Source organism: Emydura macquarii, unplaced genomic scaffold (genome assembly GCF_026122565.2).
Source record: "Emydura macquarii macquarii isolate MOO-44397 ecotype Brisbane River unplaced genomic scaffold, CSIRO-AGI_Emac_v2 contig_3305, whole genome shotgun sequence".
Taxonomy (NCBI): domain Eukaryota; kingdom Metazoa; phylum Chordata; order Testudines; family Chelidae; genus Emydura; species Emydura macquarii.
In genome coordinates, this window is record NW_027133442.1 from 4,435,499 (window position 1) to 4,579,677 (window position 144,179).

A 144,179-nucleotide genomic window follows, 5' to 3' on the forward strand; every position below is an offset into this window, starting at 1 on the left:
CTTCAATTTATTTTCTTAAATTTGTAGAAAATATTGACAAAATAGCACCAGTGAAATGTCTTTAATATATTCTTGTGATGTAAAATGGAAATAATTTATTAGGATTTAAAAGAATATTTTTTGAAAAAAGTTTTCATGTAACAGTTGCTGTTTTTTCACATTGTCGTTAATTAGCTTTCTCTCAGAACATACCCAAATTATGCAAATCTATCCCATAAAACAACAGCAGTGCTGGATGGAGTTTCTGGAATGAGACTTAAAGTTTTGTGGTATTTGCCAATGCTGCCTTTTGTGATTGTTTAATCCAGCCTCTTGAGTTTCAAGAGCTAAGGCTTCTGTGTTGGGTGAGATCAAAGATAGTTCCAGCTATAAAGCTGTTCTGGCTTTGGGTGCAACAAAAGGTTTGATGCTCGACACTGCCAAATGCACAGCGTAATATTTTGCTCTTGAAGTTCATTCATCTCATGTGTGTTGTACTTTGCCATTTTATTCATGTAATTATCCAGATATTTAATAATGTCAGCGTTGCCCGCATTAACTCTCTTTAATTGGAAACACGGCCATAAATCTGGCATAAATTGGCCTAGCTCCTTTGACTACAATGGAGCTAATCTGAAGCTGGCCCATTGATTTGACAATTTGTCACAGCCGAAAGAGGGAATGTGTTTGCCCGAAAGGTCTGAGATGGGAGAGACTTTACTTCTGCCGAGGGGTGTCATGCTTAAAACCAGCCCTAAGATTATTACTGTAAGAAAGAGCATTGACACACAATCAAACCAGAAGTGTTATTTGGAAATTTTAAAAAGAAAACCTCTTCTATAAAACAACTCACACTACATTTCAATCCATTGAGATCCCATCCTCCCCTGGCTAGTTTGAATTGCAATAAACATTGATCAAAATACTTTGAATTTCCCAGCCCGATTAATGTCTTTTGTCTCAGTATTTGCAGTGCCGAGGGTGAGGTGTTTCACTCTGCACCCCTTGTAGTGACAGACTCTGTAATGGTTCCTCCCATGTGTAGACGCGAAGTCAGAGGCTTTGTGACTGTATTGGTTTCCCCCAGGAGTCCCATCTTCTCACAATGCCATGCCTCATTACCAAAGAGCCCCTCTTCCACCATAGTGGTGGGCTTTACGGGATAGGTGCTGTAGAAGACCCAGAACACACTGCAGCAACCACGAGTGTAATGCATGCTGGGGTGGATATGGCAACGTGGATTGGTCAGACGATGTTGCCGTGTGGATGTGCAGAACAATTGCCAGGACAAGGGAGACAGACTACCTTTTGCTTAACCTATGTCCCTGCAATTCCTTCCATGTTAAGCATGACATTCACTCTGTACAAAGGGCCAGCACAGAGCAAATGCACAGCTTTGTTTTCACTTAAGCCATATTTTGATTATTATTAATTTGCTCTCAGACCTCAAGAGGCTTTTGAGGGTGGCAAATTTCCTGCATCCACAAGCAATTCACCATTTCTCTATGGGAACTCTAGTTCTAGGTGCCTTTTTACAGCAGTCATTCAAACAGTTTCATTCCATGGATTGGAGTCTGAGCACCGCAGGGGGGCTGTCAGGGAGCCATTTTACGGTTGCCTGGTTCTCTGCCCCAGCTTTGGTGCAGCTTAGAGCAGCCCTCAACCTGCCCCAATGTGAGCACTCCAGTCCCTGCCCCAATGTGAGCACTCCAGTCCCTGCCCCTCTCCCTGGTCCAATGGCAATGGGGAGGGAGGTTGGACAGGCATCCGCTGACGCTGGGGATTTCCCAGCAAGGAACCTTCAGGTGGTTTCTGCTTCCTTTGTGCTACACAGAAACTTGAGGAGCTGCCATGTTTGACAACAGGTATCCCATTGACACCCTGCCTCTCCGCCCTCAACCCTGACCCTTTCTGTCCCAAGCAGTGTTAGTCATGGTGGTGTGTGCAGAACTGACTGTACTCAGCAACCCATGGAGCCAAATTACTCCACTCTTGACAACCAGTCCAGTGGCAGGGGGCACTGGGTTTCGTGTCTCTGTGTGATGGGCTGTACAAAGCCCACACTAGGCAGTATGGGGTTAAGGAATTACTTGAGTCCAGCCAGCCCTGCCTTGCCGCACCTGCAGCAAATACTCCGTGTGGTGAGGAATGAAAAGACAGGGAAACAGCTCCTTTTGGAGGCAGACCTACAACCCATGGCTCCTGCAGTGCACAGGGAAGGCCGAAATCTCTTGGAATCTGCCCCAAAGGGAAGGGAGGACCCAGCCCAGAAACAGTCAGAGAGGGAAGCATTCCCCTCTCCCTGCATATGGACCCTGGCCATCAGTGGTAAACCCTTTCTACTTTCTTGGTGTGGACTCCCCCAGCAGGGGAAACCTTGGATTCAGCTGGAATGGGGGTGGGAAGATAGCTTAGGAAGTAGCCCAGGGAGGGCAGCCTTTCAGTTGCCAGATTACTGGTACTCCCAAAGGGCCCTGGGTTGGCCTGCTGGAGTGGGAGGGCCCTGGCTCCCCTACCAACACCCCCCTGCTAGTCTTGGGATGTAGCTCTGACCACTAGGCTATGCTTCCCGACAAACCCCCGAGTGAGGACGGTTACACTCTCTCACACACTGCTTCCTCCCAGCCATTACCGTCAAGAGGAGAGAGGAACGGTGTCTCAGCATTCACATGCTGTACTGTCGCTATGGCAGCATTCACACAGTTATCCCGTAGTAATGAAAGGCGGCGTTTCCAAACCTGAGGCAGTGGTTGATTCCCAAAGGTGCGGAGCCTCCACAGATTCCATTGACTTACACAGATGCTCAGAAACTCAAAGTCAAGCCACTTAGATGCCTCACCACAGATTTAGGTGCCTAGCTTTAGACACCGAAGCCAAGATTTTCCAAAGGCCACTAGTAATTTTGGGTGCTTCTGGCACCTGAAGACACCTGAAAGCGGCCTGATTTTTAGGGTGTCTCAAATGGGACACCCCAAAATGGAGGGCCCCCCAAATCACCATTTACATTTGGAAATCTTGGCCCAAAGTGTGAAAATATTGACTTACCTGCCTCAGCCTGGCTCCTCCAAACATTCAAATGTCATAAGTCAGGCCCATCAATAACTCGAGAGGTTGTTTTTTTTTTTGTTTTTTTTTAAACAAACAGACATTTTGGGATTTCTTTCTTTGCTTTCTGGTTCAGGAGCCGTTGGCTTTCATGTGTTCAAGCTTTTTTCCTCCATCACAAGAGTGAAAAATCATGAGAGTTGGCAACTGAGTCTTTTGCTCATACCGATAGAAAATTAAGATGGAAAAATAAGCCCCTGTGAGAGGTCATACAAACCTTCCACAAGACAGGAAAGAGTCAGTGGGCTAGCAGAGGCCCAATCAGCCAGCCTGGTAACAGCTGGGGCAGGAGTCAGGCTTCCAGGGAGAATTCGGCTCAGCTGGGGAGAGGCAGGAAAGGTGGATATGGCAAAGGCAGCTGGCTGGGGTAGGCTGTTGCTGATCAGGTCTCACCATGGAAATGGGAGAGTTTGTTTCTTCATAGTTGTTTTGAGCTGCAGGTAGGTTGGATGGGGGTAGAACTGTGGTGACTTAATGCTCTCGCTAGGTCACTTACAACCCGGCAGGTGTGTGAGATGGCGGGAGCAGCAAAACACCAAAAGGAACCTGAGACTGAGCGGCTGTCACCGCATGCTGTCACAAGGGGGTGCTCTGGTCATGGTGCGCTTTTACGTGCCCCCTTCCCCTCGTGCCCTCCAGTATAGACCCAACAGGATAACACTAGTAAAAGAACAGCCCTACATTCCTTACTTTGCAACAGCAAAAATGAACTGCTGCTTCAAAGATGCGGCTCACTGATTTTGTCATTCCCCCCCTGGTAGTGTCCTGTGTGATACATAAAGGCAGATGATTTATTGAGAACTATTAGCTGGATTTTCTTGCATGTGTTCTGCCAAAATATTCCAATTTATGTCCATGAAAGCGACATTAAAATAACATGTTTCATTAGCAAACACCAACTAGCCTACATTTGATAAAGCTATTCCTATTGTTTAAAATCCTCTGTTTAATTCAGGTTTGGGATTTGCTTGTAATGAAGTAAAATATGCCATATGAGGCTGAGCCATTTATGCTTCAGGCCTTTTGAGCATTTTGGAAGGAGCTTGAATCTACCCTCGGCTCCAGAATTTCTTGGCATAGCTTTGTTAATGCACCTGCAAAAGATATATTTATCCATCTGGCTCTGTTACATGTAAACATGCACATTATGTCAAGGCTATAGAAAATTCTCAAGAGCAATAGATATAGGAACGAAAAGAAAACTACTGTCAGCTAAAGTGACTAGCTGAGCAATAGATGGTTTGCACTGGGGGAACTGGAAATCTGAGGGTGACTTGCAAAGGAATCCTTTTGTGCCTGTTCTGCTTCGTTATGATGTTGGGGATTTTCCCCATCTGAAAAGAGAAAAAAATGTTGGTCTTTCACATGAGAAGGTCAGGCCATATCTACAGTGGAAAACTCAATGGACGACAGGAGAACTAAAGGGATTTTGACATTACAGCTACCAAGAAGTGCAGCTGCAGTAATTGTGAGTGGATGTAACTTTTGTCCACACTGGACAAAACATTTTTTTTTAATTTGTCTTTGTAAACCCCACTTAAAGCCTTGGGAGAAAAGCCTTTATTAAGGAGTCAATCCCTGAGCTCCTTCAAAAGCTGTGCTTGCTCCCAGTCCCTATCCAGAGTCATGCAAGAAAGATCTCCAGAAAAACAGGGAAAATCAGACTGGTCATTCCTGAGATTTGTCAGGTAAAGATCAAGCAGAATTTTGTAAAAGACCGTATCATAATAAGCTAACAAGGGAATGACCCCCACCACCCTTTTCTGAGGTCACCTTTAAAAGTCAAATCCTGTAGTCCTTGCTTGAGCAGACTATCCAGGAACAACAACTACTATTGATGCAATTTATCTATTCATTTAGACTTTGATGCTAAAGATCTCGTGCAGAAGCGTGTCCATCCAAGCTGCTGGATGCGCATTTAAAGAGACGGTCAGACTCTATGCAGCACTTCCAGCAGGCTCAGCGCAGAATGAGAAAAGGGAAGTGTGAAATGTGGCTTTAAGCCACTGTGGCCCCCTAGCCTAATTCACAGTAGCCAGAAGACTGCCTATGGGCTGCCGTGCAACCCAGAGCAGTACAGAATCGATTTATTATGCAGCTATATTTTCAGAAATCTTTCTAGCTTCAGCTGGCCCCACAGATAGATCTAACTTAAGCAACCGGAGTTTAAAATGTAGACCACTCTGGTTGACGCTGACCATGGCAGGATTACAGGGGTAATATTTCCCCAAGAGAATCCATTCTCAAGCCTTTTCTTTGCTGCATTTGGTATTAACGTGTTTCTGTCAACAAAAGGCACATATGTCTTGTTTCCAGCATTTAAAAACTGTCCAAATAGAACTGTTGGGGCCAATTCAAACAAAATCCCATTCCTCTTTTGTGTTCCCTGGGGCCCTCTTCTAAATGTACCAGTGCAGAGCTGCAGCCCAAGATTGTCTGCCAAATCTCTGTTTTGTTACTGATCCCTCTTCAATGCTCTGGTGCCACTGAGAAATTGGCACTCATCGGTGGCTTTTTGCAGGGGTACATTAATCCCAGGTGAATTCAATATTCTGGAGTAATCCAGGCGCATTTTGTAATTAAAATGTAAATAAATAATCTATAACACTCACCAGTTTCTGTTAGACTTGGAGGGAAGCTTGTTTCTTAGGGTATGTCTACCCAGCAATCGGAGGAGTGATAGCTGCAGGGGCTGGCATAGCTGCACTAGTTTTAACCTAGCTAGCTCAGATAAAAATAGCAATGAAGACATGGCCACATGGGCTCTGAATATGTACCCAGGGCTCAGGGTGGGCTTGTACAGCCTGCATTGCTGCATCTTCACTGCTATTTTTATCTTCCCTCATCTCTTCAGTTGCAAACAAAGTCAATACGCATCAGGAAATGCAGCTGTGATCTGACATAAGCTATTTTTATCTTCCCTCATCTCTTCAGCTACAATCAATGCCAATGTGCATCTGGAAATGCAGTTGAGACCTGCCACTTGCTCCCTCTGGACCCTTCCCTAGATAGGACAGACCCCTTTGGCCCATCTGAGGGGGCCGAGGAAGAAAAATCTTTCCGGTGATTGGACCTCCCACTCCTGGTCTTTAGGTATTATTGTGGCAAAACTGGCTCACTTGTGCCTGGTGAGGTGAGAGGTACCTACTCTGGAGAAGTACTGTAGAAGTGAAGATGAGCAAATGTTGGGGTGGGACTTGCTTTGAGCAGGGGGTGGGACTAGCTGACCTCCTGAGGTCTCTGCCAACCCTCATCTTCTATGATTCTATGGAATAATAAATGGTGAGAAAAAATAAGGAAGTTCCCCACCATTTCAAATGATTCCTTTGTTGAACACTGTGGATCTGATTCTGCCACCTTTTGTCACTAAGCAGGCCCCACCTCTCCAACAAGTCCCATTAACATCAAAGGGTCTGGTCTGTTAAGGGTGGCAGAACTGGACCTCAGTGGAGTATCTGTCATAGCAGCATTCACATGAGGGTAACACTTTGCAACGAGGGGGTATTACAGACCCACGATGGACCTGGTGCTGCATCCTTAAGTCAATGAGAGCTTGGTCGCTGACTTCACTTAGCACGGAATTTGGCCCGAACATTCCTTATCTCCCAGAGTGCTCCCATTTTCAAAAGTCTCCGCGTCTTTAGGTGCAACATTGTGGCAAATCCACAAAAAGGGTATTCATTACTGGCTTTCCAAGCGAAACCAGACAAAGGAGTACAAGGTACAAAAGTATGAAAGCAACTCTACAGCTGTTGGACAGAAAAAAAATTAATTATTAGACTTCTTTGCCTGCATAGGCCCTTTTTTTTGCAGACTAATATACAGGAGAGAGATTTTGCAGGATATGCTCAAAACTGCTTTAAAAAGTGAACATGTGACTTGCGAGCTAGTACACCCAACACACTTGAACGTAGTCACTGTCGTGAGTTTTCCTGTTCATTTACAACTTTTTTTTAGGGAGAATTACAAAGGACTGTTTAGAATTTGTCTACAGCCTTTAAAGCACATGCTTACAGCTAAAGTCTTATCTAAGTGTCCTGAATCATCTTGACCCTGGTTGTGCCTTCTCTCAATGGAGGCATATCCAAATACCGAATAAGAGAAAATACAGTTTAAAAAAAAAAAAAAAAAAGAGAGAGAGAGAAAAAAAGAAAACACTACTTTTTAGTGGCCTCAGTCCTAGCAAAACTGAAATGGTTGTCATTGTTTTTATTTGTGAAGAACTGATTTGTCAGATAACTGATGGCTTGAATTAGGTTTTTTTGGCTAATAACTCCCCTCTTTAATGTGAGTTGTGGCTAACACAGAGGTTTTTTTTTTTTCCACAGAATCATTTGTCCTTGAAAATCATGAAGTCAGCAACTTTTATTCCCTTTTGTGCCTGACATTTAATAGGTTTTGTTTTCAATGGCAAAAGATACAACTTTAGTATTTAAGCAGGACTGTAAGAGAGGTAAAGATGTAGCCAAAAGCAATAAAATCAGCATAACCACAATTAAATGTCAGCTGATCAGCTTGTAGGAAACAGTCTTCTTTTATGTCCCTCCCTTTGCTCTCCTTTTTAAAAGAGTGTTGTGATTTAGCAGAGAAACCAAGCAGCAAACGAGACAGCTGCCCAGCTCCCAGCAATGTGTTATTGGTTATTCAGGAGAAAAGGGGATATGAAACATGAGCTTGTCTTTTTCCATAGCTTCCTACAATTATAGAGACACGATCTTAATGTGTAGCTTGCAACTTATGGCAAGTCTTATGCTATATTAGCTCTATAACCATTATAATGAAGCAACCGATTAGCAGGGAGGCAACCATTCTGAGCTCTCAGACTTTACGTTTTTCAGTTTTTTGTTCCCCTTCCCCCTGGTTTGTGGTCAAAAAGTCTTAGTTTGGAGGATCACTGAGTCATTCGGAAAGCCGCAATATTTTCCTGTAATTAGCTCTCCCGACTTCAGGAACATATCAGATTTTACAAAGTCACCTGGTGAACTTTTGGCCTGGATAATAATAATTAAATGGCTAAAACTTCCACGGAGCAGAAAGCAAATCCACTTGTAGTGGTCCTAACCCGATGGCCACCATAACTCCATAGCCGCAGCGCCATGCGTCCGATACTTCTCAGTGGTGAGAAACGCTCACTCGCATCCTTTTCAGGGCCACCCGACAATATGAGAGAGTCAGGTGCCTACTCTCTGCACCCAGAAAAAGCAGGGGAGCCGCAGGGGCATCTGGCGACATTGCTGGAGCGTGTTGACAATAGCAGCACGGCAGCATGGGTAGTGGCTTGGGCTGGCAGCTCAGTACAATCCTGCTGGACTTCTTGAGGATGTACTTGGCAGCTAGCACGAGTCGCTGACCACGCTGCTATTTTAAGTGCTAGCTTAAGCAGAGAGAGCATTGTACGTCTACCTGAACTGGGAATCACACCTCCCAGCTGCTGTGTCGGCATGCCCTTAGTGACTAAGGTCCGCTGTCTTTCCTGAGAGCAGCCTGGCTTCAGTCCCCTTGGAAATAATGGAAGCTGGCAGACATCTTTACCCAGGGCATCTCTACCCATCTGCACAGGCTGCAGAGAAATGGTGGTCATCTTGGCCTGTTGACAGTGCTGGAAGGCGGTGGCCATTTCTGGATAAGGTTCAAACCTCACAGGTTTGAAGATAAACATCTAGAAATTATGATAAACGTATCCCTCCACTATCGCAAGACTCATGATAAAGTCATGAGGGTTGGCAATTTGGGACAGCTGAGATGCATGGGGGCAGTTTTCATTCCACCTGACCTCTACCAGGGAAGGTCTAGCTCCTTCTACTACCAAAGGCTCAATAAACCTGGAATAAGTCCAGCCCTGTTTTCCCCAACCCCCCAAAACGTGCTAGTGATTTATGATGTTGTCTGGACTGTAGCGTTAGAAATGGACAACAAATCTCCATAATTCACAAGGATTTTTTTATTTGATACTGGTGTAGGATGACCAGATAGCAAGTGTGAAAAACCAGGACAGGGGATGGGCGGTGATAGGTGCCTATACAAGGCAAGACCCAGAATATCAGGACTGTTCCTGTAGAATTGGGACATCTGGTCACCTTATACTGGTGCTACCATGTCCTCTGATGTTTCCTGAGTGCCTGCCTGGACATTTGATTGTGAGCACATTGCATTAGATTAAATGTGCAGGAAGCTTTTTAAATGAACTGCACCTACAAATTGCAGGGAAAAAAGAGTGAAATAAAATATTAGATTTTTTTTTTTAAAAAACCCACACATGGAAAATCAGAATCAAAGGCCAGAGAGAATCCCAGATATAAACACTAGAATGACTAAGATGACAATGTTTAAGGAGCTTTGTGAAAACACTGGAATCAGGAAAATCTTTCCATTGACTTCAGTGGGATTTGGATCAAGCCCTAATTATTCCTCCTCTTGGTCTGAACTGGGCAGCAGCTGGCAGCAGGTGTATAAGAGAAACTGGGCAGTTGTTTGCCTCAGACACAAGCTTTCTTTAGGAAGCAAAGACCTTGCTTTTGGACTAGCCTAGTGAAAATTTGACGCTCCCAGGATAAATATTGCTTGTTATGTGATACAATTGGGCATAAGAAGTGGCATCCCTATCGGGCTCTGGCATCCAGAGACAAGAACCAGAACCAAAACCAATTCAGATTTAGGATGGAAACAGTCCTCCTGGAAGGATGATTTACAGAATTGCAACTTTCAGAAATCAAGTTAACGAATGTTTGAAAATGCCATGGAATTTGTAAGGCCATAAGAGTTAAAAATCTAAGCTACTTAGTGTGGTATCTGAGCAACGTGCTGTCTTCAATGTATTTATCCTCTGAACTCTCCCGTGATGTAGGGAAGTTTTACAGCCCCCATTTTTCAAATGGCAACCTGAGAAACTAAATGATTTAGCCAAGGTCACACAGGAGGTCAATGGCAGAACACAGAGTTAAATTTGAGCCTCAGGAATCATCCCAACCACCACAGCAGCCTTCTTCTGTAAGGGCCTTATTCAGTTTTTACTTAGTCCTTGCACTGGTGCGCTAGTGCTCAGCTGTGGAAGTGCGCAGTGTCTATGCATGCAGAGGTGTGGAAGTAACTCTGCTCCTGCTGGTTGTTGAGAGGCATGAGTGGACAAAGCTGATAGGCAGCACTCAGCCGTGCTTTCCATAGTGATTGCTAGATAACAAACGAGATCCTTTGTTTGTTTGGACCTCCAAAAAAAGCCCCCAAATCCTGGAAATTAAATACAAAAGAAAGCAAATTCATCGTTACGGGTTTATAACTGAAACAAAAACCTCAGGCAGCACTATTAACTCCATCACGTTGCACGCATGTAGTATTTTCTCTTTCTATTCTCACGGTTAAATATGTGGTTAAATATACACCAAAAATGTGCAACATGTTAATGTTCATGTCAAGTTAATGTTGCTGTAGGATGCTTAATTTGTTCATCTTCCTGATCGCTTTTGGTGTTAACTTTCAAGTGTTTTTTTTAAATTTAACGTTACAGCAATGGTGAGTTGTTATATGACAGCACCAATCGGTGGCTTCAAAAATCAATCTAGCGCGCGCCTGTCTGTGATCATTATATTAGCATTGCATAATTGTACACCTTATTTTCTTTCCTTAATCTTTCAGACACTGTTTAATCCAGTTTTGATTCTTCAATACTGGCCAGTTCCTAAGTTTCTGGGGTCTCCAAGGGTGGAGTTGATCCCTCTGGCCCCACCTCCTCCTCGCTGGGAGGATGATATGTCCAACTACTTGAACCTTGCATGCATCTGTAATTCAGAGGTGGTTCAGTCTAAATCCAAATGGCCATCATCTTAGGTGCCATGCCATAGCACTTCCCCTTAGCAACTATTTTTTGTTCTCATGTTAAAAAAATATTTGACATATCAGTTGATTACGGATAACAGACCAGATTTGCTGCTGTGTCCAGTTTATGTTGGACACAGCAAAGAGGGGGGATGTAAGAGGGGGGCTGTTAGATATCTATTTATTGCATCTTGATTCTCTGTTCTGGCCTGGGTGCAGTTTAGAGCAGCCTAGTGGCTGCTCTAATCTGCGCCAGATCACAATAGTGCTAGGATCCATATGCAATCTTGGAATTGCCAGAGCTTTTTACACTCGGGCCTCTCCCTGCTCTCTGACCCGCCCCCAGTGCAGGAAGTTGCAGCCTGGGTGCGATGTAGGAGCCATCCACTGGCTCCTACTGGGCATCCCCAGCTGGAGAGTTATGGCAGGTTTCTTCTCTCTCTTTTTGTGTTGCCTGAGCCATGCAAAGGGAGTGAGGTGGGTTAAGAATCTAGCCCCACACGCTGGAATGCTTGCCACGTGTGGTTTGCTTCCGTGGCACAGGTTTTGCAGATTCTTCACATTAGCAGTACGGTATAGGTGCCGTCCCATGTATCTGTTTCCCCATTTAAGGGAGAAAGCCTGCTGTTTGATATAAATGGGATAAACCCTTGTAAAAGGAATATTTCTCAGGGCAAATTTCTGTGCAGGCCCAAGAGTTCATTTGGAACTTGAGCCATGCATTGTATTTGGTGTTGAACCCATTTTCCCGTCTTTCTTTTAGTCCCCAAAGTTTAATCCAAGTTTATGGTTTTCAATAGCAGAGGCACTTTCCGATGGGAATAAATTCATGCCTTTGGAAGGGTGCCGTTGGCTGCTGCTGTGGATGTAATAGTGACTATCAACCGTGGGAAAATATCCTTTTCCCTTTTTTTTTTTTTTTTTTTGGCACGGGAATGACATGGCCATATAAATTGGTCAGTATTCCCAAGGCAAGGGCAGTCTTCCCAGCTGTATTTTACTTGGTAGTAATGGTAGTGATGAGAACTACAAAAATGAAAATAAAGGTAAGCAACCGATCACTTTTATTGTTACTCAGCATTAGTGGGGTTAGGGGTTGGTTTTGTGTTTGTATTTACTGTTCAATAAAGGTCTTTATTACAAGGATAATTAGCCACATGCAACACTTTAAGTAATAAATAACAATGGTAAAACCAGGAGTGTGGGTGTGTTGTACTTGTTGGTATCTAAAGTAAAAATATACACTTTGCCTGCCCATAGCACTGACTGGAATAAAGTTCTCTTTGTGACATCACACAGACATTTCACCGTAATGAATGCTGGAATCCTAAAGAACTTTGTGGTAGGGGGTTAGGAGCAGCTGCCAGAATAAATACAAACATCCATAAACAGAGTATCAGATTTTCTACATAGGCACAAAATTATGACTCTTCTTTCAGTGCATTTGATGAAAGCAAATCACACAAAAAGGATTTCTCAGTTGGTGGGGCTGTTTATTTTTTTAAATTGAAACTGGATAAAAAGGAATGTCATGGAACAAACTCATGAGAAATTGTGCATTACTGGACAGAAACTCTGAAGAGTTTTTTTCCCCCCTGAAACTTACATATACCCTTCATGCACAAAACAGAAGGGAACCACCTATCAGAAGAAAACCCTTCTGGCTTTTTTGTTTTTGTTTTTTGCAAATGTTATTCATGCTTCAAAATACTGTGCAAGAATTTTGTAAAACATTTGCATCTTCTGTGGATAAAAATAGTAACTAGGTTAATCAAACTCCATTTTATGTACTGTAGCAGTAAAACATTTCAGATGAACCAGCTGGATGTTCAGACAAATTACTAGTTAGCATTTACCATGTTTTAGATATCCTAGTAGCTGGATAAACTGAATGTCCTCCTTTCAACATATACACCACTTCTCAGTTTATTCAAGCTATTAGGGTATAATGGGACATATATGATATTTGCCAAACACCAAAAATCAATACTCTTGCATTTCTCATAGGTTTGAAAAATAAACTTAAAAAATAACTAAAGCTTTAAGACATTTTAACTATTTTTATTTAAAACAAACCTCTGTGTAGTGTGCAAGATATGCTCAGTTCTACCAAAATACAAAATGAGTTCAGGGCAGGAAGGGGGCATGGCAATTGTATGTTTCTTCTTTATAGGACAATAAGAGGACCTAGAGCCCTTCCTTTAAAGTTAGCTGTCCTATAGTGTCTTTCATTGGTTTTAATAGTCTGCTTTCTCTCAGCTATTGTAGGAATCTGGAAATTTACCTTTGCTTCTAAGAAATGAGTACTGTGCTAAGTTAGAATGGAAATTGCAAGTGGAAATCCATTCTGAAGCCAATTGCAGATGTCTTGTATAAGAAACTGTATTTTCTTGATGCTATTCCTCTGCTAGATATTCCCTTGGTGCAAATGCAACTGTGATGAAAAGCAACTTTGGTGTAGCTACAGTGGCTGCTGTTGCTACTGCATCAACTTCTGTTTTTTGTTGCTGCTTAGCCACCCTCAAAGTTTACATGATGTTAGTTTTCATCTGAGCAAGCCTGGGCATGCTGGCTTATTACCTCTTGAAGCCTGTTTATTATATGATGAAAAATAAGTCGAGGATGTCCTTTCTAAAATAGAATTCATAAACATTACTGTTGAATTACCAGTAGGCCTAATGGTAGCATATGTATTCAGATTATAAATGGAATGGTAGTCTGCCTATCAAGTTTATCTAGCACTTTGCATTTATTGTCCTCTGCTTTCAGTTAACTTTGATTTTGTCAAACTTAGCTTCTTGCCTTAGTAAATTTTCCAGGATTGAGGTAAAATATTCAAAACACTTACCTGACTAAGTTTCAAAAAAAAAAAAAAAAAAAACCTAGAAGCCAAAATCCTTGGTTTCAGCCTCAGGCTTTTTTTTTTTTTTTTTTTTTTTTTTTTTTTTTAATTTCATCAAAATTGTTTGGTTGTTTTTGAGAATGAAGTTAGTGAAACAAACAGGTAGTTTTGCCACTATACATTTTTTTTCAACCTCTTTTTGAACAGCTCTGTTAATTCAGGAGTTGGAAATAGGAATTTGAAATTCGGCAGGGGCCCGAGAGATGCCTTTTGCTTTCTGAGTAGATCTGGCAGAGATATAAACCGTGGAGAATCACTATAGAAGTTGAATTTGAGCAGTTAGCACTGTACAATCTCAAAGCTTGAAATGTTGCCCTTGCACTGTGAATATTCTCAGGAGCCACAGAACCTCCTATGTTGTACTGAAGTGATGGCAAAGATCTAAATCCACAGAGAACTCTGGCAAAGTAGATTCTCCTCCTGCTTTCTCCCATTATGGTATCCTGTAACCTATAGACAGCGCACTCAGCTGTGAGTTAGGAGGCTATGAGGTCTAGTCTTGCCTCTTAGACTAACTAGTGTTAATAATTCTGTGCACTTCCTAGAACTCATCAGTGAGTAATATTCCTCATATCCCTGCCTTAAGAGGCAGGAAATATAATTTCCTCCTCCACAAGAGCTGAACCAGAGAGGCTGCATAAATGACTTCTGGCAGACCTGTGAAAAGATGCCAACTCATACGTGGGAGACCCAAACCTCATCCATGGAGCTACACTTCCTCTCAAAAGGATGTGCCCTGTTTATGTTTTTGCCCATGCTGTCTGTACAATGGGCCTGCTCCTGGCACACACCTGTACAAAGCATTATAGGATTCATAGATGGATAATGCAAAGCATCATTAAAAAATAAAGCAAGTTGCTTCAGTAAGAGGCAACTCTCTTTTTTTTTAAAAAAAAAGGTCCTTGCCTTGTAGAAGCAGTTAGATATTTCCATTTGCAAGTTGGTCCCTACTGCATTCATTTCCCCTTCCACCAAGTCACAAAACTAAATCCCAATATGAAAACTTTTTTTTTTCCAATTGACTGAGTTTTGAATTGTGTTCATCCCTCTTTTTGACTGGGCACCCTACATTAATTAAAGAATACATACAAAACTCAGAATCCTGAGGTGTAAAAAGATGATATGGTTACCTTTTCATCTTGCCTCGCAACATACTCCAGGTGCCTAGAGGGAGGCAGCAGTGCCCATGCTCACAGGCAGAAACGTAGTCTTTGAGGGGACTTTTACAGTGGAAAATGTAAGCACCAAGTGATCTTAGGCACCTACCAGGTTGGACGGCAGCCAAAAGGAGGCTTCAGGCACCTAAATTCCTGTGTAGATCTGGGCTTTGGAGCTTTTCTAATGTAGTCCAAGCTAAATGCATTGCATCTATCAGTTGCAAAAGCCTTCTTTTCTCAGGCCTGCTGGTAGGAGGAATTTTATCCAGAAGATGTTGCTTGTTCTCTGACAGGGTTATCTCCACCCATGTCTTTTTTGTGGATTTATTGTTTAGTGGGAGGAGCGGTCTACCAGGGTGTGTTATTGTGAAAATTCAATTATATCAAGGTACCTGGAGCATGGAGTGTTCATAGTTTATAAAGTAAAATAAATCAGTACAACCATCTAGCACTGAGGTTGCAAAGTCATGCTTGCAAGAGTTCAGACCAGCCGGGTCATTAATGATTCATGCAAACAGGTTTAACTAAAGTTCAAATAATTTAGAATTAGAGACTGAGTGGCCAAAATAGCCATGTAAGAAGGGAATTCAGCACAATATGTGCTTACAGAGTGGCCACATCCAGAACAACTTCAAATGGTCAATTCCAGCTCTCTGTGGTTATTCTTTATTTTAATTCTGTATCCTAGAATCATAGAATATTAGGGTTGGAAGGGACCTCAAGAGGTCATCTAGTCCCACCCCCTGCTCAAAGCAGGACTAACCTCAGCTAAATCATCCCAACCAGGGCTTTGTCAAGCCGGGTCTTAAAAACCTCTAAGAATGGAGATTTCACCACCTCCCTAGGTAACCCATTCCAGTGCTTCACCACCCTCCTAAGGAAAACGTTTGTCCTAATATCCAGCCTAGACCTCCCCCACTGCAACTTGAGACCATTGCTCCTTGTTCTGTCATCTACTACCATTGAGAACAGCCCAGCTCCATCCTCCCTGGAACCCCCCTTCAGGTAGTTAAAGGCTGCTATCAAATCCCCCCTTGTTCTTCTCTTCTGCAGCCTAAACAAGCCTTCTGTACTGTCTAGAAGCCCCTGCTCTGTTGTGGTAGGTGCCATACAGTCACACAACAGACCCCCAAGAGTTCACAATCTAAGTCCGAGATGACAATGGGGGAGATAGGGCAAACAAGTGGGGGGAGCACAATGTAACTGAGATGATTCTGCACAGTGAGTAGCAGTCATAACACGCCAGCTACCTAAACATGGCTGAGTTTTTCATAGGCATCCTGGCCAAGGTGAATTTTAAGAAGGGATTTGAAGGACGACAATGTGGTGATGGCAGTTTGTGTTTTTTTAAGGTATATCTGAACGGGCAGCATGGGAGATGCCTTAATACAGGGGTTTTCAACCTGTGTTCCACGGACCCATGGGGGACCATAGACGATGTCTCAGATTTCCAGAGGCATCCACACCTCCATCTGAAGCTTTTTAGGGGTCCCCAAAGGAAAAAAGGTTGAAAACCACTGCCTTAGTATACACATTGTTGGTGATAACACTCACCACAGAACCCTGATTTACACTGGAGCTAGCCTAAAAGGATCAGGAAAGTCTCTTTCATTTTATTTTTACAATATTGCCTGGATTTCATAAGGTTTTTAATATTGTTAACACTTAGTATTCATGTGGCACGTCCCATCTTCAATGCACACTGTAGAAACACACGATCATCATCCCTTTGTTATAGAAGGGGAAACAGAGGCAGTGAGGAGTCGATGTAAGAGGTGGGTTTAGAATTCAGGAAATGAGGAAACCGAAATCACTAGTCACTTGTGAAAATTTAAGGAAAAAAATAATTGTGTGCGTTATGGCCCTGATTCTGCAGTAAGCTCTGTGTAGGTGAGCCATCCGTGAGGCAGAGGCAGCTGATGCCAGGTTCCCTGCAGGATCAGGGCCTAGGTTCTTAATATGGGGCATGCCCCTCTTTCCCTGGGTAATGGAGATATTCCTCTCATAGTGCTAAAGATGTTGTCTTTTTTATTAAACTTGTTTACAGGTATCACTTAAAAGAAAATGGCCAGGAAAAGCACCTCTCAATTAGAAATGTCCTGCGCTGCCTGGAGCACACAAGAATAACAGTGAAACAAGGCGGAAAGACTTTTTCCCTGCAGCCCAAGATGAGCTCTGCCTTCCATTCTTAAGGTATTTTCTCTGTCGTGATGCTTTGCATGCTTACTGAAGCAGACATGAATAGTTCTGTCGTATTAATGTTGGTAGAATACGTGCGTCCAAAGAGTTAGGGGAATGAACATAACCCAGTCACAGTCCAACATTCAACAGTTTTAAAGCAAGTTTTTCATGCAGAGTCCTCCACCTGCCTAGTACCATGGCAAGCATCCCATTCAACAGCCTTTAACCTTCTAGGAAAGATACAGAAAAAGAAGAAAACCAATTGCAGCCTTTGAAATGTGAAGTATTAATTAAGGCTTTCATTTTAACAACATCCCTTGTTCCCTTTCCCTTTGGCTAGAGAGAGCTTATAGAAGGAACTCTCCCATTGAATAGTCTCTTAGATGGTATTAAAGATGGTAATAACTGTCCTTTTGTGGGGGAGAAGAAGTTAGCTGAGGTGGGCTGGAGCTGTTTTGTTGTTAAAGTCCCATTTCCTAATCCACAAGACAAACACACACAAGAGGGGAGAGAGAAGAACAGCAAAGCTAGAAATGGCAGCTTCTGTCCCTCGTGTTGATTTTCACTGGCAAACTCATTGCTGGAAAACCACTGGCCCAGTGCATGGTCTGATCAGCCATTCTGAGACCTGGCAAACTCATGTCAGCATTGGGCTATCTACAGCATTGCATTTAGCAGCCTCTTGCAGGTCGCTGGCTTGCAGCAGGGTTGCAAAATACACTGTCCTGGCTGGCTAAGACAGACTCTCCTTAGACAGAAGGAAAAAGAAGAGGGATGGGAAAGAGAAGAAATAAGAGAGGGAAGCAAAAGGACACACAGTGGTGGGGGAGAACAGACAAATTCTCACATCCCAGGTGGTGTGAAGGTGGCGGTGACAATATCATCTGGTCCCTCTCTGCCTTGGTCTGGTCCAGCTCACTCAGGATTAGGATGCAGAACATCTAGGGTCCCAGGAGATGGTGAGAGATGGTCTTTCAATCAGCCAATGTCATGGTTGCCCTTCCCCTCTCCCCAAAGTCTCTTTATGAGATCTGAAAGGGGGAGTGATGGGTGGAAAAGCCCGTCCCCTCGTTATTTTGCCCACAGATTAGGCTTAATTTCCAAAACACTAGTTTTGGTGCATTGCTTTCCAGTCTCTCTGCTGTTTACCAGGCGTGATGTTAGCACAGCCCTTGAAAGACACTGGAGGCCTTTTTGTTTGGACTAATTCAATCATTTGGTCTCTTTTTTTCTGCACCTTTCCCCATCCCCAGTTGTTATGGGTTATTGTGACACTTCATGACCTTTCATGCACTTTTCACAAGTTGAGTTCACTATTAGGGAACATTATCACAATAGTCCTGGTGATTTCAATAGAGCTACTCACATACATAAAGCGAAGCATGTGCCTATATCTTCCCCCAGCTGCCCCCAGGATTCCTTAGCCACTCAGCCTATATTAAGAGCCCAGATCGAATGTTGGTTTTCTTTTGTATTAACAGGCTCAAAACTTACAGGCTACTCCCCCAGAAGCCCTCAGAAATTGCTGGCACATGTAAATGTCTATTAACTGTACCAAAAAGGTTTCTGTGAGACTATGAGTTCTTTTAAATTATCCAGTATGGAAAAAGGACTTGTAATATTAAAAACAAACAGACACATCTTGGAAGACACTATGCCTTCACAAGTGAAGACTATATCTGAATTGGAGCTGACAACATTTTTCAGCTGAAACTTTTTTGGTGAAAAATGCAGATTTGGCGATGCCAAAACATTTTGGGTCAATTTTGTCAAATTGTTTTGGTTAAAAAAAAACCCTAAATAAAATTTCAGAAAAAATCAGTGTTTCATTTTCTAAACAAAACATTTCAGTTTTTTTGTTCTTTTGAGTTTTCACTTCAAAATATTCTTTAATTTTATTAAACAATCAAAATTGTTTAAAAATGGTTGAAATCAAAACAAAATATTTCAGTTTTGTTGAAACAAAACATTTTGTTTGATCTTAAATGAATTTTTTTTTTTTGACCTTTTGATTTGCTGAAAGTTTTGTTTCCGGTTTGACCTGAAATGAATTTTCTTTGGAATTGCCAGCGAACTAAAAAAAATCTGTTCTCTACCCAGCTCCATCCAGAATCAGCTAAATGTGACTCCAGGTTTCCATTAGCACAGTGTCCTACTATCTCATGCCAGACACTTTTGGCTGGGTTAAGTTTAAGGAACCAAAGTGCACGTTTTAGTCAATGAAATTGGTCATCGACTCACATCCTAAAGATGAGAAACTCTGAATCAACCTAAACTCACCATAGAAATAGCTTGTGTTTTCTTGACTCTTTTGTTTAAATGAATCCCATATTCTGCCTATTTTCTAGGTCCTCTTCTAATTTGATGCTAGCCAGTGTGAGCTTGTCTACATAATGCTGCAATATTGGCTATAGGGGTGTGAACTGTAGAACCCTCTAACGGGGTTTGCACTAACTGCCCCTTGTAGATCCTGCTGGGATGAACTAAAAGGTACCTAGTTTGTCCACTTCTTGGGACATCATCAACAAGAACTAGGAACCCTTAGTTTGCTCCAGCATGGGGCAGTTAGCGCTCTAACAGGGTGCATGCTCTACAATTCACACACCTCAGTCCAGAGTGCGGCACCATATAGACACACCCTAGGTCTACACAACTGCAGTGAAAATTGCTTCTTATTAAACCAGTTTGAATCATAGCTTATATAGCAGATGCAATAATCTGTGATTATTGAAGTTTTCTCTACGTCAGCTTTAAAATACTGTATTTTATCCATTATTTAAGGTAAGAATCCTGATGGTTGTCTTCAGATTTGCCTTGTTGCTTTCATGCTGTGGCAAAATGTTCAATTTGCTAATCACTCTTTTCAGTTTGATATTCCTTTGTTTTCTTTTCCCCAATAATTTGCTGAATGCATACAGATCATGCTCTAGTCAAAACAATTCTACTGAACTAAAATATCAGCTAGGATAGACACTACCTCAAGTCTAATATGACTCATGAAACATTATATACTTTTGCTTTATTTCCATCTAATGTCTAATTATTTCAAAAGTCAGTGCTTTCAGTGCAACTTTTTCACTATTATTTTATAATTAATATATTTTAAACAGAAACTGTAAACTTTTTCATTGAGCCAGCCTCTAGGAGAAATGGATCTTAAAACACCTTACAGTTGGCTAGCTTTTAGAACTTCAAAAATGCATGTAAAGCAGGATCCACATTAACTACAAATCGAGGGCCCAATCTGGCTTTCTTGGAAACACAGGAATTGCCAGATGAGAGCAGAGCAGGGGTCCATCTAGTCTGTATCTTGTCTCTGACATTGGCCAGCATCTGCTGCATCTGAGGAAAGTGCAAAACAACCAGTATTGGATGGATGGAATAATCTGTTGAAAGAGAAGTTCCTAGCCCTGTTAATTGGAGGTTGGTTACGTCCTGAAGCATGAAGGCTTGCACCAGTGTAAAACTAGAATGATGCGGTGGGGAATCAGGCCACATTATGCACTTGAGGAGCAGCCAGCACCACTCCTTGTCAAGTTTTAGTTGTCCTGGCCACGCAGAAAGGAAGGCCAGACACAATGGGTGAGATTTAATTAGGCCAGAACTTTATTCCCTTCGCTTTTGTGAGAATACCCAACAATAAATCACACTATGCAGGTCTCATTTCCTTAATCCTTTACAGTTGTTTGTGGGGGCTGCAGCCAGCCTTCTCACTTCCCAGCCTGGTCCCAGTATCCCATTGCTGGGACCCTGCCTTCCCCCCGCCTCAGATGAGGGGTAATGGGGGAGGTTGTCTCTAGCCTCTACTCAATGTTGGGAGCCCCAACCACTCCTCTTTCCCCACCTTCTTTAAAGGATGCCTCCCCAAAACCTTCTTCCAACTACTGTTTGTCTACGAACGGTATCCCTTCTGGAACGAGGACCTGCATGGGACACCTGCCACGACTGCGACATTTGGACCTAACCTCCGTACCTGGCCCCATCGGGTCCCAGACCAGCTGTGGGGAAGGTGAAAAAACCCACCCTGCCTGGCCAGTGTGGACGATGCAGGACACATTCCTCTCCAGCTCCAAAGGAACAAGGTGATGAGTGCAAAGCCTAGAGCCAATCACAGAAACCCGGTCCTACTCTCATCCCATAGTGGTGGGTGCTGCTGGCCTGAGCGGGGAGAGTGAGTTCCTATCAAGGTGCAGGGGATATAAATACATGCTGGGTCAGTGTTTCCCCATACCTGGTCCTGCCACTTCCTTTTCCTCTCCTGGCTCTGTTCAAGTGAGTTCCCCTTTCCCTCCTGCCCAATCCCTTTAAGTGTAGCTCCTTAAAGAGACTTGGCCCCTTTCTTTCTGTAGCCGGACAAGGACTCACTGAATCCAATTCTAGTGAGTATATTTTATCAAGCCAACATTCACTAAACCAGTTCAATAAGCTAACATATAACGCAGCAATTCTCGGACTGAGGCTTGTGAGCCGCAAGTGGCTCTTTAATGTGTCTCCTGCAACTCTTTGCAGCACATGATATTAAAATGCTGTGTGATGTAACTATTAACCCATCTAAGTTATTAACCAGTCAGGAGGCTTTTGCTATGTTATTAACCAATTGTAGTTGATAAAATAATACTTGGTTAGTTATTTTGCTGTGAGAATAATATATCGCAAGCTAGATAGATAGATAGATATAAAAATAGTAAATGAAACAATGAATTCACACTACTGTGGCTCTTTGGGTAATGTCGATCGCTAATTTGGCTCCTGAAACACTGAGGTCTGAGTATCACTGGATTATACAGTACATGAATAGGTGGTAAAGAAATTAACTTCACACACACTCATATTCTCTGTTTCTGATGTTTACATTATCATCATTACTGTTTTCCTCTGGAGGTGATTCCCTGGTCTTTTGTTGAAACAGAAGAGGCAGCAGGGTCTGTTCAAAGAATATACAAAACATTTCCCACCCATGGTGTCATAAAGGCTATTCTTCCTGGAAAAGCCGAAGTTGCAATAGAGGCCCTGAGAAATTGACCAGTCATACTCAGAAGTATGAAGAGAACGAAGCTAGAGGAAGTAGTGGTTGGTGAGTCAGCATGAGTAATTTTGTTCCAATGAGAATGAAGATTGAGGGTTTTTTTTTCCCTCTTAAACATTTTGGACATCATTGCTTAATGGAGGGAAATAAGCGATATTATGTCTGTGTAGCTAGTACTTCTTGATTTTTAAATCAAATGAAAAAATATCTAGAATTTAGATACATATCTTCATAGGCACCCTCCTCCTAGGAAAGTGGGGTGTGGAAAACAGCTCCTGGTGAGTATATATTTGTCCTTTTTGTATTGGTGATAATTTTGCAGTATGTATTAGAATCTGATGTGGGTTGAACTTTCCCACTAGGGCACAGAACGGATGTATTCTGTATCCAAAGCACTAAAATGGTCAGGATGGAATTGTTTGTTTTGTGGTTGGTTGTTTTTTGTCCTTCTCATCCATATGCAATTGGCAGATGCACTTTTGATCTGTGAGTTTTCCTAATAATGAATGCACTGGATTCATTACAGCTTGTAGCTGCTTGTTGTAGGCAGAGTGCTTGGCAACGTTAAATGGTGAAGAAAACTGATCAAGGAGCCATTCAGTTCAAAAGTTGAACTCAGTATGATGTAGGTTATTGCACAAGCCAAGGCGGGGAGGGGGCTGAAGTTTGCTGTTTCATTCTTTACACAGGAAGGGTAACTTCTGTTGTGGGGCTGCCTGCTATGAGTGTAAGTTTCATTCAAGAATGGTCAGAAACCCAGTATATGTTCATTTAATATATAACTGTGTTTCATTGGGGACCTGATCCAAAGCCCACTGAAATCAACTGAAGGACTTCCATTGGCTTCCATGAGTTTTTGATCATGCTCTGTGTTACTTTATATTTATTGTCATTTTATCCAAATGCAGAGCCACAAGCCATGAATCTAAATGTCTTGTACCATCAGATATGAAGGTGTATAGCTGCTATAAGATAGCGAGCGAGCGAGCAGTGTGTTTATACATGTATGCATTTTACTGAAGGTTGCATTTATATTGCCCATGTTGTTAATTGACAGAGTTTGGAGTTAAATGAAATGCTGGTGCTCATCTTCTGTTGGAAACGTTGTTTTTCAAGCCTATCAAGTTACTGTAGACCCAGTTTCATTTACTGTATCACAGGTCACATGACAAGCATTTTTGGTAACTTGGTTTTGTTTTTTTGTTTAAAAAAAAAAAGAGAGAGAGAAAGAACTCCCCCTCCTCCCCCCCATGATTTATGGCATAACAGGAGGAAGGGTGCTGCGCTATCTCTTGGGTACAGTCATTGAGTGCGTGGGCTACATGGATTAAAATGAATCAGCACTCTCCTTAAACATGTCTTGTTAAGAAGAGAGGTTAAACCTGCCTTCAGCAAACAGTATCACCCTCTCATTTGCTTTGAGAAGTTGTTATCTATTTAAGCTGCAGTTAGTAAAATGACTGGTTTGTTTTTTGTGTGTGTGTGTGTGTTTTTTGGGTTTTTTTTTTTTTTTCGAGCTACACTGCTACAATCTTTGCAGACAGCTCTCTAGTTGCAGGCGATTCATTTGATACAATAGCATGAAAATAGCTCTCATCATGTGCATGTCTCTACTTAGTGACTGAGAATATCTTGCAACTACAATTTCTTTCTGTGCTTAGGATCATAGATTTCAAGGTCAGATGGGACCATTTTGTTCTAGTCTGAAGTCCGGCTTAGCATAGGTCAGAAAATTTCACTCAGTGACTCCTGCATTCAGCACAGCGCTTAGTAGATCATCCAGTCTGAAGGGGCTAAGACAAGGTCCCTGTGGGTGCCCCCTTCGTCAGACCAAGACCAGCATTCACGCTTACTTTTTGTGACGTGTCGGTTATGTAGTTTTTAATCCATTTAGTGTAACTTCAAGGCACGAAGCGACTATTGTGATTATCTAGTCTGACCCCTGGCCCTGTGACTTGTGTTTGACCTCAACCACTGATTCTTTGTAGATTTTCTTTGAAGAGATTCCATTGAAAAAAGTATCTCCTAGATGGTTCTGAAAGGTTTGTCCTTCTGGTGCTTTCCCAGATCTTGTTGTGTGAGAGGCAGTGCAGGAAAAGCTTCGTAAGAGGGGGAAAATTTCCCTCGCATTCCCTTTGTTTGCCATAGAGACACAATTCTTCCTAAAGCTCCCTAGTTTTGCTGGGTTGGGGAAGAATAATTGCTACTCCCCTGTACCAGGCCAGGGCTAGCCAGCCCTATTCAATTAGCCCCCACCCTGCCACACCTGCACCAGGTGTAGGACTTAAAAAGGGAGGAAGCCCAGCAGAGGGCCCTCAGGGAAAGCACTACCAGACTGGAACTCACTCCTGTGGTGGGGGCAGGGCTCCAGGGAGGCAGTGCTGGGGCCATTGCTCCACGAGCAGCCTGGGTAGGGAGGGATGTGGTGGCTGACTTTTCCCAGTGCAGTCTGGCCCCAGAAGAAGGGAGTCTTCCTTTGTGGGAGAGCCTGGCAAGTCCGTGCTGAGCAAGGAGTGAGCAGAACTGTGCGTTGAGTTCAGAAAGGGCAGGAGACCCTTGGTTTGTGTTAATTCGGTACTCTTGTCAAAGGTGGTGTTTGTTTTGAACATGAAGAGTGACCCCACTGGAGGTTGAGCCACAGGAATCCATGGGAGAAAAACATAGCGAGGGGAAAACTGAGGCAGGGACGTGGTAGGGTCACCCTACGCCACCAGAAGGGGCTCTGGAAGTGTCAGGCTTGTTACAACCCCTTTAAAAGGGGCAGCCTAATACCCCCGTGTGTGCCATGTAGGGGTCAGAGACATGGTGCTGTCAGTGCCTCACCTCCTTTTCAGCAAGTTACTCCTGGCCTATCCCGGTACTCCCCCAGCAGGAGACCCACAATTCTGGTCATTCCATAGGTGGGTCACACACAGGGTGGGTAGCCGTTCCTACGGCTACGTCCAAGCTGGGAATGACCTCCCTGCCCAGCTTTAGCACTGAGAAGAGCCCCAATGAGCTGGAGTAGATATTTGTGGAGGTGTCTGATCATATTTAGAAAAAGGTTTATTGCAGCGGTATGTGAAGTGGGGATCATTTTGATGAACAGATGGGGAGCGCAAGTAATTTATGTGTGTGTGTGTATGTGGTGGGGGGGGGGGGGGACGTCACATTTTCCATCACCTTGTCACTTTATCCTGGCGTTCATCTCATCTGAAATTCATGGGCACTTCTAGGTCTGAAACATGAGAATTTGGGGTATGACGGCAGGTGTGAATTGGTGGGATGCCCTGACTTTAGTAGAGCTATGTTGAATGACATGAGCTAAAAATCTGGCCCAAGACATCTATCACAGAGCTGATAAGCAGTATCTCCACCACTCCGTGTGGTTTATTTCTCTCTTTAGTAAGCCTTTCACTATAAAAATGCCACTGGACTCTCTCTGAAGAGAGATTCCCTATTGTGATCAGTGTAATGAAGCCAGTAACAGGCATAGGGGTTAGATGGAATAGAAAAGTTGCATAAGCTAGGTCTCAGTGGGGCCTTCCCCACAGCCTAGTGCGAGTGCTGCATTTCCCCAGAGAGAGCCTCAGATTCCCACCCTAACTCCTGGGCAGCAAGCATACGGAGCACCTTATCTTCCGTGCTAGTGACTGCTGAGTCAGCCGCCAACTCCATAGCAGCACTGACAGGCTCTGACGGAAGACGCATCAAAGCCTCCTTATCCGAAGAGTCGGCTGGGTCAGTGGGGGTTTGAGCCTGGCTGGGCGTGCAGGGTGGGGCTGGCTGGACCTTTGTGAACAGTTCAAAACCACGGTGATGAAGTCTGTCCTGTAATGGCGGACGGGCAAGTTCATCCCCGGCACCTCTCCCGGTTACTGCTTGCCACCACAGAGCTGTTGGTGACTCTAACGCACCGCTCTGCTTTTTAAGAACATGGGGTTTTTTTTGTTTTTTTTTCCCCTAGTCATGCTTTCGACACGGAGATTTGGAAACTCAGCAGCAAGACTAGAAGGTTCACTCACTCAGCAAAGCTGGGAGTGCAAGCCCATTAATGCACAGACAGGGCAGTTTTCAGTTTTGCTTTTCATAAACAGGAAAATTGAAATTGATTTTCCCTGCATAAAGGGTAATTATGTAATTAACTAGGTGCATGGTCTGTGTCCGGTGCACGTGTTTGTGCCGCAGGCTGTTCTGCGTCTGATGAGCACGTAAGAGCAATGGAAAAAACGACAAAGCTTTGCCCAGAGTACGCACTGGAGTTGAAAACGTTTATGTGGTGTTGACGCCATACTTTGCAATTGCTTCAACGCTCTTGTAGCCCAACTCTACTGTTACAAATAGGGATTCAAATACAAGCCCTGATTCTGCCAAGCATTTGTTGCCAATGGGACGCCTTATGTAAGTACTACTCAGTGTGACTTAGGTGGTTGAATCAAGCCCATTATGACTAGAGCAAATCTACACGGGTGGATATGCCAAAGGAAGATCTTTATGCCCATAAACTTCAGTGTCCTTCTCTTCTTACACACTGAATCGCAGCACAGCATAGCTGATACTCCTCTATATGGTATAGTTAATAAGCAACCTCATACTAGCAATTACCAAAAAGACTATGTGAAAAGAACATTATTAAGGTTACAAAAAGTCAAGTACGCAGAAGTTAGGAAATGCCAGAATTAAGTCTGTCTGTGTAACCTTATTTTGGCCCCTTTGTGTGTCTGCCTTATGCTACAATCTTTAATGATATGGTCACATCTTATATTTTACCACATAGACTTGCCTCATTTAGTAAACAGGTAGATAGTTAGTCAATATTTCTTTTTTCCTCATTCAGTGTGTGGCCTTATTTACCACACACCATCCACACCCTGTACTACATACAGAATTCTTAATTTCCTCTGGGTGTTTTTCTGGCGTTCTCACCATAGTGTCTTTATGTTTCACAAACATTAATGAACTTTTCTTAGGTGATATTATTATCATCCCCCTTTCAAAAGCTGGGGAACTGACGCACAGGGACATTAAGGCCAAAATATTAAGTATCCAATAACTTTGGTTGTCCAAGCTGAGACACATTGGCCTTGATTTACTAGAGCACTTAGCCTTTTTTTATAGCATATTATATGTTCAGTGCCCAACTCCCAATAACTTTGATTGCAGCTGAATGCTCAGCACTTTGGCAAATCAGAGCCCAAGTGTCTCTTATGGGGCACCCAGAAAATAAGGAACTTCACCCAAACTTTGCACAGTTAGTCTCTCACTGAAGTGATTTGCTCAGCACCATGCAGGGCAGTGGTAGGCATAAAATCCAGGTCTGCATTCATCTTCCTTAACTCAAGACCATCCTTTCTTTTCAAGCAATCTCCTGCTTTGTTCGTGGCACATTGTCCAACTTCTGCAACAACTGAGGAAGGGAGTCCTACAGACAACAGTTTCCTTCACTACACAGCCCTGATTTATCCCCAGAGCAGGTCTGGCCTGTGCACTGAATATGACAGGGGTCTTGTGCAAAGAAATATGATGTGATCGTGTAATTAAAGACTGTATCATAATGTGCAAACCCAAAGGCACTGAATTAAAATTGCACATGCAACCTTAATTCTGGAATATTCTAATTTGTAAGTTGACTTTGCAACCTTAACATTCTGTTAATATATTTTTGGGATGTAATTTCCCAATTAGAAAAAAGCAGAAATTCTGTCATGTGGAAACATATTGACTCTCAACTTGGAACCACTGCACAGACCGTTGCCACTTGAGCTAATAACATAATGGGTAGCAGTAGTAGGTTGTTATCCTCTGTGTGGACCAGTCACTAGAGTAGGATGAGACACACACTTTGCCAATGGGTTTCACAGCCATTTGCTGACAGCAGAGGAATGGTCAGACACAGGACTCTGGGGTTCCATTCCCAATTCTGGAGGTGAGTGTGGTCTAGTGCTTATAGACCCCAGTGCCCCCAGCCTGTCACTGCTATGCAAACTCTCCTCTTCCCATGCTTCTGCTTCTGTCCATCCCTCTCATCTTGGTCCCTGCCCCCTTCCGTTCTGCTCTTAGCCAAACCCACCCATTCCCTGGCTTCTGTTTCTCCCCTCCACTCTCTGGCTCTTTCAACCTTGTCTTCCCTCTGCCCTCCCATTCCTCATCCCTACACATTCAAACCAGGTAGCTTCTTCCTTCTCCGTGCTGCCTGCAGGGGGGCACTGGGAGCCCAGGAGCCAGTCGCTGGTCTCAGCTCTGGTGCCACAGCTGTTCCAGATTGCCACGAGGAGCCATTTTAGGGAACGTTCTGCTGGGCCCCTGCATCTCTGGGCTGCCACGTGCTCAGTCATCCCATGGGGAGGGGCTCAGGTGCAGTCCGGGTGTCCTAGAGGAGCTGTGAGCACGCTCAGTGCGGATGGAATCCTCAGAGAAGTTAGCTGCCAGACTCTAACAAGTCTCCACTGAGCAGGTACAAATTGAACTCCTCCCCCGCCCCCACAAGAGGCATATCTGGGCAGATTTTCACAAGAAGGACCATAGGCATGCCCCTGACCGCAGGACGACCCTCTACCAGAAATGAAGACCCTGCTACGAAGCCTGGGGGGGTCCCACAGCTTCTCAGTGAAGCAGTGGTCAGAATTTTTTTTTTAACGGTGGCAAAAACCGATGCATTTTCCCCTCATTTAATTCTCAAAAATGGCTGACTCGTGTTACCTGAAACGTTGCAGAAAAAAATCAGTCTGAGTCCAACACCCAGCCTGGAAAACTTCCGCCTACATTGTTGGAAGTTGGACAAAGTTATAAGTAACTGCAAATAGGGTTTTAAAGGGGAAGTGTCGGGCAACCTTAATTGCAGCACTTTACAGCTCTGCCTATAATTTGTACAACAAAATGAGGGTTCTGGGTCCTCCCCCTTTTTTTTAACAATAAGAAGTGTACTTTCTGGCTGTGTTGGCCTAGGGCGTAATGCATCTATTTGAGGAGTTTGTGGTAAGGAAAGCATTTTCTGCTGTTGTCTCTGTTGTACAGTAGCCACCCTCTTTGGAGGCCTTGCACAGCTGTTTGGGGTGGAAGTGCTTGGGGCAAAGGCCTTATTTCTGTTTCTCTCCTCCCCCGCCCCATATTTTCACGACAGTGCTGTACAAACACGACTCTACAGTTACTGCATCAGAGGCCTGAGAGATGACCTCTTCTGATCCCTGCCACACTTTTGTTCCCGCTCCTGAACAAGCCCCACAGCACCCCCGTCACGGGGACCTTTGGTGCTTTGAGGGCTGACAGGGCCACCCTTCAAAGCTGCCTAAGGCATTAGAATCACTGCACAACCAGGCGTGGCCCACCAGCCCCCGTGGCTGAAGGGGCCGGTTACACAGGGTTCCTGGCTCCTGCAGTGGAAAGGGACCGAGCACTGGCATCAAAGCTGGATGCCGTATATGGTATGGCAGCACAGTCAATATTCACCCTGGCAGTTACTCTCTAGGTGTGACTCCTGCCCCCCTTTCAGAAGATGCTGCTGTTGTCGACATATGTTGTCACTAACTCCCAGCGGGTTTGAGTTGTGGCAGTGAAATATTGTATATTTGCTGTGCCGGTTAGAACAGGGGAGTGGTGGGCTCACCAGGGGCCCATAGCACCTTGCTTCTCCCAAGCAGGAGGGCCTTGCATCACTCAAACATATCATCCTGTCTAGCTGGGCAAAGAATTGACACTCATGGACTCTGAAGGAAGCCATGTCTGGGCCTCCCCAAAGAGAAGAATGAAGACAATGATGAGGGTATGAAGGGGAGGATACTCAGGTTTATCCATAGATGGACATGGGTGAATGAATGCATAAACATAAGCGTGTGTGATCTAATGGAATGCAGAATAAATCTTTCCATCGGAAGGATGTGCCATTCACACACACCTAAATATTTGGCTGGTTTAATCCCTTTTTGTAAAAATTTTTTTGTTTAAAATTTGTGGTCCTGAGTCTACCCTTCTGCCATGTGTTTGCCACATTGAACATTAAAGTCTTATGGAGGGTCTCTTCACATTTCAGAGTTTTCTCAGATGAGGAACAATAAAATATGTAATGTGCTCTAGAATACTATTAAAGTATTGGTTGTCCTGTATTTACATGGCAGAGGAAAAAGAAAAAATGTTTTTGGTTGGTTAATCACAGTGGGTTTAAGGGAACCACAAAACCCACTTTAACCCTGTGCAAGTGGTTGCATTGTACTGACATAATATATTAATCATGTATCTAGAACAAAAGCAGTCTTCTAGTTCTGAGAAAAACAAATTTGTTTAAAAATCAGATTTGCTCTTGGGTTCAGTATGGATTGTAACGGTTACCAGTTAGGGTAAAACAGCCTTTTGTGATTCTAGTTAAGGACTATGGCTAAAATTTTAAAATGTGTAAGTTGCATTTTCAGGAATGATTTAGGCACTTCAGAACCTAAGTCATTTTTTAAAAGAGAACTTAGGCTCCTCAGTCACTTAAGCGATTTTGAAAATTTTACCCCATGTCTTGCGCTGGACTATCTGCCTGCACTTGTGCATACATGTCTATTTATATCAGTATATAAATTATTATTATGAGGAGTTTTATCACTGACTTCAGTGGAAGCAGAGTTAGGCTAATACTGAGCACTTTTGAAAACGCCACCCACAAAACATGTGCATAATATATATAACATAATGTTTTACGGGTAAGAAGGATAAATGTCTGTTGTTGCACTGAAACATTAAGGATCAAATTTTAAATTATGTGGTAATGGATAGATTGGCAAAAACAGGAGTATATACTCTGTATCATGAAAAGCCATGATTGGGTGCATAAATTGAGCAACTGTTCACCTAGCTACTTGTCTGTGTGTACAACTTCCTGATTTCATTATGCAAGTGCTCACTTGCACATGCAAATGTGTTTTTCTTGGTACACGTGCATTACTCTGGACACACCATATTGAACCATTGTTTTGAAATGTTGACCTTTAGGTTATATTCTTCGGAGTCCTCCCTGTCCCCTTCCCTCTCCACCACCTGCTATGGACAAACAAGAATTCCAGCACAGCTGGGAGTCACACACAGCTGCACTGAAAGAATTAAAACATTGGCATATCAAGTGATTTCCACATAGGCTTTGTACCTCATTGATTGATATAACAAAGTGTTTTTAGCAAATAGTGTTGATATCAGTGATTCAGAAAACAGGAACTGCTCGATCATGAGAATTTCAAGTGAAAATTAATTTAAAGAACTGAGAGAAGTTGAAACATTAAAGTGAGTCAGGGTGTCAGGTTTTGAAACTGAAAAATTGGTAGTCTTCACCAGATAGCCCCGTGGGCATGGCTGGTGACAACCACAAAATATGATTAGGATTTCTCATCACAGCACATCATTTACAGTCAAGGGCTTTATTTCAGTACCTTAAAGTAAGGCTTCCGTTTAGCAATATCTGAACAAAACTCAGGCAAAAGTTCAAGCTTTAATCATTGAGTTGAATTTTTGTCGTACATAACTACTAAAACCAGGTAAGCTTTTGTAATAAATAAGGGTTAGGAGAGATTACATGCCCCAGCCATGTTCATTAGCAGTTACCAAGGTTAGGATTACAGCAGCCCGGACAAAGTGTAACTATACAAGCACAACTCAATGACAGAACAGGATAGCAAGATAAAGTGGGACACCACAGACAAAGACAACCAAACATAGGACATAGGCTCTGATACATTGTGGGTCATACTGGTGCAGACTGGTATTAGCTCTCTGGAAGTCATGGGGCCTGTTTCTCCTCTTATTCACACTGGATTTAGATCATGAGTTACTCCAGAGAAGTTAATGAATATACACTGGTGTAACTGGGGAATCAGGGCTCCTGCAACTATGTCAATGTGAAATTGACTTGAAATGAGATCTAGTCAGGCCCTATAATACTGCATTATGGCCACACTGACACACATACCTTGCAGATCATTCACTATCCTGAAGGGCACCAGGGGTGAAATCCTGGACCCATGGAAGTCAATGGCAAAAGTTACTCTGTATTACGTAGGCGTCTCAGCAATGTGATAGTTCTCCTTTGAGAAGTCATGAAGGAGAGTCCAGGGTCTATTCAGTCCAGAGTCAAATCCACCCCTAGCTTGTGGGTAAGCAACTCCACTGCTGTCAAAGCTCTGCCGTTGCTGGTACCCATGTTGCTCCTGATATTTATCATGCAAATAAGAGGGTCTGGGCCTGATTCTACAGAATGCTTAATGACAGCAAGGGAGAGTGGTAATGTACAGTGCACTAGCCTCTCACAGTAAGCCTCCAGTAGACAAGCCCCTTTGGGAGCAGGCCTTTAATTTGCTTATGGTCAAAATGCTTGAGCGCTCTTCAGCTGTCCTCAGAGCATCAGCCCCAGCAATACCAGCTGCTGCCAGCCCAGCACACTGCGGCTGATTCCTACGCACTGGTAATCACACATTCAAACAGGCGACCTGAAGGACGCCTCCTCCTCCTCCTTTCTCTCCCTCCTCTGATTCACTGTTCGATGATTGAAACCAAGGCCTGTTTTGTAGCCAGATGGCAACACATGTGCCTATTGTAATTCAAGCAACCCGGTGTGCAGATGGGGCCCAGAGTGCCTACTGATGTTGGCTGAGGGAGTGCGAGTGGCAGTTCTGTCAGAGCGCTGGGCGTGTTACGGAGAAGGTGAGCGATTACTATCGCCAAGCAGATCACCCACTCTTCTACAAAGCAAGTGCTGGGGATTCCTCCCAAGCACAGACTCCGACACCTGTGTGCCACATATGTACAACTACATGTATGCAACTGCTGACCCATCTGCAGCTCGAGCCAGATGGCAATCTCATCAATCAGAGAACCATTTCAAACAGGGCATGTCACGATATTTTCTAACAGTTGACTCTCGGACTGTGTTGCAAGCCTCCAATGAATGTGGTCCACTGAAGGATAGCAGACACTAGCTCATTATTGGATACATGCTCATTCCTTGGTTTGAACCTGGCTTAGACTTCTCATTTACTTCCTGCATGATAACTGGAGTAGTTTTATTAAACGGGACCTTGGAAATCTCCTATTCCCTAAGTCACGCTCACCCTTTCAATAGAGGCATTTGAATTCGCGCATTGACGGGTAGTGTTTCACACTGCCCTTCACCTAGATATTGATGACTATGCAAGATGCAGGGCAGAATTAGCCCCTGTGTTTGTTTTACTAATGAAAGCAGTTTGTAGGAGTGATTTTGCCTCTTCTATCAAGACAATTTCTGCAGCTATAGCTCTGGATTTCATTCCTGGCCGTGTGTGTATGTGTGTGTGCGCGCGTATATATACACATGCATGCACACACACATATATATTAATTTAGAATTCCACTGGGAGGATACTGTTAGGTTTCAACTTTGATATTTATGCTGAGATCATGCAATATGAGTCTCTTTTGAGCAGTCTCAGACTGGGGCTGTCTCAGTGTTGTCAGATTGCCCAGGAGATATGAAAACTGGATGACTTGCAACTGTTTGCAACTCAGTGTAAAAATCCACATTGATTTGGTTTGTTTGTGGCATGGCATTTAGAGAACTTGCCCCAAGCGTTCCGTGGGGCAGGCTGTAAGCCTTATCTAAAGTGATGTAGTAGACAATCTGAGGAGATGTCTTGGCAACAGAGTTGAGCTTGACTTGATTGTGGACAAATGTCACCTTTGCGATATTTACTGCATAACAATAAAATTCAGTGTATGCTAACAGATGTTATAGTCCGTACTTTATTATCCCTTACAGCGACTGCGCCAGCTCCTTGCCGCCAGGTTTGAGAAAGCTGGCTTTAAGTGTTAAACCATCTAGAAACATAAAGGGCTAGATTGTCCCCTATGTCCAACCTCCATTCAGTGCAGCTGAGGAACAATAGCCTGTGGGGGCTAGTTATAGCTCACCTGACCTTGGGGAACCTTGCGCCTGGCCCAGCACGAGCGCTGCTTTCATTTATGCTTCTTGCTTAGAGTTATTAAGGGACCCTAAACTAGTGGAGGATCAATAGAGTCGAATGAAGCTCTGCTACACTGACAAACAACCCTCCCCCAACAAGCCAGCTGGCATAGGAGCGAGGAGTATTAAAAACGTATTGTTGACCTAAAGAGTAAGCAGCTACGACTCAGAATACACACACAGAGAGGAAATCTGTTGAGTAAGAAAGGCATGTTTTCACACAGGCACTGTCCTGATCATGACTGAGTTTCATCTCCACCAACGGTAGCTATCTGCTTGTTGGAAGTTCATGTTGTATTACTTCCAGGATTTTGCAAGCATGTCCTTTCCATCTTTCACATTAGATTAAAACATCCAAGTGTCATTGTGCCTCTTCTCTGAACTGCTTGATTTAAACTGCACAGCTGTGTTAGATTGACAGGTTTGCTCATTGGGGTAGGGATTTCTTTGTGTTCTACAAGTAGCTTGTCTTGGAGTGTTAATGACTCCATTGTTAAAGAGAAACCTTCTTGCAACCTTAAAGTCCAATTTTTAAATGGCTTTAAAATTCACATGGATAGCTAGAACAGCTTGAATGCTGGCATGCTCGTCTAGGGCTCAGGTGAAAATTTGGGGTAATTTTTTCCAGGGTGTCCTGAGATTTAGGCCCCCCGAAATGAACTGTTTTAAAATCCTAAATGTTCTTAAAACACTCTTTTTGGACTGAGACTGATTAAAAATGGGGAGGAAGCACCACATAAAAGTGACATCCCTAGAATGCCCATGTTGAGATCTAGTGTCTGGCCCCAAGATCGGACTCCAAATCAAAACTATGCTGTGGATCATGGACAGAGCCCAAGACTTTCCCCCATAAAATAACCTGTAGCCTAAGGAAATACGCATAGGACTGAGCAGAAAGAGACTGTGAGTTTGTTTCCTTTTCCATTGAGGGTTGTTAATATGTCTTTGTATCTTATAACTCTTAGTACTGACCAAGGCTGCTTGAGGGCAGTCAGCCATCCATCCATCACTCTATTTTACAGATAAAATAACTCAGAGGTTGCTTCAAGTCAAGCTGGGACCAGACCCCAACTCCGTAGTATGGCAGACCCATATCTCATCCACTCACCCATGCTACCTTTTGAAATAAGTATGCCAAATCCACGCATGGGCCTATCCTGTGGCTAGCCACTGCTGTCACCTGAAAAGCATGCTCCCTTCCCAGAGCCTGCAACAGAAGCCTGATTCCTGGCCTTCGACTGCTGTCTAAGAAAGGACGGCGCAGCCACTCACAAAACGGGTGAGCTTGAGGGTCCACATGACACCGTTTCCATTTGGACTGCTTAGTGACGGGGACAGCTACGTTTCCATTTAAAACTGGGGGAATGTTTTAAACTAAGCAGGACTGCCACAGATGTTCTTGGTGGTCACTACATGCAGAGCCAGGAGTAAAACCTGCACGTTCCGGAAGACACTCTCATCCACTTGGCTGAGCTACTACCCAAAAGGGACAGGCCACATTTCTGCTTGGCTGTACTGTGTGAACAATGATCCTCCTCGTACCCCCACCCTAGGGAGCTCTCAGAGACAGGCCGCTGAATAGGCCCAGCAAATACTTGCATGGGATGGAATTTCTGTGCAGTGGAGGAGGAAGGGAAATTTGAGCAGAGAAAAGATGGGCCTATGGACTAAGCAATGGTCTGGGGCCCCAGAGAGCTGGTTCTGGCCTTGGTTCTGACCCAGCTTTCCCCTGCGGTGATGGGCCAATAACTCAGACCAGAATCTTTGGCCCTGGCTGCGAGTTTTGACCCTCACCTCTCTGTGGCTTCGCACCCTTCACTGAAATGAGGCTGACATCCACAGGGGGTGGTGAGGAGACATTCACTGGCATTTGTGAGGTGCTCAGATGCTCTGGTAGCATGGTTGTGGTGGGCTCCCCAGCCCTTCTGACCTTTAGGAGACTCATTTGGGTCACCTAAGCCCCTTAGGCTACTTCTGGTTCTTTAAGTCCTTTCTGGGTTTATCTTGTCTTGTTGAGGGTAGAACCCATTTTGGCTGGCTTTTGTCTGCGGCGCCATCTTGGGCTCTGGGACGTTCCCACATTCCCACTCCCCCCTACTCTCGGGGAGGCTCTATAGAGTCCTGGGGTTACAAATCAGGGGCTGCGGTGCTTTGCCTGACTGTTTAGTTCTTAACTGACCGTAGCGACTTCCGTGCACCTGTGCTGGAGCCGCCATCTGCCCAGGTCACAGTGTTGCCCTCCCTGAGCTGGCTTCCCTTTCGTAGCTCCCCAGTTGCTTATCACTGCACCCCAAGGGAGTGGGGCTGGCTGGGGATAGGGTGGGTCTGGGTCCAGGGTAGTGCCTGGGGTAACACCTCCTAATTGCCAGCAGTGACCAGGTGCTTTCCTCTGCTGAGATGGTGGCTCCGATAGGCCCTGTGTGTGCTCAGGCTTCCGCGGCAGGGTCGTTTCTGGCCGTGGGCAGGGACGATCCCTGTGCTGAGCTCTCTGAGACTCAGGGCAACGTCCAACATCGTCAGCAAAGACTCGCTGTCCCAGCCAAAGATTGTAAACCTGGCCAGTGGCAGGGAGAAGCTGGGGCCCCGGCCAGCCAGGCTCACTCACATGCTGTATAGCAGAAACCTTTTTAAAAATTAAAATATCAATCAGCTTTTTTACAATATTCTTACATAATCTTGCTGGTTTTAGTTTTAATGCTGGGTTTCTTTGTTTTCCTTGTCTTTGGACAAGGGCTTGAGAAGTTTAGTTTTAGTATGTGAAAGAAATGGATGTTAGTAGCTGTGCCTTGGATTTTTGATGCCCAGCTTCCTGTTTCAGTATCAATATCCTGTCCCAAATGCAGATAACCTTCTCCCTCCCTAGTATGTTGCCCTGGTATCCGAGACAGGGCTTGTAGCACAATGCAGACAACTCTAGTGTCAAGCTGGGAAATTCAGACAACTCCTGAGTCTGACAGTTCTCCACCCACACAAACCTCGGTTCCCTTCCACTCATGAAATGAGCTAAATTTGTGACTCCAAACATAAAAATTTTGTCACTAAAGTATCACCAGAAAAAAGAAATTACGTGTATGGTATAGGCGAGAGAAAGCCGGAAAGCTCAGAACCAGTGATAGATGGTATGATTACCATAATACTGTCTCCAGTCTGGACTGGAATTTTTTTCTTTGCTGTGTTTGAAATTAAACTGATAATCCACCCGCCCTTCGTCCCCCGGTTATTAAAAGATACATGCAATGTAGTTTTGCTGGCTGCACAATACCTTTCATTTTTATATAAGGCCTGATCCAAAGCCCATTAAAGTCAAGGGGAATCTTTCTATCAGACCCCTAAAGCATTGTGAGAACAATGTTTGTTATTAAAAACCAGGCATGCCAGTAGGCAGAGCTGATTTGGAATTCTCAGGCACCAATGTAGTGGAGGCTAAGATGGTGAAATGATACTTGGCATCTACACAAAAAGAGGGCAGGCAAGTTGTTTTCCCTTGGAAGTCAATGGGAAAACACTACCATTGGTCTCAGAGGCAACCAACCGCTCAGCAGCGAGAATGTTGTTTGATGAATGGAGGGTGACAAGGGCAACACTTGAGAAACAGACACTTCCTGCTCTATTTTCTCATTTTGTTTTGAGTACCCACAAGCTGCGGTGATGGGCACATTAGACGTGCATGCAGTAGTAATCATGAGTTATTTTACATGCAGATTTGTGCTTTGGGAATCTAGAGTATAACTAGTTCAGGAAATTGGAGTCTTAGAATGAATCGGTAGCTATTAGCAAAGTGTAGCCTATTGCTTTTCAGCTGGCTATTTAACTTGGAAAGAAAGTTTGTATTAGTTAATGGTTTATAATGGAAAGTGACACCACAACAAGAGTGATGCTACAGTTAATGTTGTGACTCATTCTCCATAACCTGAAGTTTGACTAAAACCTGCTTTCCATCTGAAATGTGGTGTCCGTGGTCTCTCGCTAGGGGGAGTTCTTCTGAGGTGTCTGACGAGGCATGTTGACTATCAGAGAGTTTGAAACTGTAGAGGTTCTCCAGCGTTGAAGACTTACACTAATTTTTTTTGTAATGTCATATCTCAGAAATGGCTGTATTTAGAAACTGCACCTTTGTTTAATTCATTTTCCTTAAATGATAACTGGTGCCTTGGAGAGTTATTTTGGAAGGTCCCCTTGCAGAGTTCTGAGACCTGCCAGAGCCTGAATTTCTGTGGAGCTAACAAACTCTGCAGGGACCAAAGAGTCACCAGGGACCGGGACTGCTGCAGAGTTTATAAATGCCACAGGAATGGGGCCACAGTGGCCATTTCTGTCAATGGAACTTCTAAACGGCAGAAACAGAGATTCTGACAAAATGTCCTTATACTCCCTTGTCCTGGTAGTGCAAACCCCAACCAGGCAAAAGAAACTATGTGCCACTTCCTAACGCTGAGCTACCTTTACTACATGGCTTGATGATTTGTTTTTAGTTTAGTCATTTTTGCCCGAATTTCAGAGAGATTCAAGTTTATCCTGTACATGAGACTGTGGGTTCAAAAAAACCAAACACTGCTTCATTCTTTTCTATAGTAACTTTTTTCAAAAGAATTAACTTAGTAAGAAAAAGAACACTTTAAGAAGTTTACATTTCCTTTTCTAAAATAAAAAGGAAATTCCCTGACAAAAATTTCATAGATACCTTCTGGCCTGGTTACAGTTTTGCCATTGACTTCAGTGGGGCCAGGATTTCACCCAGGGGTTGTTAAAACAGGTAATTTAACCCTGTAAAGTTTAAGGCAGGTGGTTGCCTTATAAAGGTTTGTATGGGAGCCTTTGGGGTAGGGGATATATGATAAGCCTGCAGGTGTTTTAAGGGTTTAAACACTGAGGAGAATATTTAACTGGACATGTATTTGATTAGACTGAACAAAGTATTAGAACATGTACTTCAGGGTGCTATCTTCCATTGCCACAGAATATGACTGGATGAGCTAAAAGGTATTTTACATCTTTAACTTGTGTGACTTAGAATACCGCGTTACATTTTTCTTCTCTCTCAGAGAGCTCTCTTTCTCAACTTCCATTGTTTGGCTTCCCCCATCCCACGGCTATGGAGTCTCTGGCACTAGTATTGAGTGTCCTTTATATAAAATAAGTGTAGACCTCTGGCCATCAAACATTACCCTCCAGGGATTGGTACTGTGAATAGAGAGTGACACTGATGCTGGCCGTTAGCACTTCAGATGTTGTGAACAAAACATCAGCTTCTGATCACTGATCTAAGCAAAGAAAAATGTTACAAAATTCTGGAGATGTTAATGGGAGATTAAATACAGTGCAATTGCACTGCAGATTAATTTGTGCATTAACTGTACTTTTGAGTTTAAGAGAAAATGGGAGAGAAGGGGGCGAATTTGCACAATTATGTCCTCTGCATGTAGAAACTGAAACTGATGCTATGTGGGTGGGGACTTAACTCCTAACGTCAAAGCTGAGTTCCAAACAGCACCCCACCAACGCATTGTCTTAACCAGCTGCCCACAGACCAGGCAGCCAGCTGGAAGGCCAGTCAGAAGAGGTAGAAGTGCACAGAGCATGAAACCAGGGCATCTAGAGGCTCTGATGGTTGAATCCTATTTGGTTTCTTGCTATGAAAGATGCATATCATCCTCTCTTTATGAATAGCCAGACCTGTTTCACAAGTGATCTTACTCTTTGTGGCATGACATAGTTGTACACATTTAAAATTAGGTAAAATCCTTTCTGAAGTGTTTCATTACTACAGATGAAATGTCACCAGGATGTCACCTGCTTCTTGCTATTTAACTAGTTGAAATATTTGGATAGCCCTGCATGTGAAAATTAGTGTTATCCTTTTGTATTTCATATGTTCACTCTAGTGATTAGGGGCATTGCCTGTGAATTGTAAAAGCCACAGCTCCAGCGGGCAGAGCCAGCACAAGAAACAAAGAGAGGCCAATTTTTAGTCACAGAAGTTTTGCTTCTGAATTTGCATGTGTGGCATAAATCTGCAGTGCTAGGGAAGATTGGAACATCTTCTGTACTTTGCAGCTTTAGTTTAGCAGAATTCACTGGAAGTATATTAAGATTTCTGTAAAACTTCAGAAAGTGTGTGCAGTTAGGTCTTATTATAGATTACCCACCTGTGAGCCTTCTATCACTTGGGATGATGCTGAAAAAATAAGAATCGTATGGTCTAATAAGACTGACCCTACTTTATATGAGCAGTTGATGCTCTTTTTCTTTTCTGAAAGGTATTTTAGGAGAACTGATGCTGAACAAAGTGAAAGGAAAACCAAAGCAATTCTTCAATACATCGTATTTTTCTATTTGTTTCCTTTATGATACATATATATTTTTATAGATGCCACTGAGCAGTATTATCAAGGTATAGCTTAGGATTTCCTAGTCAGGTCAACTTTACTATACAAGTAGATCATCTTTTATTAGTCCTGCTTGGGTCTTTAACTGAATTTAAAAACTGGAAAGTTCATGAAGAGCACAAAATAAAATAGTTGCTTTTGCAATGTTTAATGTTAAAACAAGGCATGTATTTTCATTGATGTCATTGCACTTCTTTGAATTATTTGTTTGCAAAATGGAGGTATTAGAATTGACTATATTTATAAGACATGATGTAGAAATAAATTAGTCATATATATTAAAGAGATAACAAATAGATTTTATTATTTGAGGTTTAGGAATTTTAATAGACCTCATCCCTGCTTTGAATTGATCTATTTTCAAGTTTTAAAAAGGGGTGTTTGTGATCATTACCAAATTTTTTGCTAATGTAAACTGGAATTTATCACACTCTGCTGTTCTGGGTTTCAGAAACATGACGACTGTTGTTAGAAAGGTAGGATGTTGTTTTTAAAAGAAAAAAATGGTCACAAGTGGAAAAACAATGCAAGTGCCATTTATTCACTGGTAATTATCACAGGCTAAGGAGCTGATCTGACTTTTTAAAATAAAGTACGTCAAACCAAACAGAAATAAATAACTTCAATAAAATTATTAACATCCAGTGACAGGCAAAAATATCCAGGCTTCCCAAAGTGGCACAAATTTTTTTTTTTTTTTTTTTTTTTAGCCAGCTTTTGAGAGGTTTCTTCAGAGGCTCCTTGAAACTCCTGCCTATACTGGCCCTCTGCTTTTAAGCTGCTGCTACAAGGCATGTTATAGCCCTAACTCAATAAGATCTCTATTTATTGGACACATTTATCTTCCCTTCTCTTCCCACTTCAGCTGAGTTGCAGCCACATTGCATTGCTCCATCAACAACTTGTATAGAAGTAAAAAAAAAATGTAGTTCTCTCTTTTTACATCTACTTTATGTAGTACATTTAGACAGGAAAAAAAATGTAACTAACTTTCACATACCATTTGTAGCAGATTCACTCACCTCACATAAAAAAGAAATTCCCAGTGCATGACAGTAAAGTTAGCTGTACAACTTTGCAAACCTGAAGATCACTTTTGTTACTTTCATTATCACTGGTAATAAAGTAACACTTACAATACACATGATTCAGCAAAGGCGTGGCAGTGCTAACCCTCGCATGGAGAAAGCCTAACAGCCAACACGCAGTTCTGTACCGTGTCTTTGATAATGAATAATTCTGAAATGTTAAACTATAAACTATTTTAGAACCATAACATTTGGAAAGCTTCAGTTTCACTACATCAACAGAGGGATTATCGTCTTTCCATTTCAGTATGCCTGCTGTGAAACCATCATAGCTTCAAAATATTACAATCCAATAGATTGTCCCCTTAATTGTTTCTTAATATTAAGAAACAAGCTTGGGACAGAATGCTCTAAGTATATTTATTTGTGGTATTACATTTGCACCAGATTGTGTCAGTGTTTATTTTCTACCTTAGACCCCCTGTTTTCATTAGTTTATCTCATACAGAGCTCTCTTGACTGAAATTTTTTCCCATCTGAGATTTGAAACAAGGGATTTCAGGCAAACAGCAAGTTTTAGCTTGTTTTGAAAAAAATGCAGAAGGTTAGTTTAGACATTATAAAGCTTAATATTTCCTAATTGTATTTGTACTTATGTAACTTCTTTTTAAAAAAACAAACACCTCCAATTTAATTAAATAAATTCACTAATTAATTAAATTAGGACTTTTCCCCAGCCTTGTCTCTGCTGAACAAGCACTTAAGGCAACTAGTTCTTACAGAGGACAAATAAATGTGCAATTTCAGAACAATTTTGGGGAGAAATGAAAATAAAAATGTTCTAGAAAATGAAAAAAAAAAAATTATTTTCAATTCAGATATCCCTGAAATACCTTTATCCTACTAAACTCAACCCACACACCCTTATTCCCACTCTCCCCTCAAAAAATGTGCTCTGACAGAAGTCCACACCTGAGAAATTTCAAAAAGAGGGGATGGTTTTAGGATATTCTGGAATGCTGAGTTAAATATTAGCTATCAAATGTGAAGATAGATACAATCTTAACTGTGAAGTTGCAGCTGCCACCCCTGAGTGCTTAAAATTGAAAAAGCACTGTAGGTAAATGATTTATATTATTTCTGACCTATTCAAAAATCTCACCTATCATCAGAAATTGATATATAAAATATATCATTCAGACACAGCATATAGATCCAGCTCTTACAGCTCATCTGCAGATCTACTGCTCCTCAAATTTCTAACAGCAAATACAGTCTAGTGTCTGATCCAACTCCCATTGAAGCCAGTGGGTCAGTTTCTACATTCCTTCAGTGAACAAATGCTTTTGGAACTGCTGCTGGTTTTGTGATGCTCTTGCCCCTTTATGCTTATTGCAGCCCTGTCCAGTACTCTCTTCTATGTGAAGGAGCACTGTAAAGTATATTTGCAGCAGCAGCAGCCTTTCCCCTGCTGAATGGTGCGGGGAGCTACTGCACTCGTGGTCTCTTGCCTGGGAAGCCGTGCTTATAGCTGTGATTCTAGCAGAGTAGGTGCTTTGAAGGCAGTGTTGATTTTAGCAGAGAGATGAGCCCAAAAGGTTTCTTCATCACAAGTTCAGGTGTAAAGAGGCCTAAAGCCAGGCCGATCATGGTATTAACCCATGCCTTATCTGGTAGCTCCATCATTGGAAGGTTGACTTTGTATCCAACATTGGGTAGTCCGTTATCCCAGCATGAGGCTAGATGCACCATGGTTGTTATGGGCCTCCCATGCATGCTCCAGTGGGTTTGATAAGACACATCTAAGCTCAGACAATGTGGTTTGGAGGGAGCACAAAACCAAACTGTGCATAGAACATAGGCTGAGGTGTGGCTGTCCTTACATTGTTATGTGAACACATCCCCCTTAACAGCCCCCTCTCGGTAGAAAAGCTGAGGAGAACATGGCAGCTTGTTTGTGGAAGACTTCCAGACAGATAGAATGTTTTTTCTAGAGGTCTGATAAAGAAAAGGTACTTCTGTGGGATATAGAGCCAATCGAAGTTCGTTCTGTGTGGGTAGAAGAGATGTGTGCTGCTTCATTAACACTTTCACTATGTCAAGTTTCCTACTAGGAGTGGAATGGATTTTGTTTTGTCACAATGCACGGAGGTAAAATAGGCAGCCAGATATTTCTAAAATAAGACTGTCTATTTTGTGCCTTTGTTTTGCAACAGAAACTCTTTTTCTTCCATTTCCTCTCTTCCCTCTGTGAACAGAGGAATAATATCAAGTGCAGCTGTGAATATTTTAATCAATGGAATTATATAAATAGAAAACAGGTGTAAATCTGTATTCCTTAGGACCTGGGGGGGAGTGAACATATAGGACCATGCACAACTTGATAAAATACTAATAAACAGGAAGCTAGAATATGCAGTGTACAGTTGTTTTTGACCATTATTTTTCTTCAGATACAATCTGTGCTAATACCAGACTTGCCTTTGAGTTATTGGGAACAGTTCTGCCAGCTGTCTGTAGGGGGTGTTATTAATAAGGAAATCAAACAGCAGGCTGTTTAGAAGTGCGACAGCTTTTTCATTAACTGTTTGTTAACTCTCAGAATATTAACGGAGGGCGTTTCTCCTATCCTCGGCAGGTCAGCTTGTACTGAGCGAGCCTCAGCTCTGAGGAGGCCCTTTGTATCTAGAATTCAGTTACTTTATTTGACTCCTAAATCATATTGTTCAGAAGATATGCCAGGCTCAGTCTAGTTCCTTCATCATGTTTTTGTTACATGAAAAATGAATAGCTGATCCAGTGGGAGATAACCACCATTCCTCTCCCCTTCGCCCCTCCCCCCCAATATTTTTCCTAGCAATGATATAGGGGAAGGAACTGCTGCTACTAGGAGAGGATGTTGTTTAAAACAAAGAAAAGTTAAAGCCCAAGCTCCTTGCTTTGTGATCCTGCAGGCAAATTCTCACTGCCTCTATGGGCATTTGCCCAAGTCACAGCCAGGCTGCTGGTTCCCCCTCTTGCACGGGAGGGCGGCGTGGGAGTAATCTCTGCTTTCCAGATTCCGGCATTGATCACATCCACCGGTGCATGGGATGGCGTGGAGAGGGCAGGGTCTGGGCTCCTTTCACTCCCCTACATGGATGAGGCAGCAGAGGCCTTCATGAAAGTTGCTCTCTCTCTGGAGCTGCTGCTCCTGAAACGGGGGTGTACGGCAATGCATGAGCTGGGCCCCATCCTGGCCCTGAGGAAGGGACCATAGGTGTGGGCCTGTTGTGATTTAATATTTTTAAAAAATCAACTGCCCACAGTGCTTGGCACTCCATGTCCTATAGGTCTCTGGTGCTCGAGTCCCGGGGTCTCACGCCCTTCAATAGCTCAGTGCCCTGCGGGAAGAGAAAGCAGCAGGACATTGTGATAGGGTTCTGAGGGACGAGCAGTCAGCCAGCCTGAATCTGGAGAGTTGGTTATCCTCCCAGGTGGCAGCAGCATCGAAGCCAGGTGCTTCACCTCTTCTCCAGCATCAACACAGCTGTACACGGCAGAGAAACAGAAGTGTTTTTAGATCCAAACCCCTCTGATGCTGATCCAGCGACCTAGTGGCAGGACCCTACGCTGGCACAGAGGGCATCCCAGGCTGGACCTGAGCTTGTCTGGGTTCCCTCATCTGCGGGCTTAAGGGGGCTGTGAAATCAGTGCACACAGCCCATGAAGGAGGGAATCCTTCCCAAGCGGCACCTGCAGCCAGCCGGTAGGGTGGGCTTGTCAGGAGCTAGAATGAACTTGGTCCAGCCGTCTGGCTAAGGCGGAGAGATGCCCTGAAGGAGAAGAGAGGACTCGTCATTCCCCCACCCTGAAGAGCAAAGCCCAGTCCTCTGTTCTACAGCACTGTGTCAGTCCCTCGAAGCTGAGCATGCAAGGCCAGAGTCTGTGAAATGATGCTCTTCTCAACCTGGCTCTTATCAGCCCCAGGCCTGTCGAACCAAGTGGCACAATATTTAAAGATTCATTCTCAGGCACAGCGTCTTTTTGAGTTGTTTTCATTTAATTTGTGAGGGTTACGTAATGTTAATTAAAGTCAGTAAGTCCTGCAAACCTCATATGGATAAGTGCCTCGTTCTCTTTTCAAATGAGATCTGGAGCTTTGCTTTCCTGGGTGGGCAAGATTGAACTGCAGACTAGGAACACACTGAAATGAATGCCAGTGTAAATGTAACTTCGCTTTCATGGACCACCGCTGTTAGAAAAGCTGAGTGAAAGTTTCATCTTTATCAGCCCCTGGTACATAAAGAGCAAAAAGAGCTGGCGAGCGGTGCAGCTCCCCTGGAAATCTGGCTTTGCTACCCAGCCACTCCCCGTGTGACTTTGGCCAAGTCACTTCCTTTCTCCCTGTCGCCGATCTTCTTCTGTTTTGTCTATTCAGATTGCAACCTCTTTGGGGCAGGGCCTGTCTCTTCCTATGTTATATTCAGCACCGAGCACAAGGGGGCCCTGATATCCGTCGAGACCTCTGGGCATCACCATAATATAAAGACTGAGACAATAGTATTATGGTTGATTTTATTGATTGTTTAAAAGCAGAGAAATAGCCCTTCCCCCACTACTTCCTACAGAACTTTATCCATGTTCATATTTCAGAATCATCTGAATCCTCTATTTCAGGCCTTTTATGCTATCATTTTATGACTGAAATAGAGCTGTGGGCTTTCCACGTGGGGCTAAGGAAAGGCTGTCCCATGGGGTACTTGGCAGCAGGATTTGTGAGTATGACCGCCTTCCTCCTCATGCCCATCACTTAGCAAATGGACTTGAGTGGGATCAGCCTAACACTTTGGCAGGAAAAATAGCAGCCCTCTCTATCGCTAGATTCCCTCAGGAAGGAGCTTTGGAAATGTGTAGGGAAATATTCTGTGAGAAGCAGGCTTCGTCCATTTGTCTTCCATTAATGACTCATCAGGACAGAATGGCTCCCTCCGCGGTTAGAAAGCACATTGATTTCTCTCTCCATTTTCTTTGGGAGCATTTTCACTTATTTCGTTCTTACTCATTAGACAATACTCCGTTCACCCACAGAGTGCCAAGGTTTTGAGACCAGATATTCTTTAGAGGTTCACTTTTTAATTTTTTGTTACAGACTTGCTTTTCCTCTGCGTTAGCTGTCACAACTAAATCCCATTTGATTAGTAGATTATTTTTTTTGTTCAGTGGATCACCAGTGCATGAAATACAAAATACGAGTGAAATGTTGAGCGGCTGTTCAGGGTATGGTAATTATCACTTGCTCTGAGTTTTCACAGTAAGATGGTTGTGGGTTTCAGCATTAGTGTTTTGTTGAGTAAATATGTAATAAGAATTATGGCTAAGCCATTCATAGTGCTGTGACGTTGTTACAGAATCTCCATTATGAATAATGCTTATAACTCAGCTGTTTAAAATTTGCCACTGTGTGAAACTTGGTATTTAAGAATTCAGTCAAGGGCAATTTGTATTTTATGCTTAGTCAATTCTTATATAAGAAAAGCATGAAAAAATGTGGCCCCAGTTTGTGTATTGAATTGGAAAAAATATAGAAATCTGCTGTTTTTAGGGCACTTTTTCCACTTTGATGCATTGACTCAAAATATACTTTGATTTATAAGAAGTATTGCATATTATCAGTTCACAGGAACAGTTAATGAGTTATACACACATTTGGATCAACCTGTCTTTAAAATATACTAGTGTGCCTGCATGGTAAGATGAATCCTCTTTCTTCACGACGTGCGATATATCCACAGTAATGTGGTGATAAAGGCACAGTAGGTAGGAACAGTACTAAATAAAATTATTGTTGGGGTGGGGGTGGAAGTCGGGTTGAAGACAGGAAACTATTACAGGATATTGAGTCAATATCCTGTTAAAAATGCATTTATCCCAAAGATCATCGGTTCTACTAGACAATAACATGTTTTTTTAAATCCTGGCTGTTTATCTGCCACTTCTGACTTTGAAAATCCCCCCACTTAGTCGATAGATCACAATACTCTTTCCATCTTTCAGGTGCATTGGCTAATATGTGGACAGCAAACTGTCTAAATTCATATTTTCCTGGCTCGCTATCAGAATTTCGTTAGGAGTCCTGTCACCCAGGAATTTTTTAACTTTCTGCTTTTAAGAAGACCTAAATACTGTGCTTACTCATTCAACAGGCTGGAACAACTCTGTGCAAATACAATTATCCCATAGATGCATAGTCTTTATAATCACCACCATTACAAAAATCATCTGTTGTTTCTTTCTTTTTAAATTAAAAGAAAATCCCTCCTGTTTTAAGTTTGTGATAAAAAATAAGAGCAATGAAAAGTAAAGATGTCTATTCAAGCTTTAAATTCACATTTCTTAGTTTCAGTTCACTTGTATATCACTGAGTGTAATACAGTCGTATAGGTGAAGATAAAACATCACCAGAAAGAATAAAATAGTGTCCCTCAGCTGTATCTGTCTTTGCTGCTGCTGAAGCTCTGAACCAGAGAGGCAAAGCTTAGAAGATTTGTACATGTCACAAGGACCCCAGAACAAAACCATAGTACAATGCAGCAGTATTTGTATTAGTTATGTACCATAAAAACATGTAAAAACTACCATTTAACAATTTCCATGGATTGTTCTCTGTCTTGCTTGGTTTTGTTTAATGCCCACCAATCTGTCTCTCTTCTTCTGACCCTGTGGGCCAAATCCTGGAATTGCTGCATTTAGGAAACCATGTCCACTTCAGCCATGTGCCAGACAATCTTGCATAGGAGATCTTCTCTTGGCCCCTCTGTTACAATGTTAAAGGGGGGCTTTGGGTAGGGATCCATGTGTTAACTTGGAGGGAAAGGTTGGGACAGGACTGGAGAACGAATCAGACTGTAATAGGGAGAGAATAGAACCGCACCAGACCTCTTCTGCCACCTCGCTTCAGAAGGGGGAGAAACGCTTGCAGATCTCAGAACCTTTAGTAAATAAATGGTTATCACTTGTTGGGAAGCGTTAGGCTTGCGTGTGACTTTGCACAGGGAAAGCAGGGAGTCCCCAGCATTCCGGGTCAGCATTGCCTGCACTAGCTAGGAAGCAGGGGGCCTATTTTTCACTGGTTTGCTCTCTATGTTGTGAGGGACTAAGGAGATTAAGGGCACTTCTGAGTAGTGACAGACTAAACGTCGATGCTGCTACGTCTTAGTGTAATCTGACTTGCCGGAGAGGGGTGAAATATGTCTGTCTGCCTAGTTTGAGGCCCTGGGAAAAACAATTAGCTGTAGATCCAGTCAAGCTGGCTTTGATTGTTCTCTGGTTAGCCTTTGGGTGTGGAACCAGAGAGTGCTAAGGGGTCTCGGAACTAGGGCTGCGTGGAAAACAACAGTTCTGTTGTGTACAAACGTTAAGGCTTCAAAATGTGTTTTCGTTCCGTTGTGGCATGTTCATGAGACCTGCTGAAATTATTTTGTGGGCAAACAAGGGCAAGCATCCCACCACAGACTATCCTAGTGGTTAGGGCCTGCCCCTGGGATGTGGGAGGTCCAGGTTCAAGTCCCCGATGTAGGACAGGGACCTGAGCGCAGGGCTCCCATCTCCCAGGCAGGTGGCTGGCAGCAGGCTGCAGGCTACTCTCTGATCTCTTTGTCTGGGTCTGACCAGAAATTCCATCTAGAGAAATCTTGGACAGAAAAAAGTGTCACTGACAGTTTTTCCCCCAGCTATCATTAGCCCCCCTTCTGTTTAAAAAGCCATGTTCTAGCTTCTGACTCATAGCAACCAGAGCCACGGGTGGCCAGCTGAGTCAGGGAGTACGAGCCAGCCTGTGCTCAAACCCTCCTTAGAAACTTGACAAGAGACTTTTCCAGGGCGCAGGGGCAGGGACTGTCATTAACCTGCCTTGACTAGTAACTCTTTTTAAACAGAGCTCAGCCAGGGTTTGGCCCAGTCCATCCAGTCAGGGTTCTGAACTGGTTTAGCTGGAACCTTGTGCTGAGACATGGCTCCCAAATTCTGTTAAGGGCACCTTGCTTCTCAACCAGTTCCACTGCCCTGATTTGAGTGACTTATGGAGTAAAGTGCTATTCAGCATGAACAAAAGGATGAAAGATGGCTTGTTTAAAGTGTTTAGCTTTTACACTATTACACCACACTGTCTATTAACTGAAATACCACACTTGGGTAAAAATTTCAGTCAGTTGTTGATGATGATACTTTGCGTTTTCTAAATATTGCAGAAAAAAGTCTTGATTTCCATATCTGAATATTGTTTTGTTTTTAATGAACGGTTTTGGGAGATATAAATACAAAATGTATAAATATTGTCTAAACCTCACAATTCTCTGGTGAGATGCAAAGTTCATCATTAATCAATCAGCATTTGCTGTCTGCTGACCAAATTTAGCAGTGGGCTCCAAGAGCTATTGCTTGACTTGGCAAATACGCAAACGCTAAATAAATTTGTTGTTGGTATTTGAAAGGTAACAGATTGGGACACTTTTACCTATACTTCAAATCTGTTGGCAAACAGTCCTAGATTCTAAGGCCAGAAGGGCCCATTGTGATCATCTACTCTGACCTCCTGCATAACATGGGCCAGAGAACATGACTTTTTAATGGTGACCACAGCATTCTCAATATCAGCCTCAGTTTACAAGAGCTGAGACATAAGGGTCTGATTTTCCAGTGCCTCACAACTTGTTTTAGTCATTAGCACTCATGTCAAATGCTACCAGATCAGAACATTAGGGGTTTCCATCTACTTTCCACAGACATAAGTGACTACACAATGTGCAAGGGCAGTAGAGAAGCAGGCCCAGAGAGTTAAGTGACTTGCCCAAGTCCACAGAGAACGTCAATGGCAAAGTTTAGGATTAATCTTTAGGAAACCTCATGCTTTGGCCATGCTGTCTCATGGTAGCCTGTGTTGTGATGCTTGTTTTCTATTTTAACAACCTGGGGAAAAGCATAACGTACTGTATCATTGCATGCAGTGAATTAACTGCATTACATTTTGGATTATATGGTGCCCTCAGTCCATACCCCAATGGGAGCTATCATTAATAGTGGTTGCTTATGCCACTCAAGAAATTGCATGCAGTTAGCTACTCAACAAACATGACGTGGTATTGATGCAGAAAATGAAGAACCTGTGTTTGCAAGGTATTCATTCAGCTTGGTCTTTCGGTTCATGAACGTAGCATTGTGACACAGTGGGAATTTTCTCTAATATATTTGATGAATCCTAGACATGGCTCAGTTTCCCACTGTACTTTGCATTGCTACCTTGTGTGTGTGTGTGTGTGTAATGAATAGAATCACTAAAGAACCTGACTGAAAATGACCCAAATCAACAGAGAGTCAAACAAGAGAGAGATCCCCAAGAACTGTACAATGCACACCTAGCAGCAGGAAACCTCAGCAGGCAGGACTTGGGAAGGGAGCTAGAGAACAAGGTGGCAGGGGACTGGAAGAAGAGTGTCCCTTTTGGAGGGACTCAGGAGCCTAGACCTGGGGGCACAAAGGGAGAAGAGAGGGAGCCAGAAATGGAGTCCATCCCAGCTTGGCTGGCCTATCATGGCACTGGTTTCACCAGGATGGACCATGGTGCAAGCTCTGCCTCTCTGTGTTTTCAGATTCTGTAGCCCGATGAAGGCTGCCTGTGTTGCTGTGCACACTCCCTGAGAGCATTGCGCCCTGAAGGGGTAAGACAAGTCTCCTACAGGCCTCCAGCTTGTCTGGATTTGCTGCAGGGAGCCATGGAGTGAGACAGTGATAGCTGGGTGGTCCTCAGGGCCCAGCTCACTCAGGGGTCACTCCCAGAAGACTGGTGACAGGCTGGGGCATAGACCAGATCCTGGGACTCTGTGACAATCACATATGGTAATTTTCATTTACCTAAAATAAACATCCTCCATCCCTTAAAGCAGCCAGTGGGATGAGAATGTCCCTGGTGTCTGAGCCAGGAATTATGCCACCCCGGTTAGGCCCTGCCTTTCTCAAAGCAGCCGCTTATGCAGCAGTCCCACCAGGAATGAAGGTATCATCAGAACAGACAAGAGTTAGGGTTTTAGGGCTAGAACTGCAGAGGGATTTAGGTGCCTCACAGCCAACGTGCTTACATCCAAAATGTAGGTCCTCGGAAACCCCACTCAGCTGCTCCTTCGCCACCTCGGTGCCTATGTTTCTGCCAGCAAAGTCTCCCCCCGCCTCATTTCTGCCGGTGGGTGCATGCAAGGCCAACCAGCCATGAGCCCAGTGTACGCCCAAACCCAGAAGGGTTCACAAATTAGGCATTCCCCTGCCTAGCCTGCTGTGAGGCCTGAGCTAAAGAGGCAACAAGAATGGCTGTGTGGCCTGGTGGTTAGGGTGCTCACGGGGGAGGAGGCAGGTTCAAGTCCCTTCTCCAATGAATATCTAATGATCGATACAAAGTGGAACAGCATTAGCAAGAGATTAAAGAGCCCTGTCCCAGAACACCCCATCGGCCAGCGGTGAAGGCACCTTCACCCGGGAGGTGGAGATCTCGTGTCTGTGCCAAATCGTCTGGGGGAGGGGATTTCAACCTGGTTTCTATCCCCTCAGTGAATGGCCTAGCCATGGGGCCACCCCCCTCTGTGAAAAAGGGATCCCCAGGCTGAGGTCCTAACTCCAGGAGAGGGTTCATAGCTGTGACTCCCCGGCTGAGGGAGACACCCACCACTGCCAGCCCAGGGCTGGGCACTGAATTCTCCCTGAGGGGTGGGGCATAAAGCCTGTGTCTCCTGTTGAGGCAGCTCCCTGCTCAGCGAGCTGGCTTTTGTGAATCCCACTCTTAGGAGCCCGTCTGGCCCCGTGCATCGTCCAGGGAGCCTGGGTGCCTGACTTGGGGATGTCACTTCCAGTAGGAGCTGCAACGCTGCAGCCTTTATGGATCTGGCCCGAGCGCTCCTCTTCGATGCACTTAGGTAGCAGCAGACAGTGGAAAGCCTGTTGTGTCTGAGAAGCTAGCAGCAGCCTCCACACCACCCGGCTGCTCTGCTATCTTCCCAAAGAGGCTTTACACCAGATACACACCCCTACCACCCCTCTGCTCAAAGAGCTCTATAATGGGATGTGGTTTGACCCCAAGTGGGAGGGTTTAGCCCGACACACCAGTTATTTGCATACGTTTGTCTGAAATGAGTGTATCAGCGACATGTTTTACGAGGGCTCAGTCTCCAAAACACATACTGTAAAAATGCACATGGGCCGCCTCAGTCATGTCATCAGTAAAGAGCTGTCTGGCCACACATTTATCACTGCACCAATCTCCCCAGTGATTCGGAGGCACAGACTCAGCCTTTCCCTCCGAGACAGGGAGGTGCTGCCACTGGTTTTCACAAGAGCCTCCCCCCCCCACCCCACCCCACCCCGGATGTTTATTTAACCTGGGATAAACACAGAAGGGGTGAGGGGCTAGGACCTCAACTCGTTGGCTTTCACACTGAAGGAGCAGCCCTTCTTGGCAAATTAATTTAGGTTCATCCCCTTTGCTCAGAAAGCAGAGACTGTGTTTGTAAAATCTAGGCAGATTATATACCGATGGTATAACAGAGCATTTGGCATGGATCTTTGGAGGTGGGGCACCTTGGGCTTTGCTTGGCATTTGGTTCATTTCCAGAGCAAAACATTTTCTCTTCAGAAGCATCTTATATTCTTATTTTCTAGTGTTTTCCCATTGTACTTGCAAGATTTGTCAATAGAGCAGGTGTTTGCAAGGACACTAAGAAAATGACACCTGCTTAGAGCTAATTCACATCACTAGATGGTAAAACAAGTCAGACTTCATGTGACATAGATATTGTCATGTTACTTGTGCTGAAGCAAATTCAGCTTGCCTAAATTTGTGCCGTACAGGCATTTTTTTCTTCATATTCTAGAGATTTTAAATTATTTCAAGAGACTCAGAAGCAAAGGCTGGCTAAGAGAAATCACCAGGCTGAAAATACTATTGCTGTTTAAGATTATAAAGGAAAACACCAGGAGAGGGCAAATGCAATCACACAAACTGTTTTTACTAGCAATAACATAAACATTAATTAGGAGGAAGTGCCTCCCAAAGTATAGAAATGAAGCACTTGTTGTCATTATCTGTACTAACTCCCAGTCCAGACCATCTATTGCAAACACAAGTCACGTGCTACTTAGTAAACCCAGCCCATGATGACTAGTGATGGAGATCCCAGATTACACTGTTTATAAGTGCATACGATAGGATAATGAGTTACTGGAAACTCAGGTGAAAAGAGGTGAGTAAAATTACCCAGTAGGCTGGAAAGCTCATTCCAAATTTGAAATTTAACAAAGGACTACACTATGCAGTGTAACTGCAAACAAAAGGAGGGGTGTCAGGTGACTGTCTTCTGGCGTGTGGTATTATGGAGAGTGGCTGGGCCACGCCTTCCATTAGAGAACTAGTTCTGAATCTCTCACCCTCCCCACACCCAATGAACCGGGGCCAACCCAGCCTTTCACAGGCACTCTCTTCCACCACGGTAGCATTTTCCAGTGTTGTTTCTGGAGGGACCTCAGTGGAGGAGGAGGAGATCAGAAAGGTCACAGACAGAAAACAGCGAGTGTGGGGAAAGGCACGTGAGTCTGGGTCTGCTCCTCCCTGAGGCAGATGTGCTCAAGCAGTGGGAGGTGAGCGTGGGTGGCTTCTTGAAACGACCCGTGACAGCATTCCCTACTGCAGCCAGCCTACACATCCAGGACTGCAGCCGGCAGGCCCAGAGACCTCTTTTCTGCTGCCCTGGCTCTCGTCTGTGCCAACCAAGCATATGTGAGCAAGGTCTCCAGAGGCACCAGCGGTTGCACTGCACTGAGCCCTACACACAGCAAACAAAGTCTTCTGCTGAATGGGAAACCAGGAAGGCAGAGCAAACAGGAACAGGGATTAGAAAGCAGTGTCTTTGTAGTTCACCGGTACAGGTGGTCTGGATGATCAGCACTAGAAGGGTAGGATGTTAAGTGTTTAGTTAGACCATGCTGAAGGGGGCTAGCTTCAGGAAAGTAATTTAGCCTCCTGTAGTGACTGCTTCCCTGGAAGCATTGGTTGCAGTGGAAATACTGGAGAGGTGAGGGACTGCTCAGAGTAAGGAAACCAACGTCTGGCCCAGGGGAACTTCCAGGGCTCTGGAAACCTCACTTGCTCAGAAAATACATTTTGTCGCCACAGCATACAAGCCCCAAGTCACAGTCCTTGAGCCTTAAACCCAACGCATTGAGGTGCCTGCGGCTTTCTCTCTCCAGTGATATGCCCAAGGGAGCCAGAGTTAGAGAGAGGCTGCAGGAGGTTCAGATGGAAGCAGCACCCCCCTGGAGCTCTGGGTACATTTCCGGGGGTGGATTTACACAAAAGTAATGCCCTCTGGGCGGTTGCACTGCGCTGAGCCCTACACACAGCAAACAAGCAAGATCACACACAGAGTCATTCTGCTCTTTCCTCAGCACTCCCTGGCCTGGATTCTGCTCCACACCAATCCCGGTTGCCCCTTCCCTGGGGCCTGGCCCAACCCCACTGTAAGGTGCCAAGCCTAACCAGGCTCAGCTGCACTGTTTTAGCTCCCATCAGGGAAGGCAGTGCTGAGCTGTCTGGGAGTTGACACCCAAATTAAGCCAGGCTGCTGGCTGGGCAAACAAGGTCTCATCCAGGGGATGCCCAAGGACCTGCCCAGCTTGTCATGGATGCTTTCAGCAGCTTCTCTTGCTAGTGCTTTCTTCCCCTTGATTTTCAAACTTGCCCTCACCTCAGGGCATTGTGAGGAGACTTTACCTCTGCAGGGAGGCTGCAAAGGGACACATGACTCTCCCGCCCTGGTATGCAGGGGGGTAGGCTGGGCAGGATGGAGGTGTAGCCTATGTGGTCTTATGCCCCTGTGTTTTCCTGCTGTGGCAAGCCCCAACAGCAGTGGGGTGCATATGTCTGAGCAGGCACACGCTGCTTCCCCCAGATCCCGGCTCTGGGCCAAGGACCCGATTCTCCCCTCGTGGAGCCATTTGCACATCCAGCCCACCAGGCCATGCCCATTAGCGCGTCCATCTGCTGCACCAGCTGGCTGAACACCTGCATTATTTCCCTTACAACAGCAGAGCAGAAGACTCTCGCTACAGCCCAAAGAAAACCCCTTCAAAGGTGCCTGACTGACCACCAGGAAGGTTAGTTTTATTTTATTTTTCATCATCCTCTTTTGCTGGATGGAGCCGATTCCTGCACTTAGAAGCATGTTGCGGTGCTAATCCAAGCAGAGATCTGTCACCTTGCTGTGTCACACGCCGCTGCTATGCTACCGCCGTTATTACTCACGCCATGCTTTATTGCAAAGCTGCTGGCAGAGGCCAAGGACCTGACCGCTGCGTTTTGATGGCTTTTCGTTTGTATCAAAACCACAGTCAACAATAATTAATTGTTGCGCTGAGGGGGAAGGGCGGGACTGGGGGACGAGAACAGATTTCTATGTCAAGTTTCCAAAGGGTGCTTGCAACCAGCTCTGAGGGAAAAAAAAGGTGACTGACAAATCCATCACTAGCATCCTACTGACGTATATTCACACAAGCCCTTATGTGACATCCCTTGTCACAACCCCTCAGTTTTTATGTGTGTAAGGAACCTGGCTTGCCAAGTGTGGTTTTGGTTCTTGAAAGTAAACACAGCTAATTCCTAAAAACAGGTTCTGAAACTAACCCTGGCAATACACCAAGTTACTCCAAAAATTACCTGCCGTGTATCCACTATAACAAAGGTTAGAAAGAATTAGCAGAGCATTGTCAGGAGTATCAAAGTGTGACATAGGAACAGTGGTCAACAACACCTCAGCCCTTTTTCTGCCTGTACTTGTGTCACAGACTAAACAGCTACTACTTACCCTCTCTGCATGGTGGTGAAATTAATCCAGGTGAATGACGTTTGTAGCCAAAATTTTCAAACGTAAGTGTCTAAAGATAGCCGCCTGAATGCATGGTCTGATTAGCAGAGGTGCTGAGGGCCAGATTCTTAAAGGTAATTAGTCACCTAAAGATCCATTAAAGATTGGTACCTTTGGGGGCTTTAAAAACCCTACTAGGTGCCCACTTGCCGCTTTAAGCACCTAAATACTTTTACAAATGGGGCCCTGATGGCTTCTAATTCTCAGTGGGAGCAGGAGCTCAGCACCTTTGACCTCAAGGCCTTAATTTAAAAACAAGTGATGGGGGTCGGGGGAGAGTCCAACCAGTGGGAGTCTAGCATATCTGTTAGCATACTAAATTCTGGCCTCTGTGCAGGAGGTGCTGGATGAAATCCTGTGGCCTGTGCTATATAGCTCAGATTTGATGGTCACAATGATCCCCTGTGCCTTACAATCTATGACTCGTATCATTTGTTGCTCCAGAAAACATAAGACGGTTTGGGAGAAGGCAGGCTGCCCTGACACACTTCTGCTAACAAGGAGAGAATGCACTAATTTGTCTTCCTTCCCACCTCAGAAGTGTGCTGTTGATAAGCCTGGGATTCTTCCAGGGTTAGCTCTCACCAGAGCCTGAATGTTCAGGGAAGATGACAGAATGAGGTTTCTCATCTCACTGCCTGGCTGAGCTCCCTTGTGAATTGAGAAGAGAATAAACCCCACACAATCCTGTAACTGCACTGCTGTGCACAGTCTGCTAGATCACCATGAAGTACCCAAAACACCGATAGTGAGGATCAAACATCTTAAAAAACAATTGAAATACCGTGAACAAAGGCACCGAGAAGATGTTAATTATTTCCTATCTTTATGTTTGAGGTTGCCATTCAGTACTAAAGGAAAATTGCATCCATGGACTAGAATCACAGTCACTTTTGGGTTCCGCTGATGCTTTAGTTTTTGTTTACTCAGGCCCAACGATTGTCCCTGCTGTTAGATTTGTTTTCCACAAGTGCTTTTTTGTTACTGGGGCCTTGCTCTTGATTTCAAGGGATTAGCCCTGGTACAATTCCACAGAGTGCCAAAACAATATGGTGGTTTGGGGTATATTTGTATAGTCTTTGTTTTGATTCTGTTCCAATGCAAATCATTTTATAAGCAATACAATTTTACCTAGCAGTACCAATATGCTATTTGATTTGACCTTTATTTTTAATTCTTCATGGTAACTGAACATAAATACATGGGCAGTAAATTCAGGCAGCAATTATCGTTTTAGGCCCCAGTCTTGCAATGTAATGCATGGGGAAATGCTTGCACCTGTACAAAGCCCCCTGGATCTCTGTGCTGGCAAAGGACTCTGTCTGCAGATATCAGGTTGCAGGATTGGTTGGTCTTAGAGCTGACTGACAGGCACTGAGGTGGATGGACTGTGTGCATATCAGCTGGTATTACTGACAGCAAAGAATTTCCCCAACATAATGAGGGTATAGAAAGAGTGTCATTGTTCAGTGGCATTTAATACATTTGTCAAGCTTACATCATATGATTCACTGGGGGGCGGCGGGCGGAAACGCAGTAGTGGGGTTCTGATTCACCACATTTTCTACGGCAATTTTATTTTCCTGTATTTAAAACTGAATATACACAGCTCTTTGAAACAGCGTTCAGGGTGATAATTGATTTAATGCTTCCGTCCAAATATTTGGTTGTCCTCCTCTCTGTCATTGCTTTAGACAATTTTAGGTAAAACAATGTCCTATTATTTCACAAACATGTCTGTCCCAAAGGCAGCTTAGTAATCAGCTGTCCAGCTAGATGTTCTATTGTCCTATTCCATTATTACTGACTCTTTCTAGCTGCCCATAATTTGTTCCTTGTGGTCAATTCTGTGCTATCCATCTTGTTGCAGAATTCCATTTGTCATCCATGTCTGTTTGCTTAAACATTGTTTAGGCAGACAGATGCAAAGTGAATGCAGAAAACCTTTCTAAATTAAGACAAGTAAAGCTGGTCTGATACAGTCTTTTTCAGTGGGGTTTCATCTGAAGATAAGTGTGCTTCTCAGCTTCACACATTACCTACAATAAGCCCTTTTAAATGTCAGCTGCATCACACACACCATAAATGACTTCTCTCATAATAACCCAAACTCTTTTTTTAAAATATATATTTTATGTAAATACATTTTGTAAAACCACAAGATGTTTCTCTCAGTTTTGTTTTCAGCTATCTTTGATGAAGAGATTGTTGGCTTAGGTGTAGGATGCCAGTTACAAATTGAGTTCAACGAAACATTTCTGCGTTTAAGGAGAGTTATAGTGTGACACACACAGAGGAGGCATGGTTGACATTCGGAACCATTGTTGACATCCTGAGATCAGACGAGAAATTATTTGATTCGTGCTGCCAAATACTTTATATTATTATCCAGCAGTTACGAGCAGTTTTATGAGTGTGTGTGGGTGCATAAAAACACACACATACTGCAGCATGATTTCAAGCTCTTGTGAATTTTATCAAACACTCATTTCATGACTAAGTCACCAAAATGTGTACAAATATGTCATATTGTGAATGTATTATACAAAATTAATCTAAAACAATAAGAAGAAATTTCTAAAACTTTATGAAACTCCTATTATGATTTTCCAGGTGGGTTTCATTTTCAGGACAGCTGTTCTATTTGATGGGTTGCAGAAATTAATCTGTCACGAGGTTACTTGTGTACGGGCTTTCAGGGCACTTGCATGTTTGCAGACAGGAATATGTCTCAACGCATCTCTAGAAACTTTTTATACTTGAAAGATGTATTCTCTTAAAATGTGAAAGATCAAAGTTAGATAATCACACACAAGGCAGTTTTCCCTTAAAAGGTTTTGTCTAATGTTAACACCCAAATATAGTGTATACAGCAGCAAAATTCTGTACATTTGCAAATTTTAGATATCCACTCTAGTGTGGTACTAAGTAATTTGTTGTTTAGTAACGATCTAAACTGGTTTATGTCTAAAAATGTCCAATATTCCTGGCCTTTACAAATGTGGTGAACGATGTGTTAAAAGTGAAGTGCTCTTTTATGTGTACCTTGCTTTCAAGGGAGTGTCATGTTTCACTGTTTCCACATGACTCAAATTAAAATGATTTCCTAAATCTTGCGAGTGGGCTTTTTCGAGTGAGTGGCAAATATTAGTGCCATATATAGTATGTGTAATCATGCACCACATAAATGGATGAGTCAAAATTTGAGTTTAGAATAAATAATCCTGTACATTTCACTAGCAGCTTAAAACTCTGTTCTTACAATAGTCACCTAGAGAGAATTTTAATTAGACACAGAAATATACAATGCAATATTAGAGGAATTAAAATCAAATAAAATAAGAATTAACTTTGATTTTAATATTTTTCAACTCACTGTTTTCAGTGTTTAAACAGCAATCTCGACTGGTCAGTTTATTCTTTTATTTGACTGTATTTTGAGATATTTTAGATGAACAAGCTGAAATATTGGTTCACTGCTGCTCTAGATGAAGTTACTTATGAAGTAGCAAAGAAAATATATCATGGTGGGTTTTATTGAACAGTACATTTTGGTGATTTTTGTGTGTGTTCTCCTTGGTTCATGGTTTATCAATGATTGGTAGATGAAAAATAAGTTTCAAATTAAACTGTGTTTTGTTGTGCCACAGGAAGTGGAGAGGGCATTGGACAAACTGATCTATGAAAATTTTAGACAACAAAACAAAACAATTGATAACTATTATACTGCTAGTTTTCAGGGAATAGGCAAAAAGACAGTACCAAGCATCCTACTAAATTTTGTATGGAAAAAGTACTGAAGAACAGTGTTAATTTTTAACTGTAGTGGTTAGGGATATAAGCTCGCCTTTTCCAAATCTAACAGTGAGAAACAGCGCTGAGTTCGGAATGAAAGGAAATTATCTTGAATGCTGTAAAATGTCTTGGTTGTTTTTGGGTAACTGTCTGTCCATATTTAGAAACCGTTTGAACTTTTCAGAAACACTTTAATTTGATTCAGACTGCAACAGTATTGTCAGGAAAGGGAGCTTTACCGAATGGTTTCATAATGTGTCATTTCTCCTTGATTCAATCTGAGACAAAGTGTGTGTGTGGGAGATATTAATATTTAAAAAGACTAAGAAGACTTGTTACTATTTCAGATATTGCCTAGTCTGGAATTAAGCTTCTCTCTTTATTGTAGTGCTAAACGGACTCGTTATTTCCAGCTGTGATGCTTCTGAGTTCTCGAATGAGTATTTGGTTTTATTTCATTTTGGGTGCATACATTAAGCTAGCAAAATGAAAATTGCATCACATCAGTTTCTGTGGGTTAACAACAATTTAATTTGATTTCTACAGTTAAATTATATTGCAAACATATTGTAAAAGTTAATGTTTGACTTGAATTAGTTTCCTTTTGTTCCAAAATACCATGATTCTGTGGTATTAGTTTGCTATTTGGTTTCAATATTAATGTTCAATATGCACTATGTTGGTGTCATTTATTTTCAGTGGTGAATAACTGCTTAACTGATTTCATTCATGTGGCATCTATCAAAAGTAGACTTGATAGTATTGGTATTACAGTTTGAATAACAGTTAATGAAAATTGTGTGCAAACATCTAAAAAATCCTATTTAGATAACAATAGGTTTGACTTCTATCAAAATGAAAATGGGAGATGCAGATAGTTCTGGAATAAAGTCAATATGCTGAAGAAGAACATTGAATACTGTGATCTGAATTAAGATTGACACTAGCCAATCTTCACTCTTTACAGTGTCCTTTTTTAAAGTTCAGTAAAGTGCTGGATTAAACATTCACTTTTTCTCACTGTAGTGGCTTTCTCGAAAACTGTAGCTGATACTGTATTGTAACTGAAATGTTGCAAACAGTTTGGGAACAAGATGTCTGCCTAAAGCATTGGCCACAAATTGCAGATGATACTGATAACAAAAGCCAACAATGTGAAATATGAAGAAAAACAACACGTTTAAAGACTGCAAGACCACTAAAGGTCTTTTTTGTGTGCTTTCTCCTAGTTCTGTAATGATGGAAATAAAAACACATGAAAAGAAAATGTCTCTTTATCAGATGTTTTGTGATCAACCATTTCATTTAGAAATGTTTTCGATTACCTCCCTGAAAGCAAATGCTACTGATGCTTACATGTTACAAAAATAATTTAAAAGTTCCATGCTTAATATACTGGAATACTGTATTAAGACTAACAAGCTGTCCTTAAAATGAAATACACCTTCCTGCTCCTTATATTTTATGATTTCTAAAGTAGTTTTTTTTACTCAGCAGCAAACATTTGACTTATATTTTTTATTACATTTACAAGCAATAATATAGTTGCAAAGTGTAGCACCTGTTATGTATTAATGTGCCTATGACTATATTCTGTGTGCATGTAAGTCTTTGTTGACTCTGACTATAAACAGTATTTGAGAAGCAAACCCTGTAAGAATATTCATGTCATATTAAAATAAATACTTCTATAGTACAGAAGCTATAGGGAAAAGCCTATCATGATTCATTATTAATATTTAGGACAATTTCTCTTATAAGACATGTTAAGCAATGTGAGTACATTGTCCCCAGCTAGGTATTCAGTTAGCTTATCTTCTAAGAGCCAGGAGGAGAAAAACATTTACACCTGTTGGAATGTAGTGCTCTTTGTTCTAATCCATCAGGTTAAGAACAGAAATTCGGATGAGGTTTTGTTCTACTTATTTAATCTTTGTTTTTTATAAATAAATACAAATAACTCAAACTGAAACTTGATGGCTTTGGTGATAATAAAAGAGCAGCCTGGGGAAATTTTCTTCATTAACATGTTCTTTCACAACCCACACGCAGTTTCGGTAGGAAATTTTGTTTAACCTTTGCAGCAGCAGCATATGCCTTTTGAAGTCCAAACCTATTAAAAACTTGGTTTACGATTTGAACATGATTGTGAATTGCAGGATTTGGTTCTATTTTGAGATCTGTGTGCAGACAAATGAGCCCTATCGCTTCTTTGTACAGAATAGATCCACTTAAAATTCCAAATGGCTCTTACCCTGTCTCTCTCTCACACCTCTCTAATATGTCTGCTGCTCTCTTCTTAAATGTAGTTGTTCAGCATTTTATGAGGGAGACCTAGCTCGCTGGGAGTGCTCTGTGAGAAACCAAGGCTGCAAGGACAGGGTGATGTCCAAAATTCATCCCATGGAGCAGGTTTGACATGGTTTTTGATCTGCACAGCCCTATTTTGTTTAGCTTTTGGTTTATTAGGTTTTTTTGTTATTCCTTGTGTCTGGCTGTAGCTAAACCTTCCTGCAGGGACTGAAGTCAAGCAACCAAATGCAGTCAGCTAAAGCTGCGAAACTTGGGGAAGTCCAAGAGCAGAGTGGGGTAGGAAGAGCAGTATGAGACTCTAAAGTATTGTGTTTGGTTCTTAGATATTCTGGTGATGGGCGACCAAGTCATAGCTCAGCTGGACAGACAGATGTTAGCACACTCCCTTGCATATCTTTGGGGACTGTGCTTGTATTCTCCTTCTCCACAACTGTGGTTTCTGTGGCAGTGGAGGGGGCAAATACCCTGCTGGCTCTTGTCTGGGCAGGTTCCGTGTTTGTTGACCGTTGTATGTCTGCTTAGTACACCTGACCATTCTGGAAAAAACCCTTTTTCATATGACAGCCAGAGTTATCCTTCTACTCAAAGGCTGACGCTTTTTTTTTTTTTTTTTTTTAAATTCTCAAGTGATTTCATAGCTGAATCATACACTTCCTTTTTAAATTGCTGTCTATGGGCTCTAGGAAAGCAGAAAAATAAAATAAGAGGAAAAAAATACTCCTTTTGTGCACAAAGAATTTGTACTTTACCACGGATCAAACAATTTACTGGCTTTTAGTATTTGTAGCTCACTTCCTGTATGAGGTTAGTTTGTTTATAAAAAAAAACCCTATTTTTAAACCTATTTCTGCCAATAAGTAATTTGAATGTCAGTGTAAATTGCCTAATGATGTTTCACTTTAGGCGAAGGTTCTGCAGATATTTCTGCATGAGCTATTACGTTCTGAATCATAATCTTGGGAGGGGCGAGGGGTTGGAACTGCAGCAGTCACATTTGCTGATATCTGGTGGCTTGTTCTGCTAATATCAGCTGCTCTCGGGGATCACCTCTGCGGGGGTTCAAGCGAACGGGACTCCCTTGCCTTGCGCCTGATGACCCTCAGCCGCAGCTCCCTGCAAATTGTCCTCCAAAGGATGCAGGGCCCTTAGTGACAGGAACCATCCGTACGTGTGGGTTTGGCTCAGTCTGGTGTGTTGGCATGCAGCGCTGTGGGGTTAGCAACTTCTCTTCCGCTCCTCGGCTTGCCCCAGCTCAGCCTCCAGCTCCCTGTGATCCCCCCCTCACATCATGGGGTTCATCTGTGGGGTCCTGAGGTTGGGGCGGGGGGTAGGCAGTGGAGACAGCATGCCCCTGTCTTACCCAGGTAGAGCTCTGTGGCTGCGTCTCTGCCTCTGGCAGGGCGGAGGTTGGGCCATCGTTTCCAAAAGCAAAGCGCCGCCCACTCGGTGGTCTAGGAAGATCCTGGCACCTCTCCTGCGTGTAACTCAGCCCTTTCTTGTGGCCGTGACTCAGGGAAACGGCCATCAGGTCAGGAGGGAATTATGGAGCCAAGCCAAGCCCTGATGGGCGAGGTGCACTGTAAGGACAGGCAGCAGGGTTGGGGTTACCTTGGCCGGCTACCTCCCCACAATAGTGATTGCAGAATGGGGCGGGGTCTGATTGCCCTCTCAACAGCTAGGAATGGCCCATGGCTGAGGGAAAGATTTCTACACCCACCCGGGACCCTTCTCTCACTTCCTCTGCACAAGCCAGGACTCCAGGCAAATCAGTCTGGCTTCCCAGTGGCCAATGAAAGTTTCTCCCTGAGAAAGCATTTCTCTCCCTTTTGATTCTCTCCACGTGCACCCTGTGGGATGGTGACCACGTGGACTAGTCTATTGCTCAAGCCTGGGGGCAGCGGCCCTTGTGCACAGATGCTCAGTGGCAAGGAGAGGGTTGCCCCACAGCTTGTTTTCTAGGCAGCGTGGCCCACTGGCCTCTGCCTGTGGCCTGTTGGGTGATTTGGGGCAAGTCACTTCACCACTCGGTGCCTCAGTTTCCCCATGTGTAAAATGGGGAAAATGACACCTCTTTTGTAACATGCTTTGAGATCTGCTGATGCCCTGTGCTAGATGCACAGTGATGCACGAGTAAATGCCAGCGATTATTGCATTACATATGCCATTGGAAGAGGAGAGTCAAAGGCTGAGCCCAGGGAGCCCCACGGTAGGTCAGCTCATCCTCGAGCTCTGGTGTTACCACACTGTAAGAAGGGGCAAGATGCAGAGATCCTTGGCAAGGTTACAATGGAAGGCAGCGATAAGCATTAATGTGACCCTGCTGTTTCAAGGTGTTAAAGAGGAAACTGTAGCTTTCCATTTCTGTTGGAAATGCCTCTGCTGCAAGAGCAGCCCCAGGCCCCTGTTGAGTGTGTTTGTCCGTCAGTCTGTGTAGTGGCTGCACCTCTGAGGAGATTGCTGCCAGGAGGTGTACAAGTGCCTGAGATGATCTCTAGTTCAGATAGGGTCCCGCACCGTGGATCTGAATATGTGGTACAATAGGTTAAATGCTGCTTTTTGCCCAGTCTCCTGCTGGAGATCTGTTTGTCTTGGTACGTGTATGGTCATGAGCCAAAGTGAAACAGTGCTTGGAGTAGGAAGCAGCCAGCAGAGTGACATTTTCATGTTGCGGCCAAAATAATCCTTCATTTGTGCCTTTTAACTAGGCCATCCCTGTGTGTCTTACAGGATGATTCCAACAGGAAATTATGTAATCATGTGTGGTCATGACTGATCCTCAAAAGTAACAATGTTCAGTTTCATATAACGGTTGTTTTTGTAATTGTCAGTCCTGCATGGGAATTTTTTCTCAGCCATTTTTCCTTCTTCCCTTAGCAAGGACTTGTTTAACATTGCAAACTGTGTGGTGTTAACTAAGCTGGATTCATTACAATACTTGGATAGAAATCAGGCTTATAAAACTAGACTGCTTCTCTCTGTATGGTTAGATATGGGGCTCAGATTTTTTAAAATGTGTGTCTAAAGTTAAGGCTCCAAAATTCTTTTTTACACTCCTAACTCTGGTATTCTTTGTGTCCATGCAGACTGGTTCATTGCTGTCTTTCTAATACAGACATGGTGGTCAGTATTTTTTATCTGTGTTTTTTGTTTCAGAGCTACGGGAAGGTGAAACAGGAAGCTGAATGATACAGATGATCAAAAATAACATCAGGGCTTCAACCCCACCTTGAGCTCTTGGCAATTATTAAATCAGGAACATCTATACACTCAGATTGGAGAAAGTGTATTCCAGGGACTCACGCTAACTATGCACAGTGGATATTTGCAGCACTGGGACACGAATGTGATACTTTGGACATTTCTTATCTTTATTGGCTCAAGTGCTCTGGTCAGAAATGTCCTATGTCTCATTTTAAATCACATGATTTAAATATGTACTGAACAAAAACACTGACAATCTCACTGGTACAGAGGTGACCTAAATTATTTAATCACTTCCTGGTAAATACTAGGGATGATTTAACAGAAATAGCAACAGCATTGCAATGTGAATGGGGATATGTGGTTACTGTTAATAATGAGGCTTAGGTGCTGTAAGATATGTAAATAACTTGGGTCGTCTCTGTGGATACAATACTGCATCTTGCAAGGGACTGTAAAGACACATGACAAGGTAGAGTGGGCAAAATGTGCATTTCCTATAGGCAACCAAATAAACAAAAAAGCACTTACATGTAGCAATGAGCCTCAGATGCAGGCATAGTAGAAATACTGTCTTGTGAAGGAGAAGCAGAACAAACATAATACATCCCAAATATATTCTACTGCACATTTTCCTCATTGGAAACGTGAAGCATTGTCAGGTTGTTGTGATAAAAATGGGGGCTAATATGGAATGGAGACCGGGCTTTACCGGAGACAACTGTACCAAAGATCTGTCAGAGAAAATGCCCTGAAAATATCAGCACACATTGGCTTGCCAGTCTCCTTATCTTGGCACAGGGAAGATACAGAAATGAAAAGTACAATGTTTTGCTGAAGCAACAGCTCCTGTTGTGGTGTATGTTACTGCCCTGTATGTGACACCAGTTGGAATCTGAGCTGTATAATTTAGATGGTGTCTAATTTTAAAGTCTAATTTAGATGTCTTATTTAGATGGTAAGCTGCTTGGAGTACATCTTCCGCTGGATGTATAAAATCAGTACTCTGTAAAGAGCAATCCGTAAGGTTGAGGGGACATAAAATGACTTTGAGAGCAATTATTGAAGCCCACAAGAAAAAGCCTTGTTACCAAATGCTGTGTTTAAACTAGGGAAACACCAGAGATTGTCTTTGGCATTGTGAAAAGTGCACATCGCTGCCCAGAGAAGGGAGTGACTGCCAGCAATGTCCTCTCCCTGCGATCTCAGCATCCCAGCGGGTGTCTGAGTTTATACTCACTGCAAACACAGTCTTGTCTGCTTTCTCTGATTTTTCCTGTCTTCTTGTCGGGGTCTAAGGGTCTTATTAATGGTGGTGGGAGTCACGTGCCGCTCTCCTCCTGGTGTTTGACTGCATCATGAAACCATTGTGCGTGGCTGGCCCAGGAGACCCTGTTGTCCGAGAGTGGCTCTGTTGATACAAATTTTAAGGAAAATCGTGTGTAATGAGGGTATGAACTGTGAATATTTAACCTGGGCAGCTTGCCTGCCTTTTCCTTCTCTTCATGTAGTAAAATAATTATTGGATCTTCCCAAAGAGATCTGTGCTCCCCTCTCCTCCCCCAGTTCTCTCTCAGTACAGTCCTGTGATTCACTGTGCTAAAACATTTCGTCCTAGGCCTAGATTCTCCCCAGACTAGGGCTGCTGTTGTAACAGTCCTTTGGGGCCATTGGCCAGTAGCATAATTTAGAGCAGCCTTCTTCAGGCCAGCCTACTTTACATAGCTGCCCTGGGGTCACCCCCTCCTAAGTTGTGCTGTGTCTTCCTCAGGTGAGGAGGGGCTGGGCCATGGTGTCAGCAAGTGGCAAAGGGCTGTGTGTGTTGGTAGGCTTCTCAGTAGTGGATCGTTCTGTGAATATCTAATGAGGCTTCCCTAACGAGACATCCTGTTTCCTGTCATCATATTTCCACAGTTTACAGGGAATATTCCCATTGCAGACACTTTCATTGCTTGATCGCTAGAGGCCTGAATCACTCCATTTTAACAGTTCTCAGTGGGATTTAAATGCCTAACTAATTAAAATAAAGCATGTGCTGTGAGGAGCTGTCCCAGGAATAATGCTAGGTCCAGTTTTATTTAACACCGTTATCGATGGAAGGCCGGGCAGACAATATTGAATATGATTATTATACACAGGGCTGGTAGCACGACATATTATTTGTTGCTGGGCACTCCCCATTATAAGATCCAATTTTCTGTTGTTCATAACTTTAGCCAAACTTTAACCATTTGGGTTGAAGTTTTCCATGCCGGGTGTCTGCCTCAGGCTGAATTTTTAGATACATTTCATCCAAAAGAGCCCAGCCCTTTTTGAGGAAGGGGACATCTACACTGCAAAAAAGCCAAAAACAAACCCCAGCGACAGTGGCACTCTGCTAGAGTCAGCTGGCTTGGGTCTCAGGTTCTGGGGCTAAAAATAGCAGTATAGATGTTTGGGCTTGGACTGGAGCTCAGGGTCTTGGAGCCCAGATGTTTACACTGCTATTTTTAGCTCGATTGATCCTGGCTCTGAGACTTCCTGCTGCGTTTTTGAAGGCGTGTGTTTTTTTGCTGTGTTGACATGCCCAAAGAGACTAAGGAAGAATACATTGTTTTGCCCACGTTAAAACTTTCCTGGCCTCCAGCTTTGGAGCAGGGACCTGAAGTTCACAGGGGTATGGCTTCTGCCATCTCCAGGAAAAAACGCCCAATGGTGGCCAAGTTACAAGCATCCGGAAAGTGACGGTTTGCACGTGCTCAGTTGAGGCTTGATAGAGCTTCGGAACAAAAAGCCAGAAGATTCTGTCTGCACTGAGCATGCCCGGGGTTGAGCAGGATTTTCTCTGTGGTTGCAATGACATAAGAATGGCCACACTGGGTCAGACCAATGGTCCATCAAGCCCAGTAGCCTGTCTTCTGACAGTGGTCAATGCCAGATACTTCAGAGGGAATGAACAGAACAGGGCAATCATCAGGTGATTCATTCCCTGTCATCCACTCCCAGCTTCTGGATGGACACCCAGAGCCTGGGGTTGCATCCCTGATCATCTTGGCTAATAGCTATTGATGGACCTATCCTCCATAGGACTGGAAGGGATGTTGAGAGGTCTTCTAATCCAGTTTCCTGCACCTGTGACAGGACTAAGTATTATCTAGACCAGTGTTTCTCAATTGGTGTTCCGCGGAACCCCAGGGTTCCGCGGGAACACTGTTATGGTTCCGCGATCAGCTGTTCTCCGTGCCGCCGAGAGCAGCTGCTCTCCGCGCCGCTGAAAAAGGGAAGATGTCCCGGATTTTTTGGAGGAGGGTATTAAGTGTAAATGTAATTTAATTGAGAAACGCTGACCTACTTGTTTGTATATAATTTGCTTATTTCGACATTTTTTTTGGCCCCATATGTAAGAGTTTGGGGGGTTCCGCAATTATTTATCAAGTTCAAAAGGGTTCCATGGCCAAATTTAATTGAGAAACACTGATCTAGACCATCCTTAACTAGTGTTTTGTCTAATCTGCTCTTAAAAATTTCCAGTGATGGAGATTCCACAACCTCCCTAGGCGATTCATTCCAGTGCTTAACCACCCTGACAGTTAGGAAGCTTTTCCTAATGTCCAACCTAAATCACTCTTGCTGCAATTTAAGCCCATTGCTTCTTGTCTTATCCTCAGAGGCTAAGGGGAACAATTTTTCTCCCTCCTCCTTGTAACAACATTTTATGTACTTGAAAACTGTTATCATGTCTTCTCTTCTCCAGACTAAACAAACCCAATTTTTTCAATCTTCCCTCATGGATCATGTTTTCTAGACCTTTAATCATTTTTGTTGCTTTTCTCTGGACTTTCTCCAGTTTGTCCACATCTTTCCTGAAATGTGGCACCCAGAACTCGACAGAATACTCCAGTTGAGGCCTAATCAGCGCACATTACAGCGGAAGAATTACTTCTTGTGTCTTGCTTACAACACTCCTGCTAACACATTCCAGAATGGTGTTTGCTTTTTTTTGCAACAGTTGCACTGTTAACTCATATTTAGTTTGTGATCCACTATGACCCCCAGATCCCTTTCCACAGTACCCCTTCCTAGGCAGTCATTTCCCATTTTGTGTGTGTGCAACTGATTGTTCCTTCCTAAGTGGCGTACTTTGTGTTTATCCATGAACTTATCTAATACTTTTTTGAACCCAGTTATAGTTTTGGTCATCAAAACATCCCCTGGCAACGAGTTCCACAAGCTGACTGCGTGTTGTGTGAATAAATACTTCCCTTTGTTTGTTTTAAACCTGCTGCCTATCAATTTCATTGTGTGACTCCTGGTTCTCATGTTATGTGATGGGGTTAATTACACTTCCTTATTCACTTTCTCCACACCATTCATGATTGTGTGGACTTCTATCATATCCCCCCTTAGTCATGTCTCTGACAACTTGAAAAGTCCCAATCTTTTCAATCTCTCCTCATATGGAAGCTGTTCTGTACCCCTCATCATTTTTGTTGTCCTTCTCTGTACCTTTTCTAATTCTAATATATCTTTTTTTTTTTTTTTAAGATGGGGCAACCAGAATTGCATGCAGTATTCAGAGTGTGGGCATATCATGGATTTATATAGTGGCATTAATATATTTTCTGTTTTATTATCTATCCCTTTCCTAATGGTTCTTAAAATTGTTAGCTTTTTTTGACTGCTGCTGCACATTGAGCAGATATTTTCATATCCATGATGACTTCAAGATCTCTGTCTTGAGTGGTAATAGCTAATTTAGACCCCATCATTTTGTATGTACAGTTGGGATTATGTTTTCCAATGTGCATTATTTTGCCTTTATCAACACTGAAAATCATCTGCCTTTTTGATGCCCAGTCACCCAGTTTAGCGAGATCCCTTTGTAACTCTTCACAGTCAGCTTTGGACCTAACTATCTTGAGTAATTTTGTGTCACCTACAAATTTTGTCACCTCACTGCCTCTTTTTCCAAATCATGTATGAATATATTGAACAGCACTGGTCCCAGTACAGATCCCTGGGGGACACCACTATTTACATCTCTCCACTGTGAAAACTGACCATTTATTCCTACCCTTTGTTTCCTGTCTTTTGACTGGTTACTGATGAAGGAGAAGACTTTCCCTCTTATCCCATGACATCTTAGCCCATAACCAGCAGCTCCAGGCTATTCCAGGTCTGAGCACCTGAATGAAGAGCAGGGACATGGTCTCTCCTGTGTACTCCATGTCCCACCTGCTCATGCCCAGACAGTGGGAGGCAGAAGCCATCTCAACTGCATGTAAAGGGAACAAGAGCCAGGCTTGGGAAGGGTGGGGAGAGCAGACTGGGACAAAGACTGGGATTAGAGATGGATGGGAGTGGAGTGGGACTGGAACTTGGAGTTATGGGGGATTCTGGGACTGGCTGGGCAAGGAGACTGGGACTGGAGCCAGACAGGGAAGAACTGAGACTGGCTGAGTGATGAGTGGCATAGAGAGGCCCATGAGGAAATAATTCTGTTTTCAGAGCAGGGTTTGACTAGTAGGCAGTAAATAAGGCCTGGTGCTGCATATTGAACATGAAGAAGAAAACTAAACATTGAATAGCTGCTCATTAAGGCAGCACTTTCAGTCCTGTGCACTGCATGAGGCAGGGTCCTGTGGGGAAAACCAGTCATGGGGCTATGTAATTACAGACTGTGCCATCATGCAGATGTACCAGGGGGCAGAACTAAGGTTGCACAGCTCCCCATTTGAAATGATCATGCAGCTATATGCATCCAAGTCAACCCTTTCCAAGCCATTTCCCATTGGAGCCTGTGTCTGTTGCCGAGTGCCTTGTTCAGTTTGCATTTGGTTGGGGGGATGAGGCTGAGAGTATATTTTAATGGCCTTTGTTTCTGAACCATAAGAGAGAATGTCAACTCTTTCTTAGTGCAATTTGGCAGTAGCTTTTTGGAATACAAATTAGGAACAATTATAATTGAACTGCTCTCACGTTAAAATGGCCAAGTGAGATCCCTCTGTCTTTGAAGCTTGAGAATTTGCTTCTCAATGTATTTCTGCTTTAGGAAATTCATATTTTTTTAAATAAAAAACAAACCCTATTTTTGTGATGAAAGGTAAAGATCACGGACAATCATATCTTTATCGCAATAGTTGCATTAAATGTGTGAAGTCTATAAAATCTCACATCAAGAAAAAAACTAGCTAATTACAAGAAAAAAATGCCCAATATAATCAACCCGGGTGTTATTGGAATAGAAGGCTCCAACATGAATGTGTCATCAAAAAAAAGAAGCAACACGAATAGAAAAAATGAGGAGGAAGAGGGAACAATCCATCAAATTGCGGTACCAGCATCTATACTTAGAGGTTTATGTCCTTCCATCTCCTATTCCTGAGCATCAAACTTCTCAGTACATCCATTTTTTTCTTTTGTCAAAGTCCCAATAAATATCGAGTATAAACTGCAAGAAGTCAAATGTGATTTTTGTGGGATAAAAACAGATGCCTGCATATTAATTTGTTGTAATTCCTTTGTAAGGCACATGCTCCCTTTGAAGTCAATGGGACTGAAGCATTTGGCTAAAGATGAGCATGAGTTTAAGGGCTGTCTTCTAGGGATGTACTCAAACATGTGCTTAACTGCTTTCCTGACTCCAGACCTAACCCTTACCCTGCCAACACTTAGTCTTGGGCATAGCGCTTACTTGTGGGAGTTGTTCTACTGACAATCCACTGTAGAGTTTGCGGGGTAGGGTCCGGAGGGGTTCCATTCTATATCTCTTAATGTGGGTAGATGGGCAGGCAACACCAAAAAGGCGACATTTCTGGTCTATGGGTTCCAGAATCCAGAAAAGTGGGGAAATGGAAGATGATGATAGAAGAAGGATAATGAATGTCTGGCTCCAATGGAGAGTGATAAACGGTGTGGTATGTGTAGGGAAATACCCGTGAGATTAAGAGGGAAAGTCTGTCAATGGTTTGCCCAGTTTTAATGTATGGCGCTAAGTTAAGAGCAATGAAGAAGAAACATGAGCAAGTGATCTGCTCCCCAGACTATGCAAGTGTGGTAGGAGGGCTGAGTGTTGTGAGCAAGAAAGACCATGTGAGGAATGTGTATGCTAGAGACGTGCTCACAGGAACATCCAGACATGGAAAAATGAGGGAGTGCAGCTCAGATGGTTTAGCCACTTAAAGTGCAGTCCTGACATCTTTGTGGGTCAGAGAGTCCAACAGATAAAGCCAGAAGGAAGCAGACAGAGAGGCTGACCCAAGAAGAAGTGGTGGGATGTCACAAAGGAAGACATGTTTGCATGTGATGTGCTAGAGATATGGCACTGAGGAGCACTTTGGAGGGAGAGTTAACAGAAGGAGGAGGAAGAAGATGGTCTACTGATTTGTATACAGGAGTTAACTTTGGCAATGGATCCCTTGTGCTAGGTATAAAACATTCATTATTCCCTTAACTGTTTTAAGGACCCATAGCTACAAAACTAAAGAAAATAGTGAATGTCTGAGCTTGCTGTGCTCGCAGACAAGCAGCCAGCAACTCAGCGATTGGTATCTAAAATATTTTTCAGCTTGTAATGACAGACTAGATTAAACAAATGTTTCTTTCCTAGTGTTGGTAATTGGCAAATCCCTTTGTGATGGATCGGAATACGGTGATAATTCCGATACGACAATCAGATGGATCCTTTTAGCAGAATTTCATTAGAACGTGGGGCCTGAAGACAAGAGAGCAAGAGTTAGGCATTGGCTCAGGGGCCATGCGTGGTAGGAGAAGAAGGTTGGTTTGTTGTTTTCTTGTTTATCACTTAGAGTGGTGGTTCTCAAACTTCTTGTATTGGTGACCCCTTCACACAGCAAGCCTCTGAGCGTGACTCCCGTGGGCACCCGCCCATTGCCCTTGGCTCCTGTGGTTCCCCACGCCCCCTTCACTCCTAGCTCCTGCATGCTCCCTTCTGCGCCCGCCTGGGGAAACAGACCTACACGCACACAGCAGCTGGTTTTGCTGCTCACTCACCTCTCAAACGCGGCTCTGCCGCGTGCCCCTAGGTGGCTGTGGGAGGGGGAGCGAGGAACAATGTCAGGGCTCTCTGCATCCAGTTGGAGATTTAGTACAGTTTGAGTTATTTGACTGCTGTTTTACAGGCTTAGCATAACTTTAGTTGTTTGTTTGGCTATTTTGAAATTTGTAGCATGATAATTTTTAGTTGGGTAAGATAAATAAAATGTCTGAGTAATTTTGTAGATGTTTTCGTTTTTGTGTATTATGGCACATAACAAGACAAAATACACAACATGTATGCCTACAGCTGCACATAGATAACAATAATAGAAACAATAAGTTATTTTTGAATGTTTGAGGGTATATTGTTTTATTGCTAAGGGGCATACTTTTACCCCGCCCCTTTTATTACTAGATGTTGTTTTAACAAGTCTAATTAAAATCAATCAATCAAAAAAAAAAAAATCATTCAAACCAAAAAATCCACTAACTCCCTAACAAAGCCCCTAAAAAAACCCATTCCTATATACAACCTTCTAAATAACTACTTAACTCTCCAAACTTAATAAATGCAATATATTATAATTAATTTTAAACTTTATATTTAACTAATATATTTATAAAAAACTTTACATATTAAACCTTATTAATCTACAAATCAAACATACCATATCTCACTAATATCCACACTAATCACAAAATAGCCAATATCGACACATCCAGGACACTTTCCCCTCCTTAGGGGTGTGGAGGATGAGCAGTATCCATGTGTCACCGCTCACAGCCCCCCAATAACTGACAGGTCGCAACTCCCAGTTTGAGAACAATGACCTAGAGAACCTGATCAAGATTAGGCCTCATTGTATTAGACACTCTGAAAACAAATGGTAAGACCTGATCTCTGTCCTGAAGAGCTGGCATGAAAAGGATGGTTTGAGGGTGTGCTGTCCAATAGAGTTGGGCTGGTTGCACCACCCTTTCTTAAATGAGCCCAACGCTTCCCATTTTAAGAGCTTGTTTTCAGTTTGCTTATAACATTGTCACACTTTAAGCAGTTGGGCTGACGTTTTTTTCATGCCGGGTGTCCGAATGTGAACTGCACTTTAGTTCAAAGTCCTGCAAACTGGTGAGGGATGGAAAACTCTGCACGAATAAACCATTGGTAGCTTATCGAGCCCGGAATCATTTCCTCAGTGGCAGCCCCTTTCCAATTAATACTCAGATAATGTGTCTTGGAAATACAACTGAAGATAAATATGGGCCTGGTTTTGCTTGTCCTCAAGCACAGGAAGGGTGGGGAGAGACTGGAGGACCCCCTTGATTCCCTCTTGTAAGGGCCAGACAGAACTGTAATTCCTGCGCTAAGAAGAGCAGAGGGATGGCTTCTGACTATTCCCCCAAAGTGCATCGGGCCGCAAGGGGTGTGCAGAGAGGAGGCAGAGCTGGCTGGCTGGGTGGGGAAAGTACATTGTACTCCTTTAAAGAAAGCAGCAGGGTGCACTGCCCCGTATGCCTGAATGTTACAATGAACCTCCATTGACACAGGGCTCTGCCTAAATGTCACAGTCTAGCCTTGTATTAGTAAAGCATTCTAATCACTGTGTGTGTGTGTGTGTGTGCGTGCGCGTGTCTGTGTGTGTGTGTGTGTGTGTGTGCGCGTGCACGTGCGCGCATATAGACACACAAATAGGCAGTGCTGGTAGGGTGGCTTATCATCAAGGTTTCCCAACACCTCCCATTATAAGACATTTTCAGTTGCTTATAACTTTGCCAGATTTTAACTGCTTGGAATGAAACTTTCCATGCTGGGTGTCTGCTTGTGGGATTAATGTTTTGGGAAAATTTCAGCCAAAACAGTTCTGCCATTGCGGGGAATGTTTTGCTCATGTTAAAAAAAATCTGGCACCCTTTTCTTGAAACAGCTCTGTCACCCCATGCTTTGTAGCAGGGACTTGAAATTTGGCAGGGATGTGACCTTTGCCATTTCTGAAAATCTGCTCAAATTTGGCTATGTTGAAAGCTTTGGAAAAAAATCACAGTTTGCACACACTCACTTAGTGACCAGATGTCCCGATTTTATAGAGACAGTCCTGATATTCGGGGTTTTGTCTTATGTAGGTACCTATTATCTCCCTCCCCCCACTCCCTGTCCCAATTTTTCCACACTAGCTATCTGGTCAGCTTACACTCACTAGAGACTTGCTAGAGCGTACCAGCTCAAATCTGCGAAGAGCCCACCCTTACTGAGCATGCTCCATCCACTCACAGCTCTTAATACTGACCAGAATGTGAATAAACCATCCCCACAGAGCAAATGGTGTCTCACTGAAAACACCCTCCTTCACCCTGATTGGTCTCTAGAGCATCTGTGCTGTCCACTGAATGAAGCAGAGTCCTGTGGAGAAAATACTCTGTGATCATATAATTAAAGGCTCTAACATAAGGCAGCAAATTAAGGCAACATTAATTCTGGCATTTCCTAACTTGAGAGCTTGAATTTGCAGCCTTACTAATGTTGTTCTTTTAATGTAGCTTTTCGTGTGCAATAGGCACATATACTCATGCAGACTTTGAAAATAATTATTAAGAGAAGGTGGGATTTTCAAAAGCCCCAAAGTGATTTAGGAGTAGAAATCTCCATGAGTTTTAATGGGACGTATGGTCCTCGGTTACTTAGGCCGAGATTCTCAAACATATTTGGGTGTCTTTTAAATGCTTCTGCAAATCTTACGTGGATACAGTAAGTGCCAGCTAATTCCACCTGCCCCCTGTGGCAGATTTCTTATCTGCATCATGCCAAGTTGGGTCTTGTCTAGCTTTCCCTCTCTCGTTGCACCCAGTGGGAAGGGTATTAGAGTACTGGACCCCTAGTGGACCTGCCCCAGCACAGGGCACAAGCCATTCTTTCTGGGAAACGGTCTCAGTTTTGGAAGCGTGCGTTGAAAGTGCAAGGACTGCGTAGTAAGGGATGGGTAATGCACGTGTGTGATAGCATCGTACTCTATGGGCCACATCCTTGTGCCTGGTCTTGGGGCTTTGGAGGGAAGGGGGAAAGGTGGCTTTGAATTCCCATTGCTCGCCCCAGATCTTGGGCCCACTGAGTGCTGGATGCCCTCAGCCCCTGAAGAAGGAATGCAGTGACCCTGAGGTTTATTCCGTGCCAGGGGAATCCTCTCCTAGTCATGTGTGCTGAGTTTCTGGCTGCTTGGGAGTGCTCCCACTGCACATACTGCCCTGCGGCACCCAAGCCGCGGACTGAACAAGTGAGTGCGTTTGCCCTGAGAACCACATCACCAATAGAGTGATCCCTCAGCTCCCAGAAACCAGGCTGAGTCAAACTGAGCCACTGTGTGGATGGGAGACCACCCAGGAAATCTGGGGTCCTGCAAGAACTGATGTGGGAGGCAATCTGGCCGCTGATGGGATAGGCCCTGGATGCATGGCCCTGCCATGTGCTACTGAGCACCATGGAAGTGCCGAGTTGTGCGCGAGACTATGCAGAGCTGTGTGAGCAGTGTCTGGTGACTACTGACTTTTTGCAAGAGAGGATTCTGGCCATATTTTCAACTCAACTGATGGCAATCTGCATGCTTCACTTCCTCCCTACAACTCCAGCTGGATGCAGCATTTACTTGCTGTTTGATTTTGCGGTGTGCTGTTAAACAGCTGCTGTGTTTCGCCCCAGAGTTAGGTGCATTTCTGAGCTGAGTTGAACTGATCCAGTTTGCAAAGCTCTTTGTTATCCTGAGAGATGAGTCTTGGTATCAAAGCATGGTTTTATACTGTTTGTTCATTCAAGCAGAGTAAGGGCCGCGCTCCCGTTGGCTTCAACTGAAATGCATCAGGAGTGACCCATTTGACATCACATATAGAGAATGAGGCTATCCCATGGGTTGCTGCTTGAAAGACAGGAACAATGGGCCTGGCTCTGATGTCTGTCGCTATTAGGAGGGATTTCAAAGAGCTACAAAGCTGAAATTTGTCAGAAGAGTGCCGGCTCCATTTATTAGCCTGTGGTGGCTTAAGCCAGCCCCTATCAAAAAGCCACAGACAGAACGATTTTTCATTTTGAATCACAAGAGCCTGCAAAGTGTCTGAAGCCCAGGCTTCTGCCGCTGGCTTGCATTTGTTGTTGTGTATGTGGTTGTGGCTTTCCCATGGGGGTGTTTGACATGGGGTTAAAAAAAAATCGTCCTCAGATAACCATTCTTTTCTGGACTGAAAGCTGCTGTCGGCTACAAGTTCCAAACCCCGGCATGGAATTAGTGACAGATTTACCACTCCAGTACAGGGGCACGGGAGGGGATATAAACGAGAGGAGCTTGAGGTCTGCAGTGAGCTGCATTCTGTGTCGAGTTATTTTCCTTATCCCTGAAATATTCTATGGAATATTAGTTTAACCCAAACATTCTGTTAATAATCCTACACTGAAATATTACAGAAGTGTTCTACTTGCTACTGATACTACCCAAAAAGACCCACATGTGCGCACACACAATAAATGCAAATAGATAATAAAAAGGTTTTTTTTTCTATTTCCTCAAAACTCACTTCTCAGAAGAGAGTTTCATTTACTATAAATTGTTTACCAGTGAAATTAAAACCTCAGGAAAAGAATAACATCAAATATTTACAAAGGTTGATTTGATTGAATTGAATTTGCTGTTGAAGGGTAACAGGCATTGAATTTGGAGAGTATTAGTAAATTGGTTAAACATTCTGTTTCATTTTTTATATTTATACAGTTAAAATTTTAAAATGTTTATTTTCACCCCTGGCTAAATTGTTAAAAAATGACATTTTTTTCCTATTTGCTGTTCCCCATTTTTCCATCCCACCCCCACTTCCCTTTAAAGAAAATGTTTGACTCATTAAACCCATTTAGAGCTGAGCTAGTTTCTAGGATACATTGACTGGCCATTGTGGTTAAAACATATTTTTTAAATCTGGTTCCCACATGGGCTCTCCATGTCTAGGAACACTACGGGCCATACTGCGTTAGAAACTGGTTTCCCTGGACCTTGAAACTCAGTTCTTTTACACTGTGGGAGCTGTGGTATAGATGAGGTCTTAAGCTACTCTACAGCAATGATCTGTAACGGTGCCTCAGGACTCATTCAGATGCCCTTTTAACATCCCCCTGTCACGGCACAGTTCTCACTGCAGATCAGTGGCAAGTTTAAAAGGCAGTGTGTGCCACAAATGTCGTCCTGCCGTGAGAGCAGCTCATTTCCCCCAAGTTTGTGTTTATGCAAAGGTTATGTGGGTGATGCTGCCTTGGGCGCGTTTGAAAATTCCACCCCAAATAACTAAGTGGACTGAGCTCAGTGGTTTCAGAAGTTAATTTTTCACCTCCGAAGATTTGGTTTACGTTGGATCAAGGTGGAGAGAGTTTACTGGAACCCTCTACAGTTTTGACTCCCTCTAACACTCTCTGCTTACGAAAGGCCCAGAACTAAACTTCAGTCCCAGGAATGTTTCTGAATGCAGGTGTATTCTCAGAGCTGCGTGCTCAGGTCCGGACTGCACTGTTGCCGACTGTAGTCAAAGCCCTTCATGCCCCGTGAATTGTGACTGCTGAGTGCAGGCACTGGGATACCTCTCTGAGCAGAAAGGAAGGCATGACAGGCTGCATGCTGCTGATGGAGCCGATGTAAAGGACAGCTGTGACACAATTAATAGCACGTCCCTTGTCCCTATCCCTTAGACGTAATGCTGCATTTCTGCAGACACCAGTGTGAATCAGGAGCAGCTCCACTGCCCCCAGGAGAGGTATATCTTCTCCACACTGGTGCAAGTGAGAGACAGAAGAGGCCAAGTGTGTGATGGCCTTTGGCACACCCCTCGAAGCAGGCCTCCAAGGGCAGCTCACTCTGGCCCTGCACCGCGGTTAGTCATTTACGCCAGGGCAATGGGGGTGTGAGCCACTGGCAAATCCCAGCACAAACCATTTACAAGGGAAAGGGGTGCTTTCAGCCTGCTTGTTCTGTGAACTCAGCAAGCTGTGTTCATCCTTCTCATGCATCATCGCTAGTAATGGAAGGTCTGCAGCCCTCAGGCTGGGTCTGCACTGGGGACCTGCGCCATTGCCCAGTTGAACTGGATTAAATACACACAGTTCAGTGCATCCATGCTGGATGTCTTAGGTTCTTATCTGGCCCCCGTCCCTACAGTATCTGAGCACCTGACAGTCATTACTGTATTTACCCTCCTGTGCTCTTGGGATAGGGCACTGCCCTGCCTCCCCATTGTACAGTGGGGAACTGAGGCAGAGAGACTGTGACTTCTCGATGGTAACACACGAGAAGTCTGTGGCAGAACAGGGGGAACTGAATGCAGGTCTTCTGAATCCCAGGCCAGTTCTCTAATCGCCGGGCTATCCTTCCTTTCCAGCCGGCCTCAGTTTGAGAACCTGCATCCACATGAAAAGTGTTCTCAACCGTTTCTGGAGCTTGTAGAAGCAGTGCACTGGGGAGATTTTGCAATGTCATCAGTGCCCCTTGGGATGGCAGGGGGAGAAGTTAGCTCAACTCTCACCCAAGGCACTAAACCAGTCGCCGCTGAAACCGCTTAGGCTGAGCCACTTCTTAAACCTCCCAAAAGCCTTGTCTACTCCAGCCACTTCTTGAAGTGCTTGTCCACTGGTTGTAGCATGCTGATGTGCAGAGAAATGGCTTGCAAGCATTCTCGGGCATTAAATCAATCTGCAGAACGGTACGTGTGTCTAGTGCGCCGATACAACCCCATTGCAGTCAATGGGTTGCACCTGTGCGACTGATTGGAACCGAATTAACAATAATAGTGATGCACAAAGAGGAGCACGCTATAGCTGCCTCTCTCTGAGCTGTGTTGCCTCTGCTGTACAAAAGAGAGGAAAAAGCAATACAAACGTCTCTTCCCTCACTGAAGTCAATTATTAAGGCTGGAGCAGAGTTGTTAATCAGAAGGTGCCATCTCTTTTCCAAATGGAACTGTAGTCTAAATCATGTTGGTCCAAGGTTTTAAGTCTGATCGAGCAATGGGTTTCAGACTTTTTATACTGAATACCCTTTTCTAAATAATGCAGTCTACTGTGTACCCCCATCTGAGATAGGGTCATAATTTACTATGAAAATGGAGGGGGAAAAGGTCTGTAAGGGATAACATTGTCCACCATTACAGGATTTTTCCCAGGTAACCCCTGATGAGATCTCACGTACCTCTAGGGGGATGTGTACCCCAGTTTGAAAACCACTGAAAACACCCCTGGTGGTCTGCATTCCCTTTAATCCAATGACATGTTAGTTGGAGGGGAGAGCAGATAAGTATGAACTTTCCAGCCAAGAAACAGATTTTTGCCACTTTTTTCACTCTTTGCCAATGGGAACGCTCTTTCGAGAAGGTGGAGAAGAGGGCCTTCTCCTTCCGGAGCTCAGAAGCTGAGTGCACGATGGCTTTACGTGGCACTAGCAACCGGGACCACGTAAGGGAGGTGGGTGTTGCAAGAACATTTGGGATTTCCACAAAGAAGGTGATAAATGACTGGGTCTGTCAGGAGCCGTCCTGGGCTGTTTTCCTCACTTGGGACCAAACTGTGAACCTGCCACTGGGGAGCAATTACTCCCAAGAGCAGATCCTTTGAAATCACTGGAACTTAAGTACATGCTTAAGACTGAGCATGCATTTAAGGGCTTTGCTGAATCAGGACCTTGCTAACCCTTCTTTTATGGCTCTCGGTACATGCTGCTCAGTGATGGTGCCAATTATTGTGCTACAGACAGCACAAACGGACCGGGGCACGTTTTGCATTTTTTAACTGACTTTGATAAAAGTTTATAGTAGCAGCTAGCCATTAAAAATGGTTCACAAGAGAAAAATTAGCAGCTCTATCACTTTGGGTTGACATAGTGTTTTGAAATGGGAAAATCTTTTCCCTCCTAAAAACTCTCATCCACTGTTGAGTAAACAGCCATAAATCTACGACAGCCAGCCGGGCTACACCTACTCAAATTGCCTACTGCTGCAATTTCAGCTTCAAGCTTTAATGCCCTAAACACAAATAACTTGGTAAGCAAGGCGCAGGTCTGATTAATCATGTGGACTTGCCAACCTCAGTATTCAGCGACTTTTACTTTTCCGGCTCTGTAACCACTTAAGCAAATTTCACCATTAAATATATAAGGCAACAGAATAAAATCGAAAGGATGTTGCAGATACACCATAGCCTCACTGGCCTAAGCTAGTCTGCTGCAAGTAAAGCAAACTATTGCTCTTTCAGTTGTGCGTGCCTCCAAAACATTCTACAGCTAATTCAGGCATAGGAGGGGCATGTGGTTATCTGGTTAACCGTCTACTGTATTGTACCTTTCTCAGATGGAACATTGCACTTAAGGGTATGTCTGTATTATTGGAAACTGTGAACTTTGTTCTGACTGTATTTCATCACTCTCATACAAGCTGATATCTTCCCTTGTCATCACAAATCTCTCTCACCACACTTCACCAGTCTCTCTCTCTGTCCAAGTTCACATTTCAGCCTATCTGTCTGACATTGCTTCCTGCATGTGCTGTGGTCAAATCAAACCTAACAAGACCAAAACAGGTCCTCTGGAGTCTTCTCCATGCCCCCATTGTGTTACTGTTCACAACATCTCCATCTTCACAGTCCGTCAGCCCCATTGCCTGGGATCAGCTGTGATTTCTCCCTCTCCTTTGTCACTCATATTCAGGCTGCATCACGATCTTGCTGCATGTTCCTCAATAATATTTCCAAGAGTTACCTTTCTCTTTCTGCTCAGACAGCTGACACACTCAGGAAAGCCCTATTTAGATCTCAACACAGTCGTGTCTGAGCACCTCACAACACAACACCTATGCGAGGCTGTTATTTCCCTTTTACAGATGGAGAAACTGAGGCCAAGGGGAGATGATGTGATTTGCTTAAGGCCATACAGGAAGTCTCCGTGGCTGAGCTGCGAATTCAATGCAGGTTTCTGGCATCCTAGTCCAATGTTCTAGCCACTAGACTATCCTTCCCATCAGGTTTTTTCTGAGTCCTAAGTAAATATGACGCAGTAAGAATCATTCCAGGGGAAAGTGAAATTGCACCTTTTGGAAAGGGGCTTTTTTCTGCCAGGAGACGTCCTCAATATTAGAGAAACATGCATTTTTCATGCATATATTAGTGACATAAAGGATTGCAGGTTTACAGCTCTTGCAAGAGGCATATGCATAACAGGATTCAGCTTGTTTGTTTGTTAGATATACAGCAGCTGTAAATTACCAACAACAGTGTAATTATCTGTACCATAAGCACATTGTGTGTGAGTTATCTGGAAACTGATATGGATCAGAGAGTGAATTTGGTATGTGCTCTATATTTTTATCTTTCTGCCATGCCAAACTAGTTTTGTTAATCTCCAACATATGTTACAGTTATAAGAGGCTCATCCACTGTGCACAAAGCTGTAATACAAGATATTAAAAGTGCACTAAATTTCGATCAGTCATCAATGGCAGAGCCAGAACTTAAACATGATTTGCAAAAGACAGTTGCTGTACATATCTGGTGATGTACGGTGTGTTTGTTGGTCTGCAACCCTCCTGAACAAAGATTTCCAGTCAGGATGAATGGTGATTTTTATAAAATGAAGCAATGTTCACCAGGGACTTCAGTGAGGCCGGCAAAATCATGAGCATGTGGAATTTAAGCAAGATTTGAACCCAATTGGTCAGTAGTGAAAAAAACTAATCCAATGTGCCACGTAGTCCCGGCTTTTACATTTACTCCCAAGATTTGCCTTCCATTCAAGTCATTGAAGCAGCTCATCTAAAATATGTGAACAATTGAGTGCCAACCTCAAAAAATGATACTGTCTGTAATGCAGCACATTCAAGCATTGCACATGAATTGTTAAGATAAGCTCCAGTTTCCAGTGAAGACCCCATTTCCCCATTATTCTCATTTGATCTACCTCATCTTTTGGGCTAAGATTTTTCCATGTCTTGTCCCAATCGAAAGGTGAATTTTTGCTCTAGAAGAGTTCACCAAAGTCACTGCTGGAGTTGTTGAGTGAGCCAAGTCTGGTTTTCCTCATAGGGTCACAGCAGAAAGTTAGTGCTCAAATTAACTCAAAACAAAGGAAGACAAAGGGCCAGAAAATGCTGGGGCCAAGCTCTGTTCTGCAGAGCAGGGCAGTTATTGCTCTCCTCACTCTCTGCCCAGCTATTCCTGGCCATGTGTATGTTAGAGCCGTCTAGGGGCTGCTCTAAGCCACGCCAGCTGGCAGGCAGTGCCTCAGATCTTATCCCTTCCTGTGGTAGATCCCCTCAAAATGTATGTTTTTCCATTATATTATTCTGTGTACAGATCTCCACTTCTTCTATTCTTTTTATTGTCTACGGGTGCTTAGCCCACCCTCTCCACTGTAGTATCTGAGCACCTGCCAGCACATATTAAGTGTTGTGACGAACACCTGTCACATATGGTTTCACCTCTTTCTCATTTTCTCCCCAGGGGAGGACCGCGAGCATAAGGCCATGTTTTGCTTTGGTAGGGCTTTGATTTGTGTGTTGTTTTGAATGTCCATGCGCTGCTGAGCCGGCGTTAGCGAAGGTCACCTTGCACTGAGAGTGGAAGGTGGTTAGGTTTGGGATTGCCCCTCGTTCCTGTGGGAGATTGTTCCACCCTCAGGACCTACTCTGGCCCCCCCGGCAGCTCTGCTTCCTTTACCCAGGGGTAAAAAGTTCCATGTGCCTGAGGAGCGGAGCTGTCAACCCCACTCCTCCCCCCCGGGCTGTAGGCAGGGAGGTAAGCATACATGTGCTCCCTGCCAGACCCACAGGCTCTAATTCGGAGTTAGGAGCCCAGGCCCCAACCCTTTCCCCATCCCATTGAGGCTGTTGCCTGTATTCAACATGGAACGCTCTGTGTGGACAGTGGCTGTTATTAGAAGTGGTCACGTTTTGCCTTGGATAGCTCAATAAGCATCTTCCCAGCTGCTACCCCTGTATGTCCTCCCCCCCTCCCCCTCCCGCCCTCCGAGGCAGCATTAGCGAGTTAGCTAAGGCAGCAGAAAAGATTTTATGGGCGACTTCTGGACAAGCACTGCCAGAACGTCGGCTTGGCCAGAGCCCAGGTTGCAACCTTGCTCCCACGGAGCCGGGAGCTGGAAGACGATTCTGCATAGCCGCTGCACGCCTTCCGCTTTGCTTCAGAGTCCCCCCACACTCCCCCCGGCCAGCATGACCAACGTGCAGCCGGTAGCTGTTTGAACTGGCGAGGTTTGTGTGAACATGGCTCATGGGATGAAGTGACTTTCTGTAGGAAAGAATGAGTCAACGTTATGAAAATAAAAACCAGCAAGCCTTGCAGAAGCGAGTTCAGTGGTGTGCATAACACTTTCACCTGCTGCCTCGCGCGGTTCCAGAGACTCACTCTCATCTGGGCTTTCTCCTGTGGTGCACTCACTGCGATATCAGCGGCTCGTGTGCTTCTCAAGGTCAGCGACTTAACATGGGACAGCTGGGGCTGGTCAGTGCCATGAAGATTAACGCTACGTGCTGCCATTGTTACCCTCTCTGATTTGTATTGCCATAGTGCCTAGGAGGCTGGGCGCCGCAGAGACACAGAACAGAGATGGCCCCTGCCCCAAAGAGCATCCATTCGAGGTAAATGCAGCCGACTCCAATTCCAATCCTGATTTACCCCCTGTATCCTGGGCCAGCAGGATTTGCTGGCATTGTAGAGTCACGGTGTTGAGCTTGGCTTTGAGAAGGGAGAATGTCTGAGGAGTTCAACAATAATGTAGCCATCCGTGGCTAAAGGCCTATGCAAATGTACAGGAATGCCACAACCAACAAACCTTTGTCCACAAAGAAGGCTGCAGACTTCACCAAAAACACACATTCAAGCCCTTTGCAGCTAAAAGCTGAGTACAGTTGCAGCATCTGAGACTGTGGCATTTACTTAATGAACCATAGTGACAGTTTCATATCACAGTTTGGGCAGGTCAAAAAGGGCCTCCCGGAAGCTCCCCTCGCCCAGCTGACGTGACCGACAGAATGTTCTGGGAGGAAAGGCCAGGAAGGATATTTTGAGGGATAGCTACCCAAATGCAGGAAGCTCACGACTTTCTGTGCACAGAGCAACCTGCCTCTCTTCAGTGTTGATCTGGTTTCATCTAATGGGAATGTCAATCGGCTCGCATCTCACTTTTGGAAGCTGGGTGGCTTCAAATCCACAGATGTGGTTGCTTCCCTGCTGCTCTCACCATAAAGTGGATGGATGTGGCCATTGGGCACAGCACCCATAAAACCAAAGGTAACTACCCCCCTGCTTTCTGGGCCAAGGGTCTCAGAAGAGCCTTGAGAGGATTTCCTGTGTAGCCGCCATGGCCCTGGATCCTGGCATAGCAGGCGTGCTCTCAGACACCACAGGTTCAAGAGGGATGTGGTGCAAATGGATTTTCAACTTGGCAGCATGGAGTGTGGGATCTTTTCCCACGGTTTGGTGTGATGTTGACTGTAAGGTTTGGCCACTGCTTCAGAGGTTAGAGTCATTGCTCTCACCTTCACTGGGTTCAGACCACCAGAGAAGTTCTTGAAAACACAGCTGGGAAGCACCCAAAGCCATGCTTGCTCCAGTTCCATACCCACCAGGCCTTTGGGCCAGGCTCCTCATAGCTGAGAGCTACTGAATTCTGAGCATGCCCCAGGTCATCAGCGAGAGCTCTCAGCAAAGATCACGCAGCTTAGATGTTGTCATGCTAGCTGGATTGGGGGGGGCAGGGGCATTTCTTATATTTTTTAACATCAATACGTCAGAATCATAATTATTCATGTGAGATATGCCATGTCAGGTACTGTTAGAAAGGCTATAATGTGCTAAGTAAGATGATGATGTTTATGTTCACGTGTTATATGTGTAATGGAAGTTATGGATATGTTTGATATCTCTGTATTTCAAATTGTGCTGTCTGGGCGACACCCCAGACAGGATGGCTGCAGCACTAACCTGCTTAATGGCCCATTAAGAAATTCACAGGTACAATGGGCCAGGGGGAGAAGCCAGGGATAAACCTGATGAGTCACCAGTCACTCTTGTGACCCTGAACTCCATCTTATTCCTGTAAATTTCCACAAGCAGCATGGCAAAGGCCATAAAAGGCAGCTGCCCCACATCCATTTTGTCTTCAGTCTTCAGCCTACCTCTGGATCAACTCATCTACAACTGAACTGAAGCTGTGAAAGAAAGGATTGAGACCCATCCAAGTACTTGATGTATACCAAAGGAACTATACAAGCCTGCAAACTCCACAATTCTATTAGAAACCTGATATCTATGGACTTTCTAATCAATTGTATTTGTCCGATTGCTTTAATCCTTTAACATTTCTCTTATAGTTTTTTTCTTTCTTTTTATAATAAACCTTTAGCTTTAGTTACTAAAGGATTGGCTGGCAGCGTGTATTTAAGATCCAAGCTTATATTGATCTGGTACTGTGGCTGACCCTTTGGGGTCAGGAGAAACCTTTTTGGTAAAGAGCATAGAGTTTTAAATAGCTGATCTCTTTACAGGACCTAGTGGCTGATTGGGAGCCAGAGATTGAAAGGCAGTAAAGGGGGCTGTGTATATTTTTATTTTGGCTTCTTGGTAACCAGTGTGGGGAATCAGAAGCACCATTTGTGGCTGTCTGGGAAGTCTGACTTCAGTGCCACCCACCAGTGCTGGGAGAATCTGGTCTCCTTTTGCAGCCTACCCTGACCTTGGGGTCACAGATGTCATGGGGACTGGCACTGTACACATTGGCACCTGAGGCTAATGGTGCAGTGGAAACTTCTTTCAAGCGGCAGCCTTCCCCGGGGTTGTGCCAGCTCTGGCTACACAAAAGAAAGTAATTTTCCTTTCTCCACTCTATCATCCCTCTCTCTTTTCAGACTGGAATTCTGGAGCTGCAGAGAGGTTGGGAATTTGCTCTCCATGCTGTAGTCACAGAGTTCTCTGCAAGACAATCACCCCGTGACATTGGCAGGCAGGAAGTAGGGTGCAGCAGAGGGGAAGCTGGGAGCAGGACAGCAGCAGAATTTACATCCATCTTGATGCTCATGCAAACTTTAAGACATGATGGCCAAAATGTTCATGGTTCCCCTCATTTTGGGTGCCCAGCTTGCGACACCAAGGCCTGAATTTCCAAGGCACCAAGCACCTACAAACGGGGCTGCCAGAAATTGAGGCAATGCGTTTTGATCAGAACCGTCCAGAAACCTCTCCAGTATAATTCTGGCTCTCTTAAGTGGATCATTGGAAAACCAAACATTCTGTAAGAGATATGAAGTTAGTAAGAACAGCTTTCTTTTGGACCTCTATGTACACCAGTCAGAATGGTTTTACTTATGTCTTTTCGCTTCCCCATTCCTGTTACTTGTCTTTTTTTTAGATTGCACAGATTTTAGATTTTTTTAGATTGCACAGTCTTTCGGTCAGGGCCCGTATCTTCCTGTCCATGGCAGACAGCACCTAGGAGGCTGCAGGTGCTAACCGCAATACAAATAAATGAATAAAGGCATGATTTGGGTGATTGAGTTTTTGGGAGACCTGACAAACCAGCATATGTGTTTTTGTTTTGCTGCAATACATATCCAGTCTATTAACAAAGATAAAGAAGAACTGCAGTTTTTTAGGAGCAGCGTGTGGTTTCTGGATCATGGGCTTCTATTCTGCACTTATTGTAAACTATTTTTTTTCATGCAAACACAAATTATTTTTAAAAGTCTCCTGAAGTGTAGACCATTAAGCAAATTGTGAACTCCACCCTATCAGCAGAGTGTAGATTTCCTTTCAATCTCAAAACTAAGTTTCTCTGCCTCAAGTTAACTTTTGAAAAGATAATCTTTTCTTGACTACATGTTGTTTTATGCCTTGGCAGGAAATCCTAATGCTCACAAAAGAAGGACTTCATGGATTTAAAGCCCTGGCGTTTCTCCACAGTGATGTGGGCTAGAATCCAAATTGGGTCAAAATGCCAAAAAACGTTCCCTGTATTTGTCTGAGGTTCGCAGTCTTCTGGCCTGACTTTTTAAAATGGAGAAACTCTGGAAAGAGCACTGTTTGAATCAGTCATTCCTGACCCATTTGGCAGGTCCAGGAATCAAACTACAGTCCCTAGAGTTCAATGAGATTAACATGCCAACACACTAATTTTCCTCCAAAGAGCCCTGGAATGAATATAGTACAGCACGACAGTGCATCAGTGCCGATGTTATGGCTGAAGGGGATTAGCAGGGTTTTCAGAAACTACCTCGCTCAGTTCTGTCTGGGATCAGCAAAAATGATTAAAACACTCAAATGAATCATTTTTATGAACTGGAGTGGGGGTGCAGGGAGAGAGTGGGGAGAAGCAGGGAAGAAGTGTTTAAAACTTCATCGTGCATTAAGCCAAATTGGAGTTCTGCTAGAGGAATTGTCCTTGGGGCAACGTGATGTCATTCAGGTCACGAAATAAAATGCTAAATTAATGGCAGCAAGCTGCGTGCACTTTATCATCGCATCAAATGCAATAGGCCTCTTTGTTCTGAGCCTTTTGGTGATGTGGCGGTGACTGATATGGCAGATGATTATTTGGAGGTTGAGGGGGCTGCATTTTGCGGGCGGGGGGAAGTGATCACTCTTTTTTCCTGGCCTCCCGGCTGGAAAAGGATTTTGGATGATCTCGGTGCTATTGGGGTCACTGAGTCAGAAGCACTGACCAGGCGTGCGCGTGCTCTGGATTCTGTTCTGCCACCACCGGCCTCTTTCTAGTTATTCTGCGCTTATTTCCTCTCTTTGGAATCAGCGGAGTCTGATCCATGGCCAGATCTTGCAGATTTCAGACTTCACCTCTCCTCCTCTTCCTCCCCTTGCGCAACAGCTTGGGAGCAGCACAAACCCTGCTGCATGCTACAGGATCGAGCTCTCCCGGGGGTGGGGAGAGAAGGGAAGTCCTTTGCTGACCCTCCTGGGACAGTCTTTGATAGCTCAAATTGTCAAGGAAGATAAACATGCCAACTGTGATAGGGAAACATGTGGGGCCTGATCTCTGTATGGCATAGCTCTGGCAGGGCAGCAAGGGTTTATTAGTGCAGATGAAAGGTGCCAGAGGAACAGAATTGGAGACTATGTCCTGCAAAGGATTGTGGGATAGGGTGGTGGTGAGAACTTGTGTTGTGCAGGGGGTGGCTGCTGAACTAGAGAGGGTGCTGATGGAGGGGTTGGTCTTGTGGACTCGGGCTCAGGAAATCTGGATTCAGTTCTTGGCTGTGCCATAGATTTCGTGGGTGATCCTGGGCAGATCACTTGGTCTGTCTGCATCGCAGATCTCTGTGCCCTATATTCACCGCTTTTACAAAACCATGATACATTTTGTACAAAGTATGCCTTGTGAGGTATCATTTGAAAACTCATAATGTGCTGATCATTATTGTCCTGGTAAAATATATGTGACTACCCTGTATGTAAAGTTATAGGATTCCTCTGCATGGTTTACTAGACATGTTCCAAATCTGGGGGGAGTTGCCACAAACCAGTTCCCCTGAGACAAAAGGCTAGCTGGCACCTCGGCCAGGCGTCAGCAAAATCAAATGGCCATTTAATCAGGCGGCTGTCCATTCAGTGTTAGGAAATAGGATGTGGATGGAAAAGAAACATCTTGACAAAGAAAGGGCTGAGGGTTCCCATCTACACAGACTTTCCTTCTCCTGATCCTCAGCGGGAGATGATTTTCAAAGACGTAAAAGAGCTATAAGAAAGGAGAGCAGATGTCCCCAGATTATTCCTCCTTTCTCTCATCTCATGGCATTGACAACACTTTGAAGAACAAAGGAAACAACTCTGGACTGGGTGGAGGTATCCTGACTGAAAGATTCAGCCAGTAAGATTGCTAAAATATATGGTGAGAGACACTTTGCTTTGAATTCACTTAGCCTGTTAAGTTAGGCATTAGTTGTGATTTACTTTTATTTTTTTGTAACCAATTTTGACTTTTGTGCCTCATTACTTGTAATCAATTAAAATCTATCCTTCTGTAATTAATCAACTTGTTTGATTGTTTTCTCTAGATCAGTGTGTTTGAATTAAAGTGTTTGGGAATCTCCGTTTGGGATAACAGGATTTGTGCATGTCACTTTCTATTAATAAAATGATGACTTTATAGGAGCTTGTGTTGTCCAGGAGAGAGCTGGACAGTGCAAGACACACATTTCTGAGGGAAAGTCTGGGACTGGGAATTTGCTGGTGTTGCTCTGAAGTGTAATTCCAGGGTGGCTGGCTCTCGAACCCTTGCGGTATAACGGGGAGTAATTTACATGATGGAGGCTGGGTGTGAGCAGACCAGGCATGGTAGCTCTCACAGAAAAGCAGTGTAAAAGGCAGCCCACGTTGGAGAACTGAGGGGTCACAGATGTTCATTGGTAAGCTTGTACCTGGGGTACTAATCCCTCCCTGCTTCAAAGGGGCATTTGAGAGACAGCTGGATGTGATGGGGATGGGGCAGCAATGGCAGCACCTGCAGTCTGGATCGCAGGTGGTGACGTGGCCACAACCTTCAGTCACCCTGACCCTGACCCATGGCCTGTGTGGGGCAGACTCTGCAGGAACAAACGGCAGCCTTCTTCATCAGAGGGGCCAGAGATGGGCAGGAGGCATAAACAATGGCACACTGGATCAGAGACAGGGGCTGGAGGCTGCTCCAGAGAGGGACTTCTCTGTTCCTACCCCACGCAGCAGTAGCAGTGTGTGCCGCTGAGACGGTGGAGGGGGAAACTCTTCCTTCACTCCCCAGCCCTGGCCCCTGCTGGATCCTGGACAATGTGTTATTTGCAGGGTTTCTTTAGTGCCCCAGGTAGCAAGGTGACGCCCCTGGCAACCCACTTCCAGGTGAACCCCCTGCACGAATGTCCCTGCCAGTCGGAACAGCATGTGCAGCATGAGGGTAAGTTCCCTACACGCCTCCGGTTGCCCCAGGAGTGATGAGCCACCTCAAGGGGTGACAGGGCCTTCCCTCAGCCTTTCCCTCTCTGCTTAGCCTGCTGCCCAGGGACTCGCGGCCGCAGGGTAGGGTGACATTGGGAGCGGTTAAAAGATGGGGTGAGGTCTTTCAAAGACCAGACGAATGTCCCAGGAGCTTGAGGGAGTGAGGTGAAATCAGTGGTGCACCATGGGTCTCTGGCCTGCCCAGGCCTCACGCACTCTCCCACCCCCTGTGCAGGGCAGGAGAGGTCCCCGGCTCCCACAAGACGGCGCTGCCCCCCAGTTGCCCGGGGGGGGGGCTGTACCTGCAGGGGGGAGAGGGGAACACACCACCATCTCCACACTTACCCACTGCACAGTGCTTTCCTCTCCTGCTCCAGCCCTGCAGCCCGACGCCGACTCGGACCGGGTGGCCTCACCCCCTGGCCTGGGAAGACGGGTGCATTGGGCCGGCCCTTCACAATGCGCAGCAGGGGCAGGGGGTGCAGGAGGCTCCCATCAGAGGCTGTATGATCACATACATTCTTCTACCATTCTGTTCTTTGCATGGGGATAGACGCCGGCAGGGAGGCAGAAACGAACAGCCAAACAGCATTTTCAAAGGACAGGACTTCCTTGTCGTTACTACATTAATCTGTGAAATTAGAAATAAAATGGGAAACAAAACAAAGTTACTGGGGGTGACATCCTGGCTCTGTTGATGTCAATGGCAAAACTCTCCGGGACTTCAGCAGGGCCAGGATTTTAGCCTGCCAGATACTAGCACTTAGCTAGGTCTTTGTGACCAGCAAAGCCATAACAGGTTACACTGATTAGAACTAGATTAGATGTGAAGTGAGACAAGGGCTCTGCAGCCATAGCGGGTTACACTGTGGGTGGAAGAGAGGGTCTCCTTTTCATTCCACTTCCTTCGCTGTACCTGGTCTGGTCAAAGGAGTCATCTTCCCTGGGCCGCGACCTCGCCACCTTTCGGGTGAACTGATGGACCTAATGTGGAACCAAAATCTGAAGCATGGAGCAATATTTTCCACGCTCAGGGCCAATAGTTTGAGGGCGTTGGTTCTGATCAGAAAGTCACAACTGAATCATCTTTTGTGGATTATTTCATTTTCTCGGTCGGCAAATTCTGTGTGTTTGAGCTAAAGATGTTGAACTGCCAGACGTTATGTGAACAGGGAAATAATCTTTAAAAGGCTCCAATCTTCTCTAGCATGTTGAGCTCCCTGTAGAATGGTCTGTGACAATGAGAAGGTGTTGCTGTTGCGAAAAGGAGTAAAGCGAGGCTTTTCGAGGTGAGAGAACACTGCATCTGCTACGTTTTAATCACAGCGCCTTGATAGCATGGGGTTGGAGCTGAGTGGCAGGAGGCCAGCTGCAGACAAGAACTGCCTCTTGGCTTCCCTTTTTGGTCAGCCTTTTAGAGCCAATTTAAACTCCACTCACTCTCTCCTTTGTCTAACACGTGTTTGTCTTGATCTCTTTCATCGTCTCTTAGGGTCTAATTGTGCCACTCTTTACTCACATGGAGTGGCCCTTTATGAGTTGTCTTGCAGCCATCAAGGGAGCTACTCTCAGCCTGAAATACAACTCAAACGGGCTCTTAATATGAGGTGTGACTTCATTTTTATGGGTTGGTGTAAATATTGCAATTCTTACTGCACTTCTGTTAAAGCATGCTGTAGCCTGAGATATTTTTGATTGTTGCTCACACGCACACACCATGCTTAGGACCAGTTTATCCAAAGAGCAAAGCAAATACTTTTCCGAAAAGGTGATTTTCAATGGGCTGCAGGTTTCAGTGTTGGCATAGAAGCTGACTGGGCAGAGCTGGTGGTTTCTAGCAGCTGGGCAGGCTAGGAGACGGGTTTTGGATTTGTGGTGTATAGACATTAGCTAAAAGCTTCTGCTGAAATCATCAGTGGTGAAATAATTAACAGTAGCGATGTTTAAAGGTGGTCTGGTAAGTTACATGGTAAGCACATGGAGTGCTCTACACCTTACAGACTGTTTTAGGCTATTTACAGACTCAGATAATCGGTTGCACTTGGTTCAGATTTCCAAGTTTTTCTTCACAGTCCTTGGGCCAGAGAGAGATTTTTCCCTTGGATTCAGGGGAGCGCAGTTGTGTTGTATGAGGAGGGGTTGGAAGCCAGTCTCATGGCCAGAGAACTGAAGGGCTTTGGATTTAGCCCCAACTGGGATTTCTAGAGGAAACGCGGTATCTGCCAACAAGTGGCCAGGACCATATGTGTCTAATTAGTAGGGACCCCATCCAAAAACTGGACTGGACTGTGTGAGCCCTGCTGGTTAGTGCTGCTGAGATCCAACATGGGACCTTGGTGGACCGTAAATGGTAGGCAGAGGAGCTAATGCTTGTTCCCTGCATGGACAGGCAAATTATATTGTCATGACTCCTTCTCTGTTAAACTTTTAATGCTTCCTGTGCTGCTAGCAGCAGTCCTGTTAGATGAGCCAAGAGGGAGACCCCTTCCCCCCAAGCAGATCTAGTAGAAGCTCTGTAAACTTTGGACCAGATCCTCAGGGGTATTTAGGGGATCAATGGGAGTGAGGTACCTAAATAAATACCTTTGAGAATCTCGGCCTTTGCTGCCTTTACAATGTCTCCATTCGCCTATCGAGCACTGAGTGGATGCCTCTGCAATGGCAATGATCATGTGCAATTCATGCTTCTGTAACTTCTGTTATACATCACGTGAGATTTCTGTTCTCTATTTGTGGAAAAACAGATGATGTAGTCTCATCATATGGTGATGACACTCTTTCCATTCCCCTAGACTAGTATATCTAGTGTCTCCTCTTTAACATCCTCTAACGTCAGCCATTTTCAAATCAGCAAGTCTGGATATTTGCATCCAAAGAGTTTTGAAAGAGCTGGCTGAGGTGCTGTCTGGACCGTTAATGTTGATTTTAAATAAGTCCTGGTGCTTTGGGGAAGTTCTAAAAGATCGGAAAGAAGCAAATGTTATGTCAATATGTTAAATGGGATGACTTGGGTTGTTATAGGTCCTATCAGCCTGACATCAATCCCAGGCAAGATAATACAGCAGCTAAATTGGGACTCAATTAACCAAAAACAAATGGAGGGTAATGTAATTAATTCAGATCATGGATTTATGAAAAATAGATCCTATCTAACTTTTTTTTTTTTTTTTTTTTACGAGATTACAGTTTGGTTGGTAAAGGTAACGTTGACATAATAGACAGACTTCTGTCAGGCATCTGACTTGATACAACATGACATTTTGATTAAAAAAGACTAGAGCAATATAAAATTTATATGGCACATGTTAAAAGATTAGAAACTGGGTAACTGATAGTTCTTAAAACATAATTGTGTCATCATTGAGTTGGTGTGTTTCCAGTGTGGTCCTGCAGGTATCGGTTCTTGGCCCTACGCTATTTAACATTTTTATAAATGACCTGGAAGAAAACATAAAATCATCCCTGATCAAGTTTGTAGACGACACAAAAATTGAGGGCGTGGTAAGTGATGAAGAGGACAGGTCACCGATTCAAAGTGATCTGGATTGTGGGGTAAACTGAGTGCAAATGAACAATGTGCTTTAATATAGCTAAATGTAAATGCATAAATCTGGGAACAAAGAATGTCAGACGCACGCTTGCAGGATGGGGGACTCTATCCAGGGAAGTAGGGACTCTGAAAAAGACTTGAGGGTCATGGTGAATAATCAGCTGAACGTGAGCGCCCAGTGTGAAGTTGTGGCCAAACTGGCTAATGCAATCCTGGTATGTATAAACAGGAGAATCTCAAGAAGCAGCGGAGAGGTTATTTTACCTTTCTATTTGGCACTGGTGTGACCGCTGCTGGAATGCTGTCTCCAGTCCTGGTGGCCACGATTGAAGAAAGATGTTGATAAATTGGAGAGGGTTCAGAGAAGAGCCAAGAGAAGGATTAACGGATTAGAAAACACACCTTATTATAGTGACAGACTCAGTCAATCTATTTTGCTTGAGAATGTTAAGGGATGATGATTACAGCCTAGAACAGGGGTCCACAACCTTTCGGACGTGATGTGCCAAGTCTTTCTTCCTCCCTTCCCCTCCCATTCCTCTCCCACGTGACATGGGCACAGCGCCCTGGTCAGGAGCCACTCCCAGCCCCAAGCAGCGCCTGTGTGGCAGCCGCTCCCCCCTTCCAGCCCTGCCCCTTCCCCACTGCCCCTCTCCCACATGATGTGGGCCCAGCGTGAGTGTGAGTGCCTCTCAAAATCATCTCCCGTGCCACGTTTGGCACACACGTGTGCCACAGGTTGCCGACCCCTGGTCTAGACGTATCTATGCAGGGAACATATATTTAATAATGGGCCCTTCAATGGAGCCGAGAAAGGTACAACATGATCCAATGGCTGGAAGTTGAAGCTAGATAAATTCAGACAGGAATCAAGGTGTAAAATGTTTAATGGTGAGAGTATTTCACCAGTGGAACAATTTACCAAGGGTCGTGGTGGATTCGCCATCCCTGACCATTTTTAAATCAAGCTTTGGATGTTTTTTTCTAAAAGCTCTGCTTTGGGAAAGTCTTCTGGCCAGTGCTACATGGGAGCTCAGGTAGATGATGACAATCGTTCCTTCAGGCCTTGGAATCTATGAATCTATTATTTTAGTTTGTTTATTTATGACCTAACCTTCTTAGATTGAGAAAAAAGTGAAGTTCTTAAAACCACTCTGTAATGGCTTGAACTCACTAACTATGGGCTGCAGAAAATGTTCATGCAAGATTAGAGCTGGACTAAGTATCCCAAAGTCATTCAGACTGGAATTCATCGGCCCAGAGTCCACCCCTGTTACTCATGCTGACTTGTCTATTATCGTGAGAGTTGTCTCACTGAAATCAGCGGGGCTGCTTAGAGGCACAGATGCTATAGAGTGAGGGAGAGTGACCGAAGGAGGCTTTGTAGAGGTGCCCATGGTTTTTATCATTATTAGGGTAGCCCTTACTGCATAGAAAAGGTAAATACACTGTTGGAGAAGGGGAGACTTTGAGAGGGTCCATTAATTTTCTAATTTGGATGTGAAAGGGAGGAAAAAAAAATCTTATTCCAGGTTCTGGCTTGCTCCATAGCAAATTGTACCAATTATATGGAGATAATTGTACCAATTATCAAACCAAACATGTTTTTCAGGAACTGAAAAACTGCAAAATTTCAGCTAAAAATCATAATGTTTGGGGAGGTTGGCCAAAAATCTCCAGTTTTCAGTTGCTGTAAACTGCAAAATTTTTCTGTTTTCACATTCTAGAGGAAAAAACTATAAATTGAAAACCGACATTTCCCGCTGAAGTATCCATTTGGACAAAAATCCGATGTTCCACTGGAACACATTTTGATAGACAATTTTTGACCAGATCTAATATTTCCCCCCTTTTACAAGGCCTAGCACTGTTGGTAAATTACATCCTGATTCCTGGTCATCAGCACCTAACTACAATAATTCTTATCCACACAAAATCTCTGCGGTATCTCTAGAATCTGCAAGTCAAGCTGGACACATAACACATTTTGTTGCGACATGAAAACAAAACTAAGTTAATAGATATTTTTAGGTTTTAATAGTTTAAAAGAAAATGAGTATTTAAACATTAAAAGGACAAATCTGAGTCACAAAAAATGTCATAACAACTGCACATCCAGTTGTAGCTTTGGGCACTGTCTAAAGAGCATCCTACTTAGCCTGATCTTTCTGCTGAGTGAGATCAAACTGTTTGTACTCTCTGAGAGCTGGGACTCTGAAGTGGCTATTAAGATCTGCATAAGCTGAATACATTTTAAGTGCTCCTGCCCTGAACCACAAGCCATCTTTTTGAGATGAACCATGTGTCCCGCTGACTGAAAATTATAGGGATCCCCTTCGTATCCACTGGAGAAATGTTGCATTATATTATTTCAGTGACTGCAACGTTGAGCCAGCTACAAGGTAGGCAGAATACTTTTAACAGAGTACAAAGCTAGGTGTCCTTTGGCTGATTGCCCGAGGAGTTCTGGTTAGCATCAGCGAGTCGGCTGTATCCTAACTTGACCTGTTTCACAACATTTTACAACACAGTGGGGCGTGTCGGCAGCAGTCTGTGTTATTGCAGCCAGGATGAGCCAGGGCCTGGAAATGGACTTTCAGGCCGTGTGTGTGAAAACACAGGAGGAAAGAGAACTTCTCTGCTGTGTTAGGTCAGAGAAGAGAGCCACTATGGGTCTTTGTGTGGGGATGTCAGGTGGTCAGGAGGTGGCAAGGAGCCCCTTGTTAGCCGTGCCCCCATTGATCAGCCCATGAACGGTAGTGGAGCACCCCTTGTTGTCCTGTGCTAGCCAGGTGCTTGTGGAAGACTTTTACTGCATTCTTGCACACAGAGAAACTCCAAACGAGCCCAGCTGAGGGAGTTTGTTTTGGAGCAACTAAAAATGTTTCCTTGCCGCAGTGCCGAAAAAGACGCTTCCGGAAAGGGTTTGAAAGGGGCTGCAAAATCAAAACAAGCTGAGCAGTGCAAATCTTCTGTTCAGCCAGCAGGCCAGCCCATCGGGGCAGCAGTTTCTCTACATGAGAGCCTGCAGACGAGCACTTGTTTTTGTACCCTGTGCACCACATTCAGCCATGCTGTGTGCAGGTGCAACCCTGCCTGGAGTCCGTGAATAGGCATTCAGGGAATAAAGACAGAAACCTGACTGTGACCCCAGCTCTATCCTGTAGCGTTGGTTATCCAGGCCTTGGGAGATGCCCATTTGCTGAGATTTCTACCAACATAGTGGTAGCTCTGTCACGCAGAGGTCTATCAGAGACGCGGGGTCTGAATCACCAACGCTTACCGGGACGCTGTGTGTTAGAAAGTCAATGCACATGCGATCTCCGGCTGATGGAGGGCGGTTTCCTGCCCTGAACTGTCAGGAATTACTGGCTGAAGCTATAAGAGCAGCCAGGATTCCCTCATGGCCTAGATCATCCAGGAACACCCCTGACAGGACAAAGTGTAGCTGGAGAGTATCCATTTTGGCACCCGGGTTCTCAGTAAGCAGTATGCAACACAGCTCCACCCTGTCTCCAGGGGAGGAATGGCTCCCATTGCAAGGAGGTGGGCTGTGGAAGTGGGGTGTTCTTGGACATGCAGCATGGCTGGCAGCTAAGAACACTCAAACCTCCAGCCTGATGCAACCACTGATACAGGTGCTCTGGTAGCTCCTACGTGTCCTGCGTGGGACCAGGGCTGCATGGGGCCAGGCTCTGTGTAAACATCAGGCCCAAGTGCTATCCGCCTATGTGGGCGAGCAGGTTGTGCAAGGAGCCTCCCTGCACGTGGAAGCTCACAGAAGCAGTCCTGATGAGCAGGAATGGCTCAGCCTCTCCTTGCTTAGCGTCCAGAAAGGGGCTCTGTGCAAACCACGCCATCCCTGTCCGGAAGAGCATGCAAGCAGAGCCAACAATTAGTGTGTGAACGAGTGGGGGAAGGCACAGTCATTGCTGATGCCCTTTGGCAGAGGAGACTCTCGACCCTAGTTCCAGCATTCACCAGTCACCAGCCAATCGCACTTGGGAAGAGAATTCTGCAGGTCGCCTCCTTGTGCCAGGGTAACTTTGGGCACCTGGAATATCTCACGCTGGGGATCTTGCCTGTGTACCGCCATGGTTGGCTGTGAAGCAACCTACTCAACTTCCATTTCCTGGGCCTCAGAAGCAGCTGTAAACCTCAGTCTCAGCAGGGCTCTTCTCTGTTTGGTCTCAAATCCTAGTGTGTTCTTGTAACAGGGCTGTTTGCAATGAAGCAGGCGTGTTCCCAGGCTTGCTTGTGCCTGACCCTACACCGCTTCACAAAGGGAGGGTGGAGATGGTGGAAGAAGGCGCACTCCCAGTTCTTGTGCCTCCCAAGGGCCCTGGATCCTCCTGCTCCGGCCATGGCTCTCTGTGGGAAAGGGCTGCTGGCTGATGGGTACTCCTCGGCACTCCAGGAATGGGGTAGGTTGTGCCATTTAGGACCCCCCCTCCCGCTGGGATTTCAGCTGCTACGAAGCCCCTCTGCACCCCATCAGCTGAGCCAGGTGGTGTCTCTGCAGCCACTGGGAGTCTCTGAATTGTGCAAAGCTGGAAACGAAGATTCATCACTAGAATTCAGGGCCTACTTCCCCACGGCTGATGGTTAAACCAAGGCCAAACCAAAAATCTGGATGATACTTTGTGTAACTTGATATGTTTTCTCCCTTTCCTGTAGTGCATGATGTCCAATTCCACTGTGCTCTGATCTGTGGTCTGTTTATAGAGCTGTTTTATTTTGGGTTTTTTGCTTGTTTTACTTACTGTACGTTAAATGTATCCTGCCAAGCCTGTGGTCAGTGTCTTCTCTTATTAAAGCCAGTGGAGGGTGGACAACAAGCAGTGTACTGGTATGTCCTATACCAGTGGTTCTCAGCCTTTCCAGTTGACTGTACCCCTTTCAGGAGTCTGAATTCAGCCCCAGGTGGTGGGGCCTGGGCTTCGCCCTGGGGATTAAGCCATGACTGAAGCATGTAACTTAGCTTCACAGGGTCCTGGGTTATTTCCCTGCTTGCCACCCCTTAACACTGGCCCTGCACTTGCGACCCACCGAAATCCATCCCGTGACCCCCTTGGGAGTCACAATCCTCAGTGAGAGAAACAGTGAAACAGTACATAGTGCAGTGTGAACATGTCATTGTCTATATGAAATTTTAGTTTGTGCTGATTTCGCTAGTGCTTTTTATGTGGCCTGTTGTAAAACTAGGCAAATACCTAGAGGAGTTGACCTACCCCCTGAAAGAATCCCTGCTTGAGAATCACTGTCCTATGTAGCTATGGGGCTGGCAGTATGGAAAGGGCCTGTGTTGGGTTAAGGAACGAGGCACTGGCAATGAAAATGTGCTCAGACTGCAAATGGTCGTGACGCATTGGAAAACTGCCCTTCTCAATGACCTCCAACGTTTGTGTAAATATTTGCCCTGTGAAAAAAGAAAGGAGTCACATGTGTGAGTGTCTGAGTGTAAAGTCTACTTCCGTGCTCCAGAGGAGGGAAATGTCCACTCTTGGTGCCCATTTCGCTGATCATTGGGTCCCATCAATCTACCAAGGAGAAGGCCAAGTCCCAGGCTATTAATGGAGCCAGCAGAAGTCCAGAGGGAAACGTAGTCCCGAACCAGCACAAGAAGCTGTCACAGACAGATCTGAGCTGGTGCTCTGATCTCCCAAGGACGGGGCTGGGTGAGGAGTAGGGCAATGCACTCAGCCGTGGGAGAAGGGGTCACTTTGCATCTGCAGCTCTCTTGGAAGTGCTCTCTGAGAAAGGGGATGAGGACACAGAGCCTTTGAAGGAAGGGATAGTAAAACGGGGTGGACCAGGGAACTCTTGTTGCTTGAAAAGGGGCTCAGCAACCACTGAGGGCAGGGAGCAGTAATCCAGGGACTTCCCCTGGGCTTTCTGGGGAGTTTCAGATTGACTCTGTCTGAGAGCAGCTCACTGCTTATGGTGATGTATTGCTTTATACAGAGTACTGCAAGGTACAGAGTACTGCCACAAAGTGAACTAAGCTAGCTAAGGAGTGACTATCGAGTCAAAAACAATAAGAAGAAAAGATTTACTATAGCAGAGCAGGCTTTATCCTTCTAGACTCTCAGTGCTGTGTACACACCGGAGAGGAAAGTGGGAAAAGAAACCGAATCTGTTCAGATAACATTGAAAGCTCTGTGGGGCAGGGGCTGTCATTTATTATATGTCTGTACAGCACCTGCAGAATGGGGCCAGATCTGGTTGTGAAGCTGCTGCGCTATAAATGGTAAATACAAATAATCCTATGATCGTGGACTGGATGGGGACGTGGAGGAAGGTCAGAATGAGATTTTGTTGTCAGAGCTTGGACAGCGAGCGCTGTTGTTAGTGGGCATGAAGTCATGTGGTCCTCTTGCAAGCCGCTCTGCAGCGTGTGTCCAAGTCACCTCTAGCGGGAATGAATTCCACAGGGTAGTTCTGCTATGGGTGAAGCATTTCCTTTATACTGCTCTGGTTTTTACTGCTCTTTTATTTCATCCATTTGCATATTTTTCATATTTGGGGACAGCACAAAAAAGGAATAAACTGATCAATTGTCATTCTGTCCTTTACCCTTTGGAATCCCTTCATCATGTCTTTCTCCAGTTCTCCTTTTTATGGCAAATAATCCTCACTTTTGTCATCTCTTCTCATATACACATTTCCCAACAAACTTCTGCTTATTCTTGTTGCCCTTTGCTTGGCTATTTCAATGTTAGCAACAGCTTTCTTACCATGAGGTAATCAAATCTGTACGCATTGGTCCAGATAAGTGAGGGGATGTCTTCAAAGTACATGTCATTATCATAGTTGATGTATTATATTTTACCTTTTTCTCCCTGTAACAGAGTGCTGGGCAGTAATCCCTTAGCCAGCCCTCTGTCACGCCAGCCCCAATTGAGAGAGCCCCATTGGAGCTGGCTGGGAAGCCTTGCATCTGATTGGGGGAAGGGAAAGAGCTATGTGCTTGATTAACCAGGGGCTATAAACAGACCCAGCTGAGGGAATTAGAAGGAAGGAGAAGCTAGAGAGTGGTAGGGGAGTAGAGGCTCTACCTGCCTGGCTGCAAAGGCTCCTGAGACAGCGAACCAAACTGTATGTGTTAAGAAGGTGGTGGGACTGCGCACTGTAAATAAACTGCACTGGATTGCTGGACAAGAGGGTCTTGGAGTCATTCGTGACAGAGAGGGTGGCCGAAGTGGAGGGGTGGCGACGGAGAACCCTTACCTCCCCTAATGCACTTCAGCATTGCATTTGCTTTATTAACTGCTGAAATCTGTCCACAAGGACTCTGAAGTCTTTTTCCAAAAAAGCTTTGAACTTGCAGGATCCATCTGGAATAGGAAATCCGGACTCCAGTATTTTAGCCAATATGTTTCACCTTATATTTATCCAAGTTAAATATCCCTTGCTACTCTCCATTACCCTAGTGTCCCCAGATCCACTCATGATGGACCGCCAGAAATGGAGGCGCCCCATATTAGAAGTCATTTTAGAAGGTCTTTCTTTGTATTTGTTTTATTGGGAAGCACTGATCTATTTTTGCAGCTAGATACAACATAAAGCAAATGCTTTATATTGTTGACAATTACTGTCCTTCTCTGGTTGGCACTAGTTAGACCTGGCCTAGAGCGTTATGACTGCTGCTCTGCAATAGACCTGGAAAAGAGTCCAGAAATGGAGATTGTCACCAAAACATAGAAGAAGTGGCAAAGCAAAAGTCGTGCAGGAAGATTTTGGCTAGATGCTCCCTCTGGCTTTCTAACAGCGCAAGGGCCAATCACTCAATCTTCTCACTCAGGGAAAAGCCCCGTGTGCGGAGTTTCCTGGATGGTGCAGATTTGGCGACGTTGGGTGTATGACACATCCATCCCTGCCCCATGACAGCCCTTAGCATTGGAGAGACAAGGTGGGTGCGGTAATGTCTTTCATTGGGCCAACATCCCACTGACAGAAGTTGGTCCAATAAAAGACAGTATCTCACCCACCTTGTCTCTCTAATATCTGGGGACCAAGACCTGACAACGACTTAGCCCTGGATGCATTTCGGGGGTGCGGCTCTGGAGGAAGGTGGCATGGAGATAGAGCACCGCTGGGCTATTCTCAGCTGCCACTATAGCTCCTAAGAGCCACTGCCAGTGGAACAAAAGGCTGCTCTAGCCCATCCAGTGGCTAGCAGCTCCCCACCCGCTCTGAGCACTGGAAATGAGAACTGGGCCCGAAGAGCTCACCAGATTAAGTCCAGACAAAAGAATACTGAGAGGAGACTCAGTCACTGCCTATCAATCCATAAGGGGCTGTTACTGAGAGAACAGGGACCAGTTAGTCTTATTGTCAACAAAGGCAGAGCAAGGAGGAATAAATGAACCTAAAATTCAACAGCAAACTTTTCAGAGAGCGATATGGGGAAACCCTTGTCGTCTGTAGGTTAACGAGTGGAACGGAAGAAGCTGCACGAGGAGGCTGTGAATTTGGCAGGCACCATCAATCAGGGATGGCGTCAGGATCACAAATCAGTCATGGCCCAATGCAGGGCGATGGAGCCAGCAGAGCCTCCTCTCGGCGCTGGTGATACCATGCCTGAAAGACTGTGTCTGCCTTGCATAGTAGAACTCTGGCAAATGACAGTTCAGGACTTGGAGGCCACGGTTCCCAAGACACATTGTTACTTGCCTTCTTTTCCAACAGTGCCTGTGTGAATGGGCTCTCAGAGATTTTACACCTCCAAAGTTTTCCTACAAAGCAATTTAGGACAGGGGCATGGCATTTTGTATATAAATGAAAGTAGTGGGTAGCTACTTAAAATTGGCTTGCACAGTTGCCTTGAAACACACAATCACCATAACATGTTAATGTAAAAAAGGGGAATTAAAAATATCCCTGAATGAAAGTACAAGCTATGCTGTATTTGCTTTGCTCCACAAATCCAGTTATAATGAAACGGTCGTTCACTATCGTTTTCCACCATGCAACTTGTTAAATAGGAACATTTTGATTTAATAAAACAGGTGAATATCCACAGCAGGGTGTAGTGGGAAATGAGAAACCCACTGACAATGTGAAGTTTCCTTAAAGGGTTTGTCAGATGCCAATTTTAACTTATGGTCTCTGATGGCACATTTTTAATACTGCTGCTTCCTGTTGTGCTGTTTTATTGTCCACTGCCAAGTTCTGCCTGTGAATACAAAAGCAAACGTTAGCACATAATTGGGGGGAATCAATGCACACTGGAAGAGAAATGTCTTGGAACCTTCTTCCCCCGATCACAACCACATTGCCTCCACAACTGCCATTGCCATCGCAAACACAAGCCAAGTGATACTGCATCTAGAGCACACTTAAACACCAAATGGGGCTACTCCGAGCGTCCTCTTTGCTGATTCTGAGTAATGGAAGGGCTGGCTATCACTCGTAATTACATAGTAATGCAGGAGTTAAATGCTAGTGGGGAAAAAATTAGAACATCTTGAGTTTGTTTGCAAGTAATCTTGCAATGCTGGGATCTTTTTAATCCTCAACAAATGTTGTCCCCTTGACAACATATGTGGTAAAAAGTTATGATTGTATGTGGAAAGAAAGTTTAGAAAGGGCTTACTTTTTCCATAACTAAACACATTGTTATCCTCCAAATTGTAATCTTATCATATTTAAGTTGTTCCACATAAGTAGACCTATGTATATTTTCAGTAGTTTCAGCTGAAACCTGTTAAGAACAGATGTGCATATGATTCCATTGCAATGATCCCTTCAAATGTATTTTTCCATGAACAAACATTATTATCTGCTCCTTAGGGGTAAAGAGAAGAAGAAAGGAACAGAGTCTTCATTAAGGGGAATATTAAATCGGGTTTGTTACAAGCCGGGTTTATAAATAATTTTCAAACAGTCCTTTGAGCACATGAAGCATTTTGGACACAAAAGGTCTCTCTCTAGCAGAAATATCTGAGGCCTGGACAGGATTCGGGATACCTGACTCTGCCTCGCGGGTGGCAAAACATTCCAGTTTGATGCTTCGCGACCCTCCAGTCTAGAACTGTGGGGCCGGTTGTTCAAATCAGGTGACAAGCTGGCGGAAGCCTCCATTGGATTGTACCAAAGAGGAAGGGCTCTTGGTCCACCTCAGCTCTCCTGCTTTTCCCCAGGTCTCACTAACAATAGGTCACAGGGTGTGCCAGGGCAGGAGAGTCTTCCAAAATGAGTCACAGAGAAAGTAAACCCAAAGAAAGAGTGGAGAGTGTCTGTCATACTAGCAGGGGTTTCTTCAGCCCAATACTGGGAAGTTCTTGCCTCTGGGTCCTTCAGGACTCCAGACTTTGGAGTAAGGCCATATCTGACGTCCCCCCTCTCTCAACTAAGAGCAGCTAGTAATGCTGACAGACCAGCACTGTTCAGAACAGAAAGCTACGTAAGAGATGGGAGCCCAGATCATTTAAGGCATTTTGTTCAACTAACTCAGTGGTGTAATGGACTCAGGGGTAACATTAGGGGTTACCCCAATAGGACTTAGGGGTAACATTTTCAAAGGCTCCTAAGTCACTCCTAACTGACTTAGGAGCCTTTAAAAATGTTATCCCTACGTTCTATTTTCACTTTTGAAAATAGGTCTTAGGTCCTATGGGCAAATGTACAAAGGTATCTAGGCCCCAAAAGATGCAGAGAGTGGGATTTCCAAACACCCTTGAGTGAGTTAGGCGCCCAGCTCCCCACGGAGGCATTTGAGGGGTTTAGGCTGATGGCGCTCAGTGGCCCCCACAGTTGTGGGGATGTCACACCCTTGGAATTCTTTCCGGACTCTTTGGCTGTTATGATGAACGTGAGGCTAAGGCAGCGAGTTACACAGCTGCCCTCCTCACCGTGTCGCGCTCACTCGAGCGAGTTGGGCAGTTGGAAATTAAGCCCTTGTCATGGACTGACCGCTTTGTCTCATTCGTTTTGGGACCACTTCTCCCTGTGGGGTTGAGGGCCTGGTTTTGATGGGCTGCTCTCAAAGGCGAATGCCCTCCGGGGTCAGCACATTCCTGTCGCAAGGTGTTTGTACTGAAGCCAGCCAGCTGCGACAGTCAGGTCAATTGTCCTTGTAGCTGCAATGGCCAAAAGTTTCTCTGAGGTGAAAATGAGCAGTGAAAACTTGCAGAAATCTTGTCCTCTCAAAGGCTACTGGAACCAAGAGTGTCCAAAAGGCTCCGAGGAAACTTACTGGGCAAAGCTTTCCTTAAAAGAAGCTGGCACTCTTCCCCCTTGTGAGGCAGTCTGCTCTGCTAAGGGCTTAGTGGGATTTTGCACGTCTCTCTTTAGCCTTCGATAGGGTAGCCCTTGGACTCTCCTGGGTGGCTTTGCCTCAGAGGTCACCTTGGTTCACAGATGACCTGCAGTAAATGAAGCTGGTGCTGCTAGCCAGCTTGAGTGATTGATTGTTTTATTTGCATATTTAATTAATTAAAAACTTCATTTTTAAAATGTAATGAAGCTGCTGCAGGATCTCTGGGAAGGAGCTGAATCCAGGGAGGCTGCTGGAGAACTGAGGTCTGGAATGGCAAACAGTACATAGGCCCTTGTGCTATACCTGCCTACCTGCAGGTCACACTGCCACTCCGCCTATAACAGGTGTCTTTAGGGAGCCAGACTCTGGCATCCTAAAAACACCAACCAAATTTCTAATTTATATTTCCATTTTTACCATGCTGATTCATTAGGAGGAACAAGGCACAGCTGGTTGCCTCATCTTAAAATGGGAATAATGATACTCACTCTCCTTTGCAGAGTGTAGCCATTCAAGCAAAGAAAAGTAGCTTTAGTCGCCATGATATTGGAGTCATCTGACCAGGACTCACAAGACCTGAGTTCTAATCCTGGCTCTGCCACTGACTTGCTGGGTGGATTTGGGCAAATCTCTTCCTCTCTATATCTCTGTTTCCCTTCCCGCCCTGTGCCTGTCTTGTTGATTTAGATTATGAATTCTTCAGAGGAGGGATGGTCTCTCACTATATGTTTGCACAGAGTCTATCAAGATGAGACCCTGATCTTGGATGAGACCTCTACGTGCTATTAGAATACTGATCTAACATCTAGATTCCACTCTACAGAGTCATAGTATCTGGCCCCTTTAAAAATGAAGACATGATTCAAAACCAGATTTTCACTCCAGATCTTTTCTTTTTCAGCTTGTCCAGATGACACACAGCCGCTCTGCGTTCTGTTGCATCATACAGTACAAACCATGGGCTTACCAGCACAAGTGATTACTTTTCCACTGTCTGTGCACAGCTGAGATGTCAGAAGAGGTATGTGTCTAAAAATATCACAGTGCGATGAATGTACAAAGAGCTGGGCTAGAGACCATCTTAGCTGTTTTCCTTGTTTAAAAATACAATTGGGCCAGATTCTCAGCTGCTGGAAGTCTGAGTGTGTCAAATAAATTACCTTTTTCTTTTTATCATATGTACAGTGCTATATTCTGCAGGCATGGTTTTAAATTAGGAAACAGCTCTGAAAAACAGAATATGGGTTTTTGTTTTAGATGTATTCAGCTGTACGAAACCATTTTCCTTGCCCAGATTTATGAGAGATCCATAAACAGTTCCTATCCCTCTCCCCTGCATGGTAGGGAGATAAAACTGTGCCGGGCCCATGTGTGGAGGGAGAGCGGATATTATCTGCCTGTGAGATAATGTAGCTACGATGCTGACGCACAGAGAATGAGATCATAAACATCCCTGGGGCCTGATCTTGGGAATTTTGTCTCCCAAAGTGCTAATTGACTTCAACTCAAATGGAATTTGGGTTGCATGAGCAATACAGACTATGCAAGCTGGGATGTGGCTAGATCAAACCCGGGGAGTGGTGGTGGGCATATTGCGTCAATCCTAAACTATTCCTGCCCTTTGGGAATTTCCCCTACTCTTAAGGAGAGCATGAGGCTGTAGGAGTGGCTGCACTGAGGCTGTATTGCCTGGAAGGAAAGTGTATGTACCACTCAAGCTCCTGGGCAAAGCCCTTCTAACATAGAGTAAAGAACTTGAATTCAGGCCCAAGCTGGTCTATTCCCTGGAACGTTGTAGTCTGGAAGTAGCTAGTTTGAGCTGCAGCTCACTGGAAAAGGCAGATAGAAAATCGATTTAATTGTATTGGAGGGGAGCAAACATTTGCATTACAGATCAGCAGTAAAACTAGTTCTCAGAGGGTAAAAAATGGATTGCAGGTATGATATGAAACTCCTTTAATACCCCAAAGAGACAGGGACCCCTATTGAATTAAAAAATGCATCAAAATCTATTTCTCCTTTTTTAAATCCTTTTTTTCCTGCAGGACCCTCCTGTAATAAAATACCTGCTATAGCAAAATGTATCATTCAGGCAGCACGTTTCCTAACGGATTCTGTAGTCACCAATTGGCTCATTCATTTCTGTGGTATTCGATGCAGATCACTGCACAATGACAATTGTTTCATCAAGCTGCTTGTATCTAAATGTGTATTGCAATCAGAGGTAGGCACCTGGGCTCTAGAGAATCATTAAATGTTCTTCATGATAGCATCCTATCCTTCCCCACCCAGTCTTCTAGCTCTCCATGCAGACTTTAAAGTGGGGCTTCTTGAAGTGCATGCAATCCTCTCTTAAAAGCTGTGCACTGACTACCCATTTATTTTTGAACTCTGAGGTACCTGATGTTTTGATTAAATTGGTGGTTTGTGCTTTACAATCTTATCGTGTGTGTGTGTGTGTGTGTTGATTCTTACAAAAGAGAGGATGCCTGTGGCTTGATGCAAATGAGCATTAAAGGTCCTTTATCAGAAAAGAGCAAGTTAACAGAGCTTGGCTGCAAAGAGAAGAGTAGAGAGTTAGAGGAGGCATTGGGGGGGATGATAAGGCGGAGGGTTGAGAGAGCTCCAGACCCCATGTGCTGCAGTTAGACTTTCTGGTTTGTGGTGTTTGTTTTTGTGATGGTTTTTTTATACTGTTTCTTTTAGGGCAAACTAGGGTTCTTCCCCCTCCCCCGTAGAAGTAAAAATTGTTTTTTAAATGTGGTTTTCCTTGAATTGTATTTTAAAAAATATTGCTCTCCTCTGATGCCTTATAATGTCCCTGAGGGATTTGTATACACTCTGGGTAGTTGTAGGGAATTTGACAAAAACCAATTACCAGCTGGTTGCTTAGGTGGGGGATTTATGGAAAGGCTGAGACTCTCACCGCTGTCTCTGATGAATGGGAATGGGACACCCAAAGCTCCTAAGCAGCTTTGACAACCCCGATTCAGAGCACAAACGAATGTAAACAATGTCAAAAGGCTCCCAAATGCCAGGAAGTTCAGAGTCAGGGTTAGGGCGACTGAATGTCACATGTCTTCTCCTTCCTAAGCGGGATTGAATTTCCTTTCTGTGTCAGGCCGTTAATGAATCAGAATCAACATTCAATAAAACCTTCTTGAGTTGAACTGCTGCTGCAGGGGATTGCCAAAGCGGCCAGACGTGGCTCTTCATTTGCCTTGGATGTGGCTCAGCCCCATCGCTCAACTGTTTACATTTCATGGCCCTGTGCACAACAGCAAGTGTGCCCCGCTGCAGCAGCTGCGGTGCCTGCCCCGCGCCTGTGTGCACCTGGGGTTTGTAGGAGCAAGGTCACTGAGCAGAGACCAGGGCACGGTGCAGCTAGCTAGTGTGATGAGCCAGATCCTCAAATCCGTTCCCTTCAGTGCAGCTGTGCTGATTTACATCAACTGGAGATCTGCTCTACTCATTTCAGGGGAAGCTATGCGGATTGACACCAGCTGAGGATATGACCCGTCTGTGTACAGCGTATCTTCCTTTCCCTCCCTGCCCTCTGTTGTTCTTGTAATAACTGGAAACGTCTCCTGTTGCTGCTGACTTTCTGCCCCAACGCTCGCCGTGCTGAAGGAGCTCGGCCGGGAGCTGTGCTCCCTTTCAGAGGCTGGCAGGCTGCGTCCCTTCTTGGCTACGTTTCCAAAACTGTGTAGCTAGTGGCAGCATGCTGGAAACAGCCCTGGAAAGCTGCTGGGCTGCCTGCCACTTTGGATGCCATACAGCTGATCCGCTGTGTTCTTGTGGATGGCTGAGGGCCAGGCTAGGCATTTCCATGGGCACCCCCTTCCAATAATGCCACTCAGAAAGGGCTCTGGAGGGGACGGGTGGGCCTGTGACTGGGGCGCTGGCCAAGGAACCCGGAGACCTGGCTCCAGTTCTCTGCTCTGGGTGGGCCTTGGGAAGCCACTCAGGGCTAGATTCCCAAAGGGAACGTCTACAAAGGGTCTGTCTACACTACAGAGGCTTTGCTGGTACAGTTGTGCTGGCAGAGCCTGCTGGGGAGGGGGAAGCTGGCATAGCGGCACCACCTCCCTGAATGACGTCAGCTGTGCCAAGAGGAGTGCTTGCTGGGTTGCGTCTACACGGGCCGGGAGGAGGTCTGCTGGCATAGCTATGTTGGTGGGGGGTGGGGTACACTTCTGAGCAGCGTGGTAATGCCAGCAAAGCTTTGTGGCATGAGCTAAGCGTCAGGCTCAGCGGTGCCAGCTGCCCGCTGGAATCCTTGTCTCCCCTGTCCAGCCCAGACTCCCTGAATGATGTCTGGGGAGAGGCAGACCCCTGAGAACAGGCTCCACGCTGAGCAGGGAGCCGCCTAAGCAAGATGGTGGGGGGAGGGTATGCTGAGGCGTGGGGTCGCTAATCGGCCCTGGCCTGTACTTGGGATTCACAGCCATCTCATTCCTGAGATGTAGCATGTACTTTTCCATTGGGTTATTTTGGTGCTAATAAGGCTCAGTTGGGTTCTAGACCACAGCAAGATTAGGACACTCCCTCATTTCTGATGTGGCAGTGCAATGCTATGGAAAAGGTAGAAGTTGCTGCATTGTTGTTATATTCGTCTCTGAAAGAGAAAATCCCCCAGCTTCTCGCTGGTGGGTGCCCAGTGCTGACAATGCAATGCACTACTGCCTCTCCCTCCCCCTCCCCCTCGGGCAGGGCCCAACCCAGCAGGTATGCTGCCTTCTAAATTGGGTCTTGCACAAAAGACAGGCAGGGAAAGCACAGCGTTTGAGCATCCCACCAGGGCTGAGGCATGAGCTGGGCGCTAGGTATCAGGACTGACTCCACCAGCAGACATTTAGGTGCCAAGGGGAGTTTACCAGTGGGATCTTAGGCACCTAGGGAATTTAGGCCAGCATATGGAGGGAAATGATCATTCCCCTCTATTCGGCATTGGTGAGGCTGCATTTGGAGTATTGTGTCCAGTTTTGGGCCCCCTGCTACAGAAAGGATGTGAACAAATTGGAGAGAGTCTAGCAGAGGGCAACGAAAATGATTAGGGGGCTGGAGCACAGGACTTATGAGGAGAGACTGAGGGAACTAGGCTTGTTTAGTCTGCAGAAGAGAAGAATGAGGGGGGATTTGATAGCAGCCTTTAACTACCTGAAGGGGGTTCCAGGGAGGATGGAGCTAGACTGTTTTCAGTGGCAGTAGATGACAGAACAAGGAGCAATGGTCTCAAGTTGCAGTGGGGGAGGTCTAGATTGGATATTAGGAGAAGCTTTTTCACTAGGGGGGTGGTGAAGCACTGGAATGGGTTACCTGGGGGGGGGGGGGGGTGGAATCTCCATCCTTAGCGGCTTTTAAGGCCCAGCTTGACAAAGCTCTGGCTGGGATGATTTAGTTGGGGTTGGTCCTGCTTTGAGCAGGGGGTTGGACTAGATGACCTCCTGGGGTCCCTTCCAACCCTCATCTTCTATGATTCTAGGCACCTACAGGGCTAGGTAGAAGCTGAGTGGGGGTTAGATGCCTAAATCCCTTTGTGCATCTAGTCCTTTCTCTCTCTGTGCCTCAGCTCCCCTTCTATGAAATGGGGTAATAGCCCTGTCTTGCCTCACGGGGTCCCTGAAAGTAAATACAGGGAGGAGTTGGGTGGTGCTCAGACACTGCCACCGTGGGAGACATAGAAGTAAGGGTGTGTTGGGCATGTGACGTTTGCAGGCTCTTAAGGCAGGCTTTTTTTGCACTCTCTGGCTTTGTGCACGTAATGAGAACCCCCTGGGAACTGCTCAGTTGGGGAAGGTGGCTTGATACTGACTAGGGAGCAGATGTGGAGCTGAGCCCCTGCCCAGTAAGTCTGCTCCAGTAGCACAGCATGGTACCAAAGCCAGTTTTCCTAACTGGAGGAGGAATGCTTGTGAGAGGAAACCCTGAGTGGCATACACTGCTGTCCCTGCTCCTACACCACCTCCCCATGGCCCTAGTGACCTAGGAAAAGGGGGTTGGCCGGGACATCCATATTCTCTGGTGATCCCTGCCTGCCAGTGCTGCCCCTCAGAGCCACTGGCAGAGAGCCTAAAATAGAGCATCCCTGAGGCTGCTTTAATTGATGGTCAGGGACCAGCCGAGGAGTGTGGCAGAATTGGGGAAGTGAGAATGGACGGTATCTACCTTTGCACCCTTCTCCTCTGAGCTGCACCAAGCATAGATTGCAAACCCAGAAGGGACCATCTAGTCTGACCTCCCAAAACTGCTCAAAATAATTCCTGGAGCAGAGCTTTTCATAAAACATCCAATCTTGGTTTAAAAATTGCCAGTGATGGAGAATCCGTCACGACCCTTGGTAAATTGTTCCAATGGGTAGCTACTGTCACTGTTAAAAACGTACACCTTTTTTCCAGTCTGAGTCTGTCTAACTTCAACTTCCAGCCTTTGGATTGTGATAGACCTTTCTCTGCTAAGTTGAAGACCCCATTATTAAATAAGTTCCCCCATGTTTGTATTATACATTGTAATCAAGCCTCCCCTTAACTTTCTCCTTCTTAAGCTAAATAGATTGAACTCCTTGAGTCTATCACTATAAAGCATGTTTTCCAGTCTTTTAATCATTCTTATGGCTCTTCTCTGAACCCTTTCCAGTTTACCAACAACCTGCACATCAGAACTGGACTTAGTGTCAAAAGCAGTGGTCAAACCAGTGCCAAATACAAGAGGTAAAATAACCTCTCTTCTCCTACTTGAATTTCCCCCATATATACACCCCAGGATCGCATTAGCCCTTTTGACCACAGCATCCTACGGGGAGCTCATGTTCAGCTGATTCTCCACTAACACCCCCAAATCTTTTTCAGAGTCACGGCTCCCCAGGATAGTCTCCCATCCTGTAAGTGTGGCCGCCATTCTTAGTTCCCAGATGTATACATTGATATTGAGCCGTATTAAAACCCCTATTGTTCACTTGCGCTCCTGTCCTCTTCATCACTTACCACTCCCCAATTTTTGCATCATCTGCAAACTTTATCAGTGATATTTTTTTGTTTTCTTTCAGGTCATTAATAAAAATGTTAAATAGCTTAGGGCCAAGAACCAATCCTAGCAGTACCCCACTGGAAATCACCCATTCTACAATATTTCCCTGTTTGCAAGTACAATCAGTTAGCCAGCTTTTAACCCACTTAATGTGTGCCCTGTTAATTTTATATTCTAGTTTTTAAATCAAAATGTCATGTGGTATCAAGTCAAACACCTGACAGAAGTCTATTACATCAACACTATTCCCTTTATCAACCAAATTTGTAATCTCATTAATAAAAAGATATTAAGTTAGTTTGACAGGATTGATTTTCCATAAACCCTTGTTGATTGGAATTAGTTATATTACCCTCCTTTAATTCTTTATTAATTGAGTCCCAAATTTGCCGCTCCATTATCTTGCCTCGGATCAATGTCAGACTGACAGGCCTATAATTACCCGGCTCATCCGTTTGGCACGACATTAGTTTTCTTCCAGTCTTTTGGAATTTCCCTAGTGTTCTGAGACTTATTGAATATTAACATTAACTAACGGTCCAGCAAGCTCCGCAGCCTGCTCTTTTAAAACTCAGCCACAGCTCAGGGTCTGGGGCAGTATGACTTTCTCTCTCTGCTTTCACGTGCGTATCTATAGCATACCATGCACGCGAGCATGTGCGCACACATACATAGAGTATTACTCTCTTCTCTTCACTCAGCAGTTCATTATTCATCCAATAAAAAAGCTTCCAGTGTCATGTTGCTGCAGTCCTGGGTAGTTATAATAGAGTCGGTAGTGCCTGCCAAATTGTAGATCAGCCAGTATTTTCTTGACAGCTCATTAAGCGTAATTCTTGTTTGCTGGAGCCACAACTCAGGTTTATGCGTCTCCTTTCAGAAAAAAATAAAACCCTGCTGCCTGTACCCACACTTAACAGTGTGTTTTGTGTCAGTAATGTAACTCCGAACAATGTCAATTAAATCCCATGCCAAAAAAAGCAGGGAGGGAGGGGGAGCATTGCGAACAATCTGCAAAAGTTCTTTGGCTTCTAGTGTGTCGTTTTCTTCCCTCCCAGCAATACCATCCCAGATGTAGCAGAGTCGCAGGAAACACGACATGAGTGCGTTCTGGATGGCTTGTCATTGTTCAATGTGCCAAAGGGATAAATGTTCATCTAATCTCAGCAATGGGTCCCTGTGTAACTGTGCTTCACCTCCTGGAAGCAGTGTTCAGGAACCCAAAATAAAACACTTTTTATTATTATTGTTATTTATTATTCAAACAAAACCAAATTCAGGAAGTTTTGTTTTCCCAAAGCTGATGCTGCAGGTTGGGGTCAGAAGCTGGAACAAATGACATCTAGGTCTGATGTGCTGAATTAACCTGGGTAATAATGTGATGATGAGATATTGCCTAATTTTTATTTAAAGGTATTTAGGCACCGAAAGGGGTAGAGTGGTGTCCATCTATATCTTTAGGCATCTAAATACCTTTAATAAACTGGCCCAGACTAAAATGATTAAATATGGTAACTCAGTGGAAAAGTATACTTTCTTCTTCGAGTGCTTGCTCATGTCCATGCCATTGTAGGTGTGTGCGCGCCTTCGTGCACGGTTCCCAGAACTTTTTTCCCTTCAGCAGATCCCGTAGGGTCGGCTCCTGCATCCCCTGGAGCCCGGTGCTGTGGTATATGAGTCACTGCCGGCCCTACACTCCCTCAGTCCCTTTTTTCGGCCTCTGATGGTTGCTGGAACTGCTTTGGATTACATTGCAAGTGCTTAATCCCTTTTGTTCTCACTTAATCATTCGTTGTTTGTCTTAGTTAGGTAGATTAGACTTTAAATGTTGTTAGTAGTGGTAGTTAGTCACTTAGGATAGTCCCGGCTGGGACTTTGCTGGGAGCGGGGCATGCCTCGGTCACCAGGTTTCAAACCTTGTGCCTCCTGTGGGATGGCCTTTCCGCTGAGCAACCCCCATGACAGTTGCCTAAAGTGCCTGGGGGAAGCTCATCATAAGGACAAATGCAAAATCTGTAAGGCTTTCAGACCTCGGACCCAAAAGGACAGAGAGATCCGCTTGAAAACCTTACTAATGGAAGTGGTGCTCAGTCTGGCCTCCGAACCAACCCGCTCTATCTCAGTACCAAGCATGGCATCGGTGCAGAGCGCGCCGTCAGCACTGGCCCCACCTTGGCACCGGACTTATTCCTCTCCATCGAGGAAGAAACAGCGAAAGCAGTGCACAGAGCGGGGATGCTCCCCTGCACCGTCCAAGAAAGCAGGATCGAGCATGGGACTGCACCAAACCCAGACAGTGGAAACTCGCTCATCACCACCGGAGCCTATGTCTCCAACCGCTCCCGCTCCCCAGCACCGAGGAATTTGCCCGCACTGATGCGATGCAGAACCTGATCACCAGAGGCTGACTCGGCACCAAGAGAGAAGTGGCGCTGGAAGTCATTGGTGTCCAGGCACCGCTCCGGGCACTCCAGTTCGCAGTTGGAGCATGGTTCCCCATGTCAGCACCGGTCATGGCACTGGGTCTCATCGTCCTCATGATCCACACTGCCGAGAGGCCGTTCTCCAGAGTGACAGAGCACCCACAGATCGGGTCATCGCTCCCCCTCTACTTGGCACCGTACAGCAGGAGCCTCCGAGGCAGCCCCACCGTGGTTGTCTGACAGTGAGTCAGTGTCCTCTCGAGAGGACGGCCACCGGGCGAGTCGTCGCCACCAGCAAAAGATGCCAGGTAGCCCTGGGATGGCCTCACGGGCAGTGGCCACCCCAATGGCCGTATTGGGGACCTTGGGGGTTTCCGGTTGGGCCAGGTCTGCAGTTGCTCAGGTCATCTGGGGTGAGGTCTGCACCACGGGTGCCAGAGAAGGGCCATCATTCGTCCTCTGATGACGATTCAGACCCCCAGGAAGGGACCCTGTTGGGGCCCCTCATCAGTGGGAAGGGATGCCACCACCCACAGCACCCCTCCAGTCCTCGTCCTCTTCCCCAGATGAGGTGGTCACGCAGGGACACTCGGTGCCCCTGGATGATTTCAGGGTGCATCAAGAGCTTCTCAAGAGGGTGGCTTCCAACTTGGGGTTGGAGGTGGAAGAGCTGAAGGAGGCATCAGACAGTCTCTTAATGTTCTGGCAGCTGCCACCCCAGCCCGGGTTGCCCTCCCTGTGCATGAGGGGGTACTGAAGATGGTGAAGGCCCTGTGGCAGACCCCTTCATCAGTGGCCCCAACCTCTAAGGGGACCAAGAAAAAATATGGTGCCCCGGCCAATGGATTCAAGTACCTTTTCACCCACCCCTCTCCCGGTACCCTGGTGGTAGATGCAGCCAACCTGTGGACAGCCCAGTTCCATGCCAAAAAACAAAGATAATAAGAAATTGGACCTGTTTGGGGAAAAAAGTTTATTCGATGGCAAGCCTGCAGTTTTGAATTGCCAATCAGCAGGCTCTCCTGGGCAGGTACAACTTCAATCTCTGGGACTTGCTAAAGCACTTTGCGGACGCTTTGCCCCAGGACCAGGCACTGGACTTTAGTACCATCCTGAAGGAGGGTACCACAGTGACCAGAGCAGCACTGCAGGTGTCTTTGGAAGCAGCAGACTCGGCGGGCAGAGCCATGGCCTCTGCCATCTGCATGCGCAGGTGCTCGTGGCTGCAATCCTGCTGCTATCATGGAAAGTGGCCTTCCTGGTGGCCATTGCCTCGGAAAGGAGGGTGTCCGAGATTAGGGCGCTGACCTTGGAGCCTCCTCATACTGTGTTCGATAAAGACAAAGTTCAATTGCAGCCACACCCTGCCTTCCTGCCTAAGGTGGTTTCCCAATTTCATTATAACCAAGACATTTTTCTCCCTGTGTTTTTTCCCAAACTGTTCGGAGGAGGAGAGCAGATGGCACATGCTAGATGTTAGATGGGCGTTGGCATTCTACATCGAGTGCATGAGACCGTTCCGGAGATCTACACAACTCTTTGTTGCAGTGGCTGATCGGATGAAAGGCTCACCTGTTTCTGCCCAGCGCATCTCATCGTGGATAACTTCCTGCATCAAGTTCTGCTATGAGCAGGCGAAGGTGCCATTTCTGGAGATAATTACAGCCCACTCAACCAGAGCTCAGGCTTCATCTACAGCCTTCCTAGCGAGAGTGCCTATGTGAGACATCTGCAGGGCTGCCACCTGGTCGTCTGTTCACACCTTCATGTCCCACTATGCCATCGTCCAGCAGGTGCGGGATGATGCGGGCTTCGGCAAAGCAATGCTGCAGGCAGCTCATCTGTAACTCCGGCCCACCTTCAAGATATCACTTGTGAGTCACCTACAATGGAATGGACATGAGCAAGCACTTGAAGAAGAAAAGACAGTTACTTACCTTGTAACTGTTGTTCTTCGAGCTGTGTTGCTTATTCCACGACCCACTCCCCGTCCTTGCTGCTGGAGTTGGCGGCTAGAAGAAACTGAGGGAGCGTAGGGCCGGCAGCGCCTCATATACTGCGGCACATGTGTGGGGCTCCAGGGGACGCTGGAGCTGGCCCTGCGGGGTCTGCTAAGGGGAAAAAAGTTCCGGGAATCGTGCACGAAGGCGCGCACACACCTACAATGGAATGGACATGAGCAAGACATCTCGAAGAACAACAGTTACTAGGTAAGTAACCGTCTTTTTCTATTGGTTCTGCTTTGAGTACTTGATACCAAAAATCAAAGGCACTCTTTGAAATGAAGACTCAGGTTAGATTTTAGCTATCATAGGTTAGACAGATACTGCTCGCTGCTTGGTTGAGCTGTTTTTGCTTGTTTGTTTACTAGCTCTTGTCTGGAAGGGTCTGTCTTCACTGCAGGGTTAACCCAGGCTCTTACCCTAACCCAGCTCCTGTCCACACATAAAACCCACTGACGTGAGTTTGGCGGTGCTCCCTGGCCCAGCTGGGGCTACAGGCCAGAGCGTCTGTAAAGCTTTCACTCGGACTGGTCGCCTGCCTGCTTTGCAGTGAGAACGCAGGCTAAACCACTCCAGTGCTGACCATCCTCCTGGGCCCTCCCACAATTCCCCCCGGTGCTCAGAAGAATGGACAAGTCCTCTCACTATTCCCTGAGAAAGAATCGTGGAGCCGCTCAGCACAAAGAATCGTGGGCTGGGCCCCCAAGGAATCCTAGTGACACAGTCGGGTGAATGCAGCCCCAGTGATGACACAGGCACTCGAATGGGGCTATGCAGTGTGGCCATTGGCACCTGGGTTAGACAAACCCGGGGGCTTGGACCTGCTCACCTGAGCTAACTCTGCAGTGAAGACGTATCCTTTAATGTGACGCTGTAAAAGTGGCATCACAGTGAGTTTCATTCACCCCACTCTGGGGCATAATGGGACCTCAAAGTGAGACGAACATCTGTGTAACCCACTTGGTAGCCCCTGCACGCTGCTAGAGAAGTGGAAAGTGACTTTAGTGTAAAGGAAAACCAGGTTCAATGTTTATTGTCATTGTTATTTCCATTAGTGTAGTTGGGTGGTGAGTGATGTGATGTGCACCTTGTGCTACCATACAAGTCACTGGTGGGTGGGAGGCGTAGAGGCGAAACCCATCAGTTAAAGTGGTGAATGAGAGGGTTAATGGATGTTAAACAAGGATCCCTTAACAGGACAGTATCTTGCTTTTTGCAGGAAGGTTTCTCTCTGAACTAGAAATATAGGAATTGCCAGTGGGCTCAGACCCAAGGCCCACCTAGCTCAGTGTCCTGTCTCTGACAGTGCTCAGTGCCGGATGCTGCAGAGGAAGGTGTAAGAGCCCTGCAGTAGCAAATGTGGGATAATCTATCCCTCATGAAGGTTTCCTCGTGATCTCTAATAATTAGAGCCTGGCTTAAACCCTGAAGCACGCTGTTTAATACACCTTTCACAATTGTTATCATTTAATCATAACTCTGAATATTCTTGTTACCTATATAACTGTCTAATTCTTTTTTGAATCTTGCTCAGTTCTTGACTTCCTGAGGCAGTGAGTTCCACAGTCTAATTACATAGTGTGTGAAACAGTATTTCCTTTTGTCAGTTTAGAAATTGCCACCTCTTATCTATGTTTTAGTCACTATTTTTACCACATTGTTTGTGTGTAGGATTGTAACCTAGGACTGGGAAAAGATACAATAAGGGCTGTAAAGTGAGGAGCTGAATGTTTCCCTGTTAACAAAAACCAGAGAAAGGATGCAGCTTCACAAATAACCAATGCACTTCAAAATCTGGGGTGGCCCCAAGCCTGCTTCTATCAAAGGCAATGGAAAAAAACCCCAACCCATTAGCTTATCTCATGAAGGATCAAGCGTCTAGCATCAGACTAAAGCCCCAACCCTCCGCTACACCCACGCTGCTCTGTATCCATACCAGAGTGGAGCCCAGCTCCATCACGCTTCTCCCACCACGACATCCTTGACACGTCCCCACCCTGCCTAATCTCAACACTAGAGCATCACACAAAAGGCATGAATATCCATTCTCCAAGGAACAAGCCCACAAAGAAGCCACGAACCCTCCCACCTGCTTGAGGAAGGGGAAAGTGCTGCACTGACTTACTTAGAATCTATAGGACGCTTCCAGTTGGAATAAAACCATTTTGAATCTAGTCAGATTTCCCTCCTAACTCCCATTAGTGAGGATGGGGCATAACTTAGTTTTGCCCTCCCTCACTCCCCCCAAAATAAAAAGAAAGTCAGCGCACAGAAGCACGCAGGATCTTCATTTTCAGATCCATGCGTCTTGGTTCTCCAGGTACGAAACAGCCAGCTCCTGAACACAGCCTTTTAAACAACGCTATATGTGTGACATATCAGAGGCCTTATGGGTCAGAGGTAACTATGTATTAAACCAGTGAATTTACGCTGACTGCGAGCTCTAAAGCCAGCAGCGTGAGTGTGTGTTTTCCAGTTGTGGGTAAAGAAACACGTTGATGAGGGCAGCCTGTATAGGGAGGAATCACCTTCTCAGGCTGCCTGGCACCACTGTTTTGTTAAAATCCTGTTGTTTGAAGAGAGAGCCGTCTCTTTGCTGGGGGGGCAGGAACCCAAGGCTTGGTGTTGTCGACCATATTCATCCCGTACTGTGACTAATGAAGAGAGGAATCGGCAGAGAAACGTAACGTTTTCTGTGCACGGCAGAACCTGCTCCTGACTCTTGATTGTTGCACCTTCTTTCTGTGCTTCTGTAACCCTGCTGCCAGTCGGAGTCACAGCAACAAGGGCCGGGTTCAATATCTAGAGGTTCCTTTCAACAATGCAACACAAAACCGGCTTGAGCCCCCACCCAGTCACCTGGGACAATGACTCTCCACCCCTTGGGTGCCTCTGGAGGCAACACTGCCCCTCTTGCGAGCGCAGAGTCTGAGTGGAGGAAAGAAACTTTTAATAAAAAGGGGAAAAGTAACTCGGCATTAACTTGGAAAACCGTCGCAAGCAGGATTCACGTGCACAAAACCATGAACAAAGCAGACCTACCCCAGAACACACGGGCAGTTTTCTTTTGCTTCACATCCTTAAGTCCAGCAACAAGAAGTTCCTTTAACGTGCCTCTCCCTTCACAGCCCCCTACTCACAGGTGTTGTCCTTAGTCAGGGCCAACCCAGAGTCTAGATGTGCAGCTGCAGAGTTTGCCTCCCACCCTGGTTGGGGAGGAGGGTGAAAGAAGCCACCTTGCTTGCTCCACTGTCCAGCCGCTATATTTCAGCTTCACCCTGCTGGCCCCTCCGCCAGCCATCCTGCTGCACCCCATCACCTTCTGCTACCGCCTACTTCTCCACTAGAACCTCTCTGCGGGTTGGTCTCCTGAGGTTCCACCCAGCCCTCTGATTCCCAGATCTCAGGGGTGAACCTCGCTGCGGAAGCAGGTAGATGATGTCTGTTCTTCACAAAACAAAAGACTCCTACTGGAATCTTAGCTCGCTCTGTCTCTGAGCAGTGGGAGGGGGTGGTTAAACCCTGTCTAGGGCTTTTAGGCAGAGCCCACACTTCCAGGCATGAATACCTGTCCCCACCCCCTATCAACCATCGCAGGGCTCTGCCATCCAAGCCCCTTGCTTAGCCAGTTCTGTTCAGAGGAGAGTGCCCCATCCGTCAGCACAGCTCTGCTGCCTTTGCTCACACAATCAGGGGAACACTTCGTGACCCCTGCATTTAACACCAAAGTGATTTGTGACCCAGCACCAGCCAAAGGGATCATTTGAGCCAAGCATCCCATGCTGCTCAGCCCCTCGGCAGGGTGGGTGTGCTTCTGCAAATACCAGCTCGGCAGGGCAGAGTCCGTTCAGACCCTGCTTACGCTTCCTTTTGGATTTGTTCAGCATCTCTCCGGGGCGATGTGGTGTGGCTGGGAAGAGCACTTGGGGTATCTTGGTTTTGTTTGTTCACCTCCAGAATCTTGCCGCCTGTGCTGTATTCAGATATTTGCAACATGACTCCTCCATCAGAGGCATCCAAAAAAAGAGCTAAATTCTTCCTGGCTGGGGGAGGGGATTTTGCTAGAATTTCTGAAGTGGGTGGAGGCACAGAGTAGGGGAGTCCCTCTTCATTACCATTCTTTCATTACTCGGTATAGGTACACATGAAACCTTCTGGTAATAATCTGCTTTAAGAGCGTGGAGAACAAATTGACTAGAATAGTGAATCCCTGAGCGCCCTGTCCCTGCCCTTGGTGAATCTGATCACAAAGAATTCCTGCTGGGCCCTTCTTGTGCAAACATTTATAATTGCATTTTCTGCTGGTGCTACAGAAAAGCTGCGGGTTCCCTCCACCTCCACCTCATAAATTATGGTTACAACATGTACTTACAGTGCTTATTTTGTCTTACTTTAAATGAGGATCAATTCCAGTTTCCCTGGGCAGGATTAATATATAACACAGGTACCTTTTATGTAGGATTTCTGCACATTTTGATGGGTGAAGTTTGGAGAGGAGAGCTGCCTTTTGTCTGTCTTAGAAAAAAGGTTCTGTTGGGTTCCTTTCCATGCCAAAGACAAACTTTTCATGAGGTGCCATAAAGTTGCACAAGGAGAACACTGGTGGAGCCAACAGAAAGAAAGCAAGCGTTGCAGGCATAAATATGGAGAATGGACTACATTTAAGCATTCTTTGCAAAGATCCAAGAGGAAATCCTGGCTTTACTGAAGTCACAGGCAAAATTTCCATTGACTTCAGAGAAGCCATCATTTCGCCCCCCTTCTCCCCCATTACGTGAAAGGAGGGGCTGGTATTTATCTTTTATACAACTATTTACTCTTCTTTTCAGTCAAACAAAGATATAACTTTCCCTCAGAGTCCCAGGAAGCATAGATCTAATACATTCTATTAACTACAGAAACCTGAAGCAGACCCAGCCATGTGCTCTACCTACTTTTTATATTATTATTTTATTTATTATCCTTTAAATTTTTTTTACTGGATTTTTCCAAGAAAAAACCCAAAACAAAAACAAAAAAACCAAACCCCACCCATCCCAGTTCAAAGAGAATAATACAAAGCATGTGAAATTTCAAAAAGTTCTCGCAAACCAGATACTCTGGGAGAACTTCATTTTGGAAAACACTGACACGTGGTGTTTTTGAAGGGACATTTGCTCCCAGGAACTGGCAGCTGCTGAGTGAAATTGACATGCTTGTTTCATTTTCACCACTGCCCTAGCAGCTGGGAAGCAGGCTGCCCTACGGTCTCTGGCTGCTGTGAGCCTGGAAGCCCTGAAAAACCTTTCTCCCACCCCAGATTTCCAGCCTCCCTGCTGATTCTAGAGGTCCAGGAAAAGGAAAACCAGGGAGGACCTGTTGCTGGGCATGCACGGAGACAGGTCAAGAAATTTGGACTGAAGATAGCAGTTCAAGGCTCACCTCTAAAGGATAAGGGCTAAAAACAACTGGCCCTTTCCCACTGCTCTCAGGGGGACTCTGATTAAGCTTTTGTGGCTGTTTCCTTATGTGCTTTCAGAGGTCACTAAGCTCCATCCACTTGTTTGTATTCTGGAAGCCCTCGAGGGCCCCATTGTTCTGGGCATTGTGCAAAACACATAGTGAGAGACAGTCCCTGCCCCAGAGAGCTCCCAATCCACATAGACAAGAGAGCCAACGGAGTGTGCTTACCCCCATTTTACATGTGAGGAGAGACACAGAGTGAGACTGTGCTTGCCTGAGGTCGCAAAGAGAGTCGGTGGCAGAACCAGGAATTAAACTCTGCTTTTCTGAGGCCCTGGTTCAATGTTTTAGCCACAAAATCATCCTTGTTCCTTGGACTCTCTTTCCCTTGCTCACTTCCTGGATTCTCCATAGCTTTTCACATTTTAAGCTGAAAAGATCTTTATTCTCTCTTGTGTATGCTTAACTTCTCCCTTCTTCTGCGTCCATGTACCTCTGCAGCTGCATTATTTATGTCTACAATGTATTTGAGGATATAATTTGTAGGAAAGACTCTAAAAATAAACTTGCATTTGATAAGTAATAATCAGCATAGATTCGTCAAGAACAAATCATGTCAAACCAACCTGATAGCTTTCTTTGGCAGGGTAACAAACCTTGTGGATAGGAGGGAAGCGGTAGATGTGGTATATCTTGACTTTAGTAAGGATTTTGATACCATCTCACATGACCTTCTTATAAACAAAGTGGGGAACTACAACCTAGATGGAGCTACTTTAGGGTGGGTGTATAACTGGTTGGAAAACCATTCCCAGAGAGTAGTTATCAGTGGTTGACAGTTAAGCTGGAAGGGCATGTTGGGTGGGGCTCCACAGGGATCCGTTCTGGGTCCAGGTCTGTTCAGTATCTTCATCAATGATTTAGACAATGGCATAGAGAGTGCACTTACAAATTTTTTGGATGATACTAAGATGGGAGGGGTTGCAAGTGCCTTGGAGGATAGGATTAAAATTCAAAATGATCTGGACAAACTGGAGAAATGGTCTGAAGTAAATAGGATGAAATTCAATGAGGACAAATGCAAAGTACTCCACTTAGGAAGGAACAATCCCATTTTGTATATGTGTATTGTATGTATGACTGCGTAAGGAGTACTGCAGAAACGGATTTGGGGGTTATAGTGGATCACAAGCTAAATATGAGTCAACAGTGTAACGCTATTGCAAAAAAAGCAAACATAATTCTGGGATGTATTAGCAGGAGCGTTGAAGCTTACTTCACAAGAAGTAATTCTTCTGCTGTAGTCGATGCTGATTAGGCCTCAACTGGAGCATTGTGTCCAATTCTGGGTGCCACATTTCAGGAAAGATGTCAACAAATTGGAAAAAGTCCAGAGAACAGCAACAAAAATGATTGAAGGTCTAGAAAACATGACTACGAGAAAAGATTGAAAAAATTGGGTTTGTTTAGTCTGAAGAAGAGAAGACAGAGGGTGGACATGATAACTGTTTTCAAGTACATAAAAAGTTGTTACAAGGAAGAGGGAGAAAAATTGTTCTTCTTAACTGCAGAGGACTGGACAAGAAGCAATGGGCTTAAACTGCAGCAAGGGAGGTTAGGTTGGACATTAGGAAAATCTTCCTAACTGTCAGGGTGGTTAATCACTGGAATAAATTGCCTAAGGAGGTTGTGGAATCTCCGTCATTGGAGATTTTTAAGAGCAGGTTAGACAGACACCTGCCAAGGATGGTCTAGATAATGCCTGGTCCTGCCTTGAGTGCAGGGGACTGGACCAGAAGACCTGGTGACGTCCCATCCAATCCTGTGATCCTATGATGAAGTAATTTTTAACAAGAATGCTGAGGTTCAGCATATGAGTCTAAACCCGGACCCTCCAGCTAGTAATGGTACCAGCTGTGATTTGAGATTCTGATCCTGGAGCACCATGCTTTCTCAGCTCGACAGCCAAACATATTATTTCTAGAGCTGGTCAACACTTTTTTAACACTACTTTTTTTTTTCCATTGAAAAATGGTCTTTTTTCCTAAAATGATACTTTGGGCAAAAAAATGGTCAACTTTTCACTGTTCATGTAAAATGTGTGGGTTTTTTTCATTTTTATTGCTCCAAAATTATTAGTGAAAGCATTATCGAAGTGGTTGCCACACAGATTTTGAGAGCTCTATTGATGCTTTTGATATATATTTCCGCACATTTTTATATAAAAAGACTATTTTCCAAAAAATGTAATCTGGGTCAGTCGCACATGATGAAACAAAAACACCTTCAGAATGTGGCCAGTTTTTTGCAAAAATAGGTTGTCATTTTCATCCAGCTCTGATTCTTTCTTAAAGGTCAGGGAACAAAATCAGTCCCTTGGGGCAGGTTCTCTGCCCTCTTCTATTCCCCTTGCCCTGCTGGAGTGGCACAAAGGGAGCAGAAACCACCCGTGATTGCTTTGTGGGGGCTTCCCTGGCATGTGGGCATCTCCGGCCTGCATAGAACTGGCCCAGCCTTGCCTCCCTTCCCGCCGGAGTGTCAGGGTGGGGATTGGAGTGCACTGCGCTCTAGCTATGCCCATGGGTACTGTTGCCAACTGCTGAAAATTAGAGCAGTCCCTAGGCTGTTCTAGCTGGGGCTCAGGCAGAAAATCAGGGAGCTGTAGGAGGCTGCTGGTTCTCAGCTTCTCTTGGCCCACTTCCCGAGTTGCCCGGGGTGGCGGTGTGGGGCAAGTTAGCCTCCTTTGCCAGGTGCTCCCCTAGCCTCAGGCAGATGCAGTTGCACTCCTATCATGAAGCTCCCACAGCCCAGCAGTGATGCAAAGGAGCAGTCAGAGCAATTCTCCTCCCCCATCTGTGCTGGAGCAGGCAAGCAGAGCAGGCACCATTGAGTTGGGAAGAAGCAGCAGTGTCTCGGGGCTGGCAGTCCCCAGAAGAGCTGGGGAAGCAGCTGGGGAGAGGGGCTGGATCCAAATGCTGCACTACAGATTCCCATCTCGGAGAACACTTCGTCTATTCATAAACGAACACACTTTTTTTTCTTGCCATACCCAAGAGCCACAGTTTATAGACTTGAGGATCACAACTGGCCCTAGGCCCGGGCTTGAACACCCTTGATCTGGGGTGTTGCTTTCTGGGCACAAGGGGCTGGAGAGGTGGAGCAAGTCTGGGGACAAGATACCCTGGAGAATCCTTCAGGAGACTTCTCAGCTTCCTTCCTCAGACACTAGTTACCTCAAGGGAATGAAAGTCTCATTCTTAGACATTTCAGGGTGAAAGTCTGCTCTCAGGGATCCCGGGGCAAAGGCAGAGGTTTCACTGAGGTTTCCTCAGCGTGAATGTGGAGCAGGGAGAGTAGGACTGGACCAGTATTTTCTGATTATTGCTTCAGCCCTTTGGTAGGGAAAACCAGAGCCTGGAAATAATAGGGATTGGGAGAAATTATCTCCGATTCCTTGGACTACGCAGCCAAGGCCAGTTTACGCAGTATTAGAATGCTCATGGCTGAGTCTCGAGGGACAAGGAGTTGGGTCATGCAGGGCCGTTTTAAGACCTTCGTAGGCCCTAGGCACACTTGCCTTCATAGGCCCCCCGACCAAAATAACTCATTTGATTTTAAGCTATTTAATAAATAGTTTTTTAAATGAAAATAAAAAATTATATTTAAAAAAGTTTTTCGTAGGCCCTGAAAGTTTCGTAGGCCCTAGGCACTGTGCCTGTTGTGCCTAATGGATCATACGGCCCTGGGGTCATGCGGCTAACTAGGAAGCAGGGTCCTGACAGAGGAGGGGTCTCAGTGCTGGAAATCTGCATCTATGGTGGGGATTTGCCCTCTTAGAGCCTTGGGAAAGGGGCACCGCTGGTCCCATCCTGGCCATGGGAAATGGGCAGTGATATCAGCTTTCATGATTTCATTGAATCTCACAATATTGGATATTTTTCTTAAAGCCCCAGCTCCCAAAGTCATGTTATTTCATGAGAATCTCAGCTTTTCCTTTGAAGGGGGTGCGGGGAAGATACATTTCTAGCCCTTGTGCTTGTGGAGAAAAGCTGGAAAATGGCCCCTGGAAGCTCCCAACCCTGCATGCAACTAAACTGAGCCCAGCATTTCTTACCTGGTGGTTCCGGACGGGGGCCTGGCTGTGGGAGTCCCTCTCCCCTTCCAGCTCTTGGAACATGGAGGAGAGGCACTGGCTGGCGTAGTGCAGGCGCCATTTACCAAGGGCTGGAGCAGAGTTTTGTTAATCTGGTGGCTGGAGGGTTCCTATAAACTGAGGCCGCAGGAGGGGAGGGTGCTGGTGCAGGGGGAGTCCTCTAGCTCTGCATGGTGGCCTGGGACACATTTCCTCTCTCTCCCAGCTCCGGGGGCTGGTAGCTGTGGCCTTGGCCAAGGTTCTTCTCTGCTCCCCACTCCCCCCTTGGCTGGGGCAGCGCCAATCAGATGGAGCTGGGTCCGGCGCTGACAGCTCCACATGTGCTGCTTTCACTAGCGAGGGAAGCGAGGGGACGAATATTTGGCTCTTCAGCCAGTGTTTCTCTTTTTACTACTCAGCAGATTTCACGTTCAGCTTGCCTCTGGAGTCCTCCTGTTAGCTCCACTGGGAGCGAGCTTATCTTACACGATGCCGTGAATTTCTTAGCCCGACCATTAATTAGTTTTGTTTCTTAGATAATGTATTGCTGTCCGGTAATCCGAGGATTTATGGGCAGGCATGTTGACAAGCTGATGTTTGATTAATATCTGCCTGGTGTGCTGAAGGGGGAAAGTGCTCTATAAATGTTCAGCATCGTGCTTTTCTTTTAAAAAAAAAATAAAAACATTTCCCCTTACCTAATTTTCATGCATCTGATCGCCTTCCCCAGAGAAAGAAGATCAGAAAGGCGGCTGGTAGCTAGGAGCTGTAAAGGAAATCTCTCCCTTATAAAACTCAGCTGCTGTCTGTCATCTGAAAGGTACAACTGCCAGCCTCCAAAATCAAACACAGACTTGTCAGTGTTTGGTTATTTGGCTTTTAAACTTGGAGTACTCTAAAAGGGAATAGAAATTAATTAGGAAATTAATTTTCAAGAGGGACTTTTCCTTTACACTGACACTTTTCTTTGGGTTTTGTTTGATGTATCCACAGCTTTGCGGTTTTTTATAAAAGCAGAATCCCACGTGTCACATGATTTCACCAGATCTCAGGGAAGTCAGGGCTTCCTGCCAGCAGCCTCCTATGCCCTGAGCCTGCCAGCAGCTGAGCATATGCTTAGTTCTAGACCAGTGTTTCTCAACCTTTTTGATACCAGGAACCGAGTTGCTGCCTTCCTAAACTGTGTCAGGGAGATCTCAGGGATAGGCGTCAGTCCATGGACCGGTCGCTGAGAATCACTGCTCTATGCTACAGTCCCTGCTTAGCACCCAGTCTGGGCGTCAGCCCATTGAAGTCACAGCTAAGCATGTGCAGATTGGTGGCTTTGCTGTGCTGAGCTGGGTGGCGGAGGAAGGATGGTCTGCAGTGGAACTAGAGAGACCTCACCTCAGTTCCTGGTTCGTCTCCCTGCGTGACCTCCCTCCAAACTGTGACTCAGTTCCTCATCTGTGACGAGGGGATTATTCCTGCCAGGAGTGTTGTAGGATAAAACCCGTTAATGATTCCGTCTGGTAGCAAGTTTCTGATCAATAAGTGAGTTCACACATGAGGTGAGGTAAGGTACTCAGTCGTTGTGCTAATGCACAAATGCACAAAGCACTTACATGCATTGATTATCTTTAAGCATGAGACACATCCCATTGACTTCAGTGCTTGCCGGATTGGGGCCATAGGGCTCTGATCCTGCCCTGGTGTCAGCTCAGGTGGCCCTTTGTGGAATGTAGAGTTGAAAGAGATGCCAGTTCTTATAACCCACCCAGTAAAATAAAAAAGCATGGGGCTAACCTGCAGTTTCACTGCCCTCCTGTTGTTCCCTCTGCTGGTGTGGAGTAGCCCTTCCCCAGCTCTGTTTCCAACTGCTCTATGTAGGGACAGTCTGCTACTACTTGCTGTTTGTGCAGCCCCTAGCACACTAGGGCCCCTCTCTTGGCTGGCCCTCAGGCACTGCCCTCATAAACATGACTGAATAATAAACGATCATAAGAAGCAGAAGCTGTGCGTTGTCCCGTCTGTCCATGCAGACGGGGTGCATTCACTAGAGTAGACGGCCCAGCATGTCGTCTCCTCTCATTGACCGAGTCTATTGCTGCCTCCTGCGGTTTGTTTACTTGATGCTGTTGCAGTTATTAAATGGCTGTTTTGATGATGACATCAGCAATGAATTAGATAAGACTGTCCAGGAAAGATAATCTGCACTAGTCTAAAAAGAATATGCATAAATACAAAGATAGATATCTCTGCTGAACCAAGGAGAGGGAGAACATTGGAATCTCAAAGAGGTACTGTCAGGTGAAGTCCCAGCTCATGTTACCCACAACAGCAAGGATTAGACAAAATGAATGAATCTTTGAAATGGAATATCCTGGCCCCCATTTGTGCACTTCGTTTAGTTTGTGGATTTCATTCAGCTTGGGCAAGAAGAATTGGCTGAACACTTTTAAAGCTAGTTGGGAATTTTTTGACACATCAGTTCGGTGGGTTTTTGCGGGGGTTTTTTTTGGAAATGACAATTTGTCAAAACCGAAACTATTCCCAAAACAGGCTCAGGTTTGACAAATCTCCTGATTCAAAAAAGGTTGGGGAAAAAGAAAGCTTTGAAATTTTCAAAACGTCGTATTGGGACACTTTCGAAACAAGAAGTTTTGTTTTTCAGTTCAAACCAACTTTTCAGGTCCCAATTTTAGTTGCATTATCCTAAAAAACAAAAACAAAAACAAAAAAAAACCCATCCTAAAAACAAATAAAATGCCTGTTTAAAAATATGGAAAGTCAAAATCAAAATGTAACATTCTGAAATAATGGCAACAAAATGTTTCAATGGACCCGATCAGAATTGATTTATTTATTTATGGACAATCAGTTTGCAGAAATTGTTGAGCTTTTGACTTTTTGTCCCAATTTGGAACAGGAAACAATTTTGAAATCTCGAAAACTCATGAGCGCTGGGAAACCTGTTTCCCATCTGCACTTGTTATTTTCACCCAAGTGGATAGTTTTACTTTCAGACAGTTAGGCCCCAGCAATGCAAAATACTCCAGGCAGGCAGCCCCACCCAGATTTCATTCCCGAGATGGCAATACCGTGGCTTTATTTAGGGCCCCAGCATGTCAGGATCAGCAGGCAAACGCCGCCGGGGATAGCTAAAGGCAAACAGAACCGTTAAAATGTCATGATGAGTTTTCAATTAACGTATTTTTAATCCTTTATCTTTAACACACAGAGCTAAATTTGGGGTCCTCTGACTGGGCCCCATAAGTATGTTGTCTCTTCTCAGGCAAGAAAACCTTTTAGCGCAACTACTGAAATATGCGGTACAAGGCAAAGGCACTGTGGTAACCCGCAGACTATTACGGTAGCTGCAGTAGAAGATTTTGTATGGAGTGTTGTTGTAGCCCTTTTGGTCCCAGGATATGAGAGAGACAAGGTGGGTGAGGTCAAATCTCTTACGGGACCAACTTCTGCCAGGCAAACTTACACGGAGGCTTACGGGGCACCGCCTGTGCTATGATGGAATCAGCACTTGAGGCCATTGAGTGGAGAACTCGGGGCAGGTTGAGCAAGCATGCATGCGATTGCCTTTGCTGACACAAGATTGTGCGTGTGAGTGTTGTTACCCAGGTGGGTAAGTGTTTACACGACTGGATGTGAGGTGCATGGAGTTTTCTGCAGACTATTCATAGTAAAGCCTTATATATTTCCTTCTTAAGAAAATGATCTCTCTCTGCTCAGAGCACAGCTCGAAGAAGAGGGCATAGCCAGTGTTTCAGGGTTGAGGGCTCGTCTCACAGTGGCAAAGGAATCCTATTCCAAAAATAAAGTTGGAGTTGACTTGCTTTCAAAACTGACAAATTTGACTTGTCAGATGCAAGTTCAACTTGTGGACAAGTCACTAAAGACAGATAATCGCCATAGTAACTGCTGCATCACATTACTTACAGACAAGCACTTTCTACCACAGCCATGGAGCTTTGCTGAAATTCTTTGCTTGTTTTTATTCCTTTACTGATTATTTAATTGAACAGAACATGGTCTGGGGACCTTTCTGTTTTAAGCTGATTGTTAACTGTAAAAACTGCCACCATTTACATCTGCCAAAGGACTTTGCAAACACTAAATCAGTCCTTTTTTTTTTTTTTTTTTTTTTTTTTTTAAAAAAAGGTGCAGATTTCTTCCACTTGTGGAGAGAGAGTAATAAGAATGTGAGAGTCAGGAGTGGCTCAGTTTTATCGGCTTTCTCTCTCCCTAGCTCCCCCCTCTTTGGCTTTTCTTCCAAGAAACCAACAGAATTATGAGCTCAGATCTTTAGGACTTTTATTTATAGAGCACCAGAAAAGTGTACTGTGCTTTGCAGAACATATTAAAAAGCAAGGTTCCTCCTGCCACATTTACGGACTGACTCAGAGAAAATATGACCATGGCAGGATAGTGCAAACCTAGAGTCTCCAGGGGCGTGAGGGAGAACTGTTTGGGGTGTTTTTTTTCCCCTTTTACTTTAGAGTTTGGCTTGAACATTGCCTAGGGATACAGTGAAAAATTAGACATGGCATAAGTGAAGAGAGTTAGAAATCCTTAGCCAGCTAAAATGTCTCAGCCCTACAGCTACTGAACAGCTGTACAAGGGTTTATTACCCTCTGACTGGATTACACCCAGGTAAATTCAGCAGACACTGAAATTTATAGCTGCCTTTCAGGAAAAGGTAAACACAGTTTCAACAATCTGGACATCAGCGCTGTGGAAATTTGTCCCTGCTGCTTTCAGCCAGACTTAACTATATGGCAGCTTGATCCTGAATACTCTGTACTACCCAGGACAGTGTTACTTTCATTGTCCCTAGTCTAAGGCAACTCAAGGGCTTCAAATATCCGTTATCTTTGGTTTCCCCCCACACCCAATACAAGTAGGTAGCCGTGAGCACTCACTCATTTTGAACCATTATCTGTACATACAGTAGATGCAGAATCAGCTCTTTGTCTTGTGCACTAATTTATTGTATTTTGCCTTGCTAACCTACTGGGAATGCAGGCTGGTGCCCTTACCATGCCCACCTCCTCGCATTTTTCTTCTTAGAATGCTTTTTACCGGAAGCTGGGGAAAACACAGCCATTTTTGCGAGCACTGCTGAAACACGCAGACCTGCTCCCGCAGCCCACGGACATCAATGGGAGGCCTTCCGCTGACACCCGTGGGCCAGTCATGGATCAGGGCCGCATTGTGCTAGGCACTGTAAGCTAGATCCATGAGAGGACACAAGCGCAGCGTTGCAATTCCCAGGCTCCCTGCTGCCTCGTGTACACCGGAGCCCCGAGGTGGGTCCGGGACCCCCCAGAGTGAATTAGGCACCCGAGTAGGGGAGCCGCAGATACCAGCAAGCTGAGGAGGAAACGATGAGGTGTGGTCTAACCACACCCCTGAAAGGGACTTCGGCACCTCCCTCTTAGCTGGGGTTGGCATCTCTCTCTGCTCAGGATTCACCCCCAGGAACCCTCTCTTGGAGTTAGGCAGCTTTCTGCTCCCCCCACAAAAAAAGATAATAGCACCCCTGGTTTCCATTGTAACCTTCATCCTAGTGGTTGTTGTGCTCAGCTGGGATGTGGGATACCCGGGTTCAAATCCCCCCTTTGTCTGATGTGGAGCAAGGCTCGGCACCCACACCTCCCACCACTCAGGAGCATGCCCTGCCCCCAAAGCTGTGACATGAGGGGTGGGGGGCTCTCAGCCACTGAAGCTGTTCCACCCTGTGTAAATAATTAAATGGTCACTCGAACGGCAGCTGGATCCTGGATCCAACACATCGCTGGTGAGCACTCTAGCCACTGGGCTGGAAGTTACAAAGGGGGATGCCACCATCCTCATCATTCTGAATGGGCCCACAGGTGAGATGCGGGGGACGCCTCATCTGAGGGCTGTGTTTGGGCCGAGGTGTGAGAGGGGTGCCGGCACTGAGGCGGCTGTGCACATGCTCGCTGGCACAGTTTTAGGCACCTTGGGGACTTTATTGGCGGAAACGCACCTAGAGAACGTAGGTGCCTACAGGGGTAGGTGGCAGTTGAGCAGGGATTTTGAGGATCTATGGTTTGGACTTAGGCTCTTAAAGGGGCTCCTAAGCCCCCTTTGTGAATCTAGCCCTGTACAAATACAGAACAAAGAGATGATCCGGCCCCAACGGCCCCTGGTGCTCAGGAACATCTCCTGACAGCCTACTACTTCCCCTAGGGAAGGGTGACCCCTTACCACCCCTTATCATCTGCTGGGCCTCCGAGGCACTCCATCCCACTGAGTTACTCCCATTCAGTTTCTTGCCCTCATGGTGGTGGGGAAAAAAACTTGAAAATATGAACTAAGTGTAAACAAGGAGCCATAGTCTCTGTTCCAGTGTGGACTCGACTGAAACCTATGTCAACGTTACTGTACTAAAGTAACAGCGGTGAGGTTGTTGAATCTATAGATCTATCTTAGGCCATGTCTACACTAGAGACTGTAAGATCTCTCATGTAGTCACTCTAAGTCGCCAGGAGAGAGCTATAATTAATCCACTCCCAACAAGAGGTGGTAGCTATGCCAGCGGAAGACGCTCTCCCACCCACCAACATAGCACACTGATGCTTCTGTCAGTGTAACTTATGTCACTCAGGGGTGGAATATTCCCACCCCAGAGCGACATACATTTGCCAACCCACGTGGTAGGGTAGACATAGCCTTAGAGAGACAAAGTAGGTGGGGTGATATCTTTTATTGGACCAAGTTTGGTTTATGAGAGAGACACACTTTCGAGGCTACACAGAGCAGTTTAGGGCTGGGCAAGGTACTTGGAGTGTGACTGCTAAATACAAGGTGGAAAAGATTGTCTCGCATACGTAAAAAGAACATTTCAAGAGGCCATTCAAGGTGAAGTGGTCCATTAACACCCCACCAGAAACTGGGCAGCCATTTCAATTTGATGACTACAAGGCTGCCTCGGCTCCCTGCCAGGAGCAGCTGGAGAAGTGCCCGGACTTCTCACAGCTGGGAGAAGGGTCCAGCCGCCCAGGCTTCTTGCCCCACTTGCAGCCGGGTGTGGAGACCAGCTGCTCAGTTCTCATGGGGGCTTTCTTGTCAGTTTCACTGCTCTCACAGCCCACAGCCAATGTAAGGGAGGCAGTGTCTACACTGATTCTCTGTCGCCCTAAATAAGCCGACATAAACCCTACACCTCTCGTCGAGGTGGTTTTATTTTGTCTCAGAAACAGGGCAGTTTTGTTGGCAGGGAGAGGGGGTGATTGCAGTGTGTACACCAGCACTGGTTTGCACCAAAAAAAAGCTGACTGCGATCGACAGAACAGTCTAGTGTAGACCAGGCCTTACTGTCTAGCAAAGTGATGAATTTCAGCTCCCAGGCCCGTCTTTTGAAGGTGTTGTGCAGGTTTCCTTTGAGGATGAGGACCAATCGGTGAGACATAGAGTGATTGTTCTGTGGAAAGTGTTCACCCATGAGTGACGTGGTGTTTTTGTCTTTTATCATTTTCCCAGGTGAGTTCATTCGAGAGCTTAGTGGTTGTCTGGTTTCACCCCCATAGTTGTTATGGGGCATTTAATGCACTGGATGAGGTACACCAGATGTTGTGATAAGACTTGTGTGGGACCCACGGATCATGAAAGGTGTGGTATGGGGGGGTCTTGATCACTGTAGCAGTGGAGATCTGTCTGCTGGTTTGCATCTGTTGTTCCGGCACGGTCTGGTGCCACTTTGAGTTGATGTGGCCTGGTCTGTGGGGAGCTTGATTCTGATCATGAGTTTGGGGGGAGGTATTTGAAGGCCGGAGGAAGGAGTTCAGGAAAGATTTCTTTCAGAATGGGGCCCCTGTACAGCCCAAATGAGGGATGGCACTGAAGATCAAGGGCCCATTTGAGAGAGAGCCAGAAGGGGCTGAAAGACCTTCTGAACCAAGTATTGTGGTAGGCTTGGACCCAGAAGGGGTTTATTTATTGTTTCACTCAGCTGGAGGGCTGAGTCGCTCCAAGGCAGAGAAAAAACACAGGCATGATTACTCAGCCAAGGGGGCATTCGCGAGAGGCGAGTGCTACCCCATCACAATCAGGAAGTATCCAACTGGTTTTGTGCCTTTTGCAGTAGGGAAACCTGTTACATAATTCAGATTCAGTCAGAGCTACCATATCAAGCTTCTCTGCATCACACTTGGGGCTTGGAACATCAGGCGATATCAACATAGCAATAAAAGACCCGTGACCGGCCTGGGTCAGCTGACTCAGGCTTGGACTGCGGGGCTATAAAATTGCAGTGTAGATGCTGGAGCTCGGACTCTGAGACCCTGCAAGGGGGGAAGGGTCCCAGACCCTGGGCTCCAGCCTCAACCCCAATGTCCGCACTGCAGTTTTGTAGCCCAGCAGCCTGAGGCTTGTGTGCCCAAGTCAGCTGACCCAGGCCAGCTGCTGCCGTGTGGCAGGTCTCTTACTGCCATGTAGACGTGCCCTCGATTCCTGGTTTTAGTGCATTAGGTTGTTACTAAGGCAAGAGATGAGAAGCCAGATGCGGATCTTAGTTCTTCTGGTGGAAATTCAGAGTATCTCAACAGAAGGCGATGGAGTCGCTCTGTGTTTACACCAATGGAAACAAAAGCAGCACCTCCCCCAAGCTCTCGTGGTCAACCACCAGGAGATGGAACCTCTTGTGTAGCAATGAGCGAGGTGAGAGGGGTGCCTTGCCCAGCAGAGGTAAGAGCCCAACCCACCAGAATCTCGTCCATTTCAGTTCCCGGTTTAGCCCTCCCATCACTGAAAGGGAAAATCCTCCAGCAGGCCACATGGGTTTCAGCTGGTTCTGCTCCAGCCTGTGAGGATTGTGATGTTGGCTGGTGGGAGGCAGTGGCAAGAGGACACCTATCCCTGACCTGCCCATGCTGACAAGCTGTTATCCAGGTATGAGCCACTCTGTGCTGGTGTGTCAGGGGACACACTAACATGTGTGACTAAAATGCCAACCATACAGACTTGACATCATCGCCTGCAACCTGAGTGTTAGTTACAGCTGTCAGCCAAGGCAGAGGGCTTATTCACCATTGGCCTGTGAGCCCTTTAAACCACCTGGTTCATCAGTACATAGATTACAAGGCTAGACATGACCATTGTGATCAATTAGTCTGAATGCAGTTGGCCAAGTGCTTCTTGGGATTTGAACCCACAACCTCCAGCAGAAGACTTACACCTGTGCCAACAGCATACTCTATCTAATCAGCTAGTCTGACCCTCTGCATAACGCAGGCCATAGAACTGCCCCGAAATAATTCCCTTAGAACAAGGGCACATGTATGCCTTATTGCTGGTCTGAATTTGTCTAGCTTCAGCCTCCAGCCATTGGCTAGTGTTAGGCCTTTCGCTGCTAGATTGAAGAGAGACTTGTTCCCCATGTAGGTATTTTCCCCCACATTATGCACAACTAAAAGTTCTCACAGATAAACGAAAAGCTTCCCTTCTGTCAGCTGAGAGAAGAGTCCCACTCAGTGTTAGCAGGACATCGCAAAACTTCAGCCTCTTCCGCTTTTATAAACAAATAGCAGTGATAGCCCCAGAGCTCCAAATGCTGTATGCAGGAGGCTGGAACCTGCTATGGAATCTGTCTGATACGATGCAATTCAGACTCTGAAACTTGCAGGTCCTTTTATAGTAAGATAGCAGCAGGGAAAACAGATGTGCTGATTAACGTGTTTTAGTCAAATTCCAGTTAATTAGGCAATGAAAGAAGAGACATTTACAGGATGTTAGCCCAGTGGACGGAAGCTGCACAGACCACTTTAATTCAGTCTTTCTTAACTCTTGAGTCCTTGACTTTGCAACCTTAATGTTCTTTTAATGAAGGTTTTGTAATGTAATTTCCTATTTAAAAAAGTACAAATTGGAAGAACCAGAAACTCCATCGTGTAGAACTGTATTAGCTACTCACTTGAGTAATCAGCAGGGTTCAGACTTTTACGCCGTGTCTACACTTGGAGCTCGGGATGTGATTCCCAGTTCGCCTAGACGTACTCACTCACAGAAGCATGGGCTAGCTGTCCAGAGTACGGACCCGTGGGGTCTGGGTGGGTTTGTACTCAGGGTGGCTAGTCTCTGCCACCACTCAATGCTGTCCATGCTCCAGTGGCCACATGGCTATTTTTAGCACACTAGCTTGATGAGAGCTAGTACGAGTGTGTCTATGCAAGCTGGGAATCATAACCCTGGCTCCAACTTTAGATGGATCCTCAGATCCACAGCACAGCGGCCTCCCACTTGAGCTAAGGAGTGACTGGTAGCAATATGTGTTCCAGCTATTGGAGGAGGATGAGAGAGACACTTTGCCATTGGATTTCACAGCTGTTTGCTGACAAGAGAGAAACGTAGAGAGTCAGAACTCCTGGGTTCAGTTCCAGGTTCTGAAGGTGAGTGGGGCCAGGGTTTGTAGATCCTTCTTTCCCTGTGTCCCCCAGCCACCCTCTGTTTCCTTCTACTCCTATTGACCCTATCCCCCTCCTTTCCTATCTACCCCCCGTCTCCTTCCATCTTCGTCCCACCCGCAGATCCTCCCACCCAGGGCTGGCCTTAGTGGCAGGTGATCAGGGTGGGTGCCATGGGCACCAATGTTCAGGGGTGCAACATCCCCATTTGTTTGAGTTTTTTTGCGTGACAATTTTGTTTGGTGACTTTTTCTTGCTTGCACCTTTTGCAAGGGCGGTGGGGGGCTGGGTGCCAAAAAGGTTTTTCACCCAGCTGGCAAAACACCACGGCCAGCCCTGCTCCCTTCACCATCATAACTCATTTCTTGGTATTCGACTTCTCTCTGCGCTCAGTTCTGATGCCCAGCACCACAGTGGCCCCCAACAGCAGCAGTTGCAAGAGCCGTCCCACTCAGCCCCTGCTTCCCCAGGAAGTTGCAGGCTTAATCACTGTGCTAGGATGACGCATGCCCAGTCCGGCAGCACTTAGGAGCTGTGAGGGGCTGGAGCATGCTCAGTGCAGATGGAATCAGTACAAATTTCTCTGCCAAACTCTAACACATCTCTACTGAGCATGTGCCAACTGAGATCTTACAGAGGGTTTTAATTCAGACAAATTTGGGCATTTTCTCCCCTAGGGATGGCAAAGTGCACACCCCTGACACCAGGGCAACCCCCTTGTCAAATCTCACATCCCTGCTCCAAAGTGTGGAGACGCTGGAGATTCTCAATGAAACAAGTGTAAGAAATTTGTTTTGTAATGGGCAAAACAATGTGGTGCCTCCCAAGCTCATTCTCAGAAATGGCGAACTGTTTTATCTTACACTTTCCATAAATCTCCACCTGAGGCAGACACCCAGCATGGAACAGTTCAGCTCAAACAGTTAAAGTTTGGCAAAATTATAAGCAACTAAAACAAGGGTTTTATAGTGGGATGGGCAAGGCACTCTAGCAAAAGGCAGCACTGCCAGCTTCTCTGTAATATATATTTTAAATGTCAGTGTTTTAAAAATGTGAAAAGAGTCCTCCTCCATCTCTGAGCACGTGAAACGTTACATGCCATGCCGTTACATGAGCCATTATCTCTTTGCTAAGCAGCACTGGGATATTCAGCCAGTGAAGTGTTGAGTGGTTAATACTCATCATTGCTTTATAATTAAATGGCTTGTTAGCGCTAGCACCTGTCCTCACAAGTGGCTCTACATTCACTGTTCTGTGATGCGCCGAATGGAAATTTAAAATCACAAACTATAATTAATGTTGCGTTTATTCAAAGGAGGTTGCCTGAATTTTGAACAGCATCAGTTTCACTTAGGAGGATAAATTTCCTCAGCCCCGAACCTGAATCATTAGCACAAGGAAGCAGAAAATACTGCCTAGAACAGGACTTTAATTCTAAATCATTGCTTCATGGCTCAGCGTCCTGTGTTGTAGACAGCGTGGAAGATGGTGCAGATAGATAAGACTGTATTTTGTGGGGGAAAGAAAACAGAGAGGCAAAGCATGCAAGTTTGTTTTGGAAAACACAGGTGGCGAAAGTAAACAGAGACAGACTCCTGACTGCTGTCTAGACGGCATGGAGCGGTTGTATGGAATAGCTGGGAGCCCAGCTAACCTCCTTGAATGATGTCTATTCATGAACGTAACATTCACGACCAGCATTTAGATAGTAGCTGTGCTTAAAACAGAACAAACTGGCTAGACTAGTATGGCGATGACCTATTCTGAACGCTTTCTTGAAGGGTGTGTATTCAAGCACATGAAATCAGTGATTTTTTTTTATACAAACATTATCTGTGATTACTTTTATCTCCCACTTTAGCTTTGTACCAAAAGAATTTCTGTAACAACTGTTGCATTGTTGTAGGAAATGTCAACATTTTACATGCATTTACGTATGTGGCATGAATGATTTTTAAAAAATACTTGGGGTACATGTTTCAAAATGAAATGAAAGACTAATTCCCACGCACTGAATACTAAGTTATGGGCATTACAGAGCTGTGCTGGGAAAACTGAGCAGGACAAAAAGAATCAGCAGAAATGCCAAAGGTCATTCATAGATTGGGATCTCACCTTCACCCCTTTGTTTTTAAAACTATAAAGAGACCAAAAAGAAGCTAAAATAATGATCGCACTGTGACCAAAAGCACTCCTGTGTTCACATCCTACAGACCACTGTAATAATCTTTGTACAAAATATCCCCTGTGAGATAGCATTTGAAAACTCATAGCTCACTGGTCAATAATATCATGGTGAAATGCATGTTGCAACATTATCCGTACAGTTAGGTGATTCCCCTGTGTGATGTTGCTAGCCCATGTCCAAAGGCACACAGCCCTGGCTAGGCAAAGGTCGTAAATAGGCCTGTCCTAAACAGAGGAATGTGTGTTTAGCTCCGTTTCTATACAAGTAGAAAACAGGGTCCTCAAGACAGCAGGAAACAGAACAATTTGCATTTTAGCAAACACAAGCAGGGGGTGGTGGAAGAGCGTGGAGCCTCCTTCACTGCCAGCCTCCATGTCACCTGCCTCACAGCTTGCAAAAACTTTACACTGAAGGGGAACCCTCAGAAGAATCCCTGTCAGAAGTTCACTGGAGCATGAAAGAAAGGGGTCGAGATGCTCGCAGTTTCTCTTTCACCTAAATAGACAAAGGAACCAGGGAAACGTCTGTCACCATCTTGCTGGAAGACTGGAGATGAGAAAGTCTGTCTTAAACAAAGCCCTGAACCGAAACTTGCTAGATTACATTTTAGATGCGTGTTTTCATCTTTAGTCACTTATAACCATTTCCAACTTTATCCCTTACACTTGAACTTACTTAAAATCCTACCTTCTTTTGTTAATAAACTTGTTTTATTTTTAATCTGAACCAAGCTAGTGCTGTGTTTAAACTGCACTGTCTGGCAACTCCAGTTAGAGTAGCAACCTGTTGCATATTGGCCCCTTACAGGGGCAACAGCCCTCTAATATCTGGACTGCCCAGGAGACAGTGGTGACAGTCCAGACATCTGGACAGTGCAGAACACACATTTTGGGGAAAATTCAGGAATGGGAATGTGTTGGGGTCACCCCACAAGTAGTAACCAAGGCTTGTGGGAGCCAGAATGTGACTGGCATGCGTGCTGGGATCACAGCTCCTGGACCAGGGCTTCAGCTATACACAGACACTTGGGGTGTCACCTGTCTGCTCTGGCTATTTGTGAGCAGTTCAGGTTAGGAGCTACAGCAGCAAAGCATTGTGAGGCCCCCAGTGTTATAGGGCAGGCAGTGACACAACCACACAATGTGACACCCTTTCCTTCCTTTCTTTCTGTTGCTTTTATTTTGTACAATTAAACTGCTGCATGGCAGGCATTCAGCTCCTGTTAAACACACACAACAGTTACTCTGCGGTGCAGCTATGGCACTGTCCCATAACAATAAGGTCAAGTGTAACATTTCCAAAAGCACCTAAGTGACTTAGGAGCCTATGTCCCATTTCCTAAAGTAAGTCAGGCTCCTTGGGAGCCAGATGTATAAAGGTATACAGGAACTTAAAGATGCACACAGATGCCAATATAACTTTTAAAATCTGGCTGTTGGCTTTCAATGAGATTTGGGATCCTTAGTACCTAAGTCACTTTGAAAATGGGTCTTGGGAGCCTAAATCATTTAGGCACATTTGAAAAATTTAGCCAAAACCTAAAAACTTCACCAATTTCAAACAAGGTCCCCATCTGAAAAGTCTCACCTTGCAGCCAGTAAGTATACCTGTGTGTCTGAGTGAGACTGCCTGCAATAAAACGAATCCAAATGTCTGATTTGCTGAGCAATGCGCTATGCACAAAGCACTGCACATGCTCGAATTCCTGCTGGAGCTTGTGAATGCCAAGACAGGGACAGGGCTCTTGGATTAACTCACAAGTTTCTTCCTTTGTTGTCTTTCTATTACATCCAACAGAAAAGATCCTTTAAAATAAATAAATACATTAAACATACCTGGATACCTTTCAGTGAGAACTTTATCTATTGTTCTTTTAATCATCCAATTGTGCCATCTCATCTCTGTTCCCATTCAGCAATTCTGCTTAATTTAACAAATATTTACAATGGCCTCTTATCAAAGTCCTGTTTTAGTGATTGCAGTAGAATATTGTTCCAAACCACAATTGATATGATCAGCTATCTGCCAGCTACTATTTGTGGTGAAATAAAAGCAAAGGGAGTAAGTGGGTGGGTATGAGAGAGACGACTAAAACAAGCTGTTTGCTCTGAAATATAACTAGACATAAAACACCGGGAAGGGCTCCGAATGTAGGACAGGCACAGAAAAGAACATGCACACTGGAGAGTAAAGGCTTAACCTGCCAAGATGAAAATGAGGAACACAGGCAACTGAAAGAGAAGAAAAATGGCCCGTGTGAGAGACATCACAAAAACAGAGAAAGGAGAAAATCAAAACGATGGACTCAATCATCTTCTAGGGCTGTTGTCTCACCCCTGTTAGTTAAGGGGGTGGTTTTAGAAATGTTCTTTCCCCAGAGTCCATTGCATTTTAACAGGATGTGGAGCTCACTGTGAAATCCTTTAGCCTGATCGATTTCAAGGCTGGGGGGGGACCATTATGATCATCCAGTCCGGCCTCCTGCCTAACACAGGCCAACTTCTGATCCAGTGATTCTGGTTAGTATCAAAGGTCCATGATGAATCCAAAGGGCAAGCCCAAGCCTTTCTCTGCACTAACAGTACACAGCCTGGTTCTCTGCTCCGGCTGAACTCTGCTGCTTGCTGTACTGGCCAGCAAAGGTGATTTTTAAGCCATTTTATGCTCCCCTGTCCCTGGGCCCATCTGGGAGCCAAGTCAGCACCTAGCATAAAACTCATAGTTTCCAAGGCCAGAAGGAACCACTGTGGTCATCCATCTGCCCTCCAGTATAGCACAGACCAGAGAACTGCCCCCCAACTAATTCCTAGAGCGGCTCTTTTAGAAAAACATCCAACTGCGATTGAAAAATTGCCCGTGGTGGACAATCCACCACAACCCTGGGTCAATTGTTTCGGTGGTTTATTACACAGTCTGAATTTGCCTAGTTTCAGCTTCCAGTCATTGGCAGTGTTAGGCCTTCCTCTGCTAGATTGAAGACTCCATTATTAGATATTCCTTCCCCAGGAAGCCACCTACAGAGTGTGATCAAGCCACCCCTTAGACTTCTCTTTTGTAAGCTAACTAGATCAAGCTCCTTGAGTCTATCATTAGAAGGGTGTGTCTGCACTGAAAACGCTAGAGTGGCACAGCTGTAGCACATCAATGTAGACATTACGTGTACTGACAGGAGGGGTACTCCTGTTGGCATAGGTAATCCACCTCCCTGGGAGGAAGAAACTAGGTGAATGGAATTCTTCTATTGACCTAGCACGGCGAGTTAACGTTGGCATAGCTACATCCCTCAGGGGTGTGCATTTTTCACTCCCCTGAGAAATGTAACTATTCCTGTGTCAGTTCCTAGTGCAGACCAGGCCTAAGACAAGTTTTCTAATTCAGGACTGGACACCGTATTCCAGCAGCGGTCACACCAGTGTTCACACAGAGGTAAAATGACCTCTCTGCTCCTACTCAGGATTCCCCTGTTCATGCATCCCAGGGTCACATTAGCTCTTTTGGCCACAGTGTCACACTGGGAGCTTGTGTTCAGCCAATTCTCCACCAGGACCCCAAATCTTTTCAGAGTCCTGCTCCCCAGGACTCCCCGCATTGTGTTGCCCTACATTTTTTGTGCCTAGATGTACAGGTTTATATTTACCTATCTTAAAACACACGTCGTCTGCTTGCGCCTGACTTCATGAGTGATCCAGATAGCTCTGTATCAGTGACCTGTCCTCCTCCATTATTACCACTCATCCAATTTTTGTGTCATCTGGACACTTTATCGGTGATGATTTTATGTTTTCTGCCAGGTCTTTGATAAAAATGTGATATGATGTAGGGACAAGACCTGATCCCAGCAGGTCCCCACTTCAAACACCCCCATACACTGATGATTCCCCGTGTACAATTTTGAGACCTACATTTAGAGCAGCCTGAAGGCTGATCAAATTTACACCCAACTTCCCAGTGCCCCAAAGGGCTGTTCTGACTGCTGGGGATGAGCCAGGCACAGGGACACCATGTCTG

At 45.1% G+C, this 144,179-nt stretch overlaps 1 long non-coding RNA gene across 1 annotated transcript; it reads left to right on the forward strand.

The window, feature by feature from the left end:
- The first annotated feature begins 2,171 nt into the window (after positions 1-2,171).
- Positions 2,172-114,764, forward strand: LOC137143186 (uncharacterized). The gene is made up of 4 exons (XR_010917119.1): positions 2,172-2,307; positions 17,000-17,145; positions 107,434-107,553; positions 114,617-114,764. It is a non-coding gene; the product is annotated as an uncharacterized lncRNA (long non-coding RNA).
- Positions 114,765-144,179: the final 29,415 nt, after the last annotated feature.